This window comes from Maylandia zebra, linkage group LG23 (genome assembly GCF_041146795.1).
Source record: "Maylandia zebra isolate NMK-2024a linkage group LG23, Mzebra_GT3a, whole genome shotgun sequence".
Taxonomy (NCBI): domain Eukaryota; kingdom Metazoa; phylum Chordata; class Actinopteri; order Cichliformes; family Cichlidae; genus Maylandia; species Maylandia zebra.
In genome coordinates, this window is record NC_135188.1 from 28,620,874 (window position 1) to 28,733,070 (window position 112,197).

Consider the following 112,197-nt stretch of genomic DNA (forward strand, 5'->3'; position numbering starts at 1 on the left):
GTTTCTTTCTATTAAAAGGGAGTTTTTTCTTCCCACTGTCACCAAACCGCTTACTCTTAGCAGTCCTCTGATTGTTGGGGTTTCTTTACCTTACAACGTAAAGCGTCTTGAGGCACCTATTGTGATTTGGTGCTTCATTTAATCCAGTTTTATCATAAACTGATCTGCACAGACTGAGACATGGGAATTCCCAGTAGACTCTGCTTGATTTTTAGTTTTTACCCCCCAGTGTACTTTTAAACTGGACATTATTCTCTCACATGCATTTCTGCACAGCAAAGAAACATTAATGAAGCAAGATGAGACTCCACCGATAAATCTCAATAATTTTATTGTCTTTGTTCTCATGATTTTACAAATATGATACTTCTGCAATTCAACTTTAACTGTGCAACACAATGGCATTATGGACTGTTAAACTCGACATCCCGAGGGGACGTCTGTGACTCCAGGAAGCTGTGAATCCTGCAGACCAGAGGGCCTCACTCAGATACATATATATATATATATTTTAGTGTCAGTTTATGAGTGTTATGCAACAAGAGTCAATGTTCTCATTCATCTCCCGCCTGCAGTCTGTCCGCAGGATTCACTAGCAGCTTATGCACACACACACAAAAAAAGATTTTTCACCACTGATGACGGCTACTGTCAGGGGGGAGGAGGAAGCCGAGTGCCTCCCCTCCCTCTGTCCCTCCTCCCCCACAGGTCAGCGAGCGGCTCCTTGGACGTGGGCTCGAAGTAAAGTTGTACAGTCTCTTTGGATGCGGCTGGCGGTACCTGGTCAGAGCTGCAGGGCTGCTTGCCTTTTTAGAAATGGGTGATCTTGCCACGTAGGTTTCAGGGACACCAGTACAGATAATAACAATGGCATGCAAGACTCACATACAGACCCACTTGCTGTTGTTGTTTTTCTTTTTTTTTTCTTTTTTTTCGGGAGTAGAAAATAAAAAGATCCTGACAGAAGTACAAGCACAGAGCCCTCGCAAACAGCCAAGCGCATCAAAAACCATACAGACGACGAATGGTGCCTAAACTCACTGTCTCTTTAAAAACAAAAAAAAAAACAAAAAAAAAACAACAACAACAAAAAAACAACAACAAAGGTATCGGGGTCCTAATGTGTTACTTAAAACCGTTTCAAAACACAACAGCTGGCTTCTTTTCATATTCAATAATTCCTGTGTCTGAGGGCATAATACATCTTCACATTTATAATATTTCTTCTACACCTTTTTGTTTTTTGAACTTTTCACTACAAATGTATGTGCTTCTGATTTCAAACAGCTCGGGAAAAACTAAAGATCTGTAATTCGACGACAGTCCCGCTTCCCTCCGGCCGATTTTTATTGCAAAATGAAGTGATAACCTCTGAAACAGCAACACACACACACTTCAATATGGCACAAGCATCTTAGAAATGACCTAAATGCATCGTCATCGTGGTTTGTCGTGGGTGAATATCAAAAACCAAAACCACACCATATCTAAAAATATTAAGACATTAATCATCAGTAGAGCAAAAAAGAAGCTTTTAGCCCCCCCTCTCCTTCCATGAGTTCAAACATGCAGTCTGCCGCTCTGTAAGCAAAACTCGACCGCCAACTCTTGGTGAACGGCAAAAGAAATAGAATAAAGACATAAAAGTAAACGGCTCGCCTCGACTGTTCATTCAACTTTATTACGGGAGCTGCAGACTTTAAATCCACGCCTTTCTCTGATTTGAGGGCTGGATGACGATTCCTTCACCTGAAAACTGCAAAGTAAAGCATGTAGTGACTAAACTCGTCCGCTTTAACCACGCAAACGGAACAAAAACGAGCAAAGTTCATCATTTAAAGCACTCTTAAGGAGGATTTCCCCCTTTTATCTAGCTTCGTGGATCACATTAAGACATCTGATGTGCTTATCTTCATCAGCTTTGGCACGCTCCGTGCCCTCACCCGCCCATCCATGCGTCTCACTGAGGATATCGCTGTTGCATCTGGAGTGTCTGAGAATAACGAAACCTGAAGGCATTTTCCTCCAGCCCTTTTTTTCCGAAGCCTCATCTACCCGCTCATCCCCCCCACCTCCCACTACAAATAAATATTGGGAAAACTGCTAAAAACACAAGGAATAAAAAACATAAAAGAAGCAGAAATCAATTTAGTGGCCTCGTAGTGTGAAACAAACTCTCAAAAAGTAACAAACCCATCACCGCCCAGTCCTCCTCGTTAATCAAACAAAGTCACAAAGAAAGAAACGTTACAGGGAAGCTTATATCTAGAGTAGTGGTCGTTTTATAGCGGCGACTAAGTCACGAGAATGACCGAGTCTGTCATGTCCAATTTCTTCAAAAAAACAAAAAACAAAAACCTGCCTCCTCTTTGCCTCCCTGCTCTTTGCTCTCTTCGCCCGGAGGTGATCATGCTCTGTTCGATCAAAGTCTTTGACCTTTAACCCTTCCCTCCCCCCGCTCCCATCCCCAACAAGCGCTCCTCCCGTTTCCTCTCCTGCTCAGGGAGGCGCCGCTCAGTCAGCGTAGTGCATGATGGACTCGACGTAGTTGCCGGGGAAGAGGCCCGTGGTCCCGTTCATGACGCCCTCGAACCAGCCGTCATCGTTCTTCTTGATCACGTAGATGATGGCGCCCTCCTGGAACGAAAGCTCGTCCTCTTTGTCGCGGGAGTAGTCGTAGATGGCCACCACTGCAGGATGACGGAATAAAATATGGAAATAAAGATGGAGTGGATTAATATTCTGGACTAATATTCAGAAAAAAATATTTTTTATTTCTGACAAGTTGTACATTTATGGCAAGAAATCCTTTTCCATTTTTGTTTAATTAATTAAATGAAACAGTCACATTTTCTGGTCATTTTTCTTGCCAAATCGTCCTCATTTAAAACATTTCTTTCTGCTTATTTTATCAGAAAATATTCAAGTTTGTTTAATTTAAATTCTTCCCTGAATCCATTTTTCCGCTCTTGGACCCGCTAATCTTCCACATTACACTTTCAACATTTTATTTTATCACACACATTTCCTTGACCAGCAAAGGCAGACCTTTCTCCAGGTAGTTGCGTGGGGCCCAGGGCGGGTCCTCCTCAGCGTAGGGGTCGCTGTACTCCACCACCGCCGACTCCTCTTCATCCTCATCGTCCTCGTAGTCTTCAGGTGGCGGCGGAGGAGGCGTGGGCTCCTCAAACACCGGCTCGTCGGCTGGTGGAGGTGGCACGTCTGAGACTAGGAGTAGTTTCCAGGTTGGGCAGTAATGGGGGGGAGACAACCAGTTAGAGACGAGAAGAAGCTCAGAGGCGGAGCTCTTACAGTCATGCAGAAACAGCCCATGCTGGGTGTTTGTCAGTTTTACAGAGAACCTGAGGACAAACATGCTGAAAACAAAAAGTGCACGCAGCAGCTCAACGTGCATTTACAGAAAGACGACACAAACGCCTCATTATTCTCATCATGCTTCGCACTCTTTGCTTACACGCATGATACCGAGCAGTCAACCACCACCATCTGCTGCCAATCCACCACCTTCAGGCTTTGAAATCCCTCTCAGATTTTAACCAATGGGAAAAACCTAAAATACTTTTCCTCTGACCAGTTTCACTTCTCCATTTCTTGCTTTTGCACCTTTACACTAAAAATGAGCCTTTGGTTTTTAAAAGCATGACATCTGGAGCTGATGTGCTGTCCATAGTCTCACATGCTCTGCATTACTTTTACTCAGTAAGAGAAGTTGTTTCAAACGTTTCTGGAGCAAAACCCATGAAAGGGGAACTAAAATCTTCAACGAACACTCAAAAGTCATTATGTTCCCAGCGTGTTGTGCATACTGGTACAAGGCGTTTTCACATGAAGGCACCCAACCTGCATGCTGATGGTGGGTGAAGCAGACATCAGGTTAACTGAGACCCCTGGGCCCAGATTTCCTTTATAAAACCTTTATAAAGAGCTTTTCTGCCACCACACTGTTCACTTATCCACTCACACATCAGAAATTTGTGATTACCTGCCTTCGCACACAAAATTGGATTTGCACTAAACTTCATTAGCACCGAGCTGGCCTGCACCATCTGGTTTGTTTGTTTAAGGAGGAATCATTTTGTTTCCAAGTTCCTCTTTTGTTAGCACCACATTAGCATTAGTCACCTTCTCCTGACATATGACGCACTTTGACAGGGTTACAGCTTTCCCTCTAGTTCCTTTGGATAATTCTATTTGTACTGGTGTTTTTTTTAAGTTTGCTCCACACAAGAAAGAGATCGCAAGTTTTGTTAAACTAAACGTTAGTTTAAAATCTATCCTATTATAACATTTGTCTCCATGCTATTGAAAAAGTGCTCATTTAGATCATTTAACAGTCATGTGCGGTTCTACAGTACTATAGCATGGTTACCACAAACCCTAAAGCACGTCTGAACCTGCCTCGACACATTTTAAAAAATCCAAATGCAAATTAATGGCAGAATAGTTACTTCTGTTATGCTAGTGTGAAGTCTGGCTCCAGGTGTAGCTGTTGCACTGTAATGCAAACTTTGTGTTGGTGTTGTCCAAAGAAAGGAAAAAAACAAACATAATTTCCACATGCTCCAAATAACCCAACAATTTCTGCTTGATTTCCTCTGTGACAGTGTCAGACAGCTGGATTGTAATATCTTGAGCTGCATGAACGCTGGTGTTTGCACATAAAGTTGGTGATAGATTGTGTTTTTTTTCCTTTTGTCAAGGTAAATCTGTCAGGTGTCGTTTGACAGTGCCCTCGTGTTTGCAGTATTTTACATTCACACGACATTCGTGTCCATGTCTTCGAGTTAAATGCAGAAAGTGCTTCTCTGATTTATTCTTTGCCTCAGATGAAGAAAGAAGTCCCCCCATTTTGCCAATTTCTTCCTGATGGTGCCAACCTCACTAGGAAAAAAGTTAACAGCACCACCTGCTGGACTGAAATCGCAGTCCAGCAGGTGATCTTCGTTCTCCTTCTGAACAAAAACCTTTGTATTTCGTGAACCTGTATCAATATAATGTTGTCATGCAAAATAGTGTCATACTATGCTTGGAGTGTTTAGGCCCGAAATATCTCATTGATTTGAATCAATTATCGCGCTTCGAGTCTTCTGGAGCTTATAATCATACTTCTGGCATAATATCCAAACGTATCAGACAGTTTAAAGAAAACTGCTCAGAACGAAGCCTGAATGTGAGGGCAGCAGCTGATGTTGGTGGTTGTTTACTTGAGAAAATATTCACACATAACAAGAACCCAAAAACGCACACTACAGGGGATTGAGTGGAGGTCATGCAGAGGGGGCAAAGAGCTAAAGGCCACTTACTAGTCTCCTGAACACGGGCCACAAAGCCCATCAGAGGCAGCTGAGGGGTGATCTGCATGGAGGGGGGAGGGGGCACGAGCGGGCCTGCTATCACCAATCAGAAATCAATACACAGAGGAGGAGGAGGGGACGGGCCAGAGAGAGGAAGGCGGCAGATGTGAATAGGAAGAGGTTAGAGACCACAGCAGAGAGTTAAAGAACACTTAGTAAAGAACAGAGTTCTCATCAGAGGCCTGCAGCTACTTTAATTATACATTTATTAATGAAATGCCAAAAAATATTAACCAAAAAGAGAAAAAAAAAAGAAAAGAAAATTGGATTCTCTTAAAATTTTCACAAAGAATTGGCAAGAAAGAAAGCAATTGTCACATGTTAAAAGATGGAACCGTTTTGGAGAGCTTCACAGACATTTTATGATCCAAATATTTCTTCAATCAATCAGGAAGATGATGTGAGCCCTAAAGTCCTCATTCTTCATCTGGCTGTCAGACAAGTGTCTGAGTCTAATCAAAGGAATAATTGATGGGTGAAGATCGCAGGACTGACAGCAGCAGCAGACACAAAGACTTAGCAGCTCTTCAGACAGAGAGCTGGTGAGGAGGTGAAGTCCGCTGAGGACGCTGAAGCAGATGGGAAATGGCAGACTACAAAACCAGACAGGCGAGGGTTTAATAGAAAATGCAGACACAACCCCACAAAAAAAAAAAAACAAAACCTAAAGGTTCAATGAAGTTTAAATCAGCAGATAAGACTTGAGTGAAACAGAGATAATAATGCAGCTTTATCATGCACTGCTCACACACTGGTGCTCACGAGCAGAGCACAGATAAGATTTCATTTTACCATTTTTTTTTTTAAACCATCTCTCTAGTTTACCAGTAGCTAATCTCCGCCGCCTGTATTCTAAAAGAAGAGCCCAAGTCCTTCAAGTACAAGTTTGAAGCTTGAAGCAGTTGGACCATGCTCCTCTAACCCCAATAAAGCATCTTGACCCAGACATCTGCTCCCCTCTGGATATTTTCTCTTTTTCAGACAATCATCTGTAAAGCTGAGACATGGTTGTGCTGCAAAATCCCAGCAGATCAACAGTTTATAAAATACTCAGACCAACAACCATGCCATGTTCAAGTCACTTAAACCTTTATTCCACATTCTGATGCTTGGCTTGAGCTTCACCCGGACACCTAACCCCTGCCTACGTGGCTAAATGCACTGATTTGCTCCCACGTGACTGGCTGATTAGATATTTTTGTAAATGAGCAGGTGAAAAGGTGTACCTAATAAAGTGGCCAGAGTGTAATATTGGTTGGTCTATTTAAGTTAAAGACAAATTCACTTCCTCATTTTTAGCATGGTGTGTGTGTGTGTGTGTGTGTGTGTGTGTGTGTGTGTGTGTGTGTGTGTGTGTGTGTGTTTGCGCGCGCGTGTAGAGCTGCAAAGATCCATCAATATATGGAAAATGATCAATTCTTAAAAGAAAAACTGTGATTATTTGCCTTAAACTACCAAATATATTTTAGTTTTATTGTGTTTAACCTAAGTCACTATTTTATATAGCAATAAATAAAACGACTAACTAGAAGGTTGTCTGCAATTTAACTGATTTTAGAACCATTAGCTGCATCACCATTGGCCCAAACCTTTATTTATAGGACAGAGAATAATGTTAACACTTTTTTTATGTTCAGACTTCATAGGGAATGAAAATCTTATCTATAGGAATCCAAAAATGAAACAGTAACACACACACACACACACACACACACACACACACAGTACCTTGATTCTGGGCAAAGTGTGGCCCCCCGTTAAGCTGGTTCTGGGTCACGTTGGGCTGACCAGTGACGGACGAGGGTCGGCGGTATGGCAGGGAGCCTCCCACCGGAGGGTTCGGAGGCTGCTGCGCGGGGCGGTTCATGCTGTAGAACTGAGGAGCACCTGAGAGAAGACGGCAGCAGGGGGCAGCAGAGAGCCACGTAAGTCTGGGAGTGCAGGCAGCAGTATCATGCTGCTGTCTTACAACACCAAGTTTATTAGAAGAATACAGCTCTGAACAACAACAATCTATTCAAGTTCTATTTTTAAACAGCCACATAGGAGCAATTCATTGGATTTTGTATCAAAACTTTGCAGTTTTACAAAAAAATAAAAAAAGAAAGAAAACATACCTTTTCCATTTGCAAAGTTTAACATTTCTTCGTTTTGAGCCAAACATACTTAAATGGTTTGGTTCAATGCTAAATTGTTTAAAATTTTCTGGTTTTTTTCCTGAAGAAATTTCTACAGAAAAACAGCAGGTGAAACTAGAAAATTTAGCCTGTGAAGGTTCTCAGTCATCCAGGTCATCGTAGTCAAAGGAGCTTGCAAAGAAAAGCGTCTGGACTTCTTTAAGTTACTTGAAGACGTTTCACCTCTCATCCGAGAAGCTTCTTCAGTTCTAAGGTCAAATGGTGGAGAGTCCCAGATATAAACCTAGTGGGAGTGACCCCCCACAGAGGGACAAAAGGACCCCCTGATGATCCTCTAATCACCTGAGCCAAGGTGTGAAACTGGGTGTGGGTCCCAATCAGAACGCCCATTTAGGATAGCCGCACGTTTTGAGTGTTTCCTTTACATGTGTGTGTTCCTTCTTTTTTCCTTCAGGCTTAGAGGGAACATGTTCTGCCCGGTGGTGTAGGGTCCTAATTACTCCAAGTTTGTAATTAATTTGTAACTTGGTGTAAAACTTGGTGTAAAAAGGAATGCCCAGACCTCTGCATTGGAGAGACCAAACAGCCACTTCACAAGCGCATGGCACAACACAGAAGAGCCACCTCCACAGGATGAGACTCAGCAGTCCATCTGCATCTTAAGGATAAAGGACACTCTTTCGAGGATGCCAATGTTCACATTTTGGACAGAGAGGACAGATGGTTTGAAAGAGGAGTGAAAGAAGCATCTATATCCACTGTGAGCGACCATCTTTGAACAGAGGCGGTGGCTTACGACACAAACTGTCTGCCATCTATAATCCGGTTTTGAGTTCCCTCTCCAGACGCCTCAACGCCCACTCACATCCTGGCCATCTGATCTCAGGAATTTGCATGATAAGGTGGGGCCAGGTTTCACAATGAACTCACCCGAAACTCTGGCTGATTGTGACCCACACCCAGTTTCACACCTTGGCTCAGGCGATTAGAGGATCATCAGGGGGTCCTTTTGTCCCTCTGTGGGGGGTTACTCCCACTAGGTTTATATCTGGGACTCTCCACCATTTGACCTTAGAACTGAAGAAGCTTCTCGGATGAGAGGTGAAACGTCTTCAAGCAACTTAAAGAAGTCCAGACGCTTTTCTTTGCAAGCTCCTTTGACTAGAAAATTTAGCATTTTATACTTTTTTTTTTTTTGCATCTCACCTTTAAATGAAAAGTGTCAGGGGAGGAAAAAAAAAAAAAAAAAAAAAAAAAAAAAAAAAAAAGAACTGAGTAACACGTCCCTTAACTTGTCCCAAATCTCTCTCTGAGCCAATTCAAATATTAACATTTGGGTAACAGCAGTTCCACCTTCCAGATAATTACAACATCCAGCCACAGAAAAACAAAAGAACAAATCACCTGGACACCATTAAGAAAAGAACAAATAAATAAACACAGCAAGAAAGCATATCACCACACAGCTCATGCATTAAATATCAGAACATCATCATGACAGAGATGCTGGAGGCCTATGAGAGGCCGAGAGGGAGGACGAGTGGAGCATCTAGCAGCAGCAGCGGGATGATGGAAAGTTGGAGGCAGATGGCAGAAGAGCTGCACACAAACAGGACTTGTGGAAGTTTGTTTGTTTTGTCTGTTCCACAGACTACAGCAAAGACGTGCAGTCAAAGACCTGTTTTACAAGTATTTTCTAACACTGAGTAAAATCACCCAGGTAAGAGACTCATCTTCTTTAAAGTCATTTCTTGCAGTCAATATTTAATTCATGTGTGCAGCCCTTATGAGGTGAGAGTTTCTTTTTAATACCGACCGCAGTGCTCATCAGAGCTTTAAATCCAGTCTACATCCTGAATAGAAGACCATCAAATTAAAATAATGCAGCTCCACCTATCAGAGCACTTTCGGTTTTCTGAGTACTTCAGTGGCATCACTGCCAGGTCTAAAATAAAACATTCAAATTTGTTTTTGCAGAGAACAGTCCAGACAAACTGCAGTTATATTGAAAGATAATCATCTTAAACTTCACTCAAGTTTTGAATTTAAATACAAAATCTTTGGGAATTTACAGCTTTCATGAGAATTCATTCGACACGTATAACCACTTCACTGTTTCTAGCATTTTTAAAGAAACTTAAATGATCAGGTACCATCTTAAACATTAAAGCCTTACCTCCCCTTTTCTTAAAATTTCTGACATTTTCATTGTGTTCAGTTTAAACTGCTCATTTCAACTTAGTATTAGTTTGTTTTCCGCTTGTGTAAAGGACTTCTTCCTGTCCATTCCTTTCACACTAAAAGTACTTGAGACTAAGTGACTGCGGTTTATAAATTGGCTTACAGAAGTGTCAAAGCCGTTTACAGCAGAAACCTCTTTACTTCACCCTGAATTGAACAATATGAAGACTAATGGGTTTTTGTAGTTATCAAGTGAATGTAGACTAGCAGAGTCATCTAGGGATCGCAACAGTAGTTATTGTATTCATTCAGGGAATGTAATAGTTGTCTTTGTAGTCTAAGTAATGTAGTTGTCATAGCTGTAAGGGAATTGATTCATTGTCGTAGTCGTCAAGGCAATGTCGTGGTCGTTGAAGTACTTGTCAAGGGAACATCGTCGTAGTAGTCATCGTCAAGGGAACCTAGTTGTACTTGACTACTTGTCATCATTGAGGGAACGCAGCAGTAGTTACTGTATTCATTGAGGGAGAGTAATAGTTGTGGTCGTATCCTAGTTAATGTATTCATCTGAATCCTGTCCTGTATAATTTTGTGTTTCAACTGTTTATAAATTGTTATCAAATCAATTTATTTATATAGCACTTTTCACAGGATAAAAACCACTTCAAGTGCTTCACAGTAATATAAAACAGAAACACATAAAATACATTAATAATAAAACACAGCACAAATCTAATTAAAAGCCAATCTAAATAAATGAGTCTTAAGTTGCTTTTTAAAAGAATAAATACAATCAAGGCAACATAATGATGGAGGGAGAGCATTCCACAACCTGGGGGCCACCGCTCTAAAAGATCTATCACCTCTGGTTTTAAAATATGTTCGAGGGACTACCAACAGCCTTTGATTAGAAGATCTCAGGCTGCGAGAGGGAGCGGGGGGTTCTAAAAGATCAGGGCCCGTATCCCTAAAGAATCTTTGTGCAAAAAGTGGCTCCTAGCGGCCAAATTCTAAGAAAATTCTCAGAGTCATGACGTTTTCTTAGAATTTCCCCTAAAAGTGACACGACAATCCCAGTTAATATAAAAGCTATTCCTCAAGATTCCTAGCGCTTAAAAGGGCTCCTAAGGCGAGATCTGCTAAGAGCAGGGAAGAGGACTTTTAGTGGCTTAGGAGTTCCCCTAAGCAGCTGCACAAAATGGCCAACAGAAGAGGCAGGAGAGATGTCCTGCAAACACTGGATGACAGGGAATTATTGAGATGCTACAGATTGGATCGTGCAGGAATCATGTTTGTGGTGGATCTCCTTAGAGATACAATTACTTCACCAACTCGACGCCACAACGCTATTACACCGGAGACGAAAGTAATCACAACCCCGAGGTATTTGGCAACCGGGAAAATGCAACAATGCAGCAGTGATGACTTGGGTCTGCAATCACAGACATTGCTAAAAGCTGAGCCGTGTTACCCTCGTTAAGACCACACTGGACTTGTAACGTTGTGATTTATACTTCATTAAGGACAGCCCCTTGAGATAGGCCATCTTGTTTTCAACGGGGTCCATATGGGAGTGAAAGTACAAAATATGCCAGCTAGGATATTAATATGAGCAAATAAGACACGAATTATTATTTGAACAGGGTGTAATGAGTTTAAGTTTTCACATATTTTGGATTCTAATGTTAGGCTATAACCCCTACAGCTTACTATTCATTTTCCAGATATTTTCTTGAATGTGAAATATTATTTACAATTACAGTCAGCATAAGATTAGAGTGTATAATTATGTTTACTGATTTGAGGGTACATCCTTTGCTCATTATCACCAAAAGCTCATTTCCATCAAACTTGTAGGATCAACCAATCACGGCTTTTGAAATGATGACTCATACCTAGCAACGGGGTCAACCACACCTCCTCACTAAGATAGGATTTTCCATCCATTCCTTGCTCAGAGTTCACTGAAAATGTTCTGGAATCACTTCTAAGCTAAAACTCCTGGCAAGGAATTTTTAGGTTAAGTTAGGAGCTCTCTGAGAGGATTCTCAGAATCTTTAGGGATACGGGCCCAGAAATGTAAGCAGGGGCATCACAATTCAAAGCTTTAAAAGTCAGTACCAAGATTTTAAAATGAATTCTGAAATGTACTGGAAGCCAGTGTAATGAGCGTAACACTGGTGTAATGTGCTCTCTTTTTCGTGTCTTAGTTAAAAGCCTTGCAGCAGCATTCTGGACTAACTGGAGACGATCAAGATTCCTTTTCCTCAAACAAAGAAAAAGGCTGTTACAATAATCTAAGCGAGAAGAAATATAAGCATGAATAACCATTTCTAACTCAGACAGCAAAGTTTGCAGTTTCGAGATGTTTCTTAGGTGAAAAAGGCAGTTCCTAATTAACTGGCCAGAGTGTTGTTCTAGGGACATGGCAGAATCAAACATCACACCAAGGTACCTGAGGCTCAGGTGAACAGATGAGCCAAGAGAACCAAGATGCTGTTTGATTAGAGATATCTGGTTATCGGGGCAATAATTAATGTTTCTGACTTCTCAGAGTTCAACTGTAAGTAGTTGTCACCAAGCCACTGTTCAATGGAAGCTAAACATTTAATTAAAGAGGACAGTTTATGGACTTCCATCGGCTTAAAAGAGCAATAGAGCTGAATATCATCAGCATAGCAGTGATAAGACACCTCAGGGAACTGCCTAATTATAAGTCCTAGAGGTAACATGTACAAAAGAAAAAGAATAGGACCCAGAACTGAACCCTGCGGTACCCCACATGTCAGATCTTTAGAATGTGACATAAACCGATTCGCAAAAACACTAAAAGATCTGTTGGAGAGGTATGACTGAAACCACTTCAAAGCCAGACCGGACACACCAACTACGTCCCGGAGCCTGTTAATCAGGATGGTATGGTCAATGGTGTCAAAGGCAGATGTCAAGTCCAACAAAACCATGACTGAGGATGCTCCGGAGTCAGCTGACATCATAATGTCACTAGAGACTTTAAGTAATGCGGTTTCTGTTGAGTGACTTTTACGGAAACCTGACTGAAATTGGTCATAAATTTCATGTTTTTCTAAAAAAAAAAAAAAAAAAGTGGTAAGTTGATCTGCAACTACTTTTTCCAGAATTTTCGATAATAATGGAAGCTTAGAGATAGGCCTATAATTCTTAAGCTGAGTTGGATCCAAACTGCTCTTTTTTTAATATCGGCTCAACAACAGCATGCTTACAGAACGTAGGGACCACACATGTTAAAAGAGAGGCATTGCATATCTCTACAATAGAGGGGCCAATGACAGAGAGAGCATTTTTAAACAGCCCAGCAGGTAGAATGTCATTTGCACAAGTGGTAATTTTCATTTTATCCAGCAGGAGTGAAAGGTCACGTATGGTCATTGGGTTAAACACTGACAGTAAATGAGGGGGAGGTGGCCCAGAGACACAAACAGATGGTATTGAAGAACCAATGCTCATACGGACATGATCAACTTTATCCACAAAGAAATTCAGAAACTCATCACTCTCAGATATTGATGTCACAGGTACTCGGTGGACCACGGGGGAAACAATAGAGTTTATGGAGTAAAAAATAAACTATCATTGTTTATGTTTTGCTTGTTATTTTCTGCTACTTATTGTAATCATTATTTGCTTAAGCCAGCTTTTATGCTGAAATGTATTCAGGTCCACGGTATAACTTCATTTTTTGTGTCTTCTGCACAGCTACCTGTAGTTTCAAAATGACTGGTGTAGTCGCAGGTACAATAAATCCTTTTTTCCTGCCATTAAAAACATTCAACAGGTTGAATTTCTAAATTTAAACTGAAACAAATTTTAGATCTGAAAATCTTTCAAGAACTAATTCAGACTTCCAGATGAAAAATAAATGAGTAAATAAATTAGGGTGATGAATGAGCACACTGGGATCACACAAGCACGTCACGGAAGGCGGGATGGAGGGCGTGCAGGGGGTGAGGAGGGAGTCGCACTCACCTTGTGCAGGGTTGCCATAAGTAGCAGGGCCTGTGCCAGTAGGTACCGTGGAGGCAGGGAGTTGGGGAGGGGGTGGGGGTACAGGCGGGATCTCTACAGGGGGATTGGGGGCTTGTGGGGGTCCGTCTAGGGCAGAGGAAGGGGGCCCAGGGGCTGTGGCAGTGTTTGGGGGAGGTTTGGTTGCGTTGGACTGGGCAGGGGCTGAACCTGAAGGGGGAATCGTGCAAGGATACAAAGGGGGAGGAAAGATAAGTGAAGGGAGGTTAAGAGAAGGGTGAGAAGGGGAGAGAAATTCAATCCAGAGTTTGTGCACACCGATTCGACTAATGAAAGCCAGAGTGAGCAGTACTCCCAGATTACTCAACAAAGATTAGTGTAGTTAGTACGTTTCAGTCACAATAAGGTCCTGCAGCTCAGAGAAGAGAGGAAGGGGGACAAAAAAAAGGGGGTTACCTGGGAAAACGTTGGGTGGGGCTGGGGTTGGAACGGCGATGGGCACGCCCACGCTGCCACTGCCGCTGTTCTCTCGGCTGCTGCTGCGACTGCTGCTGGGGTGGCTGCCTCCGCTGCTCCCACTGCTGTCGATGGGTCGGCAAAAATGTGTCAGTCCACAAACAAACACACCAGCAGAAATTGGAAGAGAAAAAAAAAAAAAAAACTGCACCATTTGTTAACAATCACAGGAAATAATACAGCCTACATGTAACATGGTTGCAGTCTGCCCTGAAACCAGTATGGAGCTTTTTTTAACCCAACTACAGAGCCACAGGAACAAAAGTCAGGAACTTTGAGAACTACTGACGCGTGGAAAAGTGACAGTCTGTGCTTTATACTGACAGCAGGATATTTTGGTATAAGGACTCAAAAGTAAACTTGAGTGTGAGTACAAAACTACTCAAGAAGGGGCAAAAACCGTGCTGTGAACAAGACGCGTGAATGGTCTCAGTTATGATTTTAAATTAACAATTTTGCACTTGCAAATAGACTGTATAAAAAGATGGCTCTAGCCTCTGTTAAGTAATCTACTTGCCTTTGAAATACAGTTTTGATACAGTTCTCTTCACATGGGGGAAAGGTGGAGACACCAGGTTGTCTGTTCTGTCAGAAGAGAGATTGTTGAAAGACCCAAAACCCCCAATGACCCCAGGTTACATCACTGATGATGTGTCCAGGGGCACCAGATAGTGCATCATAAACTGAATCAAAGAATTTGAAATTTTTCTTTTGTTTTATTTCAAATCAGATGTGAATATCCAACAAAAAGGGTCCAGCTGATCACCTACCACTTGCTACCTGGCTAGCACTGTTAGCAGGATGAGTCAGTTGTTGACTATGACAACAATCTGCATAGTAATTGCAAAAACAAATGAAGGAACACAAGACTTAAACTTGTTTTTTTAAGTGCAGCCAAATGCTGTTCAACAGAGAGATGAATCTGCCGTCTCATAACAAAAGAACTTGTCAATCACAGGGTAACCACACTCTCGAGTATATGCTAATTTCTTATTATTTTTATATTTTTATTTTATTTAAAAGATTAATTTTACAATCATTAAGACCTAAAAACAACTGAGACCAAAAACCGAATAAAGTGTTTACTGTAGTAAAAAAAATAAAAATAAAAAAAAAAATTCCCCCGATCAACCTTTTATACCAAATACATTATAAAATTAGGTTTGTGGCCAAATTAAGGTTACTATTGTTGCTTTGCTAGTGACAGCTTTTAATAGCATTAGCTAAATTCTGGGCTAATGCTAAATGAATGCTACAACAGCATCATTGGTCAGTTGCATGTTAATCAGTGACCAATATTAGCATGGCGATATAGGAACGCCAACAACTCAGGATATCACATGGTGCTTTGTTTTCTAACCTCCACTTCTTTCTTTTCTAAAAAAAAAAATACATAAAATATTGACACACATAAAAATGCACACACACACACACACACACACACACACACACACACACACACACACACACACACCAGTGTTGGTCTTGTAAAGTTTTGTTGAACTCAGATCCCCAATCCCAATCTTGAAAAGATGCTGGAGTAACTGTTTACACTGAACCTGGCTGATTTTTAATCCTTTGATCCTTTGGGGAAAACAACAGACATTTCCTGAAAGTTCCTGACATTGTTCCCAGGTTCACATCATTTATTTCCAAGTGAAATTTAGATCTATAAATAATTCACCTCTCTAATACAGTTTTATATTCAATCTGCAACCAGCCTCAAGCAACACACAGTTCAGCTGTCTTTTCTGTTCTTAATAACTCACTTCATTAATGTAGCACCCTCAAGAGCATTGATGTGTTAGCGTGAGCTGTATGCCTTTGAAATGACTATGTGACAGTGACAATATTAAAAGAAAAAGTGGGGGCAGCTGGAAGCCTTCACAGGAACACATGACACAGCTGACGCAGTGGCAACACGGGACAAAGACAGATATGAGACGCCGTAAAAGCAGCAGGAAAGATCATGAAACATGGGGCAGACTTTCTGTTGACAGGCGGGAGAGCGCATGGCTGAGAGATGAAGAAGATGAGCTATGGATGAGTGGAGCAGATACACACTCGTGCTGAGAGGAGAGTCGGGGAAGTTTTCCTATTTCTAGAAATACTTGAAACGTTTGGCCAACAGATGGGACACCGTGACGAAACTTTCCATGTTGTTTTCCCCCTCCCAAAACCCCTCTTGCTTTTACTTCTGAGACGGCAGGCAGGGTGGATCTAAGAATATCACTCCGTGTTGAGCATGAAAAAGCTTCATCTTGGGAGATGAACTGACAGTGGATTGACAGGACTGTGGGGGCGACGCTGCCTATTTAATGACTATTACCATAGGAACCTGTGTCTAGCCAAGCTAAATAAAGCTCTGCATCTCTACCTCATGCTTGTTTCTTTGTTGTTATCTGAGCAGCGAGGGGAGCAAACAGGTGAGGAGGTTTCTAAATAATGTGTCAGTCTGGGCTTCTCCTGGGAGCTGGAGCTGCTGATGTGGGCCTGGATGTGAGTTTTAGGAAGTAAGAGTGGTTATAATTTCAACGAGGTACCATATCAGAGAAAGTGCTCAGAAGCTGGATCGCATTTTTAAGTGTAGGAGGGGAGAAGAAGAAAAGGCAAGTAGAGTGGGGCAAAAGGGGGGTGGGGGGCTTGTTTAAAAAGTGTAGAGAGGCATGCTGGGAAGTGGGGTGGGGGTACCTGTACGTGCGGTTCCTCTGATTAACAGATGCAGTGCGTGCAGGGCTCTGCTGGGGGTGCGCCATGTTGCGCGTCGGGCTTGAGACGTAGTCGTTAGGGACAACGGGTGGACGCACCGGCTCAAGCGTCCTATAGGGGGAGTGGCGCCTGCGAGAGGGTCAGGAGGACAGGAGTCGAGAGGAAGGGGAGGGGGGGAGAAAGGAGGGCATCCATAGAGAAGTGTAGGGGGAGGGGAGGGGGGAGAGGGAAGAGGAGAGCAAGAAACAAACAAGTGCAAACTTAAAAAAAAAAACCAAAAAAAAATGGGTGATGACAGGTGGTGAAACACTGGGGCTGGCTGGGGTCCACAGGTGAGGGGGGCGGAGTCAGAAATGACGTGGCTGCTGTCAGCTGAAAAACACACTCCCAAGGAGATACACCATGAGTTTGTTTGCACAATCAAGCAACTACTACAATTAAAACTAGTTTTACTGACATGTTTGATTTGTTGATTTATAAGACATTTATTGCTTACGTAAAACTATCTATTTTACAGCTGGACAATTGTGGTTCATGGCACAGTCACACTAGGATAAAAACAGGACGTGGTTGTGGTTGCCCATTGATTGCAATTACATTCTTTTTGCATTTGAAAACCACATTAAATCACAAAACAATTGCAACCTGTCTGCAAACAATCACAGTCCGACTCAAACTGTTTGCAATCACTCCCAGACATGTTGGTGAAAGTTCGCAATCAACTCGAGTCAGTCTCCAACCTGTCTACAATTAGTTTCTTTACAACAGGGGAACCAACTGGACTGGTTTCCAACTGTTGTATCTTATATAAAACCAAAGTTACTGAGTTCTTATGTCATTTTGCAGTTAAACTGTTGTCATGCAGACCTTGTTGCTCAACCTCATTCCATTGCAAAACTGATAGTAGACTGACTGCAAGTTTCAAACGTTGTACGAGCTAGTTTCAGGTTCGTGTCAGTTAAATATAATAAGCATGACGAGGCAAACTGCAATCTAGTTTTTATATATGTTTAGCTTTTGAACAAAGTGCATTGCCCTTCACGGTTAGGTTACACTAGCATTACGCTAGGGTGAAAATGTGACAAGCATTTCCAATTCTTATCATAAAGAGTAAACCCACGTTATCCGTTTGGCTCTAAAAACTCTACAGTAACTGTACTGTGCTTTTATAGAGCCCCTAGTTCACTCAAAGACAAAGTTTACTTGTGGTTTACATAACAACAAAGGCAGTTTATGGTGCAGTTGCTTTACTGGCCTGGCTCCCTTGAGACCAAACTGTGCTTTATGTGGCTCATTACAAAAACTGAGTCTGACACCCCTGATGAAGATCAATGAGAGATGAAGCTTGTTTTGTTTTTTTTTCCATCTTGCTGGCACTAACTTCAAAGATATTTAAAAGGGACTGTATTTTTCATTGATCACAGTGTTATGGAGTCACAAGCTCATCTGGTTCATGATGTTAAATTGATGCTAGCATTTAAACCTTTTTCAAGAATGATTGGAACAAAGAAAATAATTTAAAAAAATCTGTATTACTGCTAGTACAGTTTGTGTTTATATACTCTTTTTTTCATGAAATGATAAAAAAAAAAAAAAGTATTCCTGTATGAAATATTATGATGCCACTCAATTTTAGTCACTTAGCAACAATTCCTGAGTTATGTAGTAACTTCAACACTTAGACTCTCAGTGTAAATTAGCAAAAGCAATCCTGAATTTATGAAATTGTTCAAGGGAACTAAAATAATAAAATCAGAGCAACAGGTTTAAATCCCTAAAGTGTTCCCAATTGTTCCCACCCACATCTTCTGAACTATAAACTCCTTGAATAAAAACCTGGAAATGTGTTTTTTCAGCCAGCAGCAGCTCTACGATGATCAGTTTTTAACATGGGAGGGATAGAAAAAAAAAAAACATAACCCTGAGGTTTTATTGATCTGGGCCTGCAATAAGATGTGCTGGATGTAAATTTCCCAGCTGACACAGTGGGGTGACCCATCTCTGAGCACTGTTGCCATGGCAAAACGCTGCTATGAGGAATATGGGGCAGCCAGGAGTGGGCGAGCTGGGTCACAAACACACAACTCAAAATGAAAACTGAGGTAGTTGAGTAACAGAGGAGAAGGCGACAAATTAAAAATCACACAGAGGATGTCCGCCTGTAGCCACAGGCTGCGGCTGAAGGTGCGTCATGGAGGGTTGCAGCTGTGGTTGATCGGCATGCGTCTTGAAGGGACAGAAGGAGACACACACACACACACTTTTTCCACAGAAACACAAACAGCACATCATACATAGGACTGTCCCAAGGGTAAGACATACACACACACAGCATTATGAGGTGCACTAGCAGAGTTCCTGTGGGATAAAACACACCTCCAACAGTCAGGCACAAGACAGACAACACCAAACACCTCTGCAGCTTCCATGAGCTCCGACACAGAACATAACATTAGAATACTCCAAAACTAAGAAAGGACCACAAAACTTCAGTGAAAAGTGACACTCTAATTAAAGTTGCTCCAAAACTACACCTACATTATACAGTTAAAATTAAAGTCTATTAAAGCCATTAACCTGTCACAGCCTGCCCGTATGGCTAAATCTGGCTGATAGTGCTCAATTTAATGGTTAAGATAAAATACATTCACTGTAATTACTTAGCAGCATGAACAAGATATGAGCTGAAAGATACATTTTATAGTTAAATAATGATGATGACTCAAAAAGACATTTTTGGAAAAAGACTCAATCAGTTGAAAATGACATTATCAGAGCAAACTAGAAAGGAAAAAAAAAATCTTCAATTTTAATAAACAAAATGCAATAAGAATGGGGGCTAATCCGGGATTTATAAAAACAAACAAACAAAAAACTTTTTTTTCCTTTTTAAGATGCCTTTAAGAAATAATGGGATCACAGCTGGTATGATTTACACTTAGATTAATTTTTTTTTAGCTTTAAATACCTTGTGATCATAATGATCATTACTTTTGTATAATGCAGTGCAATATATATAATATGTACCTTACTTCCTAATTAATGGGTCGGCCAATCTGAATGAAAAGTTGCACGAAGATCGTCACACATGAAGTGATTGTTAACAAACTTTATAAAAGATTTGTTATAAATCCCAGTTGATTTTGGTATTCAGCAACCCCCTTGCGAATGCCATTTTTTGTTTGTGTCATTTTAAATGTACGTTGTTTGTACTCAACTTGACGATCACCGAAAGTACCACAGATCTTATATATAGAAGCTGAATTTGGACAGAAGGTCGGCGTTTGTACATTTTCCATTTTGTTCAACTGAATCTTCTGTATTTTATTCTAATTTTTTATTTTCAGTTGGGAAAATATTAGTTAAGCATGTAAGTACATCAGTTTCTTTTTACTCATCAGCCAGCATGCATACACCAGTGCTGGGATATAAATAGTGACAGGGTAAAATAGGCTAATATCAACCATGTATCTGTACTGCTAGGCAGGCAGGATTTGATGGGTTTAACGCAGCTAATTGTCTTCTTAAAGTGAAGCTGATAGAAATTAAAATTAACAATATTGTTTGTTTTTCCCATTTGATGCTTTTTCATTTTGATGTCTGATCTAATTTCAGTCAGGAGGAGTTTAACAAGTTTGAACTAAAAATAGAATAAAAGAGCTTTTTTTTTTTTTTTCTTTAGATGACAACCAATGCAAAACCAATCTCTTCTTCTACAAACCCCAAAATATAAAGTTTCTTTTCCTAAAATAAGGGATTTAAAAATCCTTGTTCTGGTCTTGAATGCCAGAAAAAAGAAAAAAGCCAGGTATTAAATTGGGTACAAACAAAAAACAAACAAACCAAACAAAAAAAAAAAACAAAAAACAAAAAACAAGAAGAAGAAGAAGAAGAAGAAAAAAAAGAAAATTGTGAACAGACATCAGCTCGTATTTTGCAAACACTGCTGCTTATATTCATATCAAGTAGATTATCAAAAGACAACTTTAAGCATCCCAAAAAGAGCAAACTTTAACACACTTGCACACACAAAAAAAAAAAAAAACCAACAAAAAAAACCCCCCAACTCTTTAGAATTTAGGGAAACCTATTTAAAAGATGCATGGTGCATGGCTGAGAGCGAGAAACCCTAACAAATCCAAAATTCAGCATGCAGCTTGATGTAAAAATATTTCTTGTATAAAAGAAATGAGGTTGTCTCAGCAGCACAGAAATGTGAACTGGCCCTAAAACAGATTTGAAACCACCCTGAAGAGACTAATTAAACCAGGAGGTAAAGGAGCGATGATGAAACTGGGAGTAACCACGTCCATATGACAGGCCTTGTCGTTACCCTCCCAAAACCGACTCTGCACGCCGTACGTACGTCTCAACACACATCAAGGTGGTTGCACAGCTTACATACCCAAGCGTCCCTTTCCCCGTCATGGGTGGGCTCGGGGGCTTCTGTGTGGGGGGGTTGGTGCGAGGGAGTCCGCCTCCTCCAGCCTTCATGTTCTGAGCGCTGGCCTGTGGCAGGTAGGTGGACATTGGTTTAGAAATCTGCTGGTTAACCATTAGACTTCTTACACAGCTGTCAACCTTCAAATTATCCTTTATTTTGTGATGAGAGTTAGAAGATAAGATCAACAGCACTCCTATAGGAGGCAGCTTAGGTTAGCATGAGGAGGTAACAACATCTGCCCAAGTAACAAGAATTCATCTCCATCGTCCACACTAAGGCTCAGTTGGTAAGAGCAGGTCATCTACTGATCGGAAGGTTGGTGAATTTGCATCGGCTGCATGGAGGCATTGGGAGGAGGTGCATCCAGCGAGTATGAGTGTGATTGTGTGAATGTTAGATAAAGTGCTTAGGTATAGATAATATATGAATGCTGAATAAATGTGGGTGACTAAGACTTGAAGCAGTTTAAAAAGAAAGAAAATATATTACATGCTAATTGGCTGGTTTTAGAAGTGCTGATGGATAGATTTTGCCTTTGCACACTTGGTCATTACAACCAGCTTTCTGTTGGATAATGATAATAAAGGTCTTGAAACTTTCTGCTTTTCTTTACGTTCTGTCACAGATTCACAAATTGCCACAAATTCAAATTAAAAGTTGCTAAAATGTTAAATTAGGTCAAAGCACATAAAAGTTTGGGGTTTTTTTTAGTCATAGCACGACAAAGTACAGGGAGACGGCCTTCAGTAGGCTTATCTAAGTCAGACAGTCTGTTGAAAGGCATAACAGAAGTGTCAGAGTCAAATTAGGCTCTCCTATGTAACACAATATTATTATCATCATCATCATCATCATCATCATCATCAACTAAAATATAAAATCATAACAGTTGGTGTTGATGATACAAAGCTGGTTGTTGTGATTCAATTGTGGTTGTAGTAATCAAATATAAATTGCAGTTTACGCGACACATGGATGCAAATATGCTCCAAATTATGGTGTAATGCATTTGCATTTCCTCTCATACCAGCTGTAAATTTTGCATCTTTCAAGGTTTTTCCAGGTTTTTTTTCCAAAAACGACAACATGAAGCGAATACTGATATTTCTACTTTTTTGTGCATTAAAAATGTGACAGGAAAAGGATTTTTCACAAGTTCATTTTTAACCTCCTAAGACCCGAACTCTTCCACGACATGCATTTTTAATTTCTCTTTGATATTTGGGCATATTGGGGCCCGATGAATGTAAAAATAAAGAATTACCAGATTTTTTTTCAACCTTATTTTTGATTTTAAGAAAAATAAGAGCCACATATGAGGATATTCGTTTAAAATTTTGATAGAACAGTAGCAGTATAATGTCCTTGTAAGTGGATATCAGGCCCTTGTAGAGCAAAATTTAGTATTTTACTCTAAATAACCCAAAATGTGATGTCCATGTATGTGGACGCCAGGTCCTAGGAGGTTAAAGCATTTTTCTGAAATATAATCTGAATATCTGTAAGCAAACACATCTTTAACTGCAAACAAACCAAAAATGTAAAAGAAACCACAGACACAACAATACAAAACATCCACAAATCACAAAAAGCCCTTCCTTGTTTGGGGCTCTTACTTTGGAAATCTTACCTTAAACCTTTGCAACCACTACAGTTGGTAACAAAGATAAAGTTAGGCAAGCATAAAGAGAGAGAGAAGAAATCAGGTGATTAGTGTGTGAAGGAGGAGAGGAAAACAACAGTTGTTCAAGCTTGTGCTTCACAAAGCAGAGCTGGAGAGATCCGGCCAACAATAGCTTAGTGTTTAAAATCTGAGGAATTCGACAGCGCTTCGGTTTTCTGTATAAACAAGCTCGTCATTGTTCAGAAAGTCAGCAGGAACAAAGCTTTAAGAATCAGCCTCTCCCATGATTTTATTAAACATAAAATCATGAGAAAAGCCTGTTTCCAGCTGCAGGTGACAGGCTTAATGTCCTGGCCGTCACTGGCTCCCCGTCCATGTGAAAAGCCTGAGTCATTGATTTTTTTCTTAGATTTCTTGACTTTGAAAACCACTGAAACCTAATAATAAAGAACATGACCTCTACAAGTCCTTTGCTTATCTTTAGACTTTCATCAGTGAGCAGCCTGGATTAATTCCGACATTCAAACACATTTCCATGGTCTTCTTTTGACCCCTAAATTTAAGTATTTGACAGTACTGCATGCAAAAAAATACCAATATAAACTAAATTCTATCCCTTAAATCAATATTTAAGTATTGTATTTAACTATTTAAGTAAGTGATGTGATTATTTTTATATTATAAAAATAATCACATCACTCTTATAAACTGGCATGTGGTTGGTGACTTTTTAAGACTACTTTTGGCCAAATTTAAGGGAAAAAAAGCCCAGAAACAGCACCTTAACTCCGTGGCCCATGTCATCTAGCAGGCTGTAGTCGATGGGCTTGCGGATGTATCGCACAGGCCTCTCAGGGTTGGCCGGGGCGATGATCTTGTGCGTACGGGACGTGTTCTTGTTGGTGGTGAGGATGCCGATCTCCCGCCGTGCTACCTTCTCTTTGTGGATGTCCACCGTCTAAGGATGAGAGGCATGTTTTCATTTCTTAAAATTAAAACACTTATAGTCCTGAAAGCCTGCCAAGACTTTATTAGGAGGAAGAGGTGTTTCAGAGTGTTTCATAATTTAGGGTTTTGATTGCTTTGAAGTATCTGTTGCATGTTGAAACCCTTTTATCTTTCGATCCAGCGTGCAGCTCCAGCACACATATTTACCTGCAATGCAGATACACTGAATTATACATTCATTATCCACACAGTCACATCAGCGTCTGGTCCATTTGGATAGTAAAACTTTATTAAAACCTCATTAATCAGGCTTACACAGTGCTTAATACCCAATAGAAAAAGGACAAAGAGAATTAAAAGGCCATATTTAACTGTTAATTGTGCTTTGAGAACTGATGGAGGGGGTTCCTTCTTGGCAGGTGAGTCAAAAGCCTGATTTGTTTAACTTCCCTCACCTGTGAGATGTGGTTGATGGAGGACTCCATGCGGCGGAGCTGCGAGGCCTGGATGTCCAACATCTGCAGGACATTGTTGGCCAGCGTGTTGATCAGGTAGGCTACGCTGGCCAGAGACTGGGTGGTGTAGTTCTTGGTCTCCTCCAGCGCCCTCTGCTTGTCTGGAGACTGAAGAAGAGAAATGGATATTTGACTTTCAAAAGACACGATTTGCATTTCATGGAAAGCAAATGATGCAGGTTTTACAAAGTGATGAAAACTGAGGGAGCAGAGGGGAAAACACAGCCTGTGTTACCTGAGGACATTCTGAAAAAATGCGGACTTTAAGTGGGCCACCTTTACACTACAAGATTCCTGCATATTTTGTAGTGCTTGTTGTACTCAGATGAGTCTAACAGTTTAGACAAGGGCCATGTCAAAACACAGAGGAAATCCCACAGGGGGCATTTACACACTTCCAGGGCTACTTCTAGCCTGCTGTATGAGGGTGGGCAGCTACAAAGATTAGAGGTTGCAGCAGACGACTGGTTCCCCCACAGGGTTCTGGCATCTCTGAAACGACTGTGTTTGCATTTGATCCCTGACAAAAACAAGCAGAATATAAATGGATTGTTCCAGTCGGCTTGGCTTCTACAGGAAGAACAGCAGTCAACATCTGCACATTTATTCTCTACAAGTGCAGAAACATAAGAAGACAGAGATGTTCTGCTTTTGTGTCAAAACACTTTCTGTAATGAGTACTACAATATTGTGCAAAAGTCCTCATTTCTTTACATTTTCTTTGTGTTTTTGCATTTCAGTAACATACTACACCTAGTTCCCGTTTTCCTAACAAAACATAAAGTACTATCATCAGTGCCCTGATGATTACTGTAGCAGCAGGAACAGCAAGATGCATATTATTATAGGCTAAAGGTGATATCCACTCAAATAAAATGTCTATTATAATGCCAGCATCTCTTCAAAGAAAAAAAAAAAAAAAAGATGTTATTAGGCTGTTAATTCTGTAAAATTGGTCCATAAAAAGTACACAACAATGTTTAGGAATAACACTAACAAAGTAATTAAAAACGTAGTCCTTTCAAAGACCCTGCCGCCAGTCAGAAAGTGTTTGCCGAAATGTCAGCATGCAAACCAAGCAACTGTTTGCACATCTATACACTAGAGCAGGGCGATATGACCAAAAATATTTATCACGATATACATTTGAAAATTTGCGATAACGATATAACTGACGATATAATTGACACTAGACAAAATACTTTACAACTCCACAACTTTATTAGTGCAAACAAAAAACAAAACATCAATGTATTTTCACTTAAACAAGCAGATTTTTTTTTTTATGTTGATTAAAGTTATATAAAAATGTAACAGTGCAAATGCAAATTCCTTGCTGACAGTTTAACCAAAAGGCATTTCCAGTGGAAATTGGCCGACATATCCTCAGCATAACCATGTATAACATCCACAAAACTTAAAAAGAGGTTATACACACACAATACGGTAATATTATGTTGAAGCACAGTACGTATCACTCCGCGAGGCGCCTGCCTACGATAACCGTAATGCTCTGACAATCCATCAAGTGGTGCGGGTTCGTAGCTTAGCAAAGTCGTACTAAAACATCTGACAGATTTTTGAGCACCGTGTACGACATAAAATCGTTTCGAGGTCAGTAAACACAACCAAAATTCATACATAAGGCACACAGGATTATAAGGGGCACTGTTGATTTTCAGAAAAATCAAAGGATTGATTTTAAGTGTGCCGTATTTTCCAAAAAGCACGGTAATAACGACGGCCCGCTAGCATGCGCTACCTAAAATAGTGCTTTGTTGTGTATCTGACGGACGAAAGCTAAACCAGCTCCACACCACTCAAGTTGCAGCAATTTTACAAACCGATTCTAGTTCATCTGTTTCATTCAACGATCCGCTTTCACCCTTCTCATTCTCTGTCGCCGCCAGCTTTTTCCACCATGTGCATATGGAAACAGAGGCACTGTGCATGCGCATTTTACCCATATTCTATCGTGATATTTCATTTTCTTATCGTTGCCCAACATTATACCGGTATTACCGTGAACGGTATGATATGGCCCAGCCCTACTATACACACATTTTAGCCTACAGCCACTGGTGGCTGAAATCATCATTTAACCTCACATGTATAATTTAGCCCCTGTGGGGAAGACGGACTATCAGAAGAGAACGATACAAGCACAGAAAGAACACACACACTTCAAAAGAAAGTTCCCAGGCTGGAAATTAACTCATTCACTGCCATTGACGTCTATAGCCGTCAATTGCAGTGAATGAGTCAATGGGTTTAACTCATTCACTGCCAATGGCTGGCAGTGAATGAGTTAATCTAGGACTTCTTATTCAGTATTCATTTACTGTCATACAAGAGATTACAAACACGAACCTCACAGCCTCAGGAAGAACCTGCACCTCAGCTTTGAGGCTACACAGCCCTCTGTGCAAGGAGAGGATGGTGAACAGAGACAGACGGCTTTCATTTGAACTTGATTCCAAATTAGCTGAGCTACGGGTTTGTAAAAAACAAGCCCCAGTGGATGGATCAGCTAAAAAGACCCCTTTCCATGTAATTATCCAAACACACCTTATGAAGGACGATTTAATGGGGCTACAGGTTATGTTGAACCCGGCACATAGTTACCATTTAACTCAGTGCTGACCCACTAATGATAAATACCCACATGAGCACTTCAAAAAGGCATTAAAGAAGTTAGAGCTACTTCAATGCTAAAGAAAATATCATCCCAACACAAAAAGCAGTGCACAAAAAGTGGAGCCTGAATGCAGTCAGTGTCAGCAGGATGGAGAGCAAAAGGTTTCAGCACCAAGAAGCAAATTTGTAGTGAAGCAAGAGAAAAGAGCTTAGCGGCAGTGAAGTGAGTAGCAGGTAAAACAGCTGCAGCCGGCGTGAAAGCAGTGTTCAGAGGCAGCCGATTGGCCGTGGGCACGGCGTGGGCACGTCGACAGGAACATCAAAGGGCAGATGGATCAGCTAATGTTTCTGCTGGGAAACCGTGTTCCTTAATCCTCCGTGACACTGCACCGAGCGCAGCATGCGGGGTCGAGCTGCAGCACAAAGCCAGCACATAATGGTGTGAATGAAAGCAAAGGCAGACACCAAAAAAAAAAAAAAAAACATTTTTGCTTCTCAAATGTGGCAATTTGCAGCTTTAATTTGGTCTATGTGATCAAGCACTGCCTTTGTTTAGATTTAAACAAGTAATGTTAGTCTTTTAGCAATGATTAAGGGCTTTTTAAAAAAAAATTCTGAGCATTTTAGAGTCATAAAATATTCAGATTACTCATTTCTGTTTTTTTCCCTCTCAATCATAAGCAGCTACTTTAATAAAGATGAGTTATTTTCAAGGTGTTTTCTTAAAGACGCAGAACAAACTTCATTGTTCTTGCTTCTAAAAAAGACCATCGTAAGGCTGTAGATTTAAGCTGGGATAAAACAAGCTTCATTAAAATGTCATCTGAGGGTCTGCAAAAGTCTGATTGCTGTAGCTCGCCATTTCCACATAATCTGCAGTGTAACCAACAAAAATTAGTGGCGACAAAACCGCTCAGAGTTTCCTGTGTGCGAGAGACAGCAGCAGATTACCTGCATTGTTTGCAGCAGCCTTTAGGCTGTGATTGGATAGCGACTTATTGATTTTACTTTAAAATTCAAATTTAAGCAATGCTGTTAACGCCCCAAAATCCAGGGCTGCGATGCCAGGATAATAGGAAAGCCCACGTCTTTCCTTCTCTTCTTTATTATTTATTTATTTGTTAGTTTTAACAGGAAACCTTTGTACAAACACATCGAATCAGAATGAAAGGATATCTGGGCTAAACTGACATAAGACTGTGAGGAAAAAACAAAACACAAAAAAATGAGAGGCAGCATCAAGCAACAATCCGGGGATTTCAATGACGACTTCAATGAGCAGCACCCTCTGTGGTAATCAGTCTATTCCCTTTCATGTGAAACATGCAGCGCACTTTTTAAATTTTAAACAATCTCTCTCACACACACACACACACACCCCTAATCCAACTAGTTTAAGCATCTGGCACGGCATGCAAACAAATGACATCATTTACAGGAGAGCAGAGGACGCAGCGCTGCTATAGAATGAGGACAAGCAGGTTATGTGGTAAAAGTCACGAGAGCACCTGCTGGCACAGGAGAGACGGATTTAATCCAGTGATACGTATACGGTAAGAGAGGATGGATATCACTCCATTACTAAACCATAATTAACAATTTAAGTCAAAATGGGCAGAGACAAATTAAAAAAAAAAGAAAAAAAAAAGAAAAAGGTAAATTTCACTTAAATAAGTTATAACAGATTCAGAGCCTTTGCTGCACCCTTACTGATTGGGCTTACATGCATCTTCAACCCATTTTAAGTCAGAAAAACGCTAATTAAAACAATTATTTGCCCTAAAAAACATGTCCCCTCATTTGTACTGGCACCTGGTAGGCTGTCATTCACTACTAAATCTCAAGGGTAGCAGTAACGTTTGGACAAGGCTGCTTTCAAGCCACCACGCAAAAAAAAAAAAAAAAAAAAAAAAGCAGCAGCAGCACTGCTCTCTACACGAGTTGGACCAGTAAAACGAGCCTTTGTACAAACAGTATGACAAACATTCAGCCAAATACTACAACAGCTGTTAGAAAGCACATTTTGGGCCTCTTGAAAACAATATATCATAATGAGCTCTGGCACCAAGTAAAGGTAGCACATTACAAATATACCACAACTCTGCATAGTCATTTCAGAGCGAATACAGTGACCGAACAGCTTCCTGTCAATATCTAACTGGATCTCTGCTTCAAACACCCAAAAGTGTCCCAAAGCTTAATAATTCCTTTGAACAATGTTTCATCACGTTGTCTTGACAACATCAAACCACAGACTGTATGTTTGGTGTAAGAAGTCCCATTTTACCTTCTTGAGCTGAACATTGTGGTTTTTTGAAATGATGAGTGGCTGATTCGGCTGAGAAACCAATGACCGGCTCATACAGTAAGAAAGTTGTCGACCACAAAGTAGCACTCTATCCTCATCTTTTTGACTCTAATGGGAACCACAATTAACAAAAATAAACATCACAACATATCCAAAATGGCTTAAAACTAACAACCGAGTCCACACACACCAGAAAAGTAACAATCATCACCTCAGTATAAGGATTAAGAATTACATGTCAATGTAAGAGATTCCTCAAACCATCAGAACAGACGTGAGGGATAAACATGGCCGGAACAAAGAGGATTTCATTGGTTTCTATCATGGTTGTCACCACATGTAAAGCACCGGGACATGACCACACATAACAGCAATGACCTCAGCAACTTGGGTAGGTTGTGTTATAGGCTCCACAATCCAAAAGTCTGAATCAGATGTCAAAGATAAGACAGGCGTAGTGATGCTGAAAATATTTGCAGGACCGCTTTTGCTCCCCACCAAAGAAAATTGTGAAAATATTTTGCTCATTATTTCAGTTGTTGCCCCTTTTGTTTGTGGGTTTTGTAAGAATGTAGTTAGGCTAGAAATGACTCGGATCAGACAGGCAGGTAGGCAAGCAGGCGTAGGACCAGCACGGACGTGGTTCTTTTTTTGCCGGCTGGTAAACCAAACAGAATTCATGCACTTTTGATGGCACAGTGTTTGCCAACAGTGCATGGAAAAAAAAGAAGAAAAAAAAGTGACTTTTGTGATAAACGATCACTCCACAAATTAAAAAGTCGAAAGAGTCTGAGAGAAAGTAACTGATAAATAGAGGAAACACTCAATTATCCACTAATTGAGTGTTTGACTTTTCTGAATAGTTTCTGGGATGCTTAGAACTCGAATTGCACTGCTGGAAAGAGTTTATTTTGATGCACCTGCTGTTTTCTTTGCAAATTTGCATCATAGGATTGTTTTTTTTGTTTTTCCTGCAGTGTATATAAAAATTGCTGTATCTCCAAAATAAAACTATGAAGACACTCAAAATAAATTTCCTGTTGTTGTAAACTATTTTTTGCAACTTTTTTGTATTTAAAGTTTTGAGGGAAAAAACCTCTTAAATTTCTCCAAGTAGAAATATATGTAAAAAAACAAAACAAAAGCGATTTTCAATTTTTTTGTAGTTTATTGCACTTTTTTGCAATTAATGTAGTTACTATGGACTTAATGCATACATATTATTAAAATATGGGCTATAACAGTTATTTAGCAACTTGAAATGCTCCCACAAATGGCACTACAACATGTAAAAAAATAATATAAGCTCTGGCGGACTTGGTTCTATAGTAGGTCTTAAAGGGTTAAATAAATATCGTCAAATAATCGCGATCTCAATTTCAGTGAAAATAATCGTGATTATCATTTTTGCCATAATCGAGCAGCCCTACTTTGAAGTCTGTGAATACAAACATCTCACACACTAGGGATTGGTTTTGTTAGTGAAACATCCCTTGACTGCAAACAAGTCCTGGGCGTGGAGTTCGAGCAAACACACCTGTGGCATCATGTGAATGACAACCCGAAATATTAGTTAGCAGGTTTAAATTCCTCAATGACTAATGCTGTAAGAAGTCTGCTTTAAAGTGAGACAGAAAAGGACAGAAAATATGAAAACGTAAGAGGTGAAGCATCACACTAAACATTCTCCTGATGCTTCCTGCTTCTGTCCAGCTGATCTATAAGTGATAACATCCATCTGACAGCAGCTGGGAAAACCTCACAGGGCAACCTGCCAGACAGCAAGCTGCCAACATCCACCACCTCTCTCCTCCTTCTTCTTCTTCTTTCCAGGGCAACTTGTCAGACCTGATCAGCCCAGCTCATCAGGGATGTCAGATTTCAGCATCACACCTTGTGTCCTAGCTTATTCCCTGATTTCTCACCTACTGAAAGCTGGCCTGCGAGTGTGTGATGAGTGGAGATGCCGAAATGAGATGAGATCACACCTGCAGAATTTCAAAGCATCTGAATGGCTGCACTCACACACAGGCAGAAATGTATCCACATCACCCCCCTCCCCTCTCCTGCACGGAGGTGCACATGAATGGCTTCAGGCTGAGCATTTTAAAAGGGTTTTAAGTGTGGCTGCTACATCAACAGCATCATAAATCAGTTGTTTGTAACGCTGTCACGGCGGGTTGTCTCCTGTCACAGCCTATCAGAGGTTAATCTGCCTTGATATCGCGTCCCACATCTGAGGCCGGAGCCTGATCAGCTGGCTGGCAGTGATTGATCCCCGCACGGAGCACAGAAATCGATTTTCACGGTGCCTGCTCGGTGGTTTGAGGGGTGATGACGAGCAGCAAGCTAACGAGCTACCCGGCTAACCCACCACGGTGGGATGCACAGCTCACACACATCGTTACACAGAGGAAAACAAATAGCGGTATGAATCGGGTGGGGAATTGCCACATTATGAGTTTGTTATCTAATTTTAAAAAACAAACAAAAAAAAACCGCATCGGCAGCAGGTTGTTGCTGCGCTAGCCGAGGCTAGCTGACAGCACGGCTGCACCGCATCGGCAGCGCTAGCATCAGTTAGCCTAGCACCACTTCGCTCCATTGAGAAAAAAAAGAAAGAAACAAACTACACCTTCTTCCCCTCCACGGTTGTGTCAGCCTACCTGGACATAGTTGCTCTCGCAGTACTCCGCGACTCTTTCCAAATTAGTGAAGCTGTCCAGCAGCGCGCTTCGTCCCGCTGGAATCTCCTCTTCCAGAAGCATTTGTAGCTCCGCCATTTTCACATCTTTAGCGGAGAGGTGCGCTCTCTGGCGCCCCCGTGGCCGCCCGCGGTACCGCAGGGCTCTCCCCACAGCCGGGCTTCCCAAAATTAATAACAAAGCGGCATCACAGCACACTCCCACTGCTGAGTGCTTCAGAGGTTATTTATTTCTCTTTCTTTCTTTCTTTCTTTAATTAGTTTTCAATTCAGAAATATTTAACTCAGCGAATAAAACATTTCATAACTATATATTAACTACTGTACGCAATAAAAACCTGTAATACATTTCCTGGACTCATTTTTTATTACTCTTTAAGGCTTTAGTTACTGTGAAGCCAGTCTGGAGTAGGAGAAGAAAATAGGATTTTGCTTCCCCTTCTGTAAAGCTCTCATAACATTTCATTTAAAGCTGCAACAATCACTCAATAACTAATCACTGAATAACTTTCTGGAGCTAAAAGCGCCTCCTTCCCCCTGTAGAAAGCTGAGATGCTTTTACTATTTTCTGGTCTCTTATACACCAACCTGTTGATCCAATAAACAAAATAACAGCTATTATTGATTTATTATACATGTTCAGGCCCAATTTAATTTAAAATGTCTTGCACATGTGGGCTGGAAATACACACTGCTTAGCACTTGATCATCACAAGTTGGTGGATCTTCAGGGATATCAGTGTTTCCAACAGCAGATGAACTGGAGAGGCAACAAGAAGACAACCCCCATAAAAGGTTTAGTAGGTTGTGGCCACAGACTTTTTTTTTCTCGAGTTCAGATTTTTCCTGGTAGCATGAGGCGATGTCTGCCCAACACAGTCTTGAGGATGTGGAGAAGATACCAGGATGGTAGAAAGGCTCATCAACCCAGAAGATGCTCATGCGCATGTTTCTTCCCAAACTAGAGAAACAGAAACAGACTCCATGAGGGTGGCCCGAGGGCCCAACATCCTTTTAAAAGGATCTGTGTTCAAAGCCCAGTGCTTTGCAGTTTGACTGGCTTTCACCAGAGACCACCAGAACCTAGCAACTCCAGCTTTACTCGTCGAGCCTCCCTCCCTGAAGAGACAGGAAGCGTTCGACAAACTAAACCTGTGAGTGGAAAAAGCTAATGTCATGCTTAAGGCCTCAGTGGTGGTACAAGGTGGGTGAAACAGCCTTTAAAATCCTACAAATTAAGAGTGTCAGTCCAAACTACTGGCATCATGATGGGGAACTACGATGACGTCTAACAGGGAATACTCTGCTGGTAATTTCATTCAGTGATGTTAAATGTGTTGCTTTTTGCTCTTCATCGTTTTCTCTAAATCTTTGTTTTAGCTGCTTCTTCTGCTGACGGTGATCCAGGTTTCGTCCTTCGGTGCGGATACCAGCTCGGATCGGATCTCGGCCACTTGCCCCTTCAGTCGGTGGAGCTTCAGCTGCCGCACCAACGTGCTGAGGACGACCGTAGCCACAGTGTAGGCAAACCTAACGGAGACCAAATAGTGATTGATGCAGGACATCCAGGTGTAGAAGAGCTTCAAATAGTTATCAAAACTTCCCAAAGTTGGTCTAATGAAGTCTGCTTTCACAATTAGCAGTCTGAGTGACAGAGTGTGGATAATTTCCTCTTACCTGAGCTCTGGACACGTCTGATTCCCTGAGAATCCGAGCAGACAGAAGCTCTTCCTGGCCGATTCTTCCTCGAATCGATCTGGGTCAAACCTGAGGGAGGATTGAAGTATTCACCAAACCAGTAAACAGACATATTACAACTTTAACTTGGAAGAAAAAAAGCCCCTCACTGTGAAGCTGTCACATTATTTTAACTGCAGTTTATTTGATGGCTGCAGATTTATGTTACCTGGTGAAGGCAGATGAATGCCCGGTGATAACTGTGACATGCACCTGTAGACTTAACAGGAAACACCTGATAATCCAGCGAGCTCTACACGGTAATGCTAGCAGGTTTTATTTCCACCCACCGGTTAGAATTAACTTCAAAGCAACCCCCCCACAAATAACAGCTAAGGCTGATGACAAAATGCCATTAGTTTTGAAGTTACTTATGAAATAGAGGAAAAATTAAATAGATGTGTTGATGATCAACTAAATTATTTGAGCTCTTCCTGTAAAATTTTTCCTAATCCATTAACTAAATGTTGACCCCTGGTGGAGCTACAACAAAAGTTTCAAGCTCACCAAATCGATATTTGAGCCTCTGGGATGAAACCGCTGCCAATCAGATGCTTTCCAGATGGTATTGGATGGTGGATCAAAATCTGACTGCACTTTTCTTTGTTTATAATCGTTACTTTTAACAAGATCAGATATGTTGTCACTGATTTTCAGTCCAGTTCTTGTGTAATTTTCATACCTCAACCTTTCTCCCTGATTCCCTTCAGTAAGAATGGCTTCTTCACAGCAATCCATCCACTGAGACTTCCATGAACAGTGACAGATAAGCTGAAGTTTAAGATGCATCTCTTAGCATGCATCTTTTTGTCCTGAACTTGTTCAGTTCCCTCAACATTTTTAAGGACATGCTGCACAACACATCGAGATGTGTCAACCTTTCAGCTAATAGCTCTGGAAAAATGCTATTTTATGTCTGTTAAAGACAAAGATCAGATTTAAAATCTTTTCCAAGTTCTCTGTTATGTGTAGACACGACACTGGTTCATAGTTGAGTTAGGTGCCTTTGTAAGGTTTTAACAATTCATTGGTTAAGGTTGCTTAACACACACACACACACACACACACACACACACACACACACACACACACACACACACACACACACACACACACACACACACACACAAAGAAATGAGGGGCTTTTGCACAGCATGGTACCTCTTAGTCTAGTAAGGGATACCATACTAGTCCCAGAATATAAATAAAGTACTGGGAATGAGCGTTACAGATCCTGTTTTATAGAGTGATAATTTAGTGACCCAGTACAGTTTTCTTTGTATTGCAGATTTTGAATGAGTGGGATTTGAACTGGCAGCCATTTTTAAACTGGCTGAAGAACATGTCAAAACCAAAATGTCAAACCTGTAAGGGCTGCTCCAGGTTTCCTCATCTTGTAGAACCACTCCTAAGGCGTAAATCACCAACGTCTGAAAGTAACAACAACAACAACAACAACAGTGTTTACGTGTAACAAAACTGCTGTATTTTAACCTCAGCTGGGAAAACTGAGGGAACAACGCACTTTAATAGGGAAGGAAGAAAAATAAAACAAAACAGGAATATCACTTGCTTGACTTTAAATAAACATTCAAAAGTTGCATCTAAAAAAATAAAATAAAATAAAATCCTCGGTTTATGTTTCTTACGCTATTTAATGTTTCTATCTGTTCTTGTTTACCATTAACACAGCAAACACTGTGTTTGTGCAGCTGAAATAATCTGGCTGAGAGCCGCAGACTCCGGGAAACCGGATACCTCTTTGGGGATGACGTGCTGATCGACTTTGCCCTCCACTTCCTGAAGCCGAGCCGCGACGGGGGTGAGCTTGGCAGTCCTCACCGTCTCGTTCAGGACCTGTTGGCAGTATCTACGCGAGGACGGAAATGCGATCGCATCAACGTTATTGGCTGCACCGCGTGTGAAGGACGACTCAAGAACGCCTAAATACGTAAAAGTCCAAAAGGCTTACCTGAGCTGAGGAATCTTGTCGAGGGAAACCGGATCAGAACCCAACACGTCCTCCAGCTCCTGGTGCAACTTGTCCTGCACTTCCTCTGAATTGGACAGGAAGTAAAGAGCCCAGATACACACTGCCAAAACACCACAGTGTGTAATCTTAGAATCAGAATAAAACAACATTTTGCTAATAAAAGATAAATAAAAGTTAGCTTTTGTTTGCTTTTAGAGCTAAAAGTTCATTACATTATTGTTAAGTGCCTATCAGACAACTCTGGGAAACTGTGCTTATAAAAACTGTATCTGGCAGGCTTCACATCCTCTGATTCAGGCCACTTACAGTTCGCAGCGATGACACATCCAGCCAAAGTGAACACCATGCAGTCCTCCATGATCTGAAACAAACAATCAAGATTTCAGCGTTTTTTTTTTCTTACCTCTGTGAAAGCGCTGAGGATGTAAAGCAGAAGCTCATCAGCATTCACCTGTCGCTCTGTGAAGTTGGACTGCAGCAGAGCGTCCACAAACACCGCCTGCTTCCTCTGGGCTTTCCTGTCCTTCGCCACAGACAACAGCAAAGACTCCATCTCTGACAGAGCTGACCACCGAGGAGGAAAAAACAAGATGAGAGCCGTGGCGACTCCGACCACATTCAAGGGCTCAAAACCAGAGGAACCCACCCGAGGGATTAATAAAGTTCTATCTAATCTAATCTAATCTAATCTGACATCCTAGCCCGGCACGGCTCACAGATTTTGTCCCACAGCTGCTGGACAGGCCCTTTAAAAACATCTGAATCATCAAAACCTTGAATGTGAGGTTCCCCTGTCTGCACTAATAGGGTAAAGGGTAAATTATTCTCACACCTGGGGAGCCACTTTTTGAGAACCTGGTGTCAGAGTTACATGAAGTGACATGAACAAGTGCCAGACACTCTCTGTGGGGTTACACATTAAATGCAGTCTTTGCAGCCCTTTCAGACAGCACCCAAAATAGCATCTGTCCTTGGCAGGTAAATCCCTATCGATCCTATCCAAACAAAGCCTGTCTGCTGATTAAGGTGGTAACCGTGAATGTGCTCGGTCTGTCTGTCAAGAGGCTTAACACAGAGATAACATCGGAGCCTCTGCAGACTTTCCATTTGGCTTCACCACACAAAGCCAGACACCGCTCCCACACGTTGACACGCCTCCTTCGCTCACCCTTCTCATAGTGCGCTTTCCTGCTGGAGCTCTTCTCCAGGGAGCCGTCCAGGTAGCCCTTTCCAATTTCTGACCAGATCTGGAAGCGTGAGTCAGAAGAGCAAAAATAAATAAATTAATAAAAATCAATGATCAGTTACAGAGCCTTAAACTCCCTGCAGAACTTTAGCATGGTGCATTTTTGATTAGCATCCCAATAAAGTAAAGTTTTGTGTCCCCCAAGCTTACTGCACAGAGGTTTGTGCTAAAATTTCTCACCGCATCGTGGTTCTTGCGGAAGGCAAGGACCTCAGTGTCGTCCCCGAACCGCTCGCCCAGAGCCAGTTGGGTGACCGTCTTCATGGCCAGGCCCAGCAGGTGGGCACACAGAGGCGTGTGCTGACCCTCTGGGAATGACTTCCACTTTTTCACCAGCTCATCCACCAGCTAAGAAACAAGATATCAGTTAGCAGGAAGTGTGAGGAAGTTTTTGGTTTTCTTATTTATTTTAGAAAAATTTTTTCTTGGCTTTGGAAACCTTGAGCACAAGCGGAAAGTTGTTTTTCAGCGTGCTGTTGATGGCACTTTCGTACACTTTTTTTCTCATGATGGACTCGCTGGCCCCACCTCCCATCCCGGACTTGTAGCCGAGCAGCGACTTCAGCATCGTTTCAAAGGAGTCGGCTAAAAAGGAAGCAGGAAACAGCAGATTTATGCATAAGGATGTTCTTCTTTTCAATTAGATATTTTTCCCAACAAATTCCTGAGTGTAAGAAAAGCTGCTGATCCAAACTGGTTTGCTTACTAGCGTGGTTGGGGTTGATGTGTTGCTGAAGCTCGCTTACGGAGCCCAAGCTGACCACAGGGCGACCACCAAACCAGAACGAGGCCACGGAGCCGTACTCATCATGCAGGCCGACGAGGAACTCATGCAGACTGCCTCTGTCGATGATATCCTGCAGGTTTCCATCCCTGGAGAACAGAAAATAGAACATTAACGCACATATGCTTATATTTACTGACAAAAGCTATTAGGATGACAGGACCCTTAAGAAGCTAATTATTATGCACAATGTACTATATTTTACAAAATGCTGTTACTGAATAAGAGTTAACAGAAGCAGAAAAAATAAAGGTAAAGATGAAAACTTACTTCTCATCTGTGGGGTTGAGACCTGGGATACCAGAGGCCCTTCTGGATGACTGAAAATATGATTAGAAATGAGATTTTGTTGTTTAACACAAATACAAGTCATTAAACATGAGTAGTTTTTCTCACAGTGGTGTCCACATGTCTACTAAGTCTTTACATAATTTAAAATAATGGCTCTGCCTGTCGGAAAGCGGGTCCCATTCAGAACCTCTTTGAAAAATACAAAATTTAACAATTTCTTATTGAATGGCATGCGCATATGGAACATGATATCGTTTAGGGATGTGAAGTAAATTAGTTGGAGTTTAGAAATAAATCGGCTTGTAACACAAACACATAAAGGAAACTGATAAAAATGAAAGAAAAAAAAAATCTCGTTTTCGCTCATTCCGTCTTCTTGAAGTTGGATTTCTCTGGACTAGGTCAATGAATATTATATTAAATGGGAGCCGAAATGTGCAAAATACACTCCTTACTCAATTAATCTCTTAAATAGTTCAGAATAATGTGCTCCAACTCGTGAACAAGAACTAAAACATTTAAAAGCGCTTTTTGGTTGGGACACTGGGATGAGGGCAACAGCCCGCTAATGTAGCAAGCTAACGCCAAACTTGCAGGAACTTACCGGGTACAAATAAAGGACAGCGCCCACCAGGATGATGACAAAGGTAACAGCAAAGATGGCAAAGTCCAGCATGATTGCTCGCTGTTATCAAACAGTTTCTGCTAACTTTTATTCACGTGTATTTGAATGTTTCCACCAAAAACCTCAAGATATATCACTACCACGTCAACATCAACTGCTCGGTTATCTGTGTTCGATTATACAGCCTGGATCGCAGGCAGAGCAAACCAATGGATCTTAGGAAAAAGCATGACACCAAGGAGACACAAAACACGGGCAAAGACAGACAAAACGCGTTTTGTCTGTCTTTGTCCCTTTGTCGTCGGGACACAAAACAAGATCAAAGAAACAGAAATGTTGACAAGTGAGACACAAAATGATCACAAATACATAAAATGACATAAAACAACTCAAAGGGACACAAAATGACCATAAAGTCATTTTATAATGATGTAAAAAGACACACACAAAAAATCACACTGAGCAAAGGCATAAGAAACTACAAAGAATAAAAATAAAATCACACAAAGAGATACAACATGAGTAAAAATATACTCAAAAACACAAAAATGAGAAATAAGCACATAAACAGGAGCAAGGACATAAAACAACTATAAAAAGAAGAATGAACAAGACCAGAGACACTAAATAACCAGAAAGACATAAGATAAGACACAAATGACACCAAAGGGACAAAAAACAACTACAAAAGGGATCGCTAAAAAGAAAAACAAAAAGAAAAGTGAAACAAAATGACGCAAAATGATGACAAAGGGACATTAAAAAGACATTAAATGACATAAAGAGAGAGAAAAACATTATGAGATGAAAAAATGACTAAAAGGGCACAAAAACACCAAAGTGACAATAAAGAGATGCGAAACATGCACAAAGACATAAAAACAACACACTAAACAGCCACAAAATGTCCACAGAGACATGAAATAAGACACAAAATTACAAGAAAACAGAGACAAAACTTGACCAAAGTGATACAAATGACAGAAAGGTGATATAAAGCAACTAAACATGGACTACAGTCACACCGGAGACACAAAATTACTACAGAGGGACACAAAAAAGACCAAAGTTTACAATAAAAAGACTCAACATGACACCAAAGACACACAGGAAAAAAGACCAGACACCACATGTCCACAAACATAAACTAATAACCTAAAATAGGACACAAAATCACTCAGAATTATTATTTTTTTTTAGAAAACGCTTTGTATTCTGCTCAAATTAAAACTGATACATTGACACTTCAGCTCAGATGTCAGTGTAAAATCCGCGGTCAGCATTACATTTAGCTGCCTTTCAGTTCAGTTCCATCACAGCTGCTCTTCAGCTTTTCTAGAAGCCTTTTAGGATCTCAGATGATTTTTTTTTTTTCTTTGACTCATCTCTGTGTTTATACCTCAGCTATGCCATCCTTTGGTTAATGCACTTCAACTGGCCTGAATTTCCACTTCCAGGTTAATTTCATTAGCTTTCAGTGCAGCGCAGTAACACCATTAACTACTCCTTGGCATGATAAGTACTTTTACTTTTGATATGTTACAATGCTTTTGCAGTTAGACCAGCGGTCCCCAACCCCCGGTGAGTCGTTTGGTACCGGGCCGCGAGAGTTGAGGCTCAGGTGTGAAATGTATGGTTTTCAGGGTTTTTATTGGTTTTCAGTGTTATTTTGTTATCGTTTTTATCGTTAACTCGGTTTTCCTGGGTCTTTTCACGTGTGTTATGAATAAATCTTGTTTTATTTGGTACCGGTACTGGTTTTATTTTGTTGTATTTATCCGCGACACCTTAAAGGCCGGTCCGTGAAAATATTGTCGGGCATAAACTGGTCCGTGGCGCAAAAAAGGTTGGGGACCGCTGCTGTAGACCATGTAAATCAATTCAATTCAATTAAAATTTCTTCATAGCTCATTCAGTGTGCTTCAGTAGCCTGGGCAAGCAGAAAAACAGTGTAGTGAATGCAGTGAATGCTTTCTTTCAAGGGTTTCATGTAGAGAAACAACTGTAAACAAAAGAGAGAAAAAACTATTCTTTAAATCTCTGTATTTAAAAAGAAATAAACATATTTCAAACGTACAAAAATAACTTAAACAACATTCACGACAAAATGCAAAAATATGTGCAAAATGACAAAAAAAGCTGTACAGTAATTTCTTAATTCTCTCAGGCGGTCATTTCTGATTTGTCCTCTAGCTTTGGAGGCTCAATCTCCATGGCCATTAGGTAACCTGAGGAGGAAGGATAAGAAAACAAAAATAAATGTTTTAAGTTGGCTTTTCCTTTTTTAAGCAGAAATGCTCAACCCACACTGCTCTCTCTCACCCTCCGTGTAGTCGGTCTCAGGTCTGATGGCGATTAAAATCCAGGCCAGGCCCACCAGCAGGGCCACCACCAGGTTGACAGTCACCCATGGGTGGAGAATTTGGTGCTCCAACCCTGTAGGCCTAAAGCAGAATCAGGTCAGTCTCTGTATCAAAACCAGACTTTTTAATGATATCGGAATATCAGATTATTCCAGCAAGCTCACAGTAGTGCCGTGTTGTTGGAATAGAGGTTGATCCGATCGCTGGTCATTTGCTGGCTCAGAGAGAGGACGAGCGCTGAGAAATACACTGTGTGCAAAAAGCAAAGCGTGTCAACTGAATCCCAAACAGAGCCCACGATGATGTGTTTCTGAAGCACAGACAGAGAAGGAAGGAGGACTCACAGAACGAGGCGAGAGCCACCGGATCCAGCGTGATGAACTCCCGCAGAGCCACGGGGCCTTTGGCCAGATTCACCCTGAGGAGAGTTTCATTTGTAGAAAACACAAACATCTAATTCATAGCGTAAATGGATGCAGTATTCATTCACTTCACACTTTTAATTACAAGATTTATAAAGTGAGATCCCTGTCCCACCCCAGCTCTATAGCCCCTCACCTGAGCTCAAAGTTTCAACACGTTCTTTTTAACTGGGTACAGTTTGAACTGCACCACCACTTATATGATGTTGCAGATTTACTTAAGACACCTGCTCCTATCAAAAGTTTTGTTTGTAAATAAGAAAGCGTTATTCACAAAATAAACAAATAACCCCTTTTTGTTTGCAAATACAAAATTTTTGTTTGCAAACATAAAAATCTGAAAATTTTGACTGCAAAATAGTGACGTTTTATTTGCAAATACAAAAGTATTTATAATCCGGTTGTTCAGTCTGACGTCACTAGCCGTGTCTGGGTCTAAACTCCACTGCAGGTCCATATATCAAACGATCACTATGGCATTACTGAGAGTTGAAAAACTGTCTAAAGTCTTTCATCTTTAATAAAATGATCAGCGTTCTGCTCTACCAGGTGTAACAATTGAGTTTAACATCCAGGCATCCATGAAAACGGAATTTATGACATTTAACGGCGTTAGAAGTTAGCAGGGAGTTAGCTCGCTAGCTTCTATCTAAATACAATATAGCATGTCCTGACTGCGGGGTTTTGGAAACAAATTAAAACGTACAGCTCTGCTATCACTTCCAGCATAAATGAAGACAGAAAACTAGACAGCAGTGACGTTTGTAGGGTTACTGAAGTTGGGCTAGCTGGTATATAATGATGTGCTACGTGACCGCTAGCGACACAGCTATGTTAGCATAATATAAACAAGCTAACTTTTTTTCCACTCGATAAAAGTTAACGTGAGTGTTCTCGGTGGTCAGGAACAAATGTAATCGCATGGCAGGATGCTGTAAAAGGACCAAACTTCAGCCAGGAGAACAACTGAGATAATCCATCCACAATACGAGGTTAGTCATTCATATACTGCTGCATGGGCTGGGCTGTAGTTACATCCTAAGGTTTTAAAAACTGAGCTTAAATAAATGATTAGTGGTAATAAAAGCCGAGGGAGGTCAACAGGGATCACTGACTGTTTTAGGAGCTTTTTGAGATTAAATAGAAGAAAATACAAAACATTAAACATGTTAACAACACAAAAGCCATATTAAACGCAGACTACTTTAGGCCCGGAAGTAGGATTCGTCGCGTCATCACTGAACAACCGGATACAATAAACCTGTTTTTTGTTTGCAACTGTTAAATCCAAAATGTTTTGTTTACAAATATATGTTTTTAAAAAGCAAATTTTTTTGTTTGCAAATAGCAACATTTTGATCGAAAATACCACATTTGTCAGCAAATATAAAAATTATAAAATTTTGCTAGCCAATCACATTTTTCGTTTGCAAATATTAAAAAAATTTAACATTTTTGTGCACAAATATCAAACTTTTTTTTATGAATATTAACATTCTGGAAAATATACAAACACCGATTTTTTGGTTTGCAAATATCAAAAATAAAAAATTGTTTTGCAAGCTCATATCTTGTTTCTTGTAAATATAAATGTATAACAAGTTTTTCTCACAAATACCAAAGTTTTTCTTGCAAATACCGTGCCTGCGTGTGTTCTCTTTGTGTCCATTTTGCTCGCACAGTAGGGTTTGGCTATTTGGTGATTCTAATTTGCCAGAAGGTGTGATGTGTTTTTGTTTGCAACGTGGCGAACCATGATGGATTTCCAATGTGCAGCTTTACCTGTCGAAGGCTGCCACTGTACTGATGGCCAGCAGCATGTAGAGCAGAGACTGGGAGGGATACGCCACGCTTTGGTACTGCTCAAGCAGGTTGGACAGGGAGGTGAGGTGCTGCCCGGCTAGCATGTACACCATCACCACGTTCCACACGGCGTAGCCGGCCAGGAAGCCCTGACAGTATAGACCGAACACCCTGGAGCATGAACAGAGGAGAGGAGGAACACTGGGATGGGAGGACGGACTCGGGATTTTTATAGTCATACAGGAGACACTTTGCTGTTACCTGAAGCCTCCATGCACTCTGATGGAAACATCTCTGGTGGTCCACAGTGGCTGCATGTGCTGGAAGTCTGCCATGTTGTCCATCGGGTCGCTGATCTTCCTCCAATCGGAGCGTTCAGCAGCCTGGAAACGCTCTGCATGCAAACACATAAAAAAAGTTAAACAAACAGCCTCATCATCAATATCGTCTTCTTCTTCTTCTGTCACTCACTATTTCTCTCCACAAACACCTTCCCGACCGGCTGGCTCTGACCCTGTGGGGCGGCAAACAGGGAATGCTGCGGCAATGGAGGAGGGGTGTCGGCGATGATGTCATCCTCCGGTATGTCCAGCTCATCGGGAAGCTGCGTCTCGACAACTTTGGACTTCCTGAAGAGTGTATGGCAAGTTAAAAAAAAAATTTAAAACTAAAAAGCCAGACTATTCTCAGGTCACAACATTAAAGATAGTAACTTGCAAATATCAAATCAAATCAAATCAAATCACTTTTATTGTCACATCACATGTGCAGGTACATTGGTACAGCACATGTGAGTGAAATTCTTGTGTTCGAGCTTCACAAGCAACAGAGTTGTGCAAAATACAATAATGTAAACAAGCAAAATACAAGAATGGCTACATCTGAAACTAATAAATATATGTACAATATATAATAGTATATGCATTTCTGGATGTGTATACTGAATATTTTTCTACGTGTGTGTGTGTGTGTGTGTGTACACATATTTTACAAATTAAATAGAGCCAACAATAAATAAAATATATAAAAATATACAGAGTGAGACATGTGCAAAACAGTGGCGTTACTGTACAGTATGGAGTGCATAATGTTAAAGTTCCAGTAGTGAAACTGAGGTGTCTATGACGTGTTCAGCAGTCTGATGGCCTGATGGAAAAAGCTGTCTCTCAGTCTGCTGGTACGGGACCGGATGCTGCAGAACCTCCTTCCTGATGGAAGTAGTCTGAACAGTTTATGGCTGGGGTGACTGGAGTCCTTGATGATCCTCCCCGCTTTCCTCAGGCAGCGCTTCCTGTAGATGTCTTGGAGGGAGGGAAGCTCACCTCCAATTATCCGTTCAGAGCACCGCACTACTCGCTGGAGAGCTTTGCAGTTGTAGGCGGTGCTGTTGCCATATCGAGGCCCAGCGTACGTTTGAATTTGTTCTCCTTCAATGATGGTTTACATCAGCTCAGTTATTAATTTATTGTGAACACTTGTGTGTCTCAGAGTCAATAAAGGGGAATAAACAAGAACAGCAACATTATAAAAATCAACTGTCAGCCAAATGATTTCTTTAAATGTGGATATCAAGCCAGAAATTTACAATTAGTGCACCTGTATTAAAATAATAAATTCTTACTTTTTCTTTCGGGGTTTCCTGACCACTTCTTCTCCATCTGTGGTCTGGTCCGCGGTGTCTCCGTTCACCAGGTCGGCGTGGTCGTCCTCAAGACCTGAAATCCAGGATTCACAACATGGGCAAAGTTTCAGTTTCAGCCAAAAGTTCAGTCCTCAGATTGCTCTAACTGCTCACATTCAGACACTTTTTTCTAAATTTGGCTCTGCAGTCTGTCATAGAGTCGCAGAAGCTCCACCCACCTGCCGTTTGTGAGAGGCAGACAATCATAAGAAAGCTGGTTTGAAGTGGGAAGAGCTAAAGTAGCTTGTTTCAGGTAGATGATGAACTGAGGGGGCTGATGCAAGATTCACAATAAGCTCCATAAGGATTACTTTGAGCTGTGAATCATGCAAAGCCACTCCAGTAGAGTCTATAGTTAAAAATATGGAGCTAGCTGAAGTTATTATTAAAGAGTCTTTCTCCCCTCACCCCCAACTGGTGGCGGCACACGGTTGCTGGAGGTTTGTTCCTGTTAAAAGGAGGTTTTTCCTTCCACCGTCGCTTGCTCTTAGGACGTTGTCTGATTGTTGGAGGTCTCTCTGTATTATTACAGGGTCCCTACCTTGCAATATAAAGCAGCGACAACTAGCAGAGACAGAATTCTTGAATTCACCTATAGTGGCAGTTTTCTTCTTCTTCCTCCTCCTCTGTGGCGGGGCCTCGACTGTGGCTTCAAGGGTCAGATGATCCCCGATTCCAGAAGCCCTGCGGCTGCCCATGCCTCCCATCTCCATCCCCTGATCTGAAGGTGGCACAAGAAGCTACAGCTTTATTTTAAACAGTGGGTGGAGGCAAATGAGGAAATTGAAATTTTTATACAGAAATTTTAGGACAAATTTGAAAAGTCTACTCTCCTTCTTTGTGGTTTTATGTTGTTATCCTTTACTTAAAATTATTCTCCAGAGTTATGGAAGAATTTTAATGGTAACAATTTGTTTTTTAGGACTTTAGTGAACATAAATGCTGTTATATATGTGCAGGCTTTCATGAGCAAGCCATATACAGTGGGGCAAAAAAGTATTTAGTCAGCCACCGATTGTGCAAGTTCCCCCACCTAAAATGATGACAGAGGTCAGTAATTTGCACCAGAGGTACACTTCAACTGTGAGAGACAGAATGTGAAAAAAAAATCCATGAATCCACATGGTAGGATTTGTAAAGAATTTATTCGTAAATCAGGGTGGAAAATAAGTATTTGGTCAATAACAAAAATACAACTCAATACTTTGTAACATAACCTTTGTTGGCAATAACAGAGGTCAAACGTTTACTATAGGTCTTTACCAGGTTTGCACACACAGTAGCTGGTATTTTGGCCCATTCCTCCATGCAGATCTTCTCGAGAGCAGTGATGTTTTGGGGCTGTCGCCGAGCAACACGGACTTTCAACTCCCGCCACAGATTTTCTATGGGGTTGAGGTCTGGACACTGGTTAGGCCACTCCAGGACTTTCAAATGCTTCTTACGGAGCCACTCCTTTGTTGCCTGGGCGGTGTGTTTTGGATCATTGTCATGTTGGAAGACCCAGCCTCGTTTCATCTTCAAAGTTCTCACTGATGGAAGGAGGTTTTGGCTCAAAATCTCACGATACATGGCCCCATTCATTCTGTCCTTAACACGGATCAGTCGTCCTGTCCCCTTGGCAGAAAAACAGCCCCATAGCATGATGTTTCCACCCCCATGCTTCACAGTAGGTGTGGTGTTCTTGGGATGCAACTCAGTATTCTTCTTCCTCCAAACACGACGAGTTGAGTTTATACCAAAAAGTCCTACTTTGGTTTCATCTGACCACATGACATTCTCCCAATCCTCTGCTGTATCATCCATGTGCTCTCTGGCAAACTTCAGACGGGCCTGGACATGCACTGGCTTCAGCAGCGGAACACGTCTGGCACTGCGGGATTTGATTCCCTGCCGTTGTAGTGTGTTACTGATGGTGACCTTTGTTACTTTGGTCCCAGCTCTCTGCAGGTCATTCACCAGGTCCCCCCGTGTGGTTCTGGGATCTTTGCTCACCGTTCTCATGATCATTTTGACCCCACGGGATGAGATCTTGCGTGGAGCCCCAGATCGAGGGAGATTATCAGTGGTCTTGTATGTCTTCCATTTTCTGATGATTGCTCCCACAGTTGATTTTTTCACACCAAGCTGCTTGCCTATTGTAGATTCACTCTTCCCAGTCTGGTGCAGGTCTACAATACTTTTCCTGGTGTCCTTCGAAAGCTCTTTGGTCTTGGCCATGGCGGAGTTTGGAGTCTGACTGTTTGAGGCTGTGGACAGGTGTCTTTTATACAGATGATGAGTTCAAACAGGTGCCATTCATACAGGTAACGAGTGGGGGACAGAAAAGCTTCTTACAGAAGACGTTACAGGTCTGTGAGAGCCAGAGATTTTCCATGTTTGAGGTGACCAAATACTTATTTTCCACCCTGATTTACGAATAAATTCTTTACAAATCCTACCATGTGAATTCATGGATTTTTTTTTCACATTCTGTCTCTCACAGTTGAAGTGTACCTCTGGTGCAAATTACTGACCTCTGTCATCATTTTAAGTGGGGGAACTTGCACAACCGGTGGCTGACTAAATACTTTTTTGCCCCACTGTATAACGAGTTTTACACTGCTCAACAGTTCAAAGCTTTCTTTGGGCTCATGACGGCAAATTGAAGATAATTTGGATGACAATGAGAAATATGCTCATGGTGTGAGCGGTGAAGATACAGTGAGGTGCATGAAAAGGTTATATTAAAGAAGCCCTTCAAACCTTTAAATTCATGTTCGTGAAGCATCAAATATGAGAACACAAAGCTGTTTCTTACCGTCTGTATCGTCCACCCCATTTGTCTCCTTTTTCGCTCTCTTCTTCTTGTGCTTTGGTGCTGGAACATCTTCTGTGCACATGAAGGGATAAATAAATAAAGCTAAGTCACATAAAAAATGAGTTTGAGACGAAATGCAACTTGTTTATTAGAAATATTTTTACCCACCTGTGTCTTGACTTCACATGTGCACAGGTCGCAAGAACAAAGAAAAGAGAGAAGAAAAGTTTAGTTTTGCTGTTTAAAGTGGACTTCGTTTGCTCATTTACTGCTTCAGTTTTTTATTCTTGGACTCTACTAGAGTCACTTTGCATGAATCAGAGTCCAAAATCATCCTCATTTATCTTATCCTGGGCTTTGGTGCAGCCCTTCAGTTCATCCCCTGTCTAAAAGCAGCCGTTTTAGCTCCTCCCCACCATAACTATATTAGAATTGACAGGTGTGTGAGGCTTTTGAGTCTGGGATGACCATATGACTGATAGCCCCTTTCTCTGATGTCGTACAGACCCAGGTAGAAAAAAATGAAGATACAGAGCAGTCTGAAGTCTGGCTGACTTATTGTGACCTCTAATTCAGTAGGTATTATTATCATTATTATTATTATTATTATTTCATTTGTATTTTGTTACATGCTTCTTTAATATGATGGCAATCTATTGCTGCCTCATCAGTGTTGAAAGTTGATCAGAGTTCAGATCTTGTGCTTTTCCACTCACTGTTTAAGGACTGACTATATATAAATTCAATCGGATTGGAAAGTTTCCTGTCCATTGTTCCTCTTATTCACTTATCTCCAATTTACTTAGTTGCTACTTTTGCCTTGTGATGTCGTGCGGAAAAACACAAAGACTGTCACCGGGATGCTCCTGGATCATTGAGACACACACACACACCCCTCTTGCATCTGCATGGCAAAAAAGCTTCATAGGTCCCCTTTAGCATTACACCACAGTAGCTGCTTGAAATGAAGATGTTTACCCACCTCGACATTGTGGGAAGAGATCGCTGGCCTCTCTGGAGAAACACAGTGAAACACAGAAGTCAGATTTCTCCCTTTGTTCACTCATAAAAACCCCTCTAAAGAACATTTTTATTCCTTCTTTTATAGATTTGGGTTGAAGTTTAACACACTAAATGCAGTTTTTTCATTCCCAAATCAGTCACACCAAAAAAGAAACCTATGTAAAAATAATTGGGAAATAAGACCTAGAGTTATATTTTCTGAATTTCTGTCCATACCAACGGAACAACACAAGTTATGAACACATTCTAGTAAATCTAGAAACAAAACTAAACACTTTTTATGACCTTTTTATTTGAAATCCTGCAAGAACAAGACCCTAAAACTGACCCTTGGGTATACACTGCTACTAGACACACCAGAGTCTGAGAAAATCTGACTGGAAAGCTTTTTGGTGCCATCAAACGCATCTTAAACATATCTAATAACTATCACTCCTTCGGTAACAAGAACACAAGAACCAAAGAAACGTAATTTCGAAATTTAGACACAAACTGCCTGAAAGTGATATGGCTGCTCTTACAAAACAGGATAAGCCCATTATAAGAGATTATCTAAGCCACCAGCACTTGCATAACCAATGAAAAAGTTAAGATTTTAACGTAAAAAGTTCAAGAACTTTCAGTTATAACCCAGAGTCGGATAAAACAACCGAAGCAAGCATCTTACCGGCGTCTTTCTAGCCATTTCTCCCCCAAGAAACTAGCGAGACAGGAGTTAAGTGACACATGACATCCTGACTGTTTTATTCTCGGCTAAATCTGTGTTAGTACATCTGCCAGGACTGAGGATTACTCCGAGCACAGGTCAAGCCCCTTTTTCAGTGTCTTGGAGCGGCAGTGTGTATTTATGAGTGTGTCGGTGAGTAAAAACATCCAGGAAGTACTTCATCTGACGTAAACCGAGAAGGAAATCACTAAGATTTTTCAGAAATAAAAACCAAATCCCTTAAAAACAGGCTTTAAATTCACCAAGTCTGATTGTTCAAGTCTGTGTGAGGAGTTTATCAGATCTCTGGGTGCTTTTACTCGACTTTCTCCTGTTTCATTGAATAAGTTGTTGCTTAAGAGCACAAAAGAAAAAAAATGAAGGGTGGCGCAACACTTTTGCACAGGACTGTATGTCTCTAATGTCTTAATGATTTTAGTACATTTTGCGAGGTGCTACAGAAATAAAACTTATTATTATTAAAGGAAATGTAAAACCAAGTGTGGATCACTTTAATATTTCTCTAATAAGCTACTAATTCAATATTTTCTCTATCAATAACTTTTTTGTTATAATTTAAGACCGAAAACGTCTGGATAAATAAATGTGTAAATAACATAAAGTAAATAAAATGAATAAAAACCAGCCACCACGTGACAAATCAACAGGTTCTTGTTGATTTTTATTAAAAGTTATTACAGAGGAGCTACAGAGCTGTTAGCTCAGATGAGGTTTGATTTACTCACCTGTGGGAGAGGCGGCAGCTCCCTCACCCTCCGCGTCTACACAGAAAACAGGCAGGTTACAAACACCGTCTGCTCTTTATTATCATCGTTTTCGCTCTTATTAGAATTCAGAGAAAGATTACACGAAAACAGCCTTTAAAGTGAACCAGAAAACGAGCTTTCTGCCCCCACAGGTACAATTAGGAGCAAATCACGCCATCCATTTAAATATGACCGTTATGTTGACTGTTCATGCATTATGTGTGCATATCTCTCACCGTTGCTCCTCCTGTATCCATAACCCGTTTAATATTATGCAGCTGGTAACTTTGTTTTATTCGCTTCAGTCGTTTAAAGCGAATAAATCGCTGTTTTTGTTGATTTTTCTTTTCCTTTTTTGCTTTGTTTACGCTCACTGAGCGGCGGGGTTGTGGCCCGGATGTATTTAGGAATAGTGTGACGCATTTCCGGTAGCTTAACATTTAGCAAAAATAAAATGAAAAAAAATTATTAAAATTGAAGCTTCCAGGTATTAATAATGTTTTGAAGACTACTTTGCCCCTCCCCCATTTTTAATGTCATGTAACCATGGCTGCTAATCTTATTTATTTTCTTGTTGGCTGGGAAATTACACGTTTTCTGCAATTTTAACAACTTTGTTTTGTTTTTTGAAGATATATGATATGAAAACAAATGCATAAATTACTATAAGAAGGGTGTTGCAAACTTTTATTTGTTTTTTTTTTAACTTTCAAGGATTAGCAAACATCAGTGCTTTGGGTGTACAGTAACATACCTTTAAAAATACAATTTTTTTTTGTTTATTTACGTTAATTGTTCATTTTACCCACCATTTTACATGAGAATGTGTCATTTTAGGCTGGAATGGATCAAGAAATCATTTATGGCCAAAGGGGACAAACATGCTTTAGATATATGTTTCTTTTATTGGAAGTCTGTGTACAAGAATAGGGAGGAGGGCAGGAAAAGAGGCAGTTTTGTTTGAATTTAAGTCCTGCAGGCGTCTTTTATTTGAAGAGGTGCTACATATGTTCCTGCTGACTGAAAAAATAAAAAACAAAACTGTGACAAACGGACACAAATTCAGGAATTTCTTTGAGCTTGGATCCAGCTTCATTTCATCTTTGGGGATTTGAAGAGACTTAAAGTCCAGCTCACATGTGACACACTGACACACACACACACACACACACACACACACACACACACACACACACGAGTATATTTACAAAAGCAATCACTGAATTTACATGTCACGATTTCATTTTTTAAAAACTGTACAGTAAAAAAAAGAAAAAAAAAATCACTGCTTTGACCCGACGTCCTCTCCTCTACTTTGCTCCTAGGACTCTGACGTGGGTCGAATCCAGCTGGCAGGGACCCACTGTGGCTCGTCCTGCGCCCTCATCACTGCAGTCAGCAGCTCAACGCAGGAGTCCTGCAGCTCATTGTTGATGATCACATGATCAAAGAACTGCCAGTAGTTTGACTCAATCTTCCGTGCTGCTTCCTCCATCTCCTGGAAGTCTTCATCCTGATGAAGTAAAACCAAAGATAAGACTACTTCTACTGTATGAGTGGGAGGTCTCATAGGCCGATATAGATTTTGCCTATTCTAATTAAACAGAAGAAGTCAAGTTGGGGGTAAAGAAAAAGTTCCTATAAAATTTGAGACCTCCCAAATCAAATCCCTTCCCTTGTGTGTACCAATATCTTTGTAATGCTCTATTGGATGAGAGCAATCACATGTGAATGTAAATAATTATCTTATTAGGAAAAAGAAATTTTTTTCTCCAAATTAAGAGTGGACGTTTTAACCAGACAACTAAGCCCAGCGTCATACTTTGAATGGCCGGTTGACGTAGTAGTTGGTGGTGATGTACGAGTCCTGTCTTGTCTCCCTGAGGCGCTCCAGAGTCGGAGGCTTAACATAGATGACGAAGGCCCTCAGTTCGTGTGTCCTCACTGCCTGGAGGGCCTAAAGAAGGATATACAAATTTACATGAAAACACTTTTATTTATCTATTGGCTCTCTTTACTGTGTCTGAGTTGGACTTGCGTTTGGCTCAATGTCGATGACGCAGATCTTGCCGCTGTTTAAAACCTCCTTTGCAGACTCGATGCTGGTGCCGTACATGTTCCCTTTGTGCTCGCCGTACTCCAGAAACCTGCCGGACAAAAAAAAGACAGAGACAGTGGGGCTAAAATCTATCGATTGTGGCTAAGCTCTCATCAGTTCCATCTACATTCCACAACTTCATTAATGTTTTAATGTGTGCAGACAGCTGTACCTGTTGTGATAAACCATGTTCTCAAAGACTTCTCGGCTGACGAAGAAATATTCTCTGCCAGATTCCTCATATCCTCTGGGTGCTCTTGTAGTGTCTGGAGAAGGAAAAAAGAAAAATCAACCATTTAATCTGATTATTACAGAATCTGAGACAAAAACACAAAGAGCCCAGAAAGAAGAGAATGCCTAGGATTTCTCAGGCAACTCTGCTTTTTAATAGTGTTTTTGAATTCAATTAAAAATTTTCATGATGTCTGTGACTGAAAAGATGATTACGTACATGGCACTGGTCCCTGGAAGATGTTTGGGTTCATCTCAACCAAACGCCTTCGAAGTTCATTCACACCTACACCAGACGGACCTGAAAAAGCACGCGCATGTTAATTGTTTGTATATACTTTCATTCAACTGCTTGTTATTGCATTAGGCATTTAGACATGATCCAGATGACCTGCTGAAGTTCAAACTGAGCATCAGAATTTTTATTGGCCAATGTTTATTGGCCAAGTATATGTGCAGACACATACAAGGAATTTGGTTCCGGTAGATGGAGGTTCTCAAGCACAGCAATGTAAATCACACACACACACACACACACACACACACACACACGTGTCTATATATACATTACACATGCATACACATGCATACACAAAGAAGAGATAATATCCAGTTTGTCACAATTTTCTATGTGACTGCTTCAAGCTAATAGAAGGGCAACAATAACTCAAATAACCACTTGTTACAACCAAGTTATGAAGAGTTTAGAAAAATGTTGCCTGGTCTGAAAATGTGGATCCATCCTCCCTTTTTATCAGCAGTTCCAGCTCGTGGTGGAGGTGGTGTAACCGTATGGAGGACATTTTCTTGGCACACTTTAAGCCAGTAGTACGAATTGAGCATCATCATCGTCTTATGGCTCCTTCCAGCGGGATAACACACCATTTCACACAATCATCTCATACTGGTTATTTGAACAGCACCAAATGTGTGGCGCTGTCATGTCAATGTGGGCCAAAATCTCTGAAGAGTGTTTCCAGCACCTTGTTGAATTATGACAGCTCTGAAGATAAAAGAGCACCCACCCCGATTCTATCAAGGTGTATCTAAAAGGCTTATGAGTGTAGATGTTTGGTAAGCTAAACTAAAGGACTGAAATGTTTTCTGTACCTAAGAGGACAATGAGGCGGTGTACATCCTCTGAGTGGCGCTGGTAACGAACCACCTCCTCATATGGACTGTTGAGGGCACTGTAGCAGCTGCTGGGGCAACGGGTGTTGCAGGACGGCTGGGTGGTGCTGTGAGCCCGCCGCCGACACAGACGCATGCTGCGCCTAAAGCCCGCTGATGAAAAAGAACAGATGTCAGTAGATAACCCTCAAAAATGGATCCACAACACACACAGAAACAGAACTAAACTCTAAATATACCAACAAGTTTGAGCAACATTATAAGAGAAATAATTTGCTGCTCGAGAAGGCTTACCTAAATATATTCCTTCAATGTTGCTTCTAAAGTCATCCTCCTCTGGTTTGGATTTTAAAAAAAAAAGCAGGACGTAACACGGTGAGACATGTGGAAAAAAGATCGGTAACAACAATAAAAGAGATGTAAAAAATACAGATATTTGCACACAGTGTAATTAAAAATAATTCTGCAAAACACAGTGAATAATGCAGAGCCACTCCTCATGGTTCAGACATCTTATCAGGATGCATCCTGGGTGCCTCCTACATGAGATGTTTCAGGAAAGGAATGGAGGCCCGGGACACACTGGGAAGATTACATCTCTGCAACAGCTAGTCTTCTGTGCATTTCAATTATTTTTATTTTAGGGTCAAATTACCTCCAAATGGTTTTGTTAATAATTTTTACTTGAAATTACTGAAAACTAAGCAATACCAGAGTCCAAGGATGCGTAGTAACCGTTAAAGTAATAACGTAGGAACTTTAAGTTGTAAATTTGCTATATATACACTTTTTTTCCCCTTTACATTAGATTTATTAGTTGTAAGTTGTTCCTGGGAAATCCAGATGATAGCCAATGTGTGTTGGTGGGGAGCGAGACAGAGATACACAGGATTGGATTTTATCTGTGACCTTAAATCAATCAAAGCAACTACATCAGCCCGCGTGTCCCATAAAGCCTCCACCCTAAAACAAAGTCTAAAATATTTCTGCAAATTCAAACAGTACTTGAGGGATTTATGATGCACTGCTGGATTAAAAGAAAAAGTCAGATAAGCATACATACAGTATTTAGTCTTTAGTGTGGTTCATGCCACAAAAACACTGGATCCTTCCCATTTCCCACAATGCAACACACCTGTTACAAATAATAACAGAGGATTTGTGCTACGATTATGGGTAGGGGTGGGTTTTTATAATCGATTTATCGATTAAAATTGATTCTGGCTTGGATAACGTGAAATCGATTCATTAAAATCCTGAATCGATGTTTTAATATAAATTTATTTTGCCCGAAATGCCAGAATCTCAGGTGAAACCTCAAAATTTCAACAACCACCAAACAGCTAAGACAGTAAATGAGAGCAGGAACACGGATTCTGCACAGAGGTGTAAACACAAAGCGCGGACCCGCGGATCAGAATCAGTGAGATGTGCCTTTCTCACCCGACGGCATGGACACGGTTGGGGCTGAAAGCTGACAGCTCACTGATTCTGATGTTTTGGCGGGTCCGCACTTTGTGTTTACGCCCTTTTTGCACTGATTCTAAAGCTGTTAGTTTTATCTCTCTCCAAACAATACTGACCAAACCAGCAGCAAAAGAAGAGCCAAACTGCGCTTCACATAAACATCGTCATGAATTCACTCTTACGGTTTTGCTTCCACCACGATAAAAATCACACTTCATGCACATCTCTCTCTCTCTCTGTACTTCAAGAACAGTTTCCCATCTAAAAATATGTTTTCTGCATTATTCGCTTGCTTGTTACGCACAAGTCTACCGTTGTTTACAGCGCTGTTGACCGCTGGTTTTTTTCGTTTTACATACTTCCGAAAAGAAAACCTAATTTCTGCCGTTCAATACTGAACAAATTTAAACTTTCTAAAATTATGCAAAATGCTCAGCCGTGTCTCTAATAAAACCGCTGTAACTTCAGAGGTAATGTTCATATGTTGATTAATGGTTTTCTTTTGTTTTTGATGTACTGCAGAATATTTTTATAAAATCCCAGGCCAGGAAAATCACCTTCATGTTTTTCTGTGTTTTATCTTCAGCTACTTTGACACAAAGGCATCTGCTGTGATGCTCACACCTTTGATAAAGTCTTACGAGGTTCAGCTTCCTTTTTATAGATACAAAAATATGTAAATGTACTGATCTGAATTATAATATTTCTGACTGTCAAAATTTCCCAGATTCAAATCAAATTGAATTGAATCGAATCGATTTGGGACCTTGTGAATCGGAATTGAATCGATTCTAGAAATCAGTGACGATACCCAGCCCTAGTTATGGGGTACTTTGCAAGCTGCTTTGTGTCAATGTTTTATGCTTACACTTGATTTTCTTTGCTTTTCCAGTGCTACTATTAAATATTATGTTGAAAAATTCGTACCTCTGTTAAAACCAGTTTTACATTGAAATATAAATCTCACAATTTATGGCCTAATTTGTTTTTCCTATAAACACCTGCGAAGGCAGTATCACGGGATATACCACACTTTCAATCGCAAAACTCAACTATCTTTCAATCGCAAAAACTAAACCAGTTTAGTGTCGGTGACTGTTACATGTGCCTCGCTGAGCCAGCACATTAACTACCATGTTTTTCTTTTTTCTGTCATTGTTAATAATCTGAAGGTCAGCTGCATATATAAAGCCAGATGCAGCTATGCTATGGGCCGCTCTTTCTCTCTCTTCTATCAGCATCAACCTTTGGCTTTAGTTGCTGTTTGAAATTTGCTTTGGTGAGTTGGAAGCAACAGCAATCAAACTGATGAAGTGTTGTGAATTTGCTTCAGTTTTTCTTATTTGCTTTCTTTGGGAGAAATTATTTTTGTATTATTTAAAAATTCTTAGACTTGCTACTCAAATGTTTCTCTGAGCCATGGATGTAAGAACTAACATTTTTGGGGGCTAGTCCGGGATTCAACTTAAACCTCTTGCACCCAGGCTGAGAGTCATATCCCTAGGTCAGAGTGGAGGAACAGAAAGAAGCATAATTTCAAAGTGCATTTTGGGTAAACTTTCGCTGGTCATATCACCATATGGGCTAGATGGCTGCTCAAAGCAAGCTGGAGCATATGAAAAGGTCTCCTTTTTATCTACCATTTAATGCTAGGCTCATCTTTTTGTAAAAATCTTGATTATTTTTTATGTAATGACTCCAATAAAAGCCCTACACACTAAAATGTCAAACATGAAAAAAAGAAAGCATGCAAAATAATACAGTGCATCATTTTGACCTGAAATCAACCAAAGCAACTGCGTCAGCCTCCATTTCCCAGATGTAAATTACTGGAAAGTCTAAATTACCTCTGCAAATTAAACAGCACTTCAGGGATTTATGATGCACTGCTGGATTAACAGAAAAAAAAGTCTGCGGCAGAAGAGAAACCCCGGCGATAAGCTACAAAAACACCAAATGCTACATTTCTTAAAATGCAACACACCAATTATAAAACAGAGGACCGTTATGCTCATATTTTGTGTTTCTATACTGGCTCCTGCACTATTGAATTTTATTGTTTTAATATATGATTTAATATCAGTCCAAGTAAGAACATGTGACCTATCTCCATAACAAGTCAGGAGGTCTGCTCTTTTAATTAAATTAAATTAAAGAAATGTATAAATTTACTCTTGTGAGGCAGATAAGAACACAATTCTTTAAGCTTTTCTCACCTTCTCTGAGCTCCTCTGACATTTCCCCATCAGGCAGCAGGAACGTTTGGAAAAGAAACAACAACAAAAATTTCCTTTGAAGGGCACGAAACAAATTCAGGGACAGAACGGATTACATCAGCAAAGACTTACCTACCAGAATCAAATGCCTCCTCGTCTATCGGGGCAGGAAACACAAACAGACACAAGTTAAAGACAGAGAAGCAAAGACGTTTTTGTGTGGTTAGTTAGTTTGTGTGTAAAAGATGAATAAAAGGCACATTACACAGTAAATGGAAGGTAAAGGTTTACCTGCTTCCACACATTTGTCATCAATCGCCATTAAGTCTTCCTCTGTGGTTGGAAAAACAGAGATAATTAAGGTCAGATCAGTTATAGAACGATTCAAGTTTGATTAAGTTTAATGTAGTCTATTCTTACCTTCCTCTACAGTGCTCACTTCAGTAAGCATGGAGCAGAACACAAAGAAAACTCATCTGTGAAGCTGTAAAGCAGTGACTTTAATGATGATTAAAAGAAAACCTGAGCGCACTCACAGGTCTGAATGCAGGTGTGTGGCTGGTAAGGCTGTGACCACCAGAACTCCCTCTGCTTCCTGTTACAACAAGCAGAAACAGAGTAAGATGAGACAACTTTTATGCCACCTGTAAAATATTATGAGATGTCAAAAAAGACATTTCTAGGTGATGCTCCCAAATTATATATGATATATATATATATATTCACATTATATTTGATTTTTCACTTCATTTATGACTCCAGGAAACAATTTCCTGAGGAGTAAATGATCTAAATTACTCGTTTTAAGTCTCACTGAATACATTCAATACATGTCCCTTTTCAGTCTGATTCAGTTCAGATTCCTTGCTCAGCATTTGATTGTACTAGAGGTTACTATAAAGAGTTGGCTGCTCAGTATACTTTGCTTTAACCCAAACTAGGATCACAAATATTACTGCTAGCCAGCTAGCCTTAAGCATTAGCTGATAAGCTCCATCCATCCAGTCATCTGGATATGTCAAACAACAAAATCTAAATCAGATATTTAAAGCTTTAAACCCAGTGGAAGAGCATTTCATTATTATTTAAAGTCTCACTTTTATCACTTGTTTATGCAGACATGGCTATCCTTGAATAAGCCAAATATGAATTTTGTTTTTTCATGTAATCCTAACCTGATAAAGGACATACTGTTGCATTTCTGAGGTTATACATTGTAGGACATAACAGAGAGTCATCTGGTCTTGTTGCATGATCAGTTTCAGCCAAGCTTCAGCTGTCAGACAGATGCCCTCACATTTGATTCTAGAATACTTTGATATACAGAGGAAGTCATGGTCAATCACTGCAATGTGCCCAGGACCACAATCTTACCAAGAGTTGACATCCCAGCAAAAAAACACATCACATAACTGAATGCTCCAGACCGGCAAACTGCCAACATTTCTGCTTTCAAAGAGGTGCTCATACTTGGGGAAGATCAGTTAAAGCAATTGTATTTGATTATCAGCACCTGGGTGCTAATTACCCTCCTAATTATGGAAGCAGTAGACTGTACTTAGTTTTTCACACACAGCTTCTCTATTTTGGCTTGAATTTCTGTTAAACAAATAAACATACAGTGTAATATTTATGTCATATTTCATGCTTTATCTGAACTTGTATTTATCTCATTTTAAAGACCTGGTAAGCATCACAACATTTCGATCATGTCTGGACATATAATAGCAAGAAAAAGAGGTCAGTTTTACTAAATTAGAAAATCCTCAGGCCCGAAATGAGACAGTGCAGCAGTCAATTCAAGAAAAACAAGCTGAAGAGGCCAGTGTTACCAAACAAGTAGCTCTTAAGGGCCAAAGTCAGAATATGTCAGAGGAAAAGCCCCAAAAGGAAAATGAAAAGAAAAATAAGCAGATATTATAGTATGTTAGTTGTATATAAATTTGTCCTCAGCTCCATTCTGCAACCCATCAACTGGTTGCGGCAGATGGCCGCTCCTCTCTGAGCCTGGATCTGCTGGAGATTTCTTCCTTTTTAAAGGGAGTTTTTTGTCCCCACTGTTGCCAAGTGCTTGCTCACAGGTTTTCTTTCTTCTTCTTTTAATCAGTTCAGTTTAATTAATTTGTATCTCAATACTGTTAAATTGAATTGAACTGAATTAAAGATGACTTTTAGGAGATGGAATTGAATGAATCAGGGAATTTTAACACCTTACCCATAAAAATGACCAAACAGCAAAATGAAAGCCTATTACATGCAGTCCAAGATTGGAAGAACATGCTTAAAAGAACCATATCTGACCGTTTGAGGAGGTTGGTGGAGGGGATGAGGCCAGCACATGCTGTGCTGCTGGGTAGTTTCTTTGCCTGCCACCAGAGGGCATCTGTCTGGTCCACAATCTCCAGGATGTTGCCTCTTCTGAAGCTCATGCCGGCATCGGCGCAAGGGATGGCCGGGTCCTGCTGAGGGCTGTAGTCAGTCATGGCCCGTACGTATAGCTAGCAAAGAGAAACACACAAAATAGGGGTAAATATTTTTTATGTGAACAGAGACAATAATAATGGAGCTGTGGTAAAAGACTCACCATGGTCTGGTTGTGGACCGGCCTTTCTGTGATGGGAATGACTTTAAACATAATGGTGCCATGCGACCGAGCTTGCTGATTGGTTGTAAGAAAACAAAATGGAGCATGAACAGAACCAATGTTGGATGCAAACAATACACAACAGCAAGAGCACATTTTATTTGATGAACAAATGACCCACCACAACTTGGATAACTTGCTCAGGCTCCATCCCATCCACAGGAAAACCGTTCACCTCTATGATCCGGTCCCCTGCATGGAGTAGACCTATGTACACACAAACATGCATTACAGGGAGTGCAGAATTATTAGGCAAATGAGTATTTTGTCCACATCATCCTCTTCATGTATGTTGTCTTACTCCAAGCTGTATAGGCTCGAAAGCCTACTACCAATTAAGCATATTAGGTGATGTGCATCTCTGTAATGAGAAGGGTTGTGGTCTAATGACATCAACACCCTATATCAGGTGTGCATAATTATTAGGCAACGTCCTTTCCTTTGGCAAAATGGGTCAAAAGAAGGACTTGACAGGCTCAGAAAAGTCAAAAATAGTGAGATATCTTGCAGAGGGATGCAGCAGTCTCAAAATTGCAAAGCTTCTGAAGCGTGATCATCGAACAATCAAGCGTTTCATTCAAAATAGTCAACAGGGTCACAAGAAGCGTGTGGAAAAACTAAGGCGCAAAATAACTGCCCATGAACTGAGAAAAGTCAAGCGTGCAGCTGCCAAGATGCCACTTGCCACCAGTTTGGCCATATTTCAGAGCTGCAACATCACTGGAGTGCCCAAAAGCACAAGGTGTGCAATACTCAGAGACAAGGCCAAGGTAAGAAAGGCTGAAAGACGACCACCACTGAACAAGACACACAAGCTGAAACGTCAAGACTGGGCCAAGAAATATCTCAAGACTGGTTTTTCTAAGGTTTTATGGACTGATGACATGAGAGTGAGTCTTGATGGGCCAGATGGATGGGCCCGTGGCTGGATTGGTAAAGGCCAGAGAGCTCCAGTCCGACTCAGACGCCAGCAAGGTGGAGGTGGAGTACTGGTTTGGGCTGGTATCATCAAAGATGAGCTTGTGGGGCCTTTTCGGGTTGAGGATGGAGTCAAGCTCAACTCCCAGTCCTACTGCCAGTTTCTGGAAGACACCTTCTTCAAGCAGTGGTACAGGAAGAAGTCTGCATCCTTCAAGAAAAACATGATTTTCATGCAGGACAATGCTCCATCACACGCGTCCAAGTACTCCACAGCGTGGCTGGCAAGAAAGGGTATAAAAGAAGAAAAACTAATGACATGGCCTCCTTGTTCACCTGATCTGAGCCCCATTGAGAACCTGTGGTCCATCATCAAATGTGAGATTTACAAGGAGGGAAAACAGTACACCTCTCTGAACAGTGTCTGGGAGGCTGTGGTTGCTGCTGCACGCAATGTTGATGGTGAACAGATCAAAACACTGACAGAATCCATGGATGGCAGGCTTTTGAGTGTCCTTGCAAAGAAAGGTGGCTATATTGGTCGCTGATTTGTTTTTGTTTTGTTTTTGAATGTCAGAAATGTATATTTGTGGATGTGGAGATGTTATATTGGTGTCACTGGTAAAAATAAATAATTGAAACGGGTATATATTTGTTTTTTGTTAAGTTGCCTAATAATTATGCACAGTAATAGTCACCTGCACACACAGATATCCCCCTAAAATAGCTAAAACTAAAAACAAACTAAAAACTACTTCCAAAAACATTCAGCTTTGATATTAATGAGTTTTTTGGGTTCATTGAGAACATGGTTGTTGTTCAATAATAAAATTATTCCTCAAAAATACAACTTGCCTAATAATTCTGCACTCCCTGTAAAAAAGATATCAGTTTTTCATTTCATGTTTTCTTTAGTTTTGTTAACTTTTATGTGCTTTAATCTACTGTAGTTTATCTTGTTTGTAATACACTAAAACCTCAACGAAAATATGATCAATATATTGTTATAATCAATAACAAAAGCAATCAAATTTAAGCACAACTTGTCATTTAAAAGCTTACAGGTCCAATCGCTGCCTGTCAGAGCTTCTTTAGTATACTATATAACCAGTGTGGATGTTTTAAAATTGTCTAAAGTTACATTTCTTTTCATGGTAAAGGTAAAAGCCACATGAGGATGTGTCTGTAACCAGAAGAAGAAAGTCCTGTCTGCATGAACAAAAACTTTGTCCAACCCAACCAGTCCATGTCTCTGGTTCTGAACCTTTTATTTTGTTAGGATTATCTTATAAATGCTCCCAAAATGGGACAAAAACAAATATAGACGTACACTGCATGGACAAAAGTACGGGGCCACACCTTTTACTATTTGAATTCAGGTATTTTGAGTCCCATTGGCACAGGTGTCTAAAATCAATCACCTAGCCATGCACCCTGTCTTTATGATAACTGTAGAGCTCCAAATCTCCTCCAGCATTAACATCAGCACAAAACCTATGAGCTTCATGGCTGAGCAGCTCCTGTAGATTTAATGTGGAGATGGCCCAGCCCTTTTGCCCATATAGTATAAGCTTTGGGTCTGAAAAGTGATGCCAAAGCAGAAATACGAGAAACCTGCATTTTTTTTCCCCTAATGGTCAGCAGGGGGAAGCTTCTCTGGAAGCAAAGATCCATCCCTTTGTCTAGGAGTGCAGACCCTACCCACCACCTTATTCATGACCTCAGTAAAAAGTTCAACATGATTCTAATTTTGTCTTCACTTGTGAAAACTACATAATAAAGAAAGGTAAAGTTACTGTCTTATGGACCAAAAAAATCTCAACCTGAAGCTCCACAAATCAATAGATGAGATCCATGTTTTATATAAAGTGCTTGATTGCAACTAGCACTAGAATTTGGAAGCAGATTGACCAGGAAGATTTTTTTTTGTCTTCCTACATGAATCATCCCAACATTGAAAACGAACACAATCAGATGGTCTGTGTACATCTGCAGAATAAAGAGTGCAAGATGAAGTTAAAGCCCCAAAACAGATGTTTGCAAACAATTTGTCCTCAGCACCAGCACAGAAAGTTCAGTTTTGCATTAATGCATAACTTTAAGCTCTACGTGTCAGATGTTTTCCAGTGTAGATCGTCACTGATGTTTTCTTTTAGTCTGGCACTAGGCTTAATCTAGGAATCCTCCAGTAAAAGTCTAGAGTTAAGATTAGAGTTAGGGTTTACTCATCTAAACAACAGACATTAGCTATAGGGGGTTAAACGGGGGTAAAAAAAAAAAAAAAAAGGGCTCACCACTGCGATCCGCAAGCCCTCCGTGAATCACCCGAGCTATAAAAATCTCTCCTGTGATCTCGTTTCTTTTTATAGTTGCTCCCTGAGAAAGACGAAATGAAAAAACAGAACAAACAGTTGCTGCCAGGTCAGATAAATGAAGATAAAATGGACAGATGTGGCTCTGATGGATATGCAAGAATAGACTTGAAGGTTTAATTCAGGCCTAAATAACGTAATAGTGACACAAGCGAAGGGAAACTGGAGCTGATTTGCCACAGATGAAATGTAATGAAACAGACAAAAGAAACATGAACTACCACTGTTTGCAGGGTAGCCACGGTGCTCCTACAAAGGACCCAAAGAAGGCCACTTTCTGGACAGCTCTCATGTCGCCTTCTTCCTCTTCTTTTTCTTCCGCTGGTTTGAGCGACCTCCTTTCAAGGGACTGAACTTCTCATCAAACAGGCCATTTGTAAGCTGATGTTTGGATGTTTCCAGATCAGTGTGGCTGTGCTTCTTCTGTGCCACAGGAGAGTTTTTTGATTTCACTGTGTCCCAGGGAGATCCACGACAAGACGGAGACTGGCAGCTGCCCAACTGGGAGGTGGAAGGAGGGTCCAAGGAGCTGCTGAGGGAGCTGGAGGAGGAGCTGAAGGAACATGGGGACTGGTGCCCTTGAGGCTTTTGAGTTGGGCTTTTCTTCAAAGTGCCTTCCTGCTCAGCAGCTTTAAGGGTGTTTACTTCAGATCTGGTGGCTGTGAGGAGTGTCTGCAACCGGTCCACAACCTGCGTGAGGAGGAGCAAAGCCTGCGAGTTGTCCTGCACTGTCACCGACATGTGCTCTGTGGCTGCTGCCATCCTCTCCCCAAGGAGCTTTATGTCTTTGGTGCTGCTCTCCATGGAGCTGGCGGCCAACTGTACAGTCGTCCTCAGCTCGTCCAGACTCTCCTGTTTGACGAGCTCCACGGGTGGCACCTCCAGTATGCGGTGAGGCCGCATGGGGCTGGGTGGGGCTGTTCGGATGCAAGGGCTTTTAGTTCTGAACCTTGGAGACAGGCCTGGCTGGAAGTAATCATGCATGCTGAGACATGGTGGAGTCATGGTCAAACGTTGGGGAAATGGTGATGGAGCACCAGTGGCCTGTCCTACTTCGTACTCGTCTCCACTGTTGAGCTCGTCCACGTCTCCAATGAGAAAACAGACATTATTAATCCATGAGTGAATGGGATGGATGAATGGATGAAGACAGTGCAATTAGAAGTGATGAAGAACCAGCTTGTTTTCCAAAAGCATCTTAGAGGTTGAAATAAAAGCAGTTCAAAGATGCACTCATTGGAAAACAAGGCCCAGATCTTTCCTTACCAATCAGGACCGAACTGCAGACTGAAGGTGCAGAGCGATTTGACCTTTGCTCCCACAACATGTTGGAGTAACAAACTCTGCACTGGCACATCGGCGTGCTGCAGCACACCTGGCAGCCAGTCAAAGGCTTACATTGTGGTAACGGGTATGGTCGAGCCTCTGTCAGGTGATGCATTGGCTCGGTTGGCGGGTAGCTTCCTCTCCGGACTCTGCACCATGACGAATCATTTGCTTTTAGCATCCAACTCTGAGCTGAGGGGTTCTGGACCCCGAACCCTGTCCCTCTGTGAAGCTTCTGTCGGGTCAAACGCCTCAAGGTGTTCAAGTGATGGCGGATCCCCCCTCTGGGGCTTTTTGCACAGGGAGGACAAGCATTGGGCAACAGCTTGCCAACTTTGTGGTGGTTGCAAAGCTGTGAGACAACAGAATCATGTTCCACTCGGATAAAGCAAGGTTTGAACTAGTAATCATTTGCATGCATTTAAGACATATAGAAAAAGATGATAAATTAGCATCAGATGTCTCCTAACTGTCTTGTTTCCTTTCTATTCCAGTGGCTTTTGCTCTTCGAAATTTATCTGTAGCATCAACAGACAATTATACAAATGACAGATTATGAATCAAACATCTGCTCTCTGTCATCTGTTTGACTTATTTTGAGTTGGCCAAAAACCCAACATATTAAAATATTCAGGAGCATCTGCCTACATACGCAGTCCTGAAAAAAAGTAACTCCTTCATGGTCCAGATTAAAGAGTCAGGTTTCCTGCTTCTCCACATGATTTTGGTTTTATATCCACTTCTGCATCCACCTAAAATACAATGAACTTTTTGTAAGTTCAAAAGTATGTGGATGCCTCTATTTAGGTCATGCACTGCACACAACAAACAAAGCAGCACTTTCAAAATGAAGCCAAAGCTTAAAGTGGTAACTGGAGCAAACCCCAAAGACTCCTATGTAAGTTATCCAGCATTAAATCAGAAATAAATATGTTTAAAATAAACTGTTTTGGACTCTATCCCTTCATAATAAGAGTACACAAAAATAACTCTGCCCTGCATGGAAGACACCGACCATCATCCAGTGACGTATTTTGAAGATGAAGGGTCTCTGTTGCAAGTTTGTGCTGCACTCTTCACAGCCTGCAGCCAATTAGCAAGTATTTAGTGAATGTTTGTTAGCGTCTTCTATGCAACCTACAGCCAAAGCCAAAGCTATCAAAAGGGGGTTTAGGTGCAGCACCATGTTCCTATTTGCGACCAGTTTCTCCTAGACACAGCCAGAGACTTCCCCCTGGTTGGGGGACTGACTGGCCATAGTTACGTTGAATTAATATTTAATTTACATACTTTCTTCTTTGATTTGAAAACTGAAAGGTTTTGATTTTCCTCGTCCCAGTAAGCTTGTTAATTAAGGAGATAATAATAAATTAGATTCATACCTAACAAAAGATTTTTGCCTCATTAAAAGCTTGCTTCGTTCCTAAACAGCTGGTCTACTGATGTTCTACTCAGCTCAGAACCATCTGTACAAACCAGATTTCATTTGCCTGTTGAGGAGGTATTAGCTCAGGAATCTCACCAGTGGCTGTTTATTCTTCACCAGGCAGATGATCCGGGTGGCCTCCTCATCGTCCGGCAGGTCTTCTGGCATTGGGGGCAACACCGGCTCATAGTCCTTCAGAGCTATTGTATCATGAGCCGAAAGAAGGGCCTTGATGGAAAACAGACAAACCAGACTGAGACTAAGAACAGTAACAATTAACAGTAGCAAATAACAATAGAAAAGACACAGGTACATATGTAAGTCTAGTTACATTTAAATCATAGTTTCACTAATACTATAGTTCACTAATGAAATACAGAAAAGAAATGTTGGGAATTTTCAGTTGGATTCAATGTCATTTATATAGTGCCAAATCACAGCAACTGTTCCCTCAAAGTGCTTTGTACTTGTATTTTATTGGATATTGTAAGGTAAACACCCCACAATATCAGAGAGAAAAGCTCAACAATCAGATGACCCCCTTTGAGCAAGTACTTGGTGACAAGGGGAAGGAAAAAGTGAGGGATGGTTAACTGCCACTATGAGGTATTTAAGATAAAATGGGGCCTGATTATTCAAGACCTTGTATGTGATGAGAAGGATTTTAAATTTGATTCTGGAGGAACAAAGAGCCAAAGAAGAGAAGCTAATCTGAGACAAAATGTTCTCTCTTTTTTTTTTTTAAAGTCCTTGTCAGTACTCTTCTTGCAGCATTTCGGATCAACTGAAGGCTTTTTCAGGGAAGTTTTAGAACAGGCTGATAAAAATCGAATGCAATAGTCTGGCCTAGAAGTAATATATGCATGAATGTGCAGAACCACATACAGGGAGTGCAGAATTATTAGGCAAGTTGTATTTTTGAGGAATAATTTTATTATTGAACAACAACCATGTTCTCAATGAACCCAAAAAACTCATTAATATCAAAGCTGAATGTTTTTGGAAGTAGTTTTTAGTTTATTTTTATTTTTAGCTATTTTAGGGGGATATCTGTGTGTGCAGGTGACTATTACTGTGCATAATTATTAGGCAACTTAACAAAAAACAAATATATACCCGTTTCAATTATTTATTTTTACCAGTGACACCAATATAACATCTCCACATTCACAAATATACATTTCTGACATTCAAAAACAAAAACAAATCAGCGACCAATATAGCCACCTTTCTTTGCAAGGACACTCAAAAGCCTGCCATCCATGGATTCTGTCAGTGTTTTGATCTGTTCACCATCAACATTGCGTGCAGCAGCAACCACAGCCTCCCAGACACTGTTCAGAGAGGTGTACTGTTTTCCCTCCTTGTAAATCTCACATTTGATGATGGACCACAGGTTCTCAATGGGGTTCAGATCAGGTGACCAAGGTGGCCATGTCATTAGTTTTTCTTCTTTTATACCCTTTCTTGCCAGCCACGCTGTGGAGTACTTGGACGCGTGTGATGGAGCATTGTCCTGCATGAACATCGTGTTTTTCTTGAAGGATGCAGACTTCTTCCTGTACCACTGCTTGAAGAAGGTGTCTTCCAGAAACTGGCAGTAGGACTGGGAGTTGAGCTTGATTCCATCCTCAACCCGAAAAGGCCCCACAAGCTCATCTTTGATGATACCAGCCCAAACCAGTACTCCACCTCCACCTTGCTGGCGTCTGAGTCGGACTGGAGCTCTCTGCCCTTTACCAATCCAGCCACGGGCCCATCCATCTGGCCCATCAAGACTCACTCTCATTTCATCAGTCCATAAAACCTTAGAAAAACCAGTCTTGAGATATTTCTTGGCCCAGTCTTGACGTTTCAGCTTGTGTGTCTTGTTCAGTGGTGGTCGTCTTTCAGCCTTTCTTACCTTGGCCATGTCTCAGAGTATTGCACACCTTGTGCTTTTGGGCACTCCAGTGATGTTGCAGCTCTGAAATATGGCCAAACTGGTGGCAAGTGGCATCTTGGCAGCTGCACGCTTGACTTTTCTCAGTTCATGGGCAGTTATTTTGCGCCTTAGTTTTTCCACACGCTTCTTGTGACCCTGTTGACTATTTTGAATGAAACGCTTGATTGTTCGATGATCACGCTTCAGAAGCTTTGCAATTTTGAGACTGCTGCATCCCTCTGCAAGATATCTCACTATTTTTGACTTTTCTGAGCCTGTCAAGTCCTTCTTTTGACCCATTTTGCCAAAGGAAAGGACGTTGCCTAATAATTATGCACACCTGATATAGGGTGTTGATGTCATTAGACCACACCCCTTCTCATTACAGAGATGCACATCACCTAATATGCTTAATTGGTAGTAGGCTTTCGAGCCTATACAGCTTGGAGTAAGACAACATGCATGAAGAGGATGATGTGGACAAAATACTCATTTGCCTAATAATTCTGCACTCCCTGTATTTGTTTGTAATGTGCATTGCCTGGTCAAAAACGACTCCAAGATTGCTCTCAGTGTTACTGAAGGCCAAGGTAATGTCATCCAGAGTCAGCATCTGGTTAGCCACCACATTTCTGGGATTTTCAGAGCCTAATAGAATAACCTCAGTTTTATCTGAATGTATAAGCTGGGCCCTATTTCAGGAAGCCGGTTTAGAAAACTCAGAGTGAAAAACAATACTCAGGGTTGAGTAACCCCGAACTGTCCAACTCGGAATATTCGGTTTCAGAAAGGCTGATAACAATTAGTTCAGTCAACGCGGAGTTGCTTTAACCCCAAGTTAAGCGCGCGCACGAGGATACATAAAGCCCTGATTAGTGGAGCACAGATTAAGCGAGTCACCATGGAGACGGAGGGAAAGAAGGCGCGGTCAATGTATTTTACAGCGCTTGAGGCCGAAATTCTGATGGCAGCATATGCCGATAACATGCAAATTCCGCGGAAAAAAAGTAACACAGCCTCAGCTGCAAAAGAAAGGGAGCATGCATGGCAAAACATAGCCGACAGAGTCAATGCGTGAGTGTTAATTTAAACGTTGATCTAGGGATTTCCACCCATTTAACACGTTATTTTATTATATTTTATTTTATTTTTTATTTCATACATTTTATTTTGTGATGTGATGTGAGCGCAGGTGCAACCCAACAGGCCCCAAACGTTCCTGGCAGCAAGTAAAAATGAAATATAAAAATATAGTCCAAACAGGTAAGGTGTAATTGTATTATGAGCCATAGTGCTTGGTCTGTTTGTCCCATGTAAATCAATTGCAGTTAGAGGCTACATTAATTTTCTTTCTGTAAGCACTTATTGAAATTATCTGAGCACATTACAAGTACATATTTGCTTACTCTGTATGCTCAAATGTGACCCGTCATAGCCAACAGAAAAAAAAAGCGGAGGCCTGAAAAACAGGTGGGGGTCCTCCACCACCACCACTCACAGAGGCTGAGCAGTTGGCTTCCACATTTGTGATAATGTTGGCAGCATCACATATGATCTTCACAGTGCAGAGAACACAAATTAGCATCCATTACTATAATGAAATAATTTGTTAGTTTGAAATGCTACAGGGAACTATGTACCTGCACATTAATGCTGTGGAAAGACTTCCTGTTCACATAGTCTCCTTCATTTACTGAAGGAGCAATGATTGGAATGTGAGTGCCATCTATACAGCCAATCACGCCTGGGAACCGTGGGAATAAATGTAAAATTTAAGTAGTAGTTCAAGTATCACCACATCATGAATTAGGTTTTGTTCATCCTGATACCTGCAATTTTGTGGAATCCCTCTTTGATAAATCTTGTGGGTCTATGACCGGGGAACACCACAAACGAGTACAGGAGACGTTTCAGTGCAACTGTAACATTCCTGACTGCCCGACAGACGGTAGCCTTGGAAACGTGCTCAGCGTCACCAATATTATACAGAAAGCTCCCGTTTGCAAAAAAACGAAGTGCAATACAAATAATATGTACAGAACTGAGAGGATGTCCGCGATGAGTCACATGAGCAATATTAGGCTTGAGGATGTTATTCAAATAAATTATAGATTGTGCTGAAAAACGGTAACGTTCACACAGGTAATCATCAGGAAATGATAAAATGTCCAAACGCGCTCTAATCACTCTCTCCCGGTGGAGAGCTCTGCGGAGAATTTGGGCTTCAACATCTACTGGCTCTTCAAGGAAGTGGCACGCCATGTCTGACACTTCCTACAGTCAGGTTTCCGACAAAGAGGCGGAGAAGGTCAGGGTTAGTTGAAGTAAACCTGCTAGGGGGCAGGTTAGCTTCACGGAGTGTGTCGTCATAGTGACTCACTCAGAATTAATCTAAACTCGCTTTGTGAAACCGAAAACCCAGAGTTTTCGTTAACTCATGGTATACTTACTCAGACTTTGCACTAAACCGGCTTCCTGAAATAGGGCCCAGGACATTAGAGATTATCCAAGCCTTTATATCTTTAACACATTTTTGCAGTTTAACTAATTGGTATATGTTATCTGGCTTCATGGACAGATAAAGATGGGCATCATCTGCATAGGAATGAAAATGTATGCTACACCTTCTAATGATACTGCCTAAGGGAAGCATGTATAATGTAAACAGAATTGGTCCTAGCACAGAACCCTGTGGAACTCCATAATTGACTTTAGTGTGTGAAGAGGACTCTCCATTTACATGAACAAATTGGAGTCTATTAGAGAGATATGATACAAACCCCTGCAGTGCAGTACCTGTAATACCTACAGTGTGCTCTTAATCGCTGTAAGAGAATATTATTGTTGACAGTATCGAACACTGCACTGAGCAGGACAAGCACAGAGAACAATAACAATGACTATGATGTACTATGATGAGATCTTAATTCCCACTGCTTTGTAATCCATTATTGTAAATTTAAATTATTTAATTATTATTATTACAGATGATCAGACAAAGAGGGTTTTCAGGGCCACTAATAAATGCTCAGCTTCTATGCCATATGTAAGATCCAGAATGTGATTAAAGTGGTGGGTGGGCTCTTTTCCATGTTAAGAGAAGGCATCTGAGTCTAATAATAGACTGAATTGAGGCTGTCATTTTCAGCATCTACATAAATGTTAAAATAAGCCATAATAATTATTTTATCTGAGCTGAGCACAAAATCAGATAAAAGTCAGATACCGTAGAAACTCTAAGTAAGGATCAGAATGATGATAAATAACAACAAATAAAACTTGTTTTTGAGTTTTCCAGCGGGATTACAAGGCTAATGAATGAAAGCTTGCTACTCCTCCTCCTTGGTCTGTGCTTCGAAGATTCTGACAGTATGACTCAGGGGTGTTGATTTATTTAAACCAACATAATCATCAATGACACTCCCCCTTTTTAATCAAAATATGCACTAAACATGAGTACATGAAAATTTAACTACAAAAAAATAGGATTTACGGATATGCCTGAGCTACAATGGGCCTTATAGGCCCTTAACCTCTTCTGTACGTCAACGTGAAACCAATAGTGGTTTATTAACCTGCAGGTGTGGCTGTCGCAGAAGATGGTACAGCTCTTTGGCCTCTTCAGAGCAACTTGGTAAGGACCTGATATCAATCAGCAACTATAAAGACAGAAACATTCAATATCTTTAAAAAAAAAAAACCCAACCAAACAACATTTGGACATGATAACTACATTAAATTGTTTTGGAAGATGAACCTCAAGCGAGAGTCCCGAAGAGTAATCCAGAGCTGGTGCAGGAGAATCTCTTAGATATCTTTGCAAACACTCATAAACCTGAAAACAGTCAAGTAATAAAAACAAATATCAAAACTACAGTGAATGAGGAAACATCTGACCTTAGATACTCTGAGGGAGGCATGCAGTCCTGTGATAAACAAAGTACACCCGTATGATTCAGCAGCTTGTAGAACCACCCCTTGATCTCCCTGCAAAGCCTACTGACACATTTTACTGTCTCTTAACTAAAACAAAGGAAATTAGCAGAGGACATTTAGGCTTTGCATTTACTTTAGATTACATTACCTGCATTTTGTATTTTATGTTATTTGTATATAAATCTGGTGTAAGTCATCTTTCCTCATATAAGATAAGATGTAAGATTTTGGTGCATGATCCAAAGTACAGGGTGGGCCATTTATATGGATACACCGTAATAACATGGGAATGGTTGGTGATATTAAAGTCCTGTTTGTGGCACATTAATATACGTCAGGGGGCAAACTCCTCAAGATGGGTGGTGACCATGGTGGCCATTTAGAAGTTGGCCATCTTGGATACAACTTTTGTTTTTTCGCTAGGAAGCGGGCCATGTGACACATCAAACTTATTGGTAATGATACAAGAAAAACAATGGTGTGCTTGGTTTCAACGTAACTTTATTCTTTCATGAGTTATTTACAAGTTTCTCCTTGTTCACAGCTATTGACATGTCAAAGAGGTTAACACATCTGGTGAACACAGTAACCGGGTCATTGCAGCAGATTTCAATGCAAGACACCCTACGAGACCACCCATCTCCCATGCTACAGTTAGCAAACTGCTTGCTAAGTTTGGTGAAACTGGTTCAGTGTTGGATTTGCCAAAATGTGGACGCAAGAAAACTGTCACTAATGAAGAAACATCAGTGGCTGTCCTAGCTTCATTCAGCAAGAGCCCACAGCGTAGCACTCGTCGCATGTCACTGGAGAGTGGCATTAGTCGAACATCCCTTCGGTGGATATTAGCTACTCACAAATGGCACCCTTAGAAACTCCAGCTACTGCAGCATCTCAACGAGGATGACCCAGATCGGCGCACAGAATTTGCAGAATGGGCAAAACAAAAATTGGAACAGGACCCTCAGTTCACGCAGAAGATTTTGTTCAGTGATGAGGCAAACTTTTATGTGAATGGTGAAGTTAACAAACAAAACCACCGCTATTGGTCTGACACTAACCCACATTGGATGGATCCCTCCAAGACTGTTGGAACAACAAAAGTGATGGTTTGAAGTGGTATATGGGGTACAACGATAGTGGGTCCATTCTTCATCAATGGAAACCTCAAGGCCACTGGATATTTGAAATTGCTACATGATGATGTGTTTCCCTCTTTATGCACTGAAGCTGGCACGTTCCCTGAGTTTTTCCAGCAAGATGGTGCACCACCACATTATGGGTGCCCGGTCCGAGCATTCCTAGATGAACAGTTTCCTGGAAAGTGGATTGGTCGTCGTGGGCCAGTTGAATGGCCCCCAAGGTCTCCTGATCTGACACCCTTAGACTTTTATCTTTGGGGTCATCTGAAGGCAATTGTCTATGGTGTGAAGATACGAGATGTGCAGCACCTGAAACTACGGATACTGGATGCCTGTGCTGGCATTTCTCCTGCGGTTTTGCTACCAGTGTGAAGAGTGGGAGAAGAGGGTTGCATTGACAATCCAACACAATGGGCAGCACATTGAACACATTTTCTAAGTGGTCAGAAACTTGTAAATAACTCATGAAAGAATAAAGTTACGTTGAAACCAAGCACACCATTGTTTTTCTTGTGACATTACCAATAAGTTTAATGTGTCACATGGCCCTCTTCCTATTGAAAAAACAAAAGTTGTATCCAAGATGGCCGACTTCTAAATGGCCACCATGTTATTACGGTGTATCCATATAAATGGCCCACCCTGTATAATGAGGAACGCTGAAAACTAACCGCTGAAACCAGGATTTTTAATTCTGTTTTTCAAGTTTTCAGACCTTGAGAAGTGACTGCAGCCAGGCGGCGTTAAGCAGACTGTGGAGGATCTCTGCTCCGTCGATGTCCTGACTCACAGACTGCCTCACCTCCTCTATGACGTCAGACAGGATCTGACGCAAACCTGCAGCACAAACTCAGACACGTTAGCAGAAGGCTGAATCTGTGGTTAACGTGTGTAAGCACATTATCATTAGACCATAAAACACTCCTACTGACCGTGTTCTCCCAACTCACAGTGCGGATTTGACACCTGAGCCTCCATCGCCTGCCTCATGGTTACAGAAAGCTTGACCTTTGACCCTGACCACCTGCTGCTGCTCGCCAGGACGGGCAGTAACCTGGAGAAAAATCAGTTTATTATAAGATTTGTGCAAAAGTATCCTGAAATATTAGATCAGACGATTCATAGAGCTAGAGCTTTTTAAGGTGGAGCTGATTGAGTTTTAACTCTTTATATTCTGTATATTATATCCCTTACATATATGGAAACCTTAAACCACTTAGTATTGATAATAATAACAATTATTATGATAATAATTATTACAATAATTATACAACATGTGAAGTAAAAGCAGACTTTGTTCCTCAGAGCTACCGAGGACTCAGCAGGGTGAAGGAGAGGGTCTGCAGGTTTAACAGGTGGTCATTTCACAAAAGGCCAGTTTGAGCATTGCACGGTCTGATCTTAGGGTGAATTTTACCCCAACACCCTGATTTATAGAAGCACTCACACTTATTAATTATTCAGTCAATCAAGTGCATTTGATTAGCAGCATCTGGCTGACAGGATGACTTACTCTGATGTTTTAGGCTTCATTAGCTCTGAAGTTGCTGCAGCTTGTGGCGTTTGTCTAGTTTTGCATTGTGTTTTTGTGTCTTACTAGTCTGTACAAAACACCATCTGAGCCTTTGACTCTCACGTTTCTACTCAGATAATGAAACAGTTGCGTTGAAACCTCTATAAGCCTGTTTTTATTTAGTGCAAAAATATCAGGAGTGAATAAAAGAGCTCCATCAGCTCCATCTTATCCAGGGATTTTACAACTAGCAGCTACATCTGGTGTAATCTTTTTCACCGCAGTTAACCCTGGGAGGTCTAAATACTCCTAACCCTCAAGCCTAAGCTATAACAAAGTAGTTCTTTGCAAAAAGATGGCAAAATTTAGTTTCTTTCCAAAAAAAAAGTGCATTTTTTTTCCTTTTTTCAAAAACATGAAAGCTAAGGTGACAGTCAGACTTCACAGGGTTTAAAAAACAAATCAGGGGTTCAGTAATCCAGAGCATCCATGTCCTCCTGCATTAACTCCAAAGTTTGAGAACCGCTGCACAAAACAATAGCATGCGCCGATTTAAACGAGCTCAGATTTATTCTCTTGTCACTCGAGTCTCATGAAAACCGCTGACATCTGTCACGTCATGAGCGGCCGGGTCTTTGAAAAGATTTTAAAAAGCAAGAAACGTCACAAGGTCTGCTGGTACAGCTTTAAAAGATGAGCTTCACTTCTTAACATCCACCAGATCACCCACAGCTATTTTAGGGTTAGGGCTAAAAAGTCAAATATTCAGAAAGAAAAGAAAAGAAAAGAAAAGAAAACAACAAATAGTTTATTTGAGTGAATCTGAAGTCTTGTTAAATGTTTATTGCTAAAACTGAGCTCTGGCACAGAAAAGAGGTTTGCATTAAAAAAAAAAAGACAATACAGATGTACTAATAACACTACAACAACTCCAACTGCCTTCAGTTTACTGTGACTTCCCTGTATAGAGTCTACGATATCCCTAGCTCTCCAAGTGAAGTACATGAATATTTAGACAGTACCATCCATCAGGAAGGAAACACACCACATCAAACGTGGCTATAGTAAGATTTACGCCTTTCTTACCTAACCCAGATATGCATGAATTGGATGTCCTTTTACCTTCAGACTTGCTTTAACTCTTCCTGGCACAGCATTGATTCTTTTGTTGCCCAAAAAATAAGTCCAAGTTGCTGGAAACTTTTGGACCATGTTGAAATGACAGCATCAAACAGTTACTGCTGATTTGTTGGCTGCACATCCATGATGCCAATCTCCTCCTCTCCTCCAGTTTGAGATGATTTTGAGCTTTGTGACATGTTGTGTTATCCTGCTGGAAGCAGCCATCAGAATATGATAAACTGTGTCAAAAGGTTGATTCTGTTCATCTGGACATAGCGTTTTCAGTGGGAGAAACGTTTCCCCAACCTATATGATCAAGGAACTGACCTCCCAGCCCATTGTTCATTCAGTGGGCTGGTTTCAGTCATTATGCAATGAACTGTTTATAAGATTTTTGTTCTTTTGTTAGTTTTGTCACAGTTTTTCTGTCAGAGTTAGAGGTGGACATTAGATGGACATTAAATCAGCCCTGAACCGACATGGGTCACAGGTGATCTGGTGGATGTTAGAAGGTTAAAGATTTTAAATTTGTCACTTTTAAAAGGTCCGCAGATGCCCTACACTGTACAGCAGCCTAACAACCAAAAACCATAATGTCAAAATTTGACAGAAGCACAAATACATGCAGCACCCTTTTCATTCCCCAAAACGTTCGATGATGCTGGTCTTTAGGTGATTTCATCGTCTACATGCATGACATTAAAACCTTTCTACACACATAATCAGGTTCAGACTTGATTTGTTCAAACTTTCAGTTAATTTGCAAAACATCTGTGAAACGTGCAGTTAAAACTTTTAGGACCACATTTATGAGCATGCAGAGGTGCAACCACAGCTCCAGCAGCCAGCGCGAACAGGATCAGTGCTTGAAGGCACACCTGACAGCAGCTGCCAATACAGAGTTTATAAATCATCTCAATATTGACACGAATAATAAAACCAAAGAATAATGCTGAGAGGAGTTTTTTGCCTTTGTTTCCCCAATATGTCTGTAAATACTCACATAGCCACTGTGAGGGTGAAGTTAGTGAAAGGGTGAGGGTAGACAGACGTGACAGAGCAAATAGCTGCTGGAAAAGTGGATATTTTTAAGGAATAAACCAGTAGGATCTCCTCAAGGAGTAAACACCTATCCGGGATGATCCCTGTGGCCTTCCTCCAATCCAAGCCCTCCTCTCTTCAAACAAATCAACCCTGGTGAAGCTTACCGCTACACCTGCAGCCTCGAGGACTCCTCGCGCCGTCACCCTCCTCCTGCCGGTGTCAGCTCCAGCACAGCAGCAGGTAAATGTTTATATGATGGGAAAATATTCCCAGGAGAGCAGACAGAGCGCTACGCTTTCATCGAGCTGAACGGGAGAGAGAGAGAGAGGGAGGGAGGGCTGTAATCCCTCCCGATCCCACTTAATCCCAGGCAAGTGAGCCGCCTGCCTCTGGCCACCGGAAACCTGTTCCTCCCTCACTGGCTGGCTGGTTGCTGCTGAGCTGCCAAATCTTCTTAACTTTTTCAGCTTCTATCAACACACACGGAGGAGGGCTGAAAGAAAAGGGAGAAGCAGTTACTTCAAGAGAAACGAGAGAGTTTATGAATGTTACATTGCACTTTTTCTACAATAAACCATCGGGAAAGTCAACAAAGGACACAGAGGTAGCAGGTTTTAAGGCTGAAAAAGACCTAAAAGAGTAATTAAAGAATCAGATAATCTTCCTCACCAGCTGGGGGAAGAAAAAAATCTGGCAGGAGTGAATATAATCTCCTGATTGGTAATCCAATTCCTACTGAAAATCAACAAGATCTCCCCTCCCTCCACATGAAAACAGGTCTAAGGCATCTCATTGTACCCAAAACACTGAGATTATTGTTTAAGGATCTGGATACGCCGGATGGATTTTCCCCCTTCCAGCAGAAAAAAAAGAGCAGTGATGCCAGTGGGATTTATTGAGCCACCCTTGACATGCAACAAGCTCTTTTTGACCTGTAAAAAAGGAACATCTGTTATTAAAAGTGAAAATCTTCTCAAAATACCTTCCAACTACGACCTTTCCTACAAAAACAGTTATAGTGAGTAACTGTTTAAGAAGTACTGAAAAAAGACAGTTTACACTCCAATTTGCTTAAGTGAAAGTACAAAAGTATATATTTTTATACTTGACAATGAAGTACCTAAAACAAAATACCTCATTAGACACATCCACAAGTATGAACCATAATTATTAATTTTTTAAAGTCTATCACATTGTTATTATTCTCCATCTACTTCCCTTGGATCAGATAATCTGCAAGTACAGATTATCATCCGCTGTTATACAGATGATACACCACTATACGTTCCCCTCGTTCAATATTATTGCTTGTCTATATGATGTTAATTACTTCCTTAACCAATCAGTTTCCAAAGTTGAGGTCCTTTCATTAAACTTGAAAGGAGAATCTGTCCTCGATCACAAGGAATTCCACCTGTACCCTGGGTGTGATGACCAAGGTCTCCAACTAAGAAATGTTGCACATTAAAATATTTTCCATCGCAAACAGAACATGCCTTCTTCTCATCGTGTTTGGACTGTTGAAAATTTCTTGAATTCCACCTCCGGCATCCAGCTCATTTAAAACTCAGTAACTTTACCAAAATCAAAGGATCAAATGCACCACACTCATTACACTGGATTAAACACAGTGAGACAGTATTGTGTACAAATATTTTGATTATTTATTTATTTTTTGTAGTAGTCTTGAGGTATAGTTCTTCTGGCTCCTTGAAGAACATTTGGCTTAAAAATAAAAGCTTTTCTGTTCTTTTTAGTCCAGTCCTTGTATCTGAACATTTTCAGAGGAATCTTTTTGTTTGTTTGTTTAAGCCCCTTAACACTAAGAATCATTCAGGCATAAAAAAGGCACCTAGCTCAATAAATGAGCCAGTGTCATGTTTACACATAACAGACAACTTAGCAAAGAACCCAACTGTTCTTAAGGAGGAGAAACAGGGATAAAAGGCTGAAGTATGCCAAATTACATAAGAACTGGATTGAAACTCTGGTCTGATGGAGAGATATGTACAGTATGAACAGGGGAGGTCAGGAGAGAGGAACCACACAAGCACCATTAGATTTTGATCACCCGTGTAATACCATTTAAAAATATCTGATTGGTGACGGTTTCCTTCTTTAGCATGAAAATAATGCCAAACACACAAATATTGATTTTCAAGCTTGTTAAAATTGGATGAATTGTTTTTGCTCTTGTATGTTTACATGTTTTATTAAATCACTGCACCATTTTCTGAGCAACATACAACAAAAACTTAAATCAAAATACAAACAATGAAGGGTGGGTCAAGACTTTTGCACAGCACTATATAGAAAGAAATCTTTTATTATGAGCATGGACTTGATTCCACCTACAATACAAATTTACTGAGAACCTCCAAAATTTTCCCACAGTTAGCAGAGGACCTAAACCCACCATCTACTTTCAAATCACTCCTTAAAATGTACTTTTCCTTGTTTTGTGTTTGTAATTCCTTATTTTTCTCTGTGAGGACAACTTGACAGTTACCTGTTTGACAGTGGAGGATGTAAGATTGTGAGTTGCAATTTCAAGTTAAAAAAATCTCAAACATGTATATGGTTATTTGAGATTGTACATACAAGTGACAGTATTTTACAATCAGTTCTGTAGGATTGTCATTTTTTTCTTGTGTTCAGATTTTTTGTTACAAATTTTTAAATAAAATATAAATATTGCAATTACTGAGAATATATTTTTTATTATATTAAAATATCATTTTGAGTATATATATGCAGGGTTGCTCCTCTATATTTTTCATCTCATTATGTGTGAAGTTGACCACTTTGTACAAAAGGAAAAAAAAAAAGATGCAACAGCAGGCATACGGATAAATTCCAGTTTAAGGAAAAGGCTGAAAATGACACGCATTTTGTTTTACTAAATTATATGTGCAATTTAAAACTGATTTTAAAAAAATACAACTAAAATGTATATTCAATGAAATGTTATATATTTGATGTGGAACATGACTATCGTTATTATTATTCCAATACAGTATCCAAATTTTTGCTGGGTTACTTTTAACATTCACATGTATGTGAAAATAAATACGTTGCCAAGTTTAGCAAAAAGAAAAGAAGTTTACATTTTAGCAGCCTGTGGTGCCTGTAACAGGAGAGCTTTTTTTTATTAATCATGAATTCTTCACAAAATTTTACACCCCATCTCACAAGATGATAAAGTTGCAGAAGCAATCATGAGAGCTAGTATGCAACAGACGTAACTTTTGCCAGTGATGCACAGCGTGTGAATGCTTGACTGTGGCTGACCCATCAACACGTTACAAAAAACATGAGATTCAGGCTTTTCATTGGGACTTAAATATAATTATTTTTTAAATTTTCAAATTTAATAAAAAATAAATAAATTACCATTTCAGTACTTTAGACTGTACAGTGTGATATAACTTATAAAAAACATAAAATTTTCTATTTATATTTGCACACAGGAAGCCCATATGATTTTATTTTAAATAAGAGAACTGGATTATTGCATTTTAATTAAAAATTTCATTAAAAAAAATATATATATATACACACTCAAATTTGGAAAACTTTACCTTGTAGAATAGCATTTTCATTTACAAGTTTTCAATCACTAGCTGCTTTTCCACCACAGCACCCAGGTCCTCTCGTAGGGACTCGAGCCAGAAATGTCTTGCAGAAGAATTCATTCACCTCCCACAAAAGTCACTGTAGCTGAGTCGAGTAGCCTGATTGCAGCAACATCTCCACGATAAGTGGGTGCGAAGGAAGGAAGGAAGGAAGGAAGGAAGGAAGACAGACAATGGAGGCAAAACACCTAAGTGGATTTCCACCAAAATGATTTTATTGCCCTTTGTCATCAATTAAAAGTACAACACGTTTGACATTGTGCAAAAGACACAGGTGGGCCCGTTGACAAAACAGCCGTTGGTGCAGTTGGTTAACCAGCTGCAGGGTTTAAAACATCAGCGCTTCCTTCAGTTTACACTTAGCACAAAAACACTCCACTCAGTCTGGACTAAATAAAGTCAGTCAGTGTGTGAACAACCACTACATCAGTAATCTGGTTTCAAAGTCAGCCGCGTCACTGTCAGAAAAAACTGTTTTCATAGGCAGCAGTGAATCATGTCAGCCTTCAAATTTAAGCTGAATAAAATATACAAGAGATGATGCTGAAGAACACCCGAGGGCGCCTTCTCTAGTCAGTGAAATAAGAACAGAGCCTGGCTTAAACATCAAATAAATGTTAAACCCAAAGGCTAAAGTGTGTAGGATGCATTCTAGGGATGAACTCGGTGAACTCGAAAAAAAGACAATACTGCTTCATTTCCATGAGGATCGAGCACATTTGGGCTCATGAACACAGACGGAAGATTATAAAATGATTTTTACTGCACGTGTGAGGACCACACTTCACCTCAGATACAAGCAGCAACATCATCACATATCAGTTTAGGTTCAACAGTATAAGAAGTTCCCATGAGCAGGTTTAAATTTTACAACCTCTGACAAACAATTTTCTGCTTGATTTTCGAATATCCCGCAGGGCGAGAGCAGCGGCTTTACCTCTGATCTGCTGCTATTTCTATTGTCGAAACTATCAGACCAGGGCATGAACAGCAACAAAAGGAAGAATCCCCTCTTAATCCCTTTTTAAAGTGGCATGTGTGACGCAGATCACAAGTAAGCAACAGTGCCTGATGGTTGGGGGTGGGGGGCAGCATTAGCAGATGGTGTGAAGCTTTGAACTCTATTATATCTATAACAGCAACGTTAAAGCGGCCTGCTTCTCGGCTCAGACATCACTCGCAAAAGGCAAAATACACATTTCTGTCCTTCTTGTGATTAAATCAGAATTCACATTGGACCGCTTGCATTGATTATTTTGCAGATCAGTGAGGTTTAGACCTTTAGCTGGTGGTTAGTTTCCTTCCTTGGCTGTGTGGCCTGCCTCCACATGATTAATAGAAACACTGTCAGGATATTTGCAGCTTCCTGCAGCATACAAATCAAACGTCTCTGCATACTGCTAAAGGACGATTTCTACAAACAATCCAGCAAAATGAGTTTCTGCAAACATTTCAAACAAGAAATGGACAAAGGAGATGCTAAATATGTCTTCACATTAGGGAAAGGTTACAGACACTGCTGATTTGCATAAAGCTAAAAAGTGTAACCACAGAGCGAGGAAGTGGATGGCTAGTTGCTCAAAATGAAGCAGTGATGAACGAGAAAGCTTCTCAGGTGGTAAGAAAGAGTGGAAACAAACCGTCAGGTAGCGTTAATACAATATAAGTGAATTGTACAACGTCACTGTCCAATGACTGTAAAAAAAACAAAACAAAACTTTTATCTCTAAAAAGCAGAAGGAATTTTCAGCTTTTTTGGGAATAAAAAAACAAACCACATCTTGTCCTCAACTCCTAAGATTAAAGATTCGAATCGTTATTTTTTTATTAGTGAGACTAATAAATAAGACTGTAATAAAGAGCAACACAGGTTCTCCAAAAGCGCCAAATTTCCACTTCCTACCACCACCTTGCAGAGCTGTAAGACTGTCCTGCGAACACTGGGCTCAGAAATACAAGCCAAAGACACCTCCTGCAAAACGCTGTCAATGAAAAGACATTTCTGTGGACTGAATAATGAAAAGCTCATCTTAAAAAAAAAAAACAAAAGAAAACATTAAATACATATTTTTCCTCTGGCCTGCAGTGCTGGTTGTTTTTTTTTTATTGTTTCCTCTAAAGGTATAAGTCTTATCTTTAATCTTATGAACATAAAACAAACCAGGTGGCACTGTACACCTTGTGGTGCTCAAGGCATTAAGAAGTCTTGAAAACTCATCAATTTCTAGACTACAGGAACTATGTTCGTTCTTCCAACCACCACTGCTCCCAGTACACCTGGAAATGGATCCCTGTACATTTCCAAATCGATTTTATTTTTTAAGTCGATAAGTATCATATGACAGGACAAACATGGACGGCAGCCGCTTGGCTGAGCTCTGATGTTAGCTTGTTTGGTCTGTAGGTGGTCAAAGAAAATAGTTCCACCATTTTATTAAAATACCCAGATCATGATTTCTAAAATTAGACCTCATTTCTGAAGCCTCGTTAATGGTAACAGAACCTGCTGTGTAGACGATTAAAGTGACGGCTCTGTAACCAGTAACATGCTGGTGTTAGCAGAAGCAGGAAGTAAATTAAGCTTTTTCCAGAAAGTCTTTTCAGGATCTGTTTTGATGCTATGTCAGAAAATTAGTTCAGGTATTTGCAGATCACAGATAGGTAAAGACCCACATGATCGCAAATGTGCTTCTGTAATTGAGCCAAATACTCCAAAGTGGTGGTAAAGTCGCTTTTGATTTTACCTTAGATACCACTTTTAAATGGCATGAAAAGCAACTAAATCCTCATCAAGTCAGCAGCTGTTGTGAGTGACAGTGATGTGAGGAGAGATGAGGTGAAACAAAAAGTTTTTCAGTCTTACTTACAAGATATTTAAACGCATTTGCTTTGCTGCTTTGAGCACCACAAGTTGAGCATCTCTACAGCTGATATCCCCCAAAAAACAGACACCTAATAATGTATGCACTAAAGGCCAGAGGAAGGATACGCATTTTAAATGTAACAGTCTGAGGTTATGTTCAGAGGACGTGTGAGTACGCTTTCAAGTCAACAATCCGGCTGAAGCTTGCGCTTCAAATGAAGAAATAAAAAAAATCTTTATAAGCAACTGTTTAGATTCAGGTCCGTTCACTGATGCTGTAACACGTTCTTTCTTTAAATACAGTATGAAAATGGGCAGTCAGCTTGCCCAGATAAATCCTCTCCAAGGAAACTTTGAACAAGTGTCAGTTTTACTTGCAAAAGAAAAAAAAACAAAAAAAAAACAAAAACCTTCCTTCAGGACCGGCTCCCCCCCTGCAGTGCCTAACAGCCACTAACCGTAGGCATCCATCTCAGATTATAAAGTTTATGAATCCACAGTTTATAGAGTTACTTCCTCTTCATGTAGCTTTCACTGAAAATAATTCATGTTTCCAGATTTACTGTTTGTTTTTTTTTTAAGATTAAAAATTTTAAGGAGAAAAAATGAGGTCCGGTATCCCACAGACAAACTTTGCACTCCCTCCCTGCTAAAGGTGATTTAATAACAGTCATCTTTATTCCCCAACTCCACCCACATGGATGGTGCGACTGTGCTCGCGTCTGTCATCACGGCGACATTTCTACCTTCATCACCTGTGGATGATGAGTGTTTCAGGGAGGGAGGGTCTGTGACGGGATGTGTCCAAGCAGCATTCGACGACCTGTTCTTATGACCCCTCCTCCTCCCTGTCAGTCATCCTCATGCCCGGCTACTGGAGCTGAGAGGAGGGGAGTGGAAAATCAGCAGCATGAAGGTCACCGAGGACTTAGCAGCAGTCTCGTCTTAAGTGACCTTCTCATGCTGGATCTGGTAGTAGCAGGCCTGCAGGGGGGAGAGATACCTGAGTGACCTAAAAGTTTTGAAACGCTTGCAGACAAAGCAGCGTGAGCTGCATGTGCGTTACCTTGAGGGTGGTGAACATAATGCCGTGTTCTCCGTGCTGGACGCAGGGGTCCATCAGGTCTTCGATCAGACTGACCTCAGAACCGAGGTTCCTGATACTGAAGAGAGAAAGAAAAAAAAAGCCAACCTTTGAGTCAGATCTGCTCCTTGCTCGTCATGTCCAGTTTCTCGTATTGTACCAAGGCTGTGACGCTAAAAGAGTCCACCATGAGGTGCCATATGTGGACCTAGCAAATGGTAGCCACTAGCTCTTCTGCTCTGCCTCATTTTCACTCATTTCAGCCACTGAGCTGAACCTCTTGACCATGTTTGATGATGGATTATCTGACAAATATAAAATGACTCACTCTGTGCTAAAAGACAATCCAAGACATTTGTTTCTCATGTGTATGTGTGTACTGCATGGTGATATGCTCCACACTCGCATACCACAAAGTCATTAGGTACACCTTCCTAGTTCAAGGTTTGTCCCTCTTCTTGGTTCAGAGCTTCTTTCACTCTTCATGGCATAGATTCAACAAGGTGCTGGAAACATTGCTTAGAGATTTTGGTCCTGACACATTGATATGAGGCAGTAAGGCCAAATTCTGACTGTAATGTTGGTGAAACCAAGACTCATCAGACCAGATGATGTTTTTCCAGTCTTCTATTGTCCAATTTTGGTGAGACTGAGGGATTTGTAGCCAAAGTTTCCTGTTAGTAGCTGAGAGGAGTGGCACCTGGTGTGGTTGTAACAAGTTGTTAATTGAGTTACTGTTGCTTTACTATCAGTTTGAAGGAGTCTGGCATCAGCAAGACATTTTCACTGCTGCTCAATGGATTATTTTCTTTTTCAGACCTCTAGAGACCAAAATATGTGTTGGGGAAAATCTAGATCAGCAGTTTCTGAAATGCTCAGAATAACCACCATGCCACATAAAATCACTAAAGTGATCCTTCTTCCTTATTCTGATGCTCAGTTTGAACTCGAGCACGTCTCCATACAAGCATGCGACTGGCTGATTAGATATTTGCATTAATGAGCAGTTGATCAGGTGTGCCTAATGAAGTGGCCAATGAGTGTACATTTTCTCATGTTTATAGTGCAAACTCCGTTCTGTGAAGCATGTCACTGATCTGCTACAACTGTCAAGTCATTTGAGAGCAGCTGGGATGGGTGTAGGTCTTTGAATAAGTTGAACAGCAGTATTATTGACTAAAATTGCCTTCCCCACCATCACGTAGAACAACCTCCACATTTAAGAAGCTGAAACCTAAAACTTTTGGTTATGCTTACAAAAATAGCAAAAGCCCTTGCAGTTTTTCTTAGGCCATTCTCCACTGCTTGTGTTTCTGCCCACACCTCATTTTCGCCATTTATTTCTGTAAATGTGTGCATTACTGTGCTTTTTCTGTGGTTCAATGCTCACCGCGCTCGTAGTACTACATAGAGGAAGACAGGGAAGAGGTCGTCCATGGACCACAGGAAGTCCTGCTTCAGAAGCGCCTGGACCTCCTGTGTGATCTCCTCGAAAGTGAGCTGGATCACCTGCAGCTTGTCTGATGGCGTGAAAGTTGTGCTGCAAAAGAAAAGAGGACTTCTAGATGAAGGATGAAGGAACCAACCACTGCCCCTCCCCTCTGCTGTATTTTCTTTAAAAGTATTAGAAGCCGTTGAATGGAGCCGTACCTGATCTGCTGTAGTGTTTCCACTGCAGAAGCAAAGCAGGCGTCTTTGGTGCTGGAGATGACCTGGACAAGTCGCACAGCAGAACAAACACGCTTTACATCTTTATAACAATAATGGATGCAAACAACATCCCCTCACCCCCTTTGTCTTTAAAAAAGTACTACAGAAATAAAATTCTTAACAACAGTAAGGAGACTTAAAAGACTGAACTGAGAGATCACTATCAGTTTAAACCCATCATAAAAATGAACTAAACAGGATCTTTTACCTTTGAGATGAATTGTCTTTAACAGTGTCATGTGTAAATTAGCAAATATTTAACTTAAGATTAAGATTAAGTAAAAAGAAAAAAATCCAAAACAAAACAAGTTAAAGGAAATTAACAAACACAATCAATGTCAGCACAGCCCCAAAACATCTGAGCTAGTTTTGGAAAATATGAACAAAATGATACCAGTTGCTTCTCGCCAGGCGCAGGCAAAGATGCTGGGATGGAAACAGGCCAAAACTTTCTGACAGGAGGAAAACAGAAGAAGAAGAAGTAGTAGTATTTATGGATCTGCATAAAATAAAAACAAACTCTTCTACAGCCGCATGTTCAGCTCTGACGTACTGCTGGACGCCCAGGAAGGCGAGCAGGGCGAGGTCGGGCTGCTTGTTGAGGCGCAGGACGCACTCCCAGTACACGTCGTCCTCTCTCTCCTTGTCCAGGGCGTAGAGGGTGAAGAGCGGCGGGTAGAGACGGGGCAGAAGGACAGGAAGCAGCAGAGCCGAGCTGCTCACCACGCGGCTGAAACACAAACACACGGAGGAAGTCGTTAATAACCAGAGCCCGCTCACCGGAGATATGGCAGCAGCGGGACGTGGATCCATCCTTACGCAGGTTTGGGAGACTCCGGCAGGGCATCAGTAGAATTGGGCTCATTCTTCTCCTGCAGGTCGGTGGTCGGCTCTGGGATTAGACCGCCCTCTTCTGGCAGGTCTGGGAATAAAAATCTGAACCAAAGCAAAGAAAAACATACAATAAAATCGTGTAGAGTCATCTAGAGAAATGTTTATTTGCCTTTGAAATCAATAAGCTCATCTCACAGTTCCCCCTCCTCTCCGCATTACTGACAGCCTGAGGACATTATGAGGCTATCTTGGCTGTTATGCAGACATGAAGGACATTGGATCCATTCACAGTGACTACCTGACAATCAGGAAGATGTGGTTGAGGTAAGATTTAATCTCGCTGACGGCCTGATGTAGGAGCCGACGGTTGGCGCCAACACCCACGTAGGTCATCCTGTAGACCGCCACCAGGGTCTCCAGCAGCTGACCCAGAGGGTGCAGCGGAGTGTCACACGCCTGGAGGACAAAGGATCATTTTGTCAATGCTGTGCCTGCTCAGGGGTCTCATCGATAACCCTCCCTCTAATGCTCTGCAACACTCTGATCAGGTAAACAAGATGACCAGAATTTTTATTCAGCGTTAATGATTTTGAGCTTTAGCTGTTAAAATTATATGTGTAGAGTTATTCATTTAGGACTTTCAGTTTTATGTTGTTATGGTCGTATTTCTCATTATTGTTTGAATTATTACAAACCAGTCAGTGAACGCTCTAATCAAGAAAAAAAAAAAAAAAAATCAATCAGCACAATAATCATTAGTTGCAGCCAGTTAAAGAGCTCCAATATACTCTAAAAACCTGTTTGCAGGTTAGTATATCAGCAGTTGTTATTGCCACCGGTACTTTTACTTCGTCGACTCTGTGAACCCACCTTGATTAGGTAGAGGCGGATGGCGTTGTATCTGTCCATGGTGATCGGCCCTACGTGCTGCGGGATAACTTCCAGACTCTCCAGCGTTTTGTTGTGAGATCGAGACAAAACATCCGGACTGGGATGCACAAACATTGGGAATTTTAGATTCGAGATGTTTTTACTTCAACGAGAAGTTTTATGACCAATAAGAAGGCGTCAGGTGGTACCTGTCCAGGATGTGTCGCCGGCTGGTGGTGAGGGCCACAGCAATGTTCTCCCAGGCCTTTTCGGGCTCCCCTCGGCCCGGAGCCTCACAGCCCAGCTGACTCCAACACTCCTCGAAAACCGCCGGCCACTTATCCTCGGCACACACACACAGATGACCCAGCTTCCTGCCGCATCAACAAACAATATAAAGTATATACAGACAAATTAAAGTTTGCTTTAACAAACATGAGACCACTCATGAGCTTACATGGCTTGGGTCTTGTCCTTGTCGGTGTCGAACAGGTGTGGTTTAAAGTAGGAGCCCGTCACTTTGAGACCAGAGCCCCATTCGCCATTGAAGGAGCCCTCCAGGTAGTCACCATTGGGCATGGTCAGCACGCCCTGAGGGAGAGCCAGGACATTTAATAACAAGTACCTGCACTCGGTATTAGATTTAGAAGAAAAAATTTAAAGTATTCATATTTAGTTACCTTTCCACTGAGGGTCCAGTCGTCTGAGAATTCGCCCTCGTACGTCGTGTCGTCCTCTGACAGAAGGACACCAGTGCCCTGAAAGAGTCATCATCTCCCATTTTAAACACACATTTATTATTATTATTTTTATATATATAAAACACCCAGCACGCCCCTGCGGGCGGTTTATCCTTCAAGCTCGGGTCCTCTACCAGAGGCCTGGGAGCTTGAGGGTCCTGCGCAGTATCTTAGCTGTTCCCAGGACTGCGCTCTTCTGGACAGAGATCTCCGATGTTTCTTCTTAAAAGTGAATGTTTCCCCATAAATTCTTTAAGTCTTACACTTAAACAATCTGACATTCCTTTTAGACTTAGCCCTGCTGGCTTTAAATATTTGGGAGTTAACATGACTCGTACTTTGTCTTCTCTATACTCTTCCAATTTCTCCCCTTTAATGACTCAAATTCAATCAGATTTTCAGAGATGGAAATCGCTACCTTTGTCCCTAATTGGTCGGATCAATGCTGTAAAGATGAACATTTTGCCTCGATTGTTATTTCTGTTTCAGAGTATTCCTATATTTTTACCTAAAGCTTTTTTCAAAAAGTTAGACCAGCTAGTTACATCGTTTTTGTGGGGAGGGAAACACCCCAGGGTGAGGAAATCATTATTACAGAGACTGACATTTGATGGTGGTCTTGCCTTGCCTAACTTTTTATTTTACTATTGGTCCTCTCATGTTCACAAATTGACCCATTGGCTTGAATCTCAAGACCTGCTGTGGTGCAAACTGGAACGCCTGTCGTGCACTTCCTCATCCTTAGAAGCTTTATTATTCTCTCCACTACCACTTAAGCCTTCTCATTTCACCCAAAATCCCGTGGTACAGTCTAGTCTAAGGGTCTGGTCACAATTCAGGAGTCATTTTAAGTACATCTCTGCGTCAGTACACATGCCCATCACGCAGAACCATCTGTTTACTCCTGGCCTCATTGATGGTACCTATGTACAGTGGAAGCATCATCTATATATATATATATATATATATTTTTTTTTTTAGGGGTGCAACGATATTCGTATCAATATTGAACCGTTCGATACAGTGCTTTCGGTTCGGTACGCATATGTATCGAACAATACAAAATTTGTAATTTATTTCATCAACTTTCCTTCTGACGATGCTGTCTGTGTTGAGCGCTCAGTGAATCTGCGTTCGACTACTCCGCCTAGGCTACACTGTCGAGCCCAGATCCACTGAGCGCTCAACACAGACAGCATAGTCAGAAGGAAGAGCGCAGGGCAAGCTAGCTCTCCTTGCAACATGGCAAATTGAACCTCCCCCACCCTCATTCAGATCTGGCGTTTGGAATTATTTTGGTTTTCATGTGACGTATGACCCTGAAGGTAAGCGCGTCATGGACTAAAGTAAAACAGTATGTTGGATGTGCCATGCAATGCTCAATTACATGGGTGGGAACTAGTGTGTTATCGCAGTTAGCTCGTTAACGTGTTGGCCGTCTAGCCCCATGCACGGGGCTATCAGGGGTAGCTCGTTAACGGAGATTTGCCGTGTTGTGGCGTTAACGTCATTTCAACGAGATTAACCTGAAAGCACTAGTGGGAACACAACGAATATGACTGCACATTTACATCATCCTAGTACAAAAACAACAAGCATGCATGCTACAAACTTTAGCCGAGTCATTTAGAGAGCCGTTAGCACATGAGTCTCCTTATGGGGACCTGATATGTTTAATATGCTGCTGAGAATATAGCCCAGAAGAAGCGGATAGTATAGCTTTTATTTTGGAAAGAGACATTTCTCTGTAATAAACTCTCTTTTCCAAAGATGAGTGATTCCTCAATCAGATACAGGGCTTGCAATATCGCTAGCCCGACGTCCCAGGGCTAGCGATTTTTTCAGTCGGGCTACCAAAATCTATCTCTGCCCTGCCCGTCGGGCTATTGTAGGAAGGAAAAATATATGTCAATGCTTTTGCATTCTTTCGGAAATGTAGCTGGGTAATTATGTCATTGGCATCGGTGAGCCACTGTCAATATGTGACATATTGAAATCGCGTTTGAATTTGCGCTTGTTTTTTTTGCTTTCACTTTGCAATCGCTCGGACAGCACTGATTATATATTGTACATATATTTATTAGTTTCAGATGTAGCCATTCTTGTATTTTGCTTGTTTACGTTATTGTATTTTGTACAACTCTGTTGCTTGTGAAGCTCGCACACAAGAATTTCACTCACATGTACTGTACCAATGTACCTGCACATGTGATGTGACAATAAAAGTGATTTGATTTGATTGGTGAGTGATGATAATTTGTGCACCAATTCCTCTGACATCGTCTTATTAATCGTTAGCTTACTACACAAACATGACAAGTGAAATCTCCCGCAGCAAGCTTAAACATGTGAGAGGTTGATCGCGCAGAGAATCGCTGAGCTTATGTGAGTGCGTGTGTAAAAGCAGCAGGATATATATTTTAGTTCTGCTGAGCCAAATAAGACAGGTCAGGGTGAAGAAGTGACAGCCAAAGAAAAGCTTACCACAAAACGGAAAAGTTATGACAAATCAGACTATAAGGCAAAAAGAAAGTGCAGCTTTATGGTTTCATGGACAAAAGAATTTCTGTGGCTGCAATATGATGAGCTAAATAACCAGGGCTGCACATAAGTGGTCCGCAGGTGCGCATTCGCTGTCAAAATAAAAAACACGCACAAGGGTTAGGGTTAAATTTAAAAACTGTACTTTTGAGTTAAAATATATATTTATAATTTTAATAAATGACAAATTAAAAAGGCATGAACATTTTTTTTGTATCGAAAAAAATATCGAACCGAACCGTGAATTTTCTGTATCGTTGCACCCCTAATATATGCTGCTTAGGGGTGGGCGATAGAAACGATATAAATTTGGCCAACCATACAGATTTTGACTATACCGTTCTACCGCGATAGCGCATGTTGATGATGTGATCAAGCTGCGCCTGTTTTGGTCGAAAGCATCGCAGCGGCTACTACCATTATCGTCTGCAAATTATGCCGGGCGACAGTCATAACAAAGAGATGAAGCACTTTTAAAATATGGGGAAAGCCAAAATGGTAAAATGGTAAATGGCCTCTATTTGTATAGTGCTTTTACTGGTCCCCTGCTAGGGACCCCAAAGCACTTTACACACCCAGTCACACACTGGTGGAGGCAAGCTACAGTTGTAGCCACAGCTGCCCTGGGGTAGACTGACAGAAGCGAGGCTGCCATAATAATAATAATGGATTGGATTTATATAGCGCTTTTCAAGGCACCCAAAGCGCTTTACAATGCCACTATTCATTCACTCTCGCATTCACACACTGGTGGAGGCAATATTGCGCCATCGGCCCTTCTGGCCAACACCAGCAGGCGGTAGTTGAAGTATCTTGCCCAAGGACACAACGACCGAGACTGTCTGAGCCGGGGCTCGAACCGGCAACCTTCCGATTACAAGGCGAACTCCACACTCTTGAGCCACGATCGCCCTGCACTTCCTCCACTTCCCTACCATTGATTCATTAATGTTGAATTCTCTCGCAGCTGCTCTATTCCCATGTTGTTGCAGTATATTAAAAACTAACCTTGTATTGTGGATGAAAAATCTCAGTTGTTCTCCTGACTGAAGTTTGGCCCGTGTATAGTATCCATTAAGCAGTGCGGTTTACCAAAGTTGTACTAAAACATTTTTTAACAGATTTCTGCACGCCTAAATCGGTTCGAGGTCAGTAAGCACAACCAGAATTCATACATAAGGCACACTCTCGACTTTTGAGAAAATTAAAGGATTTTAAGTGCGCCTTATAGTGTTGAAAATACATTATACAGGAGAATATATCGTGATATATATCGTTACCGCACGTGCTTCAAATTATACCGCGATATAGATTTTAGGCCATATCGCCCAGCCCTAGAGCTGCTGTTACAGTGTTTGCTACAAGAACACACAAACGCACAGAGCTCCAATGAGCTCACTGTTAATCTGTAAATGTGACATTTCTGCATTATGCGTTTGTATTATTTCATCTCTGGGCTTCCGGTTTCTTTCATTTAAGGAACATATTTAAATTGTAAACTGTTTTTCCTTTTTCCAGCTGAACTAGAGACAATTACTCACACATTTATGTCATTGTGCTTCTTCCTGTAAAGCTCTGTTTACTGGCTTAGATTTTAAAATACTTTTTTTTTTTGTACTTACTTATAGAGCCCTAAACGGACAATGGACAGATCTCAGCTTCTTACTAAACACACTGCGGCTCGATGACAGGCTCAGGATGTGTTGGTTGTTCCTCATGACAGACTCGTACCTCTCACATCTACGTTTATCTGAATCTACAAGCAGCTGACAGCTTGTTCATTAACCAGACTTACTGTTGAGAATCTTAATGATAGTAAATGTTTTTAATGATCTTTTCTGTGTCACAACTTTATTTTGAATTGCTATCACCTGTATTTTAATTTTCTATTACACTTATATTGTGATTATTCTTTGTGACCTCATGTCTGTGAACATTGCTTTATTTCCTTCCTTCCTTCCTTCCTCCCTTCCTTCAGGCATTTCTGATGATGCCCAGCTCTACTGAGAATTTAATAAAAAATAAAAAAAGCGTAAAGCAGCTCTGGTACTTACATCATCTACATATATTTGAAGGAAAATGAATAAAAGAATAGAATAAATCTTTGCAAAAATGACTGAATATTATACTACTGTATGATTCATGAATGATTTAAATTGTTCTACTTCAGGGTTTTTCCTGAATATGAAAAAATTGATTTTGTCCTTCCATCAAAAGGAAAATCACCAGAACTGTGGAAAAAAATATTTTTAAGCAGGGTTTAATTTACTTTAGCTTAAAAATGTTGTTATGAATAGTTTTGCTTGTGAGAAGGCAAAAATAACAGGAAAATACACAGATTAATGTCATACGCCGAACTACAGATGTGCTTTGAAAAAACATGAAAACTGAAGAACGTCTGCTGTTGTGACACACTGAGACAACTGGGGATAAAACCTCTGAGCTGCTCACCATCATCTTGTTGTCTTTAAAAGCTCCTTCATAGTACAGGCCAAACTGGGTGACCACCACTCCGGTGCCCTGCCGCTGGTGGTCCTGCCACATGCCCATGTACTTCTCTCCTCTGGAAAGCAAACAGACAGCAGCCTATTTATCCCTTCATATGTGTAATATCAGAAAGCTGCCAGTAAATTTATAGGCAAAAGAACTGAGTGTGGGAATGAGCGTACTTGGTGATATCGTCAAAGACTCCATAGCCGGTCTTCTTGTCCTGCAGCCACTGACCAATGAAGACGCTGGGGGACGAGGTGTTCAGCTTGCCACTGCGCAGCATGCCGTGACCGTGCCGCACGCCCTCCTGAAAGGACCCGTCATAAACTTCACCGCTGGCATACCTGCAGTCAGATAGAGGAGGGGTGCTCTCTTACAACACAGCTGTTTCATCTATGACTGAACCTCAATCTGTTCTTTTATTGAAAAATTTCACTGCTAAAATGCTTCCTATGTCGTCTCTGATTTTAAGGAAAGCAAGCAAGAAGAACTTCTTTTATCAGGTGACAACATTTGCTAATGAGAAATCTCCCTCAAAACTGTTATAAGTATGTTTAAATACGGTTGCTGATAGTTAGCTCATCTTCATAAGAAAGAAAGCACACACAGGGTCAAATCTATATACTGCACCTCGACCAGACACGTTTTGTAGCAATCAACACTTCATTGTTTGGTTCCTTGGCATGGATCCGGCTTTTAAGCATTGTCCACAAATTTTCATGGGTTGGGGCTTTGGGAGCACCATTCCAGAAGCTTAATGCTAGCATGCTTTATCCATTTAATAAAACCAGGTTTGATGTGTGTTTGGGATCATTGTCCTGTTGGAATACCAACTGTGTCCAAGTTTCAACAGTCTAGCTGATGATTTGAGATGGAGTTGAAGAATTTGGAGGTATTCCTTCTTCATTATTCCTTCCCCTTTGTGCAATATACCAGTACCACTGATACCAGTAATACTGGCAGCAATACAGCCCCAGAGCATGATGATATTCCCACCATGTTTGACAGCTGGGACAGTGCTCTTAGGTTTGAAAGCCTCACCTTTACTCCTCCAAACATGCGTCTTGTCATTGTGGTCAAAAAGTTCAATCTTTGTGTCGTCTGACCATAAAACTTTTCTCTAGAAGGCATTTGGCTCGTTAATGTGGGCATTTTCTTTTTTGATCAACACCCTCTCAGTCCATGGTGATGTTCTTCGCTGTGGACAGTGATGCTGGTGACTTCCACATTGTTTTGAGAATTGGTCAAACTAATGAGGCAAACATATAGAGAAACTACCAGTTGTAGTCAATCATAATCACTAATGAGAAGTTAATAGGTCTTAGCCTTATTAGGTTAAAGCATTGTAAGTGAATTCATGTATATACAGTGGGGCAAAAAAGTATTTAGTCAGCCACCGATTGTGCAAGTTCCCCCACCTAAAATGATGACAGAGGTCAGTAATTTGCACCAGAGGTACACTTCAACTGTGAGAGACAGAATGTGAAAAAAAAAAATCCATGAATCCACATGGTAGGATTTGTAAAGAATTTATTTGTAAATCAGGGTGGAAAATAAGTATTTGGTCAATAACAAAAATACAACTCAATACTTTGTAACATAACCTTTGTTGGCAATAACAGAGGTCAAACGTTTACTATAGGTCTTTACCAGGTTTGCACACACAGTAGCTGGTATTTTGGCCCATTCCTCCATGCAGATCTTCTCGAGAGCAGTGATGTTTTGGGGCTGTCGCCGAGCAACACGGACTTTCAACTCCCGCCACAGATTTTCTATGGGGTTGAGGTCTGGAGACTGGCTAGGCCACTCCAGGACTTTCAAATGCTTCTTACGGAGCCACTCCTTTGTTGCCCGGGCGGTGTGTTTTGGATCATTGTCATGTTGGAAGACCCAGCCTCGTTTCATCTTCAAAGTTCTCACTGATGGAAGGAGGTTTTGGCTCAAAATCTCACGATACATGGCCCCATTCATTCTGTCCTTAACACGGATCAGTCGTCCTGTCCCCTTGGCAGAAAAACAGCCCCATAGCATGATGTTTCCACCCCCATGCTTCACAGTAGGTGTGGTGTTCTTGGGATGCAACTCAGTATTCTTCTTCCTCCAAACACGACGAGTTGAGTTTATACCAAAAAGTTCTACTTTGGTTTCATCTGACCACATGACATTCTCCCAATCCTCTGCTGTATCATCCATGTGTTCTCTGGCAAACTTCAGACGGGCCTGGACATGCACTGGCTTCAGCAGCGGAACACGTCTGGCACTGCGGGATTTGATTCCCTGCCGTTGTAGTGTGTTACTGATGGTGACCTTTGTTACTTTGGTCCCAGCTCTCTGCAGGTCATTCACCAGGTCCCCCCGTGTGGTTCTGGGATCTTTGCTCACCGTTCTCATGATCATTTTGACCCCACGGGATGAGATCTTGCGTGGAGCCCCAGATCGAGGGAGATTATCAGTGGTCTTGTATGTCTTCCATTTTCTGATGATTGCTCCCACAGTTGATTTTTTCACACCAAGCTGCTTGCCTATTGTAGATTCACTCTTCCCAGTCTGGTGCAGGTCTACAATACTTTTCCTGGTGTCCTTCGAAAGCTCTTTGGTCTTGGCCATGGCGGAGTTTGGAGTCTGACTGTTTGAGGCTGTGGACAGGTGTCTTTTATACAGATGATGAGTTCAAGCAGGTGCCATTCATACAGGTAACGAGTGGGGGACAGAAAAGCTTCTTACAGAAGACGTTACAGGTCTGTGAGAGCCAGAGATTTTCCTTGTTTGAGGTGACCAAATACTTATTTTCCACCCTGATTTACGAATAAATTCTTTACAAATCCTACCATGTGAATTCATGGATTTTTTTTCACATTCTGTCTCTCACAGTTGAAGTGTACCTCTGGTGCAAATTACTGACCTCTGTCATCATTTTAAGTGGGGGAACTTGCACAATTGGTGGCTGACTAAATACTTTTTTGCCCCACTGTACTTGAGCATGTATGTATACGTTAGACCGTGTGTGGATTAGAAATCCAAAATGAACTCAGAATTGTGCATTAAATCTAGCCAAACATCATCGTAATCATAATAATAGTAATTATAATAAAGGGCATGCTGCTGAAAATAATACATTTTCATGCTGCTCACCTGTATGTCCCCAGGCCGTGCATCTTGCCATCCTTCCAGTAACCTTGATAGTGGTCGTTCTTGTTCAGCATCTTATTGGGGGCCACAAACTCACCAAAGCTGCATAAACAAAAGGTGATAAATCACGCTCTCAGGCTTACACACCCACACACAAATTGAACAATTACCATAAACAACTAGGAGATTTTAGGCTCCAGCACTCACCCATCTTCTAGTCCATTCTTGAATGCCCCAGTATATATTCTCCCATCACACCATTTCAAAACACCTCTGGGAAAACAAACAAACAACACTTTCCAATTTCTCAACATATAAGTAAAATTATCTAAGTGTAAATGCAACAGTGTGAACATCCAACCTGCCGTTGGGCTTTCCAGACAGCCAGCGACCCTCATATGTCGCATCCTTCAGTCGCCCTTCCTTATAAAACGTGTACGAAGCTGTTCTGGAGATGGGAGGCTCCAACTTCTGCACTGAGCTGCCTGACGCCACGTCCTGTCCTTTTCCGCTCAGGGCCTGGTCCACCGCCTGGTTGATGGAGCGAAGCCACTTGATCTAAGAATGAACAAACAGCCCAGTTCAGAAATAGAAATTGAGTTTTTAAAAAGGTAAACATCAGCTTTTAAACAGTTACCTTCTCCATGGGAGACGAGGCGAGCAGGGTGAGCGTCTCCTCAGGAGTGATCACCTTTAACCCATACCTACACGCACAGATACCCTTTGTTTTACCACGATATAAAAACTACACAGATGCAACAGTGAGGAAAGATCAAGACATGGATATTTACAAGTTATGACAAAATAACCCTACTTCTCCCCTGAATTAAATCTCAGTAAACACTTTCCATATTATGCTCCAAGCCACTAGTTTCAAATCTTAGTGAATAATTCATGAGGTTCATTTTGTAAACTATGGTTCCTATTATGGTATAAAAGCATGATAAAGAAGAATATGCTTTATGATGAACATGCAATGCCCCTCTGTTTCTAAGTCAGATCCAGCCCTCACTGCTGATGATGAGTTACCAAGGGGTCCCTGAGCAAAATGTAAACATTCAAGTATTTCCCAGGAACAATGGAAACTATTCATTGTTCCATTGTGAAGCAGAGATACTAATCTCTGCTTCATGTGCCCGTGCAATTATAGTTGCATAAATATAATACAGTGCTGTGCAAAAGTCTTGAAGTCTTTTGTTCTGTTCTCTGTCAACATGATCCCAGACTGCTTCAATAATGTTGAGGTCCGGGCTCTGGGGAGGCCGATCCATGACTGATAGAGTTCCACTGTGTGTTTTTATTTCCAGGTATGCTTTTACTTTATTGGAAGTGTGTTTGGGGTCATTGTCATGTTGAAAAATTAAACTGTTGCCAATCAAATGCTTTCCAGATGGTATTGCAGGTGGGTCAAAGTCTGATGGTACTTTTTGAGTTCGTAATTCATTAATTAACAAAATCTCCAACACCACTGACTGAAATGCAGGTCCAAACCATGACAGAGCCTCTACTGTATTTTACAGACACTTACTGTTGTACCTCTCTGCTAACCTGCTCCCTGCATACTGACGATAATCTGAATCCCAAAATGTCAAATCTGTATTCATCACTCCATCAGACCTGTTATCACTGCTTTTCAATCCAGTTCTTATGTAAGGCTCTTTAAAGAGAAAGTTAAAAACTAAGTATGATCCTTTTCTTTTTTAAATGTAAATAAGAGTGGAGACTTGGTCATGGTTTGCGGATGACTAGGAGAGTTCAGGCTGTGTTGAAGAATAAAGGTGGTCACACCAAATATTGACTTTCAAGCTCGTTACAATTGTCCAAAATCTGTTTTTGCCTATTTTATTTCCATGTATTTTCAGTGCACCCATTTCCTATTTTCTTAGCAACATAGTTTCCTGGCTCAAAACTTCTGCAAAGAACTGTAAATATAATTACAAAGATAAGGTTTGTGTAATAATGACTCCAAAAGCTCCCTGTGAAATTCCTTCAATTATCATAGAAAAGCTGCAAACTTACAGGCCCGTGTCCTCCTCTGGGATTGGCTCCACCCACAGCGTGGCCAAAGGGAAGATGTGATGGGTGGAGAACTGGGGGAGAAAAAATGATGTCGGGAGGATAACAAGATAAAATGGAAAAGAGAGACAAGAAGAGAAGGCATCAAAGAGAATATAACCACCGACGGTGAGTGAGAGAGACAGCGACATGAACCCAACCACTACGAATGAGCACATCAGGTGATCGACAGACTTCACCAACGACCGGGACGCTTAAAAGAGAACAAGCAAACTGGGAACGACAACAAGTCCACATTTTTATATCTGTAAACCACTGCCTGCTTTAAACACCATTATTATTTTTCTTACCATTTCCTTATTGTTATTGTCATTTTTTAATGACCGCCACTACAGTAACTCTGTTTCAGACTGTACTGGTAACATCAGGCATCATAATCCCGCTTTTTATGAGAATACGATGATTATAAGGCTACAATTCTACTTCTGGATCCACTGTTATGAGAATAACAGCAGAGAGAGTTTATTCTTTTTAAAGAATAGTAAAAATCAACTATCTGTATTTCAGGCTTGCATAAAAACACGTTTAAGCTTAAAATAGAAACCCAAGATTAAACATAAGACTAAAGCAGTCGTTCTCACGTCTTTAAAGAGGAAGTTAATCCTTTTTCTTTTGGCTTCTCACTCGGGTCTTCTGCTTTCAGACACCACTTTGACCGTCCTGCTAACACCTGCTGCTGAAGGCGTTAAAAATGGTCAAACTTGTTTGTGCATTTCTGGCTTTTTAAAACACTGACAAGACGAGGATGATTCAAGGGAGGCGCCAGTCAGAGAGCGAGGAGGGGAATCGAGATGCACACAACAATCACATTAGAGATGATGAAGAGGAATAAAGAAGAATATTAAACAGAATGAAAAAAGGAAAACAAGCAAGGAGAGGGGAAAGGAAACTGCTGTGGAGAAGTGAACCAGGAACTGTTGGTTTTTTAACACTTTAAATGGAAACGGATTTGTGCTTTCAGCTAACAGCAGAAACCAAGCCTTTACCGGGAAAGGAGAACTTAACATGAAAGATTTTAGACTCCAATGTGTCAGAGCAGATTTAAAAGAGCCTTGGTTACTGTCTGTTCATCTTTCCAAGCAGAATCCCACAGGTGGGGAGCAGGCGAAGGGGAGAGGAGGGGACGGAGGCTGGGCAATAGTGGACATATTCATGTAGTTTAGGTAGCAATGCACCTGCAGGTTCTGATATTGTCTCAACGAGTGTGAAACACGAGGCAAACCGCTGTAAACACGTGTGCGTTTCAAAAAGTTCTTTCAATTTTTTAGTACAAAATTTCCTCCTTTGTCTTTCCGTACATGCACGTAAATGTTTGTAAGCAGAGAGAACATAGCTGCCTTCCACTGAGCTCATGCAACCAACTTTATCGCAACCCCCCCAAAAGAAAAAAAAGAAAAAAGAAATGATTTGCTATTCACATTATTACTCACATTAGAATATAGAAAATATATCAAATGTTTGAACTAATTTGAAGTCATTTGACTGTTTCATGAAAAATATTAGTTCATTTTGAGTTTGATGGCAGCAACAAGTCTCAAGAAAGGTGGGACGGAAACAAAAGGCTGAAAAAGTAAGTGGTACTTAAAAAAACTAAAATTAAATTTAAAAAACAGCTGGAGGAATATTTTGCTTTTTAATTAGGTTAATTGGCAGACTGGGTAAGAAGAGAGCATCTTAGAAAAGACAGCACCTCAGAAGTTAAAGTGGGGAGAGTTTCACCAATCTGCGAAAGAAATGCTTGTCTGAATTGTGAAATAATTTCAGAACAATGCTCCTCAATGTAAAATTGCAGATACTATGACCATCAGGATATTCAGAGAATCTGGAAATTCTGGAGAAATCTCTGAACAGGGCGGAAGAAGAAGAAAAAAAACAAAAAAACAAAAAAAACCAAAATCAGTATTACCCAAATTATTCAGTCTGATTTTAAACGGTTGTAAAGTGTTGGAACTTATTCATATGCTTAAAAAATATTTTATAACTATTGGTATAATCATTTTATATATAATCAGTATAATTATCTCGTTGTTTCCTGTAAAAACCTGACTTATTACCCCCTATCCTAGCGTACCTTTAAGCATTTGTAGGTAAATATCATTAAATTGTAATTTCAAGTAAAATACAGCAAAATATCTTTTAATTACAGTTGAATTAAACCCTCAGTTGCAGGTCGTTTACAAAGTATTACTGATATTTGTTGTAGCACAGGTGCATCGCTAACATAAACTCATTCAGATATTTGGGGGGGGTCCACCTTAGTAAGTGTGTCCAACAGGGCCACATGTTGTCACACAGGGTCCCCCCACACCCCAAAGCGCGCGCGCGCGCGCACACACACACACACACACACACACACACACACACACACACACACACACACACACACACACACACACACACACACACACACACACACACACACAAAAACCAAGGAGGAGGAGGAGGAGGTGGGAGACAGGGTGAGTTGGGTCGCTATGCTGAGTTTTGCTGCTGGCCGCATACTTACAAGATTTTTACAAGGCGCCACGCCCTGACAGCACGGAGGCAAGCACACACAAACGCTTGAAACACACCAGGTTACAGTGTCTGAAATATGATGGCTTCATAAAGGTGAAAGAGGCGAAGAAGTGACGGGAGCGTTCAGTGTGAGCGCGTGTGTCTGTGTGGGTCTAACCTGTGCGTGGACCAAAACATCGTTGAACAGGATGAACCAGTTGACGGAGAACCTGCCAGCATTCTGCAGGGTCAGACCTTTGTTGCTGCTCTCGCAGATCAGCCGCCGGTAAGGCTTCCGCAGAGAGTCCTGACGACAAACAAGGATGCCAATCGGCATTATGGAGCATCACATAACACCTTGGGACTGAACGTGGAAGGCTTGGTGCGAGCAATGATACAGAAGATGAGGACAGAGAGTTTACCGTCATTTTTCCAGGAAAGATCTTCCAGAAGTGAACAGTGTAGTCGGCCTCTTTCCTTTTTCGCTTCAGTTGCAAGACCGAAGCTTCAAACTTGGAGCAGCTGTCCTGAAGCTTCTGATACTCAGTCGAACACTAAAAACCCCCAAAAACAAACAAACAAAAAAAAGTAGTTAATTTAGGCCAAAAATCTAAAACCTATATAAGATAAGGATTATTTTAAAAAAAAAAAAAACATCTTTATATATTTTGTAAGTATACAAATAATTTCCTGTATTCCAGTATTTATTAAGGAGGAAATATGAAAGTTACTATAAAACAAGGAGATTAAACTGTGTAGAAATGACAACACAAGATGAAACCTGATGTTAGTAAAAAGAGGAAATAACAGAATACAAACTTTGAGGTCACATGCGCTGCTGCTCGAGTTTCTTCCACCTACCACTTCGAAGCAGGTGGCCAGTTTGAGCAGCAGCCGGCTGTATTCGTGAAGGTGGCGTGCAGGGAGGTAGAAGAGCACCACCAGGAGGTCGGCTGTGGTGAGGTTCTCCTCGCCGCACTCTGACAGCTTCTGGAGCAGCTCTGGACCTTTCCCAAACAAGTCTCTACGAGAAAATCACCACCGATTTATCATAAAGGATTCACTTTTTAATTTTTCTTTTCTTAAACATGTGGAGTTAATGTAGAAATTGTTTGTGTGCACTCACATGGATGGTTTGGTCAGAGCCTGGAAGCCTCCCATCACCTGGAAGTTTCCGACGGCGCTGCAGTAACTTCATACACACAAAAGCTAAAAGCGTTAAGGACTTAAACTCTTAGCAAATGTTTCAAGTTGTGTTTTGTTTTTGGACACGTACTCGTTGTAACAGTCGAGGAAAATACTGGTGTGCTCCAAGATGAGAAGGCTTTTGACCTCACGACAACGCCGCAGGCTAGCAGTGAGGCTGGTGGCGTGCTGCCCAGTCAGGTGACACAGACGGCCAAACATGTTCGCCAGTGTCTGCAGGAGGCCGAAGATGACCTGCCCGAGGGCCGAGCTCAGAGACTCTAGAGAAGGATGGGATAGGAAAAGAAGAAAATCAAGGCTGCTGAAAACTTTTTTAAACTTTGGGAAAACCTTCGTCTTCCTGATGTGTCCTTCTTACCCAGCTCCAGCAGAGGGCGTAAGATCTGAGACTTGATGTTACACAGCTTGCAGTAAAACCTCCTCTCAGCTGACGCGAGCTCGTGGAGGCTGGCGATGAAGCCCATCACATTCCTGTCAGAGAGTGCCACGCACCGCCGCCCACCCGCGAACACACTGCTCACATAACCAAGCTGGGAAAAACACAAGAAACGCACATTCACACTCGTACAAACACACAACCTGAAGCTAAGTGCTGAGCTAAAAGCAAGAACCTGTAGCATTAAACTACGTACATTCATGCAGAAGGGCAGCAGAACAGGCTGCTGGGTGTAGCCCCCCGCCTGCTCCTCCTCTTCCTCCTCTCCTCCTCCCTGCTGATGCAGCTCCTTCTCATTACCCCCCTCCTCCTCGCCCTCCTTCACCTGCTGCCCGCTGTAGTAAATGATGGGCTGGATGCAGTCTCCATCTGCGAGCAGGAGTGTGTGCCTCTCTCCCGCGCTCACGTCCCACACTCGGATCCCTTCTGACAGCTGGATGAGGAAAGCAGATGTTGAAAGACACCAACTTACACGATTGATGTGCATGAACGGGAAAAGAGTGGTGGTCTCCTCACCTTGGCGAGGCGGGGGACGGTGCTCGGTGACTCCATGTGTCCCAGCTGGCCAGAGCTGTTACTGCCCCATGAAAACACCTGGAAGGTATAAAGTACACACACATACAAGAGTGAGGTCTCTGAATGAAAACACAAAATATTTATGGGCTTTTACTTGCTTTGACAGGGTTAATGTCACTGCTCTGTGCCAACAGCAGGTTTATTTTCATGCTTATTTCTGGATCCTGATTGGTCACTGTGGCGTCAGGGTTATTGATATATATCCACTTCTTAGTTTTGCATGATCAAGACATTGCTGATCTATGCTTTTGTCCTTTTAATGTCAAAAGGAAAACAAAAAAACCTGTTGATGTAGAACTGCTCATCCTTTTAAAATATAGTTTCTACTTCGATTCAATGACCAACCTGAGACTGAGCCGTCAGAGCGAGGGAATGGTGAGCGCCGGCCGCCACCCGCACCACCTCCTTGTTGTTCAGACTCTTGATGCAGAGCGGCTGCAGTCTGCAAAGACACACAACACACTGCTGGTCAGAGGGCAGCCATTTATATCAGAGTTAATGACATGCTATGTAAACACAGACGTGAGTTTACTGTCAAGACAACAGCAAACAAAAAATGTCCAGCCTAAAAATTTTGTATCAGAGGACAACTGATATTTTTGAGACAGATACTTGGTGATCAAACAACTGGATATATCAGCCGATATTTTCTGTTAAACAAATACATTTGCTAGGTTTAGATATGAGTTTTGATTACCATAACTTGACAACATAGTTTAAAAACAATTTTTCTTTTCATTGTCACAAGCACTGGATTATTCATTTGGCACGACTCCTCAGATCAGCTGCTTGTTGTTTGTGGCGTTCAAACCACGTGTTGCAAAGTGTCCACTAAAGGGCAAACTATGCAACATCAAACCCGTTTCTTTATTTACCTTTTTACTTTAATTTATTGGAAACGGCCAAAACTGACATATCGGCGAATAGGTAATATTGGCTGATATATTGGATAGGCTCTAATCTGTACTCATGTGTGTTTACCGAAGGCTGGTCAATGAGTTTTTATTTTCAAAGTTAACAATGTAAATCGGTGTTAAACCCCCAAAATAATAATGATAAAGACTGGTGGTGAAGTGGCTTGATTTTTTTTTTTTTTTTTTTTTTTTTATGACCTTGAACATTTGCCTTTATGGTCCAGACATCCTGTTATTACTGTGACAGGTGTGTCCAACCTGGCCAGGTTGTCTCCGTGTCCCAGCTGTCCATGCTCGCCGTGGCCCCAGCTCCACACCTCTGTCTGCAGGGTGGGCAGCACCTCGTGGTCCTCGGGGATGGCCCCCCCCAGCGGGGTGAGGGCGACCGCTCGCATTTTGGGACGACCGGCTTTCCTTAGCAGTCGCGGTGACACTGCAGGAGTCAAAAACAGAGAGGTCTGTCCACTGCACAGACATTTAAACAGCTTCAGTATTTTCCTCTGTTATTTTTCAGTTCTTATTATTAATATTCTAATTACTAGCTTCCGGCTGAATGAAAAAGTTTTAACTGAATTTTTTACGAGATAATCAGTTTAGGGTGTAAAGTTCAGACAAACAAACAGGAGTTTAAAAAGAAAGGCAAGCCTGCACAGAGACACATCAGCCACTAAAATCATGACAAACACTATGGAAGCCCTGAGATCCAAAAATCCAGACAGTCAACTTTCACAATCAAACTTTTTTCCTGTCCCGAGTCAAAAGGTTATTGTAGGTTACTTCTTGTATGTGTGAGGCAAGAAGTGCATCACTCCCCTGCTTCAAAACTTCTCAAGAAGGTTAGCAACATTAGCAACATGTGCAGCATTTAAGCATGAGCAGCATGCTCTGGGACATTAAAGGCTACTAGGACAAAACTGGAAAGAACACAAGCCTTTACCACAAATATCAGTCATGTAAATGTGAGCATGGTGAGATGGTGGTGAGAGCGTTGTGTAACTTAAACTGAACAAAAACAAAGAACGTGCAGACATACAGGAAGTCCGGAAGAAGGTGGTGTTCTTTGCGATCGCCAGACCGGGTGATCCAAATCAGCTGGTTGTTAGCCACATAAGAACGTCACAGTACACATTAGTGTGGCCGTGCCAATTGTGGAACAAAGCAGCTAGTCAGCTTAGTCTTTGGTGGAAACGGGATCAAATATCAGGATATCCAGACAGCAGCCACTCTTTATGAATGCAAATTCGCCAAATATCATTGTCAGTTGACAGTTGATGGTTTCAACAATGCATATGGACCCAAGCCAACCCTCCATTAAGGCTGCAGATAGGCTGTTTACCTCCATGCGTCCAATGCAAAACCTTCTCCACTCTGGAGACCCACATCTTTGTCTTCTTCATTTTAATCTTCTTTCCTATACGGATCGCCACAGTGACTGCCTACATCTGACTCCATTTCTAACATCCTCCTCTGTCAAGCCAACCCTCTGCATGTCTTCCTTCTCTAAATCTGTGAATAGTCTCTGAGGTCTTCCTGTTTTTCTCAGGTTCAAATCATCTCAGCCTCTCCAACTTTTTCTAAAGCGCTGAACCTGAGCTGTCCCTGTGATGTACTCCTTGCTAATCCGTCCATCCTGGTGACTCCCAGTGAAAATTTGAACACCTTTAACCTCGTGTCTTTTTGTTAGTGACACCGTCTCCATACCTACATCATAGCAGGTCTCACTACCATCTCGTAAATCTTCTCTTTCACTCTTGTCGCTATCCTTCTGTCACAAATCAATCCTGACACTCATCTCTACCTGCTCTACCCTGCTTGCGCTCTAATTCACCATTCTTTCTCAAAGGCCTAAAGATAATCACCTACACTGCCCAAACTCTCTTGATTTGGTTGTTGGCATATAGCACGTGTAAAATGTCTGTGTGAACTCGTCTGGCAGGTTTTAGGGTTTCCTCATCAAACATTATCTATCAGGTCTTTAAAAACCGACATTCATAAGATGTCAGCTTATAAACCGATGATGAAATCTATAGCCAACCGTGTCAGGCTCTCCCAGTAAGGAAAGAAAGATATGATGACAGACAAACAGGCAGAGGGAAAGTCCATCTATCTAATTCCCACTCTGGGTCACTCAGAAGCAAAGGGCTTTCCCATAATGCACCAAACACCTTTCTCTCTAAAATCACACCTAAAACCTTCATTCTGCTCTATTAAATCTGCTAAATCCTTTTGTTCTTGCTGCCGTTTTCTAGAACAGTGAAACACGCTGACAGGAGGAGGTGATCATTTTAACATGAAGCATTTACAACCCAAGCAGCATTTTGCTTTTGTTACTTTTAGAACTAAAATATAAAAATAAAAATATTTTTATTAATTTAAATTATTAATTTTATTATTTATTTATTTTATTATTCATTAAAATATTTTTTTATATTTTTCCCCAATGAAAACATTGATGTCTATGTGAGTTTTTCAGTAGTGTGTGTGTGTGTGTGCTTGGATACATCTGTTAATAATTAATAAGTGGTGCAGTGACCTTTGACTCTTATACAAGTCACACACATTAGACAGATGACTTGACTTTCTCATTTTTTAAAGTGCTCTTGCGCAACAGTTCTCCAGGCTTTCTGAGGGCCCTTCAAAGGTTTTGTTTTGCTGCTTTTTCAATCCTTTTCATTGCAGTCCTTGTCCCTGACCATTTTCAGAGGAATGTTTTTTGTTTGTTCAGCCACTTAACACTGACCTATGAATCATTCAAGTATAAAGTCAAGGGATGAACCAGTGCTGCATCTACACATAACAGACAACTCAAGATCCAACTTAAATTTTTTGTATCTTTAGGCACTTTGTTACTGTATGTTGCTATTTCTTTAATTAAATCTATGAAAAATCAGAAAGATAACAGTCTGATAGAAAACATTTTTTTTGGCACAAAGAAGGGATTTCCTAAAAATCCTGGCATGTTGTGAAGTGGGGGTCTAATAAGGATCTACAGTAAATTAAAATTATATGAAAGTCATGTTGTTAGGAAACATTAGGAAAAATTCCATTAAAGACTTGACACAGGACCTGAGAGATGCATCTACTGTTCACTAAAGCTTCAAAAGAAATGGTCTCGGTATACTAGTAAGTGCATTTGCATATACACAAGAATACTCCTAAAAACCTTGAACAAAACAAGTCATCTGTATCTTTACAATCAATCAGGCCTGGTTCATGTAAAAAAACACAAAACGTGCACGTCACAGATATTTAAAGGCAATCAGAGATGGAGTGGCTGGAGGTGACATTGTGCTGAATATGACAGAAACATCACATGGGCATGAAGCATGCCGCAACACTGAGCTCACAAGTTCAATAATGAAGCCTGAAGCGTGCACAGACTGCCATCGACCTGCACGAGCGCAAGGCGTACTTACGCAGCAGGCCATAGGAGGAGGATAAGAGGTGAACAGCGTATCTACCCTGTGAGAGCAGCCCTGGCAGCGAGAGGCGGCGTCGCAGACCCTCTGCCTCCTCTTCACGGATGTCCCCTGTGCTGGAGCTCTTCTTCCCCTGCATGGAGTCCTCCTGGCGGACACGCTCAGCAGAGTTATCGACCACTCCAGGGGATCCTCCTGACCGCGAGGCCCCTGAGGGGAGGTAGAAGTTCATCATCTTTTTCAGGGACAGGGCCTCGTAGGTGGAGGCCACCCGCCCACCCACTGCAGAGGCGCAGGAGGCAACCAGGTTGTTGAGTGCCGAGGTGGGGGTGGAGGACATCAGTCCTCCAGTTGAGGGCTGGAAGAGAAGTGAAAGATGGTCAAGAGTTTAAAGATGTTTGGGTGGAAAATGGAAAATAAAAAGTTGTAGCTTTTTGTGACTTTTCAAATACATTTTTGAGTGAAAGCCGTCATTAGATTTTAGAGAGTGGTGGTCTCCCATCCTGATGCTTTTGTTCTAGCATTCAAACGGCTTCAAACTACACTGGCAGCGTTTTAGAATCCATAAACAAATACTGTCAAAAATTACGCAGTTATCGTAGCCACAAGCTAAATAAAACAACTAGCCTAATGGTCAGTTTTTGAACTTTCAAGTTATCCTTGAACATATCGTGTGTGACGCATTGTTTCTTATTTTAACTAGAATCCATACAAATCAAAACCATGATGTGGTGATGAGCGGTGCATCTGACTTTTCCCCACACACCTGAAAGTTTCTTCTATGTTTTCTGGAAGCTTGTTTCTGTCACTGATTTATCATCTCAAAATGTTTACATTTTAGTCAACAGAAAGTGGAAACAAGCTTCCACCATGTTTTATACAGTCTACAGGTGAAATTGACTATGGCTGCTCAAAAAACCTTTGTATGCATTGGTGACAACTACTTTTTTTACGCTCATTAATCACACAAATGCCACTTTTGCTGTTTTCTTTTTTTTTTTGAAAATGACCACATAACTAAAACGTCACGAAAGGCATTCCTCAGTTATTTCTACTTCTAAAAGCAGTTGCTCCGGACTTCAAATTACAGTGAACAAGCAAATATTTAACAAAAAGCATCCAGAAACAGTTTGAGAAGTTTAAGATTAAGTTGTCAACACAGCCCCATGACCTGCTGGAGTCTGCTCCGAAACCATAGCTGTTGCTTCCTATATTGGAACAGAGGAAGTCTGAAGCAAAACTGTGGCAGCAACTTTTCTGTGTTCCAGCAGGAAGTTCCTCCACTGATGTTTCAGACCCACCCGTTTGCTGACTTGAAGCTTAAACTCATCTGCTCCATGTTTATAAAAGGGGGAGGTAAACCTTTAAGCTGAAGTCACTCCAGCAATCGTGGCGTCTGATTTTTCACGTACTATTGCATTAAAGGATAAAAGCAGTGACCAAGCCTCCTCAGTTATTTTGGTTGATATAGATCTCACGGTTATCTAACAAGACATTTCAAAATCTACTTCAAATAGATTTAAGTAGCAGAGTTAGTGAATCAAAAAAAACAAAACAACGAATGCTCGCTTTTTCTCTCTACTGTCACGCTGCTCACCAGCAGAGCGTTCAGCCCTCCGCTTGCCTGTGTGTTCGTCTGTGTGTTGTCGGACAGCTTCTTCAGGTAGTCCTTCACGGCCTGCTCGTCTGGATATGGTGAGCTCTTGGCCCCGGCAACAGCATCACTCTCAGCTCCAGATAGAGCCGAGGTGTCTGAGTCTGAGACCTGGAGCATGCCATTAACCAAAGATGCTTCCCCTTCCTCAGAGGCATGAGGTTGGGAGGGGACAGAGGTGGGGTCAGCAACTGTAGGCACTGCCGGGGACTCTGACTTTGAGGTGTAGGAGGGGAGGACAGGCTCTGATGGGGATGTTTTGAGACCTGTGGTTGGGTTGGGTGCCTCCAGCTTGCCGTCATCCTCGGTCAGCTCCACGCCAAGCGGGCAGTAGTGGCTGTCAGAGATGATGACGTGGTCCTCTTTGTCTGTCATGGTGTAGAGCAGTTCGTTACACCTCCCACATTTGTCCACATGAGGCCGGTGGCCATCGTGAGACCCCAGGCAGCGCACCAGAGCGAGGCTGTGAGATGCCCCGCAGGCCACCTGTAAAACATACCGACCTGCCAGGTGCTCCACCTTCTGAGGCTTCCACACAGGGAAGACGGCGGCATTGAGGCCCAGCTGGCAACCGCTGCCCCATGCCCACACCTCACGCTGCACCGACAGAGCCAGGGTGTGCTTCTCCCCACAAGCCAGCTCCAGCACAGGCACTGTCTGCGGGGGGACAGTGACAGTGTCCAAGTCCTGCAGGGCGACGGGAGTCGGGTTGGGAACAGTGCTAAGGCCCGACAAGCCGCACTGTCCCGCACTGTTCTCCCCCCACATGTGGACGCCGCCATCCTCCGTCACTGCCCCACTGTGAAAGCTTCCGGCTGCGACTGTGACCACCCGCTGCCCACTGAGCGCGCTCTCCAGGGTCGGTTTGGCTGGCTCTGGCACTTGACTCTGCTTCCACGGCAACTCGCCGAAGCTGTACACCTGTCCCCCTGAAGAAGATGTAACAACAGACAATCAGTGTGGGTTAACTTTGATTTATCCAAAAACATCAGAATAAAGATTTAGAAATCACAACATAAAAGCATGACTTCTGATCAATACAAACAGTAAAGACAGAATGAATTCATGAAGATGTGCTTAAGTATCGACTATGACTCTGTGACAAGTCATAAACATGTCCCTCCAAAAGAAAAAGAAGTTTCACCTTCCACCAGGAGAACGCCATGCTGCGAACCCAGAGCGACCTGGAGGACCGGCCGGGGGAGGAGCAGCCTCTCTGGGGTGATGCTGTAAGAGTAGCCCTTCCAAGAGTGGAGCAGTCCTCGCTCGCCGCCGCTGCCATCGTCCCAAGAGCTGGGGGAGAGAAATTGTAGAGATTAGCAAGAGTGAATTAGAAAGGAAGTGTAAGGATCCTTCCCAAGGAAAGGTAGGGAACTGGGTACTGTATTCTGTATTTAGGACCTCATCTAACAAAACTGAGGAAAAACATGACAGAGAATCAGAGGTGCGTGGGTGGCTGATAAAGCAGAGCAGAGGCAGACAAATCGCCTCAGTAGGCGTTTGATCCCCACGCCCCTCACTTCTCCTGAACAACAGATGTTTTGTCAGTGAAAGCAGAAGTGAGCACAACAACTCCATCCTTAGGCAATGTCACATGGTGATCACAGGCAGCCAGCTGAGTGGCATAATCCTGCAGAGAACTAGGAGGGGGATGACTCTGGGTAGACCTACCTCTTACTCTGGATTTCCATCAGTGGGGTTGATACTCCTCTATCAGCATGTCAGATTCAGGACTCCTCCTATTCCTCCTCCTGCTGCCGCCGCTGCTGCTAATTGAGGTTCTGAAAGCAAAAGTACAAACAGTCAAACATTATCAGTCCAGCCACAGTGACTGAACTATGGGGGAATATCCAGAAGGAAACCCCTGAAACACAAGCCAACAGACTGGGGTGTCACAATAAAAGTGCTAAGGGCACATTTTTATATATTTAACCCCTTAAAACTCCTCAGGCATGTTATTAGCCGCCGGTAGATAACATTAGCTGATTAGCCACAGAGCTAGTTGAAACCACAGGTGTCGCTGCTCTGTTTTCTGGATTTTAAAAATACATTTATTAAAGATACATTTCCTCACCAGCCGGCCATCTGCGCTGCTCCTCGAGGTGTTCACGTAAAGAGGTCGCTGACACACGCGGTAGTGAGCGTGTTTAGACGCTGTCTGCTGCTCATTTCTGTAATGTTGACACGCTGAAGATCGTCCAACTGTCAGGAGGTCCCACTCCTCCGCGGGAGCGAGCCGGAACGAAGAGAGCGCGCCTTAAAGGGACAGCACACATATTTTTTTATAGGACGTGTTGTTGGTATCACAAGTTGGAAGATTTCAGCTTTTGGTGAGAGGAGTCGCCTTCAGATCGTATTATCTGTCATATTAGCAGGCTTTCATAGGCGGGAAAGTGTCAGGGCATCAGTAGAAAGTTCACAGATTAAAATGTAACACATTGGACGAACATAGTCAGGCAGACATGTTTATTATATCCAAAAAACTAACAGTAAATACAGCACTGTGCAAAAATGAGCCACTTCTCACATCAGTGTATTTTTCTTGGAAAATGGGAAATAGCAATAAAGCTTAATTGAAACGTGCAGACTCTTAGGCAGCTTTGTTGCATTTCTTTAAGTAGTCTTCAGAAATAGTTCTCCAGGCTTCTCGAAGGACATTCAAAGATTTTCTT

General features: G+C 41.3%; 5 protein-coding genes across 27 annotated transcripts; all 5 read right to left on the bottom strand.

The window, feature by feature from the left end:
* Window positions 1-314: 314 nt before the first annotated feature.
* On the bottom strand, window positions 315-32,253 carry LOC101481727 (abl interactor 2). Of its 17 annotated transcripts, none has more exons than XM_024798793.2 (12): window positions 32,064-32,253; window positions 24,393-24,560; window positions 23,771-23,947; window positions 22,996-23,013; window positions 21,327-21,430; window positions 16,904-17,050; window positions 14,153-14,277; window positions 13,700-13,906; window positions 7,104-7,262; window positions 5,325-5,408; window positions 3,049-3,228; window positions 315-2,690 (listed from the first exon to the last, which is right to left on the bottom strand). In XM_024798793.2, the coding sequence occupies exons 1-12, from the start codon at window positions 32,178-32,180 to the stop codon at window positions 2,515-2,517; spliced, it is 1,662 nt and encodes a 553-aa protein (XP_024654561.2). In that variant the 5' UTR covers window positions 32,181-32,253; the 3' UTR covers window positions 315-2,514. The 17 variants fall into 17 exon arrangements, with proteins under 17 accessions (XP_024654561.2, XP_024654560.2, XP_024654562.2 ...); XM_024798792.2 differs by having other exon boundaries at window positions 5,325-5,411; XM_024798794.2 differs by lacking the exon at window positions 22,996-23,013 and having other exon boundaries at window positions 5,325-5,411.
* Window positions 32,254-32,710: 457 nt separating this feature from the next.
* Window positions 32,711-40,690, bottom strand: cyp20a1 (cytochrome P450, family 20, subfamily A, polypeptide 1). The gene is made up of 13 exons (XM_004571272.6): window positions 38,757-40,690; window positions 38,132-38,181; window positions 37,784-37,950; window positions 37,517-37,662; window positions 37,258-37,425; window positions 37,000-37,078; window positions 36,283-36,395; window positions 36,138-36,192; window positions 35,811-35,931; window positions 35,597-35,708; window positions 35,204-35,268; window positions 33,779-33,868; window positions 32,711-33,631 (listed from the first exon to the last, which is right to left on the bottom strand). The coding sequence occupies exons 1-13, from the start codon at window positions 38,826-38,828 to the stop codon at window positions 33,478-33,480; spliced, it is 1,392 nt and encodes a 463-aa protein (XP_004571329.1). The 5' UTR covers window positions 38,829-40,690; the 3' UTR covers window positions 32,711-33,477.
* A 113-nt stretch (window positions 40,691-40,803) lies between these two features.
* tmem237b (transmembrane protein 237b) lies at window positions 40,804-50,756 on the bottom strand. The gene is made up of 14 exons (XM_004571269.3): window positions 50,579-50,756; window positions 50,322-50,357; window positions 48,829-48,860; window positions 48,015-48,025; window positions 47,847-47,918; window positions 45,639-45,767; window positions 44,987-45,080; window positions 43,837-43,994; window positions 43,627-43,759; window positions 43,345-43,536; window positions 41,485-41,558; window positions 41,305-41,389; window positions 41,100-41,221; window positions 40,804-41,005 (listed from the first exon to the last, which is right to left on the bottom strand). The coding sequence occupies exons 1-14, from the start codon at window positions 50,597-50,599 to the stop codon at window positions 40,941-40,943; spliced, it is 1,224 nt and encodes a 407-aa protein (XP_004571326.1). The 5' UTR covers window positions 50,600-50,756; the 3' UTR covers window positions 40,804-40,940.
* A 256-nt stretch (window positions 50,757-51,012) lies between these two features.
* On the bottom strand, window positions 51,013-77,292 carry mpp4b (MAGUK p55 scaffold protein 4b). Of its 4 annotated transcripts, none has more exons than XM_076880267.1 (22): window positions 77,017-77,164; window positions 74,124-74,227; window positions 73,889-74,010; window positions 71,853-71,930; window positions 71,671-71,754; window positions 66,268-66,399; window positions 63,342-63,423; window positions 60,251-60,336; window positions 60,070-60,144; window positions 59,787-59,983; window positions 58,022-58,080; window positions 57,906-57,923; window positions 57,777-57,818; window positions 57,622-57,642; window positions 57,486-57,500; window positions 54,097-54,138; window positions 53,782-53,955; window positions 52,892-52,972; window positions 52,613-52,706; window positions 52,381-52,489; window positions 52,165-52,299; window positions 51,013-51,855 (listed from the first exon to the last, which is right to left on the bottom strand). In XM_076880267.1, exons 2-22 carry the CDS (start codon window positions 74,161-74,163, stop codon window positions 51,664-51,666), a joined length of 1,878 nt encoding a protein of 625 aa, XP_076736382.1. In that variant the 5' UTR covers window positions 74,164-74,227; window positions 77,017-77,164; the 3' UTR covers window positions 51,013-51,663. The 4 variants fall into 4 exon arrangements, 2 of the variants coding, with proteins under 2 accessions (XP_076736382.1, XP_014269711.2); XM_014414225.3 differs by having other exon boundaries at window positions 74,106-74,227; XR_002721621.2 differs by lacking the exons at window positions 51,013-51,855; window positions 52,165-52,299; window positions 52,381-52,489; ... (9 more) ...; window positions 59,787-59,983; window positions 60,070-60,144 and adding exons at window positions 63,644-64,507; window positions 64,686-65,097 and having other exon boundaries at window positions 60,305-60,336; window positions 74,106-74,227; window positions 77,017-77,292.
* Window positions 77,293-80,680: 3,388 nt separating this feature from the next.
* On the bottom strand, window positions 80,681-111,755 carry als2b (alsin Rho guanine nucleotide exchange factor ALS2 b). 4 transcript variants are annotated; one of them, XM_004571266.4, is made up of 35 exons: window positions 111,600-111,755; window positions 111,197-111,306; window positions 110,670-110,818; window positions 109,469-110,454; window positions 107,914-108,229; window positions 104,711-104,885; window positions 103,884-103,980; window positions 103,479-103,556; window positions 103,159-103,395; window positions 102,885-103,056; window positions 102,597-102,786; window positions 102,447-102,512; window positions 102,182-102,344; window positions 101,743-101,874; window positions 101,499-101,627; window positions 101,331-101,354; window positions 98,768-98,838; window positions 97,386-97,452; window positions 97,110-97,306; window positions 96,956-97,021; window positions 96,752-96,850; window positions 93,799-93,963; window positions 93,581-93,692; window positions 88,529-88,606; window positions 88,306-88,439; window positions 88,058-88,222; window positions 87,849-87,966; window positions 87,277-87,434; window positions 86,964-87,080; window positions 86,698-86,874; window positions 86,539-86,596; window positions 86,085-86,146; window positions 85,825-85,974; window positions 84,417-84,513; window positions 80,681-84,334 (listed from the first exon to the last, which is right to left on the bottom strand). In XM_004571266.4, exons 2-35 carry the CDS (start codon window positions 111,214-111,216, stop codon window positions 84,296-84,298), a joined length of 5,064 nt encoding a protein of 1,687 aa, XP_004571323.2. In that variant the 5' UTR covers window positions 111,217-111,306; window positions 111,600-111,755; the 3' UTR covers window positions 80,681-84,295. The 4 variants fall into 4 exon arrangements, with proteins under 4 accessions (XP_004571323.2, XP_004571321.2, XP_004571324.2 ...); XM_004571264.4 differs by having other exon boundaries at window positions 102,140-102,344; XM_004571267.4 differs by lacking the exon at window positions 101,331-101,354.
* Between the last annotated feature and the right edge of the window lie 442 nt (window positions 111,756-112,197).

Excerpts from the sequence above, each read along its gene's own strand:
- mpp4b (XM_014414225.3), bottom strand. The coding sequence starts at position 74,163 with ATGAGGCAGGCGATGGAGGCTCAGGTGTCAAATCCGCACTGTGAGTTG. Across the intron at positions 71,755-71,852 it reads CTTCGGGACTCTCGCTTGAG|TTGCTGATTGATATCAGGTC; the intron begins GTTCATCTTCCA and ends CTGTCTTTATAG. Across the intron at positions 60,337-63,341 it reads AGGGCTTGCGGATCGCAGTG|GTCTACTCCATGCAGGGGAC; the intron begins GTGAGCCCTTTT and ends GTGTGTACATAG.
- als2b (XM_004571264.4), bottom strand. The coding sequence starts at position 111,216 with ATGGAAATCCAGAGTAAGAG. Across the intron at positions 93,693-93,798 it reads GTCTTTGACGATATCACCAA|AGGAGAGAAGTACATGGGCA; the intron begins GTACGCTCATTC and ends TTTGCTTTCCAG. Across the intron at positions 87,435-87,848 it reads TCCGCCTCTACCTAATCAAG|GCGTGTGACACTCCGCTGCA; the intron begins GTGGGTTCACAG and ends TTTGTCCTCCAG.
- cyp20a1 (XM_004571272.6), bottom strand. The coding sequence starts at position 38,828 with ATGCTGGACTTTGCCATCTTTGCTGTTACCTTTGTCATCATCCTGGTG. Across the intron at positions 37,951-38,131 it reads CTCAACCCCACAGATGAGAA|GGATGGAAACCTGCAGGATA; the intron begins GTAAGTTTTCAT and ends TCTGTTCTCCAG. Across the intron at positions 37,079-37,257 it reads TCCGCAAGAACCACGATGCG|ATCTGGTCAGAAATTGGAAA; the intron begins GTGAGAAATTTT and ends TCACGCTTCCAG.
- tmem237b (XM_004571269.3), bottom strand. The coding sequence starts at position 50,599 with ATGGATACAGGAGGAGCAACG. Across the intron at positions 45,768-47,846 it reads TGGGGTGGACGATACAGACG|ATCAGGGGATGGAGATGGGA; the intron begins GTAAGAAACAGC and ends TGCCACCTTCAG. Across the intron at positions 41,390-41,484 it reads GGTGGCTCTCGCCTCGTTCT|TGTATTTCTCAGCGCTCGTC; the intron begins GTGAGTCCTCCT and ends TTTTGCACACAG.
- LOC101481727 (XM_024798792.2), bottom strand. The coding sequence starts at position 32,180 with ATGGCGGAGCTACAAATGCTTCTGGAAGAGGAGATTCCAGCGGGACGA. Across the intron at positions 24,561-32,063 it reads GCGAGAGCAACTATGTCCAG|TCTCCAGACAAGCAGAGGGC; the intron begins GTAGGCTGACAC and ends TCTCTTCTTCAG. Across the intron at positions 13,907-14,152 it reads CCCACCCAACGTTTTCCCAG|GTTCAGCCCCTGCCCAGTCC; the intron begins GTAACCCCCTTT and ends TTCCCCCTTCAG.